The sequence below is a fragment of the Thamnophis elegans genome, chromosome 11, assembly GCF_009769535.1.
Source record: "Thamnophis elegans isolate rThaEle1 chromosome 11, rThaEle1.pri, whole genome shotgun sequence".
In the NCBI taxonomy this organism is placed as follows: domain Eukaryota; kingdom Metazoa; phylum Chordata; class Lepidosauria; order Squamata; family Colubridae; genus Thamnophis; species Thamnophis elegans.
The window spans coordinates 24,072,490-24,216,668 of record NC_045551.1 but is presented as its reverse complement, the minus strand read 5'-3'; the positions used below and the strand labels follow the sequence as shown (position 1 = coordinate 24,216,668).

The 144,179-nt window shown below is 40.6% G+C and overlaps 1 protein-coding gene across 3 annotated transcripts; it reads right to left on the bottom strand.

The window, feature by feature from the left end:
- Window positions 1-23,612: 23,612 nt before the first annotated feature.
- MID1 (midline 1) lies at window positions 23,613-135,602 on the bottom strand. Of its 3 annotated transcripts, none has more exons than XM_032226393.1 (10): window positions 135,458-135,602; window positions 101,014-101,729; window positions 48,211-48,306; window positions 44,246-44,353; window positions 40,836-40,984; window positions 39,267-39,394; window positions 38,463-38,606; window positions 26,939-27,100; window positions 26,187-26,394; window positions 23,613-24,613 (listed from the first exon to the last, which is right to left on the bottom strand). In XM_032226393.1, the coding sequence occupies exons 2-10, from the start codon at window positions 101,671-101,673 to the stop codon at window positions 24,265-24,267; spliced, it is 2,004 nt and encodes a 667-aa protein (XP_032082284.1). In that variant the 5' UTR covers window positions 101,674-101,729; window positions 135,458-135,602; the 3' UTR covers window positions 23,613-24,264. The 3 variants fall into 3 exon arrangements, with proteins under 3 accessions (XP_032082284.1, XP_032082282.1, XP_032082283.1); XM_032226391.1 differs by lacking the exon at window positions 135,458-135,602 and adding an exon at window positions 105,357-105,801; XM_032226392.1 differs by lacking the exon at window positions 135,458-135,602 and adding an exon at window positions 104,334-104,583.
- Window positions 135,603-144,179: the final 8,577 nt, after the last annotated feature.

Sequence of the window (144,179 nt, the reverse complement as noted above, 5' to 3'; positions counted from 1 at the left end):
TAAGTAAATAGAAGCTAAGCAAAGCTGGATCTGAGCAAAAGCGCGTGAAGCAGTTGATATCAATACATGGTCCATTCCCCTCCCCTTGGTAACCCCAGTCCATAATCCAATCCAATATCTCCACAGCTGTCAGGTGAGAGACATCTTCAAAAATCATCATCAGGTTGGTATGCCGGATAGTTGGCTTCGGCGGGAATTTCCCCTCCTTGCCACATGCGCAATAGATGGTGAGAACAACTCCCAATTAACAGTCCTCTGGTACAGATTATTTCCCCCTCCCAAATACCATGCTCTCCCTCCCTGTTTCAATGGCAGCCAAAAAGCAAGCAGCAAAACAGAGGCTGACATCCGGCCCTCCTCCAGGAAAAGGGGCATCATCCCTGCAGAAATGAAAGAACACAGACAAACAGACGAACAACATAACATAAAAGAAAAAGGGAAAGGGGGAATTCAAGGCTTGTCGGGATAGGCAGAATAGAATTTATGGAATAGCTGAGGAGCCCACACATGGGACTTATCGACCCATTCAGCATGCGAAGGAGGAAAGCGTTTCCATAAAACAAGATACTGAACACGGTGTCTATATTTCCTAGAGTCCAACATTTCTTTAACCTCAAAATGCTGCTCTCCCTCAATCAGAAGAGGGGCAGGTGGAGCTGCCAAAGGGGCACGCAATGGAGAAGTACATTCTGGCTTCAGAAGATTGACATGAAACACCGGGTACACACAGTTGAGATATTTAGGCAACTCCAGATGTACTGAGACAGGGTTTATGACTTTGACAATCAGGAACGGGCCAACATACTTGGGACCCAGTTTCTTAGACTTTTGTGAGGTCTGGAGAAATTTGATGGATAAATATACACGATCACCAACTTTATAATCCCTCGGCTTCGTTCTCTTTTTATCTGCTTGTCTCTTATGTGCCCGATGAGCCGCATCCAGCACTCGGTATGCCAAGGGCCACATCTCACGGAGTTGGTTACTCCACTCGGAAAGGGACAGCACTTGTGGTTTTTCTTGAGGCATCTCAGGAATAGGCACAAAATCATGTCCAAACACTATTTTGAAGGGGGTAAATCCTGTGCTGCTGTGCACTGAGTTGTTATATGCTACCTCAGCATGAGGCAACAACTCCACCCAATTATCTTGCTGGTAATTGATGAAACACCGGAGGTATTGTTCCAAGACAGAATTAGTCCTCTCACAGGCCCCATTAGTTTGAGGGTGGTGGGCAGAGCTTAGGCCTTGGGCGGAGCCTATCAACTTCAAAAACTCCTTCCAAAATAAGGAGGTAAATTGGACCCCCCTATCAGAGATGATGCGGTTTGATACTCCATGTAGACAATACACATGTGTAATGAATAACTTAGCCAAGGACTTAGCAGATGGGATCTTGGAACAAGAAATAAAATGAACCTGTTTGGAAAACAAGTCGGTAGCGACCCAAATCACTGTATTTCCTTGACTTTCTGGCAATTCAACAATGAAGTCCATAGATATCTCCTTCCAAGGTGCCTCCGGATGGGCCACGCCTTGGAGCAATCCCTGGGGTTTCCCTGGTGGCCGCTTGGCCGCAGCACATGTGGGGCAGCTGCTACATAAGATTCAATGTCCTTACTTAGTGAGGGCCACCAAAATTGTCATTTAATGAAATGCAGGGTTTTTACAAACCCAAAATGTCCAGCCATGCATGAGTCATGAGCACTTTGAAGGACCAGACCCCTAATAGTTGTGGGAACATACAATTTAGCCCCAATCCAAGCCAGGCCATCTTTCATGGTACACTCATCAGTTTCAAGGGCTTCCTTGAGTTTTGCAACGAGGTCATTTGTGACATCCAAATTGGAACTGGTCTGGCTTCTGGTAACGACCGGAGCAGCGAGACTTTTCATTGGTATGACTAGTTGGACGACGCTAAGCTTCGAGCTGTTATATTGAGGAAGTCTGGACAAGGCATCAGCCATAAAGTTCTTCCCTCCTGGGATGTATTTCAAAGTGAAATTGAATCTATTGAAGTGTTGCGCCCATCTCATTTGTTTGGGGGATAATTTCCAGAGGGGTCTTCAATGCCTCTAAATTTTTGTGATCAGTCCACACCTCAAAAGGGTGTTTATCCCCCTCCAAAAATGACGCCAGGTCATCAAAACCCACCTGACCGCAAAAGCCTCCTTCTCCCATATAGCCCATTGCCTCTCAGTCTCGGTCAGTTTCCGGGAGGTGTAAGCGCAGGGTTGTAACATCCCATTAGCATTTGCCTGAAGCAACACCACCCCAACTGCAACATCACTAGCATCTGCCTGGACCACAAATGGTGAATCCATGTCCGGGTGTTTCAAAACTGGTTCAGCTGCAAAAAGCCGTTTTAATTTTTTGAATGCAGCTTAACATTCCATAGTCCAGTTCAAGGATTTACCCAGTCTAGGTTTGGCCTCCCCCTTTGACCTTAGGAGGTTCGTAATCGGCAGGGCAATTTTAGCAAATGAAGGAATAAATTGACAATAGAAATTAGCAAAACCTAAGAAACTTTGCAACTGTTTGCGGGTGCGGGGGGGCCGCCCATTCGGTGACAGCTTGGACCTTCGCTGGGTCCATCTCTATCCCTTCATGGGAGATGCGATATCCCAGGTAATCTACCTTCTCCTGATGAAATTTGCACTTAGACAATTTAGCATACAGTTCTGCTGCTCAAAGTTTTTTCAGTACTGTACGTACTAGTTTCATGTGTTCCTCATGTGTTTCCGTGTAAATAAGGATATCATCAAGATAGACCATCACGCCTTTGTAAAGGTGGTCATGCAGAATTAACTGCATGAAAATGGCTGTCGTCCCCTGTAGTCCAAACGGTATAACGCGGAATTGAAAACAACCAAGAGGGCAGTTGAATGCAGTTTTCCATTCAACCCCTTCTTTAATTCTGACTCAGTAACAGGCTTCACGTAGATCTAGCTTTGTGAAAAATTTTCCTTTACCCAGCTGGGCCAACATGTCCTTCATTAATGGTAATGGGTAGACATTTTGGACACATACTGTGTTCAGGTTTTTAAAATTCACACACAAATGAAAGGAGCCATCTTTCTTTTTTCTGAATAAGACTGGAGCAGCAACTCAGGGTCTAGTGGGTTCAATGAATCCCCTTTCCAAATTTTTGTCAATGAAATTTCTCAATTCATCCATTTCTCTAGGGGTCATTGAATAAATCTGAGGTTTAGGGAGTTTTACCCCAGGGAGAATATCAATGCTGCAGTCGGTGGCCCTATGTGAGGGTAATTTATCAGAAGACTTCTCACTGAAAACATCTTTCAGGTCCCAGTACTCTTTCGGGATTCTTTCCTCCCCCTCAATTTTTTCTTGCCCCCTGGCTGCCAGGTTGGGGTTTGTCTTATTTGGGTCTGGAACCTCTCCTTCCTTCTCAGGGGGCGTAGCAGATCAGATGCACAACCAACCCTTCCTCCAATTTATGCGTTCCATTTATGCACCAGGGTAATCCCAATATAAGGGGCCGGTCCATTCCTGGGGCTACAATATAACTTATTGTCTCTTGGTGGGTTCCACATCTCAATAGGCTCAGTTACAAAATGAGCCAGGCTTCCTCCCACAATGGAACCATCCAATTGGCAAAAAGCGATTGGAACTTTTAAAGTTTTAAGCTTCAATCCCAGTTTTCTGGGCTCATAATGCATCATGTGCATCCGGAATCTAAAAGACCTAGAATTTTCACTTGTACGCCTGAAGAGGGCCCCCTTAGCTCAACTGGAATAGTCATGGGTCCCATTCGGGAACTTACCAGGCATTCATCATCAGATTCGGTTTCAGTCTTTTCCGAAGAGCTTGGGGAATCCTCCCCCCCCCTCACCAGGGTGGAAACGCTGAGAAGGTTCCTCCCTCTTCAGGCCAGGTTCTTTTCTCTTGCTGGGAGGTTTTTCCAGCCTTTTCTCTCTCCAAGGGGGAAACTTTTGAGTCATTTTGACACGGCAATTAACGACACGATGCCCCTCCTTCCCACAGTGGAAACACACGAGGGGTTTTGGTTTGCTTGCAGATCCACTTTCCCCTCCTTTCGGGGCTCTTGGTTTTTTTTTTTTGCAACTGGAGATTTTTCGCCCTCACTCTCCCCCTGGTAATTCAGCCTGGCCAGGTCAATTTCCACATCAGCAGCCGCTTCATACCAGGGTTGCAGTCTACGGGGCGGGCCTCCGGTTCACACAGTGCTGGTAAATCTCTTTGTTTAACCCATCAGTGAAATGGTCTAGCAATGCTTCTTCAGCCCAACCCCTCATAGACGCTGATAGCTCATGAAATGCTTGTATATAATCACCTACTGGCTGTCTCCCCTGGGTAAGAGTTTTAAACTTAATCCTTGCTTTACGCTCTGTGAGGGGATCATCAAAGCGTTTTCTCAAAGCGGCCATAAAACCATTATAGTCTCTCAATAGTGGGGAATCAGCGTTATGCAAGCCCACCATCCATGCTACCGCTTTATTTTCCAAAGCCATCATAATAACTCTTACCTTCGCTTCATCAGTAACCAGTTCATCACCATACATTTGCATATAATTCCATACTTGAAAAATGAAGAACCCTAAATCTTTCAGTTCTCCTCCATATTTTACACTTAATGGGGGGACCTTAGCCATCCAGCATCTGTGGGGAGGGGCCCCTCCTCCTGGAATGTTTCTAGCCGCTGTGATTGGGGTCGGCGCTGGGTCATCTTGTTCAGCTCCCCCTTCAGCCCCTTCAGCCCCTCCAGTTTCTCCCGGATCAAACAAGGTTTCTGTCTGCTTTCCTTCTGGTTCCTGGATATCAGCTTCTCTCTCCAGACCACTCTCACGGGCTCGACGCCTCTCCCATGCCCCTTCAAAGAGTTTCATCACTTGGGACATCATAAGGTTCTCCTCCTCAGGGTCCCGCCAGTCAGCCACTGATTGTCTGGGTCTCCTCACAGTAATTCCAGTCAAAGGTTCTTCGGGGTCCTCTTTCCATCCCACTCCCCAAGTCCATCTGGGTCAAACGGATCGTTCTTCCAAGTGCAGGCCAGCCATTCGCTCTGTCTCCAAAGAGCATGCAGCTGCCCCCATATCTTCTTCTTGATCACTGCCTTGGTGGGACATCCTTCAGGTGTTGGGTGTACCCCCCTCGGAAGGTGTCAGCTCCGGGATGGGTGCAAGATGAGATCCATCTTAATGCCAAGGCTGTTTCACTTAACAACCAGGAAAGAAACCACTCAACTCCATTTTGCAGAATTAAGAGTACTTTTACTGATTATAAGTAAATAGAAGCTAAGCAAAGCTGGATCTGAGCAAAAGCGTGCGAAGCAGTTGATATCAATACATGACCAATTCCCCTCCCATTGGTAACCCCAGCCCATAGTCCAATCCAATACCTCCACAGCTGTCAGGTGGGAGACATCTTCAAAAATCATCATCAGGTTGGTATGCCGGACAGTTGGCCACGGTGGGAAACTCCCCTCCTTGCCACATGCGCAATAAATGGTGAGAACAACTCCCAATTAACAGTCCTCCAGTACAGATTATTTTCCCCTCCCAAATACCATGCCCTCCCTCCCCGTTTCAATGGCAGCCGAAAAGCAAGCAGCAAAACAGAGGCTGACACTTATTTTCAGCTGAACATTGGAACACAAAGGAACATTCTATTGGTTCAGGGTTTTTTGTAGTTTCTTGTTTCAAATTGTTTCTCTCTCTCTCTCTCTCTCTCTCTCTCTCTCTCTCTCTCTCTCTCTCCCTCTCCCTCCCTCTCCTCCTCTCTCTCTCTCTCTCTCTCTCTCTCTCTCTCTCTAATTTATAATTTATAGCCAATCAGGCTATTCAGGTTATCCATAGCCTATCAGTCTTCTCAGACATCTCAAAGGCATTGGTTTGGGAAAGCTGATATCAGCCAACATTCCTTTTAACATTGGAGTGCAGTATGGATTTAATTTCCTGCTCCTCATCCTGTGATTTCAGTCCTACTAACTCTGTTTTGACATATCTGTAAGCATTTGAAAGACATTTTCTAATAGTGAATTTATTAATGATCTTCCCATGGGCATATAATCTATTTCTACTTTTCCTTAATCTAATTAATCAGTCCATGTGAATAAGAAAGATTAATTTATATTAATTTTCATGGCCGAAAACCAGAAACCTCTGAGAATATTGTCTCTCCCCCAAATAACTATTGTAAATCTACTCTGTGTGTTTTATATGGATCCATCCAGTTTCAATAATCTGAAACATCCTGCCTGTCTTTATATCAGGAGTCTTTTTTAAAATTTAAAGAATGGAACCCAGAGAATTTCAGAGATGGTGAATCCTCTGAAAAGCTACAGTGCTTGGATTTAAATGGCAATATAGGAGCTTTGCTATGCATATTTCAGAGGAAAGACAGTGTGAAATTCTCAGTGGTGAACCTTTTATTTCAAAAATTAATGACATCTTGGTTGTTTCATTTTTGATAGAGATAGTCCTGAACTTACTACCACAATTGGGCCTGTAACCATCATAAATATGCATCAGTTGCCAAGCATTTGAATTTTGATCAAGTGACCATGGGGATGCCACAACAATTGTAAAAAATTCTCATAAGTCACCTTTTCAATGCCATTGTAACTTTGAACAGTCGCTAAATGAACTATTGTAAATCAAGGACTATCTGTAGTCTTTAAAATTCAGAAGAGGATATCATTCCTATAAAATAAACCAGACTCAGAATACAATGCCGGATAAGATAGGATTTCTTTTATTGTCACAGATATAATAATGGAATCTTGCAAGTCTGAAAGTGTTTCCCCCTCATTCACTTTATCTTGACAAGAACTAAGGTGGGTTTTATATAACATATTCTCTCAGATTAGTTTCTTGCAATGGGTTCAAGCCTCACTTGTCTGAACATTACTTTGGTAGCAACTCTTCTTCCAGTCCTTTATGGCCATTTTTTAGACTATCTACAGAGGATAATGGAAAGACTCATAGAATTATTTATTTATTTATTTATTTAGTTTGTCAAACACGTATGAGATAACAGGTATGTATAAACATGGACATGGACACAGAAAATGGTATGAATAAATGGAGACAGTAGGACAAGGACGGTAGGCATGCTGGTGCACTTATGCTCACTCCCTTACAGACCTCTTAGGAATGGGGTGAGGTCCACGGTAGATAGTTTAAGGTTACAGTTAGAATCATTGGGTTGGAAGGGACTTTGGAGGTCTTCTAGTCCAACCCAAGAATCATATTATGTTTGTCATATTCATTTTGGAAATGTTTCTTGATCTTGTCAACAAATCGGCAGTAATTCCTGGCCATTATCAGCTATAGTTTTACCAGCCCTTCATCTAAGAATTTTTCTGAGGTAAGCATGTCTACAGCATGTAGTTTTGCTCCAATTTTAACATCAATACTTTAAGATTGGAAGTATGCCCTTGTGAATTCATATATAATTCTTGAATGAAAAATATATTTTCCCCTTTGTTGTCACTATGTTCTTCTGAACTCATGGTTAGAAAATGATTTTTATGAAATCATTTGATTTTTAGAAATAAAATAACATATTTCCAAGTATTTCATTATTTTTGAGACTACCTATCTAGCATCTATGACCAATTTGAGCAAATCTAAGCCTAATTTTTCTTTCATTAAAAAAATGTTAAAGGTTTAGTTAGATTTCCTCATTTTATATAGCATCAGGATTTGTGCCCAAAAATAGATAGGCCAATGATACATACCTACTGAATCTAGCTAAATCTCATCAGTTAAGCAAGTTTTTACTGTACAAATAGGTAAGTTAAAGTAAAACAACAGGAGAAAAATCAGAACTAATGATATTTCATTTAGTTCCTAATTGCAAACATATTAAAGAACTCCTAGCAGATATCTGAGGATATTGGGATATCTTAATTTAAGCAAACTGCAACAGATGACTGTATATGACTGAAGGAAACATTTTCCTATGCTATGTTGGAAAAATGAAAAAGCAAGCCAACACCCCCCCCCCCAAACAATTTAGAACGTTGTTTAGTTGTCCAAATCCTACATGCAAAGTTACGGATGCAATGTAAATATTTATCTAGTAGTAGCTTATATGTGGATTGACAGATTGCTGAAAAAATGATAAAACAGGTAGTCCTCAACCTACAACCACAATTAAGCCCAGAATTTCTGTTCCTAAGTGAGACATTTGTTAAGTGAGTTTTGCCCCATTTTATGATGTTTCTTGCCATATTTATTAAGTAAATCAACTGCAGTTGTTCAGTTAGTAACATGATTGTTAAGTTAACCAGGCTTCCCTATTGACTTTACTTGTCAGAAGGTTGCAAAAGGTGATCACATGATCCCAGGACACTGCAACTGTCATAAAATATGAGGCAGTTTCCAAGCACCCATATGTAAATCACGTGACCTGCAACAGTCATAAGTGTGAAAAATGGTTGTAAATCATTTTTTTCAGTGCCGTTGTAACTTTGTGGGATCACCAAATGGACTATTGTAAGTCAAGGGCTAGTATACAGATATTATATGTATGTACTGTATTCATGGCTTGCTAACTGTTTATTTTCCTATTGGGTATGGATTAACCAAAATTTTATATAGTTGAACTGAATAAGTGCAAAGGTATTAATGAATGAGGGAATGAATGTATTTTTCCAGTGGGCTTGTGCAAATAGTTGGGTTATTAATTACAGTGATACTATTCTGTTCTTGGAATGATTAGATTAAAAAATTGGCAGCAAAAATATCCCCATAGTTTCCAAGAGAGATTAAGGAAACTCACGCTCTGAAATCTAATCTGAACTACCAGTTCCGGTTTACTAAATCTTCAAATTCTCTTATGTTTAATGTAAAAAATTATAAAATGTCTAGCAAGAGAAAAAATGCTTAGGAGAAAAAATGCAGTTATTTGCTTCAGTGGGAAAGGTTAAATAAACCACAGATCTGAATATCATCAGTGGGAAAATTAAAGCCAGATGATACAATCAATACTTCAAGAGGAATTGTGTGTATCTCTCTCTCTCTCTCTCTGTGTGTGTGTGTGTGTGTGTGTGTGTGTGAGAGAGAGAGAGAGAGAGAGAGAGAGAGAGAGAGAGATGATTTATTTAATTTCTCTTTTCTTTTTTAATGCCATCTTGCGCCTCCCAAATTCTTACAGATTTCAGAGCAAAAATATTAGCAATTGGAAATTATGGGAATATTTTTTTAAAATTTGTCATATTTTTCCCCATATGTCATATTTAAATTCTATTTTTTTCTTTTTCAATACTGTTGCAATATAATATTGTTGTTGATATAAGATAAATAATAAGTGATTAGGAAGATATCTGACTGTGAGACACATAAATAAACAGAAATTTGCAAAGTGTGTGCATTTTTAACTGTTCTTAGGCGCGGCGGCGGGGGGAATAACACAAGCTTACGACCTCTTGGAATCAATAAGACTTAAAAGTGCTACATTTTGACATCATCTTTCAACTGTGCTTTGATAATTAATTGCTTTTTCTACGGTCGGTTTTAACACTAAACTTTATTTCAGTTATAGCATACAAACTTGGATTTGTAGTTTCTGTTATTACATTTTACAACAGCACTAATGTCAGAATGTATGTCTGATCTTAAAGGATGAGATAAAAATGCAATTTTATGAAGCTGTTAAACATCTTTAATATTTTCCCACAAAGAACATCAACCTTATTATATTTCCAAATGTTCCCTAATGCTACCATTTCAGTACGCTTAACCCTGCAATATAATAAAATTATATGGCTTGATCAGATATTTAGTAATGCTGGAAGATTTTGCATCTGGATGGAGTTTGGAGTGCAACTGAATACCTTGGGGAGGTCATTGTCAGAATGAAACATCATTCTATCATCGGTGCTTGTTAGTCAGGAATACATGGTATAGTTGCAGCAAGGTTATTAAATTTCCTTTTCACAAAGAAAGCTTTCAAGGACCACACTGGTGCTGGTGTTTTTTTTTTTAATGAACAAGATTAAAGTTGAAAATGGAACACCAAAGAGGCTTCATTTTCATTGATTTTTTAAATATATTTTTGTTTGGTCCACATTTGGAGCAGGAGGGTAATTTAAGGAATATTTTTTTTTCTCTCTTATAAGAATGCAGAGAAAAAAAGCCACATGTAATCAGATTGTTTTTTCTGTTCAAAAACTATGAAAACTGCCCCAAATCTGGAAGAAAGAAACATGAGATGCAATTATTTTCCTGTAATCCAACAGATTTGGCTCTAGAGAGGCGTCTTCCTGTTACCTTCCCATAAAACCATGAAACAACTTTCACTCATTGAAGAAACAGATGGATATTGAACGAATGCAATGAACCTAAACAAAGATTGTGCAAGCTTATCCCAAAGGTGCTTTTTCAAAAGGCAACTGGACTTTCTGGTTTTTCTTTGAAGACATTTCACTTTTTCAGCTCTGACTGAATGGTAGGGAATGGAAGGATTTATAAATTTTCAGTCACAGCTGAAGAATAGCAATAGCAATTAGACTTATATACCACTTCATAGTGCTTTTACAGCCCTCTCTAAGCAGTTTACAGAGTCAGCATATGTTCCCCAACAATCTGGGTCCTCATTTTACCCACCTTGGAACGATGGAAGACTAAGAATCTCCATAGACATTTTGCAAGCTTGCTTTTTTAAGAAACAAAAAACGTAGTTGCTCTAATGTAGATCTGGCATAAGAACTCTGTTTACGAGATCAGTTTTGCTGTGATAATTTTTTTTCGATTAAAAATGAGAAACCAACACGTAAATACTGAGGGGTTTTTCTCATGCTTTCCCTAACTATAGCATAAAGCTATACAGGAACCTATTTTTTAATGCTAGGTCTTCATGATGATAGTTCCTGTTCATCTCCAGCTGAGATTAATGTTGCTTTCAGCTATTCCAAGTTTTAGCATATTCCCACTTCTCCCAAGACAATTTTTGTGCACAAATGATCCAGAATGCTTCATTAATGATGTGATTGTTGATGTGGTCAAGAATGATATCATTCAGTTCCTATTGGACATTTTAGGCAGCTGTAAAGATCACTTCCCCCGCTGGTTGTTGGACATTGCCATTGCTTAACTGAAGGGCCAACTGTATATCCGGCTTCCACAAAAGTACTTGATCAGTACCATTCCAAATCACTTGTCAAGCTTAACATTTTTTTTGAAAGACCTCTTGAGAGATCTAAGAGCATTAGGATTGCATTGCATCCAAAGTCTGTTTAAAGCAGAAAAGGCAGGTGAGTTCCTTTGACTGTTCCACCCTATAAGTGCATTATAGCAAAAGCAACAGCACTTAGACTTAGATACCACTTTACAGCCCCCTCTAAGAGGTTTATAGAGTCAGCATACTGTCCCGCAAAATTTAGGTCCTCATTTAGGATGGATGGCTGAGTCAACCTTGAGCCTGGTGAGATTTGAACTGCCAAATTGCAGGCAGCTGGCAGTCAGCAGAAGTAGCCTGCAATACTGCACTCTAACCACTGCACCACCGTGGTTTATTATATCTTTGCTTCTGCTTCTGCCTATAAGTAGTTACACATGTTTTATTACTTGGGAACAATATTATCTTGTCCTCTCCATTCCATCTCCAGCCACAATCTGCTAGTCATGAGGACAGAAATTGAGTCATTGCCAATCCTCCTACTCCTTTGTAGCACTAGTTACACCATTATGAGTTGACACTTCCCACTTTGGTTGTGCACCTTTTTTCATGATGTGATCTCTCAGTCAACCTATTTTAGCTTATATGTTTACCACTTTTTCAGAAGTGCTTTTCTACTGTTCAGAAATAATCTAACTAGCAGGTCAGAGGCTCATAGCACCCTAATGGCTGTCTATATGGTCTGTTTATTGGCCAGTTTGACAGGGTGTTAAACACACTGTTACAACACCTATCTGTTTTCATCCATTCCATGGTCACCCAGAAAAGGTTTTATGTTTGATGTATTTTTTTTAACATGGGAAGGGAAAAGTACTCCTTTTTCATGGGCAGAAAAATGACCCCATGAGGATCCACTAATCTTTCTATGTTTCTTTTCTTGCATTAAAACATTATTCAGGACTCGTAACCAACATCATTACTATACCTGGCTAGGGATGTGGCAATCAAATAGTAAATTTATTTCCACTTTACTTTCTGTTGGCTCTAGCACTGCTGTATAGCATTTTGATGTGGATCTCTGACTGTGCTAAGATATAACTTTTGGTGTTTATAACTAAATGTTTGATTATCTTCACTATATGCAGTAGCAATATCTCTTGGATCATCCCATTTTATTCTTGGTGGAATTCATTTGAGTACTTCAATTCCTTCAATCTGTGGAAAAGATACAGTCTCATTTGGACTACTTGACTCTGATTAGCTCTGCCTCTATGTCTTATACCAGATATATATTATTTATTTTACTATATTCATATGTTGCCTTTTCAAATTACTCTAAATGGATTACAGGAGAATAAATAAATGCACACCTACAGACCATATACATTTAGCAAGAAACATGAATAAATAATAATACTAATGATCACTCAGAAATCCCCTGATTATTATCATAATTACTGTTTTTGAGCAAGTTATTAAGAAAGGGGCCATTCTAACCTGGAAGGGAGAGTGGGAAGGCTGTTATTTCACTGTTTTTCTGGAAAGAAATACCTGTCTACAATTAATTTCAACTTGTGTGACATTAAAAGTAAATTGAATCTAATCAGTTTAGAATTTGGGTTACAGAGCATCGTAAAATCCAAGAACTATAAAATAGGCTAGGAAATTGGAAATAACATCCTGGACAAACTGACTGATATAGCTGGTTAAAAAAACACAGACATGATCATATAGCAACTAAAAATTAAGCATAGCTCTCTAGGAAGTTATCACCCAGCCCTCTCCCAGAAAAATGAACTATCCTAGGAAATATTGAAAAGGCAGAATATTTCTCTGGATGTGAAAAGTAAGAAACATGTTTTAAAAGACAGAATAGCTGCCTGCAACTTCCTGCCCATCCCCCTTTGTCAAAGAGCCATTAAAGCCTGAGCTAGTCCACTTTACATAATAAGGAGTTCTCCCTTCATCTCCAGAGTGATGGGATTAAGGCATGATAATATTGGCCCTTTTACCCAACTCGCCACATGGCATCTGAGAACTCAACCAAACCTGGATTCAAAGCGCAGCCAAGAGAGTTGCCCCTGCATGGGCCCATGGGAGTCTGACAACCATTCAGAATACAAGCTCAAGATCAAAGGCCAGAGGGGGCATAAAACCAGGGACTCAGCTTCTCTTCCTTCCTTGCTTCCCCTTGCTTTCCCTTCTCTTCTCTTCTCCACCAACATTGAAGCATGTGATCACCTTTTCTGTTCAGGACTCAAGCCATGTAGTCCTGTCCACCATTAAAACCATCTTTCCAAGCAGCCTCCATGTCTCCAGTGTCTTTTTCCCCACTTGGAGCCAAACCCAGAAGGACATTTCTTCCAACAGCTCCAAGAAAATATGATACCTTTATCATAATTCATACTACTTCTTCATTAGAATGAATGGCTAGGCCCCACTAAGGTATCTTGCAGCCTGAAACAAACAGCAAGAGAATATTTCTCCTCATTCAAGTACAGAAACTGGTGAGAAAACAACTGCATCTTCTAAAATTATCAGCAATATTAGACTGGGCAAAAAAACAACAACCAGGCAAAGTAGTATGCAACTTTGCTGTCTTTCCCATCAGGCATTTAGTCCCTTGAATGTCTAGCTCATTCTTTCTAAGGCAGAGCTGGTCATCATTTTGTTTGATTTTGTAAGAGGATCAGTGCTTTTGCTCAGGTCAGTAAGGTGTTCCCAGTGGTGCTTAACTAGGTTTCGATATTCAAAAGTATTTTTATAGTCTGCAAGTAGCCAACACCCAGATAAGCAGAGGTTAACACCAGACAAAAATCAAGCAGAAAACAATACCCTAATCAAGGAACTACCAAGGAAAAAAACTCCCATTAAACATGGCATGCAAGCTACTGTATATAAACAGGGTATAAACTCTACATTCTCTTGCACTGAAAATGTTGTTTATTTAGATAATGAAATGACTGCAAACAAATAACTAAGCTCAGAGAGCACCAAGAGTTTCACATTTTTTTAACTTGGAAAGGCACTACTGTATATCCACATTTCTACTGCTTATCTCTAAACACCATAACCCACATGCTTTTAACAGTGTAAAGTTATTAGGATTTTTTTGGTTACCTATTTCTTTGTTGGTTTGCCAAATTTTCTTGGAACAATATGCTATTAGAACCTAAATCCTTGGGCAGTTCAGCCACAAGAGATCAAGTTCTTGGTATAGTTAATATCAGCATAAAAAACAATTCAACCTGCCAAGATCCACCAGCAAACTTCAGAATTTTGCCTCCACAACATATCTAATGAGAATGCAATTTTGCTATTTAATTTGAAATAATGCATTCATATGTTGCTCAGAGAGGGGAACAAAATCTGTTTGAGCTACAATCAGATCTGTACATTCTTCTGGGATTGGAATGGAAGAGGAAAGAAAATACAACAGGATTATAAATATCATGTCTGATATTATGTTCAAGAAGTTCAAGAAATGGTTAATTATGCATTGCAAATGTGTCAGTGCCAGAAAAAAAACAGAACCTATCTCATAAATCTGTTTATTATTTTTGGCTCATCTAAATCACATGTACTTATTTTAAAGTGCTAATGGATGCCTAACAACTGTAACATTGCCCTGGCATGGACTTGCTTGAATAGCAATGTGGACATTTTGCATAGCATATCTGCAAAGCAAGTATACAGGAATGCAGTGTAACATTACTGTTAAATATTTTCTTGCATTTGAGAATTCATGATTGAGACATAATTCCTTACACCAATGATTTTAAAAGAAGGAGAGTGAGCCAGCTTCTTCTCTTTTTCCCAGGGTCTATGCATTCTTGTTTGCCTTTTATCTTCAACAAACTAAATACCTATTCTAGGTACGTATAAGCAGCTACAGTGTGTATACTCCAGATATTTCAAATTAAAATTCTGAAGGGATCCTTCCATTCCCCACCATCCAGTGAGAGCTGAAGAAGGTTCTTGAATGAGAAGGAAAAAAATCTTCAAAGAAAATATGAAAGTCCAGTTGTCTCCTGAAAAAGCTCTTTTGGGATATTATGATCTGGATGACTGAAAATCTCCATAGACGTTTCTTAGTAGGAGGATATTACAGTATATACAGTGTAACAATGATAAATTTAGATTGTAAAATTAATACTGGAAAGTGTAGTTTATGCTAAAAGGGATATGTTTGAAAAGGATAAGAAAATGTGAAGAATGCCAATTATGTGTTAACTAGCCACTTAAATTATATGGTAAAATGAAACCATCCCCAAATAGAAAAAAGACAAAATTAAAGTTAGCCCAAGTTAATTTAGTTTCACTGAAGTATTAGGCAACCATGACAAGCAAAACAGTAATAAATCCAAATCTATGACTTAGAAGTCAAATTAATTATACAAAACATCATTCTAAAGATTATTTTTCGAAGATCTTTCATAATTGCTTCTCTGTTTCCACTTTTCTACTTTACGCATCACCCAGATGAATTTCAAACTATACAGTAAGCTCCCTGGCAGCGTTCCCTCTAAGGTGCGTGCGTGAGCGGCCGCGCAGGTAACAAAAAAACACCGCGCACAAGTTTCAAAGTGCAGCGCGGTGTTTTTTAATGCCTTTAAATGTGACTGAAAATATCCCCCTTCCCTCCCTTCTGAACTCTGATTTCTGATTGGTGAAATCAAGGAAGGCTCTGCCCGGAGATCGATGACGCTGCAGAAGGAAGAATTCCCATTGGTCCGCTGGGGCTTCGTCAGTTCCTGGGAAAACGGGATTCGCTGGTTGTAGCCTGCGTTTCTCTGCACATCCGGGGTTTCTCAGGCATTGCCTCATCTGAAGCCCCGTTCTGGGCTCAGCATTTTTTCTGCGATCCCTTCGCTTTGGGGAGAAAGGGAAGCAGCGTGGAGTTGGACTGCCTGAGCCAAAGGGGTCCCCGGGATCTTGAGACTTGATTTTTGAGCAGTATCAATCCTTTCCACTCTTTCCTTTTCCTTTCTGTCCTTCTTCTAATTTCCGTTCTTTTTCCTTTCCTTTCTCTTTGCCTTTCCTTCTTTTCCTTTTCTTTCTCCTTTCCTTTCCTTTTTCCTTTCCTTTCTCTTTTCCTTTCCTTTTCTTTTTCCTTTCCTTCTTTTTCCATTTCCTTTCCTTTTCCTTCTTCCTTTCCTTTCCTTCTTCCCATTTCCTTTCCTTTCCTTCTTCTTTTTCCTTTTCCTTTTCTTTTTCCTTTCCTTCCTTCTTTCCATTTCCTTTTCTTTTTTCCTTTCCTTCCTTTCCTTTTCTTTTTTTTTTTTTTTTTTTCCTTTTCCTTTTCTTTTTTCCTTTTCCTTTCTCTTTTCCTTTCCTTTTCTTTTTCCCTTTCCTTTCCTTTTTCCTTCCTTCTTCTTTCCTTTCTCTTTTTCCTTTTCCTTCCTTCTTTTCCCCATTTCCTTTCCTTTTTTCCTTTTTCCTTCTTTTTTTCCATTTTCCTTTCCTTTTTCCTTTCCTTTCTCTTTTTCACCTCCAATAGACTGATCAGATCCCACAGATTAGGCCTCCTCCGAATTCCATCCGCTGCCCAGTGCCGACTGGCGACCACCCGGAGGAGAGCCTTCTCTGTGGCTGCTCCGGCCCTCTGGAACGAGCTCCCCATGGAGATTCGAACCCTCACCACCCTCCAGGCCTTCCGCAAAGCCCTTAAAACCTGGCTGTTCTGACAGGCCTGGGGCTAATGAGCTTTTGTCCCCCCTCGAATGGCATGGTAGTTGTGTGCTTTTAAATTGTGTATTGTTCTGTTCGTCTTTTTTTTATTCCTTATTTGTACCCCCCCCCCCTTGACTTGGATTGTGAGCCGCCCTGAGTCCCCTTTGGGGAAAAGGGCGGCATAGAAATATAATAAATTCAATTCAATTCAATTCAATTTTCCTTTCCTTTCTCCTTTCCTTTCCTTTTTCCTTTCCTTCTTTTCCATTTCCTTTTAGGTTTAGGTTTGGTTTCATTTTATTTATATGCCGCCCTATTCCCAATGGGACTCAGGGCGGCTCACAAACCCAAGGGGGGAAGGGAAACACAAAAACTACAAATACAAGCATTTAAAAGTAACCAACAGACACACAAATCGAGAGGGGAAGGGAACTCATCAACCCCAGGCCTGCCGACACAGCCAGGTTTTAACGGCTTTTCGGAAGGCCTGGAGAGAGGTGAGGGTCTGAGTCTCTGCAGGGAGTTCGTTCCAGATGGCCGGAGCTGCCACAGAGAAGGCCCTCCCCCGGGTAGTAGCCAGATGGCATTGGCTGGTAGACGGAACCCGGAGGAGGCCAACCCTATGTGATCTAATGGGTCTTTGGGAGGTAATTGGCAACAGGCGGTCTCTCAAGTACCCAGGTCCAATACCATGAAGGGCTTCATAAGTGACAACTAGCACCTTGAAGCATATCCGGAGACCAATCGGTAACCAGTGCAGGTCGCGGAGGATAGGTGTAACGTGGGTGTACCGAGGTGCACCCACAATCGCTAACGCGGCTGCATTCTGGATGAGCTGAAGTCTCCGAATGCTCTTCAAGGGCTGCCCCATGTAGAGCGCATTGCAGTAGTCCAGTCTTGAGGTCATGAGGGCATGAGTGACTGTTGCGAGTGCCTCCCGGTTCAGGTAGGGACGCAATTTGTGCACCAGGCGAACCTGGGCAAATGCCCCCCTGGTCACAGCCGACAAATGATGTTCTAAAGTCAGCTGTGGGTCCAGGAGGACTCCCAAATTGTGAACCCTGTCTGAGGGGCGTAAAATTTCACCCTCCAGCCTGAGTGATGGAATGCTAACCAAATTTTTGGGAGGGAAACACAACAGCCACTCGGTCTTGTCTGGATTGAGTGCAAGCTTGTTGACCCCCATCCAGATCCTGACAGCCTCCAGGCACTGGCACATCACGTCAACCGCTTCACTGAGTTGGCACGGGGCGGACAGATATAGCTGGGTATCGTCCACGTATTGATGGTATTTTATCCCGTGCCGTCGAATGATCTCACCCAGCGGCTTCATGTAGATGTTGAACAGGAGGGGGGATAGGACCGAACCCTGTGGGACCCCATATTTCAGGGGCCTAGGGGTCGACCTCTGCCCCCTGACCAACACCAACTGCGACCTGTCCGAGAGGTAGGAGGAGAACCACCTAAGAACGGTGCCTCCCACCCCCACCTCTCGTAACCGTCGCAGAAGGATACCATGGTCGATGGTATTGAAGGCCGCTGAGAGGTCAAGAAGCACTAGGATGAAGGGGTGACCTCCATCCCTGACTCTCCAGAGATCATCAGTCAGTGCGACCAAAGCGGTTTCTGCACTGTAGCCAGGCCTGAATCCAGACTGAAAGGAATCCAGATAATCGGCTTCATCCAAGGACCATCGGAGCTGAGAGGCTACCACTTTCTCAACAACCTTCCCAATAAAGGGGAGGTTGGAGACTGGACGGTAGTTATTCAAAATGGCTGAATCCAGTGATGGCTTCTTCAGGAGGGGTCTCACCACCGCTGTCTACCTATGCTTTTTGATGAGTGAACATAGCCAGACTAAAGAAACTGGCATTCTTTGAAATGCCTTTCAAATCAAACAGAGGCCCTTCTCATGAACATTCATGTTTTGACTGTGATGTGTGGACTACAGCAATGCACTCTACATAAGGCTGCCCTTGAAGACCATCTGGATAATTCAGCCGGTTCAAAATGTGGCAGTAGTTATGGACAAGCCACAAAATATCTCTGCAACACTTCTGTTTTGCAACTTGCAAAAGTTACCAGAAAGTTTGTGAGCACAATCAAAATATAATAGCAATAGCAATAGCAGTTAGACTTATATACCGCTTCATAGGGCTTTCAGCCCTCTCTAAGCAGTTTACAGAGTCAGCATATTGCCCCCAACAACAATCCGGGTCCTCATTTTACCCACCTCGGAAGGATGGAAGGCTGAGTCAACCCTGAGCCGGTGAGATTTGAACAGCCGAACTGCAGAACTGCAGTCAGCTAAAGTAGCCTGCAGTGCTGCATTTAACCACTGCACCACCTCTACTATACAGCTTACAACAATTTGTTTAGTGATCATTCAAAGTTACAACAACATTGAAAATATGCCTTATGAGCATTTATCAAAGTTATGACCTTTGTAGCATCCCCATGATCATGTGATCAAAATTCAGATGCTTGGCAACTGGTTCATAGTTATGAGTGTTGCTGTGTCTCAGGGTCATGTGATCACCTTTTGCAACCTCCTGACAAGTAAAATCAATGGGGAAGCCAGATTCATTTAACCACCTGGCTACTAACTGATCAACTGCAACGATGCACTTAACAATTGGGACAAGATTGATTTACTTAATAAATATGGCAAGAAACATCATAAAATGGGGCAAAACTCACTTAACAAATATCTCACTTAACAACAGAAAATCGGGGCTCAATTGTGGTCATAAGTTGAAGGCTACCTGTACTACTTATAAAGCTCTACATGACATAGACCCTAATTGTTTCTACCCATTAGTACAGAAAGGAATGCTTCAAGGTATTGAGAAGATGAAAGTTTTCATTTGCCACATACTGGTAGTCCTCAACTTATGACATTAATAGAGCCTGTCCATATTAGAAGTCAAGGGCCACATTAAATGAAGCACCTAATGACATCACTGTCCCTACTTTCCCCAATGCATTCGTGAAACAAATGCACGGGTCGTTAGGTAGAGCATGGGGTGACTCAGGGATGGGAGAAACCAAGGGAGGCCTAGTGCAGGCATAGGCATTCCCAATGAGCCTCTCCCACCCTCCAAGATATCCCATGGTCTGCCTCCTGCTCCTTGGTTTCCCCAACTTCCACTTACATTTCAACAAGCTCAGGAAGTCAGGGTAGAAAGGGCCACTCCCTTGCTGGGCCAGGTGGCATAATCAAGAAGAAATCTGATCTCTTTTGCTTCCATTGCAATCCTTTTCTCTCCAGCCAGCATAAACTACTACTATTTCTTCTTAGCATAAAACTAATGCCAGTGGAGCTAAGAAGAAATTGGGAGAAAAGGATTGCAATGGAAGCAAAAGAGATCGAATTTCTTATTCTTGATTATGTGTATGGTCCGGTGAGGGTTAAGCCTTCTCTAGGCTGACTTCCTGAGCTCGTCAAAAAGTAAGTGAATGGTGACAGGAGAGTGGGGGTGGGGAGGAATGCATAGAATCCAATATATTGGCAAAGGAGGCCAACATACTGTGTTATGGGGGGCCTCTGAGGACCTGGCCAAGTAAGATGGGAAGGAAATAGGTGGATGGGTGTGCTGCAGCATTTCTGCAGTTGGTTGTAAGTGTGAATGACCATCGAGGGGAGGGACTGCAAAATTTGTAACTTTGAAATGAATTTGTATTTAGCATTTCAGGTGTGCAATGTAATTTTGAACATTCATTGAATGTACTGTTGTACCTCAAGGATTACCTGTAATTGTAAGTGGTCTTTCATAGCCCTCCAGTGCACTTTGCTCCATGACAAAGTGATCACTCTTTTACCAAGGCATATTTATTAATAGCACTGTCATTTACAATAACACTGTCAAGAACAAAGAATTGAAAGACATTTCTGAAGGATATTAAAAATGTTCCTTTCTCAAGTATATGGCAAGATGAATAAATATGCAGTCATCTCCTCTATCCATTATTGAAGAAATGACAGTTGAGAAACTTTGGCAAACCTTAACCAACTTGTTGCTTAAAAATATGTTTTGTGTGTCTGACTCACAAATAGTTCAGTGCTAGTTGGAGCTTGAAGGTCACGTTACAAGCTATAGGCTCTGATGAAACAGAAAGGTGGCAACCTAATGATTTACTCTGAAGAGTGGCTCAGATTTAATGAAGAATTACACCCAACAACTTCATTCCTCGATGCTTAAATTCTTCTGAGAAGCTATAAACATGGAGAAATGATTAAACCTCTAAATGCATTCACTTTTAAATAGGAGACAAAGCAGATAATGCAGGGGGAAAAACACCAGACTACTAAAGTGTATTGCATCTTTTTACACAATACTTTCAGGTAGTTAACCCCTGGACAGTGAAAAGGCCAGAAAACATGGGCCGAAAACATCCCATGCTATTCTTTCCTGCCCCTTCATTTGAAAGTTTATTGGGGACTTACTGAGCTCAAATGAATCAGCCTCTTCAAACTATGCATCTACAATAGGGGTGGGGAACTATGGCCCTTTTGATTGTGGACTTCAACTGCCATGTGGACTTGTGGACAACATGTCCCCGCCTCTTGATTTACAACATTTTAGACATAAGCACAATATTTTACACAAAAGATAAACACAATAATGACAGTGCAGAAAATATTTAAGGTACAAATATTAATGAAACCTGACACTTTTAGGATTATGGAAAAGTCAATTGAAAAACAATTTGGGATGCTATTATTTCAAATGGTGATGTCTGCAAGGATTGTACTTGCTAAGCACTGGAAAGAAAAAGGGATGCTAAGTGTTGAAGAATGGATTTTCAAATTGACTGAATTAGCAGAGATAGCAAAATTAACTGCTTTGATCAGAGATAACGAATTAGACAGCTTTATAAGAGTCTGGAAGCATGGGGACTTTGTACGTATCAAATAACCAAGAGATGGTTAACAGAGTTTTGAAGATTAGTGCAATGTTTAGTTTAACCTGTAGATTGCTCTTTCTTCTTCTTTTATATACTGTTTCCCCAAAAATAAGACCCAGTCTTATTTTCTTCTTGGCTCTAAAATAAGCACCAGGCCTTATTTTTGGGGAATGTCTTACCCACTTACCTTAGGATCGCAGCCACACCACCCATTCCCTGACACCTTTCATGCTGCTCCCTGGCTTCTTCTGCAGATGCTTGCAGCTGGTCATGGCCAGACACCATATGGCTAGTTGCGCTGGTGCCACTGCTCACAGGAGGCTGCGTGCCATTGTGCACAAGTCCTGCCATAAGTGCCAGCACAAGGCTTGTGGCTCTGCCATGGGCAGAGGCATTGGCACAATGTGCTATGTGATATCTGGCTGCAAGCAGCTGCAGAAGTCAGGCAGCAGTACGACAGGTGTATAGATGTAGGCGGCCTGGCTGTAGTGGTCATAAGGTAAGTGGGTGCAGGGAGAGTAGGGCACTCCTAGTTTGATTTTTACACCTTCACCTTGCCTCACCTTATACAACCAGATGGTGGGTGGGGCTTAACTGGGGCTTATTTTGGGGCTAGGGCTTATATTAGGCACAGGTGTGAAAATTGGGCTAGGGCTTGTTTGCGGGGTGGGTTTTTTTTGGGTGAAACACAGTGTACATATGTTTGCATGCATATATGTAAAAGGGGAATTTACTATTTTTTCTTTTTTCCCAGCATCCAGCCGAGGTGGATTCTATGCTAAATTTATTTGGTATTTTGATCTAGTTTTTCTTTTGTACACCATTTTGGACTCTTTTTTGTTGGATGTGTGTTTTTGATTTTTGTTTTTCTGTTTTCTGATAAAACAAAATAAATATGCTTATACTGAAAAAAAAAATAAAAGCAAAAAGGCTTGGATAGATAGGAGGAAAGAAGTTTGTAGTTTTTAGCTCTTAACAGTTCTAACAAATACTAGGGGGTTTATTGTTCTGCTAGAAAGTGTAATGCAGGCCTGTGAAACTGGAGGCCTGCGGACCAGATATGTCAGGCCACGCCCACCCCATCTCCACAAAGGCAAAATTTATGATACGTCGCAATCTGGCCCGGAACGTGATCAAGTTTGACACCCCTGGTATAGTACAAGGTTCCTACAGTGGTTCTTTTTCTTGGCCAGCAGTTGAACTACAACAGTGTTTATCCACCTTGGCAACTTTCAGATGTGTACATGCTGGCTGAGGAATTCTGGGAGTTGAAGTCCACACATCTTAAAGCTGCCAAGATTAAAAAAACATTATAGCAAGGGACGGGAGAAATGTTAATGTACACATTATGACAGCATGATGCACGATAAATATTCACAAGGAGATAGAAGAAGGGACTAAATTCCATAGTCAACTTTTAACTATTTTTTTCTCTGAAATTTAGCTTGGCTAATTATTCTTATGAGCATTGGTTTAATAAGGTATCTTTTTAAAGTAAAAGTACTTTTAGTTTTTGTGTGAAGACTTTACAATGAAGTATTTTCATTTGGAATTCTTGCTGGGGAAAAAAATCACTACCTCAAAAACTTGATCCTCCTTAAAAGAAACAAATTAAGAAGAAAACTGAAACCCCGGATCCCTTCAAAGTCCCACAGAATGATACAGTGTATGGCTCTTTCTGGCACTGTTTACAAAACAGATACCTTTTACTATTTTTATTGATATACTATAACATAACAAAATCTCATTTTTAAACTTAAAACCAGTTGTACATTGCCTATCCCTAGCACTGCATATGTGGCTGCTTTGTGTATCTTTTCAATGATATGTATCCAAATCAATACCATCAGAAATTGATCATCATTTAATCTTAGTGATACTTTTATCTAATACATAACATTAGATCTATCTTAGTTGTTTCATTCTAAGTTGACGGTTTTCGAAGACCAAAAGGAAAAATACAAAATACATATTCCTAACTGTGACAGAGGTGAATAATTAGTATTTAAGAAAATAGTTATCAATAATATTGACTGCTGGTTGATTCAGACACCAACTTTATACATTGAAGTATAATTTAATACGCTCCAAATTGAAGCGGTATTTTGTGGCATGAAAAGTGACTGCTAAGAAAGCACCATAAGAACAAAATTGAAGAATAAGTATTGTATACTTCTTTCAAATAATTCCAAATAACTCTATTATAAAATAAAATTATTGGCGACCTTTGTGACACAGCTGTTCATGTGCAAAAAGAAGTTTTTGTTATGAGGTGCTGAGATGTAAATACCAAATTGGGGGTTCCTATTAGAAGATTTTTTTATATATAAATAATTTATAAGTTTTCCGAAGGAGACTAGATACAAAAACAATCTGAAAAATTATTAAAGCCATATCTTGCTTTTAATAGAAAACAAATAGTAATGTCCAAGATCTTCCTGTTTTGACTGTTGGATGAAAACAGGTAAAGATGTCTTTTTTGTATGAAATGTATTTCCCTTTTCCAATCAAAGTTCAGTAAAAGTATAGGTGAGGTCCATAGGACATTCATCATCCATCTTCATTCAGTATTGATCACGGCATCTGCTCAATAAAATCTAAATGATCCGGGATTGGAAGGCCTGTTATTATTGTCAAACATTTATTCCAGACTGTGAATGTTGGGCACACAGGCTGTGAAAATGTAATATCAAAAGTGTAAAGATGTAGAGAATTCAAGGCATCATAAAAGGCCAAAGAACCATTGTCGTAGTCTAGCAAAATGCCAACACGGCGAAGATGGGGTGCAGGGTCTATTGGAATTTCTTTGCTGTTATGTCTCACCACCCATGTATTGTTGCAGCGACAAAGAACCCAAGAAGCAGAATTCTTTCCAATCCATTCATGTTTTGGTACAGACTTATAAGAAACACCAATGGCATACCTACAAAAACAAAATTAAGAAAATATATAATTCATGCCATATATTTGCTGTATTTCTGAAGACATATGTCCTTTAAAAGTATCTTTTGCAGTTCAAAAAAAGTATTATTTCATTAATGTTCTTCCTTATATTGTGAGAGGCAATTCATGCAAATCTTATTGTCCCAAATTTCTCTGCTATAAAAAAGCCATGTTATGCAATTGTAACAGTCAAAATAAAGAAGGCTTAGCTTACATAGGTTAAAACAACTGTTCTGAACTATTACGGATAAAGATAAAGGTTTCCCCTATCCAGTCGTATATGACTCTAGGGGGCAGTGTTCATCTCAGTTTCTTAGTCAAGGGAGCTAGCATTATCTGAAGACACTTCTTGTATTCATGTGGCCAGCATGGCTATATGTAGAGGTGCACAGAATGCTGTTACCTTCCTGTTGTGGCCCAGCAGGATCCGGTTGAGCTGCTGATGGACTCGGATAGCGAGGAACCATATGAGTCTGCCATGGAAGATGTGGAGGACTCTGGGCAGGGTTCAGACTCAGAGCAGGGACCAGAGAGGCTGGTTGGCCACCAGGAGGCGCCTGAGGCTTGGAGCAGTAGGGAGGATCAAAGGCAGTTTGTCCCTGATGCTAGATTGAGAAGGGCTGAGAAACGGAAGCAGCAACTCCGTAGGCAGACTCACAGAAGATGATTAAGAACAGGTGGTTGGTGATTGGCCCCTCCCAAGAGAGATTATAGGTGAGGCGTTGGTAGGGGACATTTGCAGGAAACAACCGTTGTAATTAGTAGTTAATAAAATCTATCCGTGTATTCTAGCCATGTCTGTTCGTTTGGATTATCTGTGTTGCTGCGTTTGAATTATCTGGGTTGCTGCACAACTACTGTATTGAAAGTGAGTTGCCTGGGCCCTCAGCCAAAGGATTCGTTATCTCAGTAATTGCACAGTGTCAAACAGCCAAGCCTGTGTTCTGGTGTATTCACAGGCCGGGGGGTCAGAACACCTTCCCATCGAAGTGGTACCTATTTATCTCCTCACATTTGTATGCTTTCAAAATTGGCAGGAACTGGGGCAAGTAACAGGAACTCACTCCATTGTGTGGTGTTTGGGTCTCAAGCCCGGGTTGTCAGCTTTCCAATTGACAAGCTCAGCATCTTTACCTGTTGAGCCATCTTGCCCCCCTATTCTGAACTATTTTAAAAATTACTAGTAGAATATCTATTCTCTAATTTATTTCTTCATTCTTCTACGTTCTGATATGGAATAGAATGGATTTATAAAAGGCTATGAATTCCAATCTGGAAATGTTTCTGCCTAGAAGCTATGATTCCAGATTCTAGAAATATTATAAACCGGTCTCATCCAGTCTGATTTAAGCTGTTAATATAATCTGAACTGCCGCTGCCTTTGCAATAAACTTCTGTTTACTACTGCAGAAACCAACAACAAAACCCCAGATTAAAGCTGCATTATAATATTTTGTCAGTTTCTTTTCATTAGTTAAAGGGAACAAATCTGAAATGTTATTCATCATTTAGGGAAAGAAAGTATGCGTTCTTGCATGGGTTGACCCACCTACCATGTACTTCCACTGATAACCACCTCCCAGTAATGACGTCCACTGTCAATATACACATTGCCAGCTACCCCATAGCTGCCTTGGCTGGTAAAACGCTCAGGAGTGTGGCTCTTCTTAGAAGAGGTTTCATCTCGCTCCACAGTCAAGTTATCGTGAGACACTTTTAGCTTTCTATGAGCAGATTTGGGATCCAGTTTGAATGGCTGACCTAGAATATGGATAAAACAAGAGTTTTAAATTAAAGCTGTTTCAGCATGCATGAAAAAGGTATTTAATTTCTGTTGATGAAGTCCCTAATATGCTATTTGATTATTTTCCCATCAGACCCCTCCCACTTCCAAATTATTTTAATTTATTCAATGGTCTTGCCCTTGCCTTGTTTTCTCAGCAATTGCTATTTTGACCTTTGTAAGTTTAAACCTTGAATGTGCTTAGATAAGCAGTATATAAAAATAAATAAAAGTTAGCATGGAATGGAAACTTTTAGAAAGCAAAAGTAAATAGTATTCCTTTTGTATCCCTCCCTAAATTGTTCATGGTGCTTCAGAGTTTAGGTGCTTCCACAGATATTAATAGCAAGTTGTCAGGCTGAAAGATTTTAGCAAACACCTGCTGAATGTAATAAGAATTGTACAGGAAAACACTAAAATGGGAGGGAGTACACGATCTCTGTACTTTTCAAGTGTCTAACTGAGTCAGATCAAGATGAGACAAAAAGCGAATGCATTTAGATTAGATGTAAAACTACTCACTATTTGTCTTCAGCTTTCCAGGTTCACTGTTGCGGCTGCCAGCCTGATTAATGGCCTTAACAACAAAGATGTACTTGGTGCCACTCTGCAGGCCATGCACCGTGTAATGGTTTTGTTTGATATTTGGAACAATCATCCAGCTGTCGGCTGAATTACACAGACCTGCAAATCAAAATCATTAATTGTTTTATGAAGCATGCATTCATTACACCTGAAACAAGGTGGCGAAGCTGAAGCTCTTCAAGAATTCAAAGGAGCAGAAGTCCTTTGCTGCTTTGAATGATTAAGCATCTGGCCAATCAACATAAGTTTTCCACTGATTTTGAGATGAGATCCACACTCCATCTCCAGAATAAAAAAACCCTGAAATAAAAGAACCAATCTGAATTGGGGGCATCCACATGCTACTATTCTAAAGAGATGACAACTAGGCTGGAATTTATATTTGTTATATAAAAGGCTCCTATAAGATATAAGTGAAGGAGGGAGGGAGGATGGACTATGGGATGGACCTAAAAAAAAGTTAGGAATTTCAAAAAGTGGTATAAACATACAGTTTTTGTAACTTAATCAGATAAGTTGTCTTAAGCATTTTGGGAAAATGGTTTCAGTCCTACCATCTGTTTTTCAGTTAACTAAAACTCTTATGGGAAAGTTAACAACTTCCAAATTATCTTTAACAGTATAATACAGGGATATTGCAGTGTTTCCATTTCTTTTGTAAGGTATTACCATCTATAGGATATTGGTCTGTGAAACTGTGATGACAATGAGATAAGACAACATTTGGAATTGATCAATCTGGTTTGATCATAAAAATGAATTCATGTTTCTGATTTTAAAAAGAAATGCATTAAAGTAAATTATCATATATGGTACAGTGTAAATTTTAAGTAGTCTCTAAGTACAAATCAAAGATAAGTACACTGGCTGTAATGAGATATATTAGGCAGAATTCTGAGAACCTGAGAGGTCAGTCTGGAAATAATCCTTTTTCTTCAAAATTTTCTTGTTGATAAAGTTCCAGAAATAAGTTGGTGGGTGGGAGAAGATCATTAGCAAATCCTTGTAATATTTAATGATATAATATGCAATATTTAATTATAAAAAATATCAGTGTAAGTGGCAATTAGTAATACTAATGCATTTTAATTATTTAAAACACAATACACACGTATATATATACGTATGTATGTATGCATGCATGCATGCATGCATGTATGTATATAGATAGATAATCTTTAAGAATGCACAGTTGTTAAACTCTTTACTAAGTTTATGATACTTTTCTTTCCTAAATGGTTGAAAATAAAAATATTTTTTTCCTCTATATGTATTTATTTAATTTGAATTTGTCATGTTGTTTAATTATATACATTTATATATAAATGTTTTCTTAACATTTTAACTTACTGTAAGTTAAAATGGGGATACTAGTGGGGATCAGAAAAGTGGGACTTGGTTCATACATTGGTTATGCTGACTTGTGATTAATGCTTCTGTTATTGCCCTAGTCATTGTTTCTGTGTGTGTTGTGGGCTGGTGGTTTCCTGTTTTTTTAGTCTTTTATATTTTCTTTTAATGCTGTTAGCTATCCAGAGTCATGAATGAGATGAATGGCCATATATACTGAAATAAAGAATAATAAAACTGTCTATATTGTAGCAAAGTATCCGGAAGATGATCCACTATAAACAAATGTGTATCTGGCCAACAGACAAATTGGAGTTTGATGGATGCCCTCAAGTTTTCTGTAGAATTCACGCACATATTCATGTTTAGAAGCATATTAATTATTAATCAAATAATATTAAGCATTAATGAAATGAGCTCTAATTAAAGATTACTGTACAATTAACTATAGAATTTTCCATTCCTAATTGGTGGGGAGGCAGAGCTCAATATGTAGAATGGATTCTTTCCCTTTCCTTACATAGTCCAAGGAAAATGGCTGGGTTAGTGTATAATTATAGCATCCCATTTTTGGCTATAATTTCTTGGTAATGAATTCATCAATCCATGTAATTAGATTTTTGAAGAGTCACTGGCACAAATATGTAATAGGTTGGCCATATATGATGTGTTTGCATTAAATAAGCATAATGATAATATGAGTACAGGAAAATCACTGTGACTGAGTGAGCTTTAAATCTGTGCTTAATTAGGGAGACAGAGTAGTAATTCAAATACAACTGCCAGATGAATTCAGAGAGACTAGAAAGCTTTCTACTAAGATTCCAGATTTCAGTACTTTTGACAAATTGTAAAATATTGTTTTCTTAAATGTATTTCAGGCTCTTATAGCCAGATGAGCACATAGTTGCAAAGGGAGAATTATCTGAATTTATCTATAAATACCTGTTCTGACCCCCCTCTTCGCTTGTTCACAAATGACAGCCAGACAGAACTTCAAAGGAAATATCTTTATCAGTCCCGGCTCAAGCTGGCTGCGAGCCCAAAATAAACATAAAGTCTCTTGCAAAAAGTTACACAGCAAATGCAAAAACAAAACTCTTACAGCAAACCAGGTTTACAGAAAGCAATCACTTATCCAAGTGCCTCTTTGAATCATGAACACTAACTCGAACAGGAATGGAACTGAACTCATGAACAAACAAACGACAAACGTTGACTTCTGCAACTAAGGCGTGGCACCATCAATCTTTTATCTGCAAGAGAAGACCCTAACGAGCAACAGCTGCTCATTATCCTGCATCCCGAAACAACTCACAGGTTTCTGCTGAGTCACAACAAATACCTATAAAGAATCAATCGCCCTCTTAAAGTAAAGAAAAAAACACTTTTCTAAAAACAGACCTAATACATCCAAGTAATCAATACATTCAATTACATAGACTCCCTTTCAAATTTGTTATTCTGTTATAGATATGACACTTACATAACAAGGGGGAAAATCCACACTGGAAGACTTTTAGAGGGAAGTTCATAAAGAATTGGATAATAAATGGAAAGGAAAGGGGCAAGGAATGTTACTAGTTGTGTTCATTACACAAAGTCATTACACATTACACAAAGGACTAGGGTGATAGCAGTGTACCAATATCTAAGGAGTTGCCACAAAACACATGAAGGCAGGGCAAGAAGCTATGGATGAAAATTAATACATTCAACTTTTTTTACAAAAAAATAATATTTTAAATTACTAATTGACCTATGGATAATGAATATTGAACTAATATGAGAATTTGGAGGAAAAGTAAGAAGCAAATTCTAGGACACTTGAACAGTCTAAATCGTAGATGTGGTCAGGTGTTAACCAAAACATTGTTTCTAAAGAATAAATATGTAATCATTGCATATCAAATAACAGCTATTATTTCTCTACTAATGCATTGGATGACATTCATGAGCTTTTCAATTTCTTTTGCAATGATCATGACCCTCAATTTATGACCAAATATTCACTTTCAACTTCTTGCTTACTTATACCATGCCAAATATTAATTGTCAAAACAAGTAAAGAATATTGTGCACATATACTAAAAAGAAAAGTTTACAAAACTGTAGAGGTAGTCCTGTACAGATAAACACAATTGAGCCCAAAATTTCTGCTGCTAAGTGAGAAATTTGTTAAGTGTGTTTTGCTCCATTGTATGACTTTTTATGACAGTTGTTAAGTGAATCATTGTGTTTGTTAACTTAGTAACATGGTTATTAAGTGAATCTGGATTCCCCGTTGACTTTGCTATCAGAAGATCTCAAAAGCTGATCATCTGATCACAGGACACTGCAACCGTCATAGATATGAACCAGTTGCCAAGCATCTGAATTTTGATCATGTGACCATGGGGATGTTGCAAAGGTCGTAAGAGTGAAAAACGACATGTCACAGTTTTCTGTGCTGTTGTAACTTTGAACGGTCACTAAATGAGCTGTTGTAAGTTGAGAACTACCTATATTTAAAACTGTATAAAATATACACACTACTTCAGTTTAAATGGCATCTCCATAACGACCTCACTGATTTTTAAAAAAATAATATATAGGATATACAGTATAGCTACTCAGTATTGCCTGGATGGACAAGCCAGATATAAACACAATTAATCATAGTTAGTTCAATAAAATGTTATTTTTATTTCTGTAAGCTATAATAGAAAACAGCAGAACAAGCATCATTAGAACAGTCTGATTCTCGAAACAATTCAGTATGAAAATATTCTACTTAAAAGTATCTAACATTATGTCCCCCAAGTGTTTTAAAGCATCATTTGCACAGTCATTTAGGAATGACACCCAAAACCTCAAGAGATCACTAAGTTGCCTGCCCAAAAAAGAAAGGGAAGTTGGCACCAAATGTTCACACACTAATGCAACTATACACAACAGAAGCTACTTGTCACACCACACTTTGCACATTTTACATTGTGATAAGATACGTAAAATGACCAGCCTATTTCAATCACATCATTCAATAAATATTTGCCACCCTCACAGTCCATTAAGGCAAAATATTTCATGCTGATTTATTATGAAACTTTACTTCATTAAGACTGGAAAAACATCCACAGCTCTTTTCCCCACAATAGAGGCTTTGTTTAAAGTCTCTCTTCAGAGTTTTGCAGCTGATGTATTGTCTTCACCACACAGTGTGTTTTCTATCAGCATAATGCTAGGCAGAAAAGTGGGTCAAACAGAGTGAAGCCCAGTTTACTAGCAATTAGCTTTTCCTGCCTGCTAGTAATTAATCTAAGAAAGTTGAATACTTTCACAGCATTTTCACTTTATTGTCTTGCTCTAATTGCTTTTTAAGACTCTCAACTTTACAGCCAGGCTTGCTACAAAATATACGTTTCCAAGAGCTCTATCATCAGCCTGTTTTTGCCCACTTTCATTGGACATTTTCATATAGATGATGTAGCTTAAGTGATATCTAGAAGATTCAGGAAACATTCAAGTTTCAATGTTAAGTGTTAGGAAACATGTTTCATCATTATTTAATATGAAATTAATCACTAGTCTTTATTATTAAACCATTCAATAAGACTTTGGGGTGACCAAGTTAATACAATCCTTTTCCATCAGCAAATAATGTGCTTGTTATATATTCGGAAATATACTGATTTGAAATATAGTAGGCCATAGATTGAAAGTTAGGTTAGGTTAAAACTTGATGGTTAACTCAGGGGGTGGGTTGCTGCCAGCATTACTGCTGGTTTGGTGCGCTCTGTGCACATTTGCACAAAAATAGGTCTGCGCATGTGCAAAACATTAAAAAAAGAAATAAAATAATGTGTGCAAAGAAAATTGTTCTGCGCATGCGCAGAACTGAAAATCAAGATGGCACTGCCATATGAGAACTGGTTTGGAGGCGTGGCAGGCCTGGTTCGCTGCTGGTTCCTGTGACTCAGGTCACCAAACCACTACCGGTTCAGCCGAACCAGTAGGAAACAACCTCTGGCTTAACCTAAACCAAACCAGGGTAAATAAAAAATATTTAAAAATTGTATTTTTAAAACAGTTTAATGCAACCATTAAATGCTAAGCAATGTGAAAGATGATGGGTTTAAGCTTGGGACAGATTTCTGCTTAGCTACTGAATACTAATTCCATTTTTCTTGGAAACATGGAAATTGTCTACTCATAGGTAAAGCTACCCCCAGAAATGCCAGCAAGGAGATAACATCAAGACCAAACGTGGTTGCTGCTATTGCAGACACAAGAATTCCTTGAAAGCTAAATCTTAATTTCACTAATCAGAAATCCTCCTATCACAGATATTTGAATTAATATGAGTTAATGGAAGAGAAGCACCAAAGCATGTTGTAACCAGTTGATATACTTCTTTTTTTTCTCATGATAGACACCTGTGTTTTGTTTTGTTTTCCTGCCTTGTCTCTTGTCGTTTTTGTCTTTTTTTGTATTATTTTTATTTTTTATTTTTTATTTTAATTTTTATTTTTTATCTGTCCTTTCTTTTTTTTTTTTTTTCCTCTCCCACCGGTGTGGGCAGGGATTGTTCAAGATTATTACTTTCATCAATATTTCTAAATAATAATTACAGTTAAATGAAAATGGATATATAATAATGCTTTAGTTAATATGAGTTATATTGGATGACTGTGGAGGAGATGTACCAAAACTTATCTGTAATTGATTGATACATTTTCTACAGATGTAAAGAAAGATGTGTACCTGTTTTAAACTAAAATTAAAAAACATTTATTAAAAAAAAGAAAGAAAAGAAATCCTCCTATCACATTGGGAACAGTTGATTTAGGTTAATATTGGGCTTCGGGGGGTGGAGCCTGCCGCCGTCGGGAGCTCAACGGAGCTCCTCTCAGGGTTCTGGTCTGTATATCTTATAAGATCTATAGATATCTCCCCTTTCTGGCAGAAAGGGGCAGGGAGAAGGTCAGTCGTTAGGATCTCTTTGTAATTCATAGCCTTTTTTTGCTGTGAATGGAGAAGAGGTTCAACATTAGCTGAGCTTTTACTCCAGCCAGTTCTCCGCAGCTGCCTTTTTTGCAGCCCTAGGCAGATTGCCCCCCCCCCCCAGGACAAAGCTAAGCTATTTAAAAATTAATCCGGGCGGGGACCATTCCTGAGGAATTTTTTTTTATTACTATCTAAAATACCAGCTTCAACTTTGCAAAAGGCTCCCTTTTCTAGCTGCGTCACAAGATGGCGATCTTATAGCTTTTGTGTTTGATGTGACGTACTTAGTCAGCCCTACTCTCCTGAAGGCTTCTCCGTATTAACTGTTAAAAGATTAACTGAGGGGAGCAGAGACTTTGATTCTTGGCTAGCCTGATTGCTTGTCTTTTATTTTTATTCTGGAATGGCTCCCAAATCTAAGCAGAAGCGCTTCCTTAATAACATATCTCAAAAAACTGCTATGAAGCCGCTACCCTTGCCTCCTACGTCCTCCACTGGAGATTTGTTAACACAAGAATTTCTTCTCAAAACGCTTAATAACTTCAGACAGGAAATTAATCAACTGATATCGGATTTATATGATCAATTTGATGCTAAAATTGCTCAAGCAAAGGAGGATATGATCGGAGTAATGACAGTCATGACAGATTATATTGCTGAAACGGAGGATAAATTGGAACTTTTGGAAGAAACTAACTTTAATTTGACATCCAAAATTCAAACGTTACAACAGGAAATTGAAAATGCTCAAAAACAACTTGTCATGATAAATTATAATAAGACTGCCTTCGCAATAAGAGTTAGAGGACTGCGTGAAAACGAACAGGAGAATTTGAAACAGATCTTCTTTGAGGCTCTTAGCCGCTCGGTGGGAAGTCCGGGACTTAACTTTGATTGGCAGATTCAAAAAATTTACCGCCAGAATTCGTGGGTAGCAAAACAGCGACAGCTTCCGAGGGACATAATTATATACTTTACCACAAGGGAATCCAGAAATGTGATAATACAGAAGCTTTACAACAAGAGGTTGAGAATTGATGGACAGGACTTGATTGTTTTTAAAGAGATACCATCTCAAATATTAAGAGCAAGGAGAGATTACATTTTCTTAACTGAAGAACTCAGAAATTCTCAGATTCCATACAAATGGGAAGTCCCAGCTGGCATTACAGTTACATTTGGCAATCAAAAACACCGCATTAATTCTGTCTGTGAAGCCCGAGAATTTTATTACAAGACCCTGAAGGCGGGACTTCCTGAGTCATCCGGACCTGGAGAGAGACAAGGAGAAGGAGAAGACAAGCAGCGAGACACGTGGCTACAAGGCAGAGGGTGTTGCTTTCCTCTTCCGGAAGGGCAGAAGAGTAAAGAATAAAGACTTAGCGATGTTCTTAAAACTTTATGATTTCTGCCTGGGATAAAATGGAAAAGTTGTATATCGACGATGAGACATGGAGACTGAAAGAAGTGTTGCTGATTGTGGACACATATTGTATATAAGATTTGTTTGAACTCTAACTCAAATTGCGCATGAATTATTTTCCTAGGCGAGGAGAGCGGAGATCGCGATCTTTTTGAGTTGTGGTCTGGGACGAACGGAGTTGGGAGGCGCGTGGGAGAGGGAAGGGTAGCGAAAGCTTAACTAGACTACTTGGGGCTAGAATGCAAGCTGATGTTTGTATCAGTTGCTATTTCAATATAAGGTTAAGAAAGATTAGTCAGAGAGTCTCCAGGAAGGTGGAGTAAATATGTGAGGAGCAATGGACGCGGATAAAATATATATGTGGATATGGATAAAGGCAGGGTGGAAGGTAAAAAAAATTTACATGTGGATCTGGGTAAGGATAGAATGGGAGGTGTTGGAAATGAAAAATCAAAGAAGTACTTGAGTTTAATGGTTTTATAGAAAGGTTTGGATATTCGGATAAAAAAGAGATAAATTAAAGGTCTGAATAGATAGATAAAGCAATGAGACTTTTAGTTGGGGAATCCTAATTGATTAACTTACCTGGCTCTAACACAGTTTGAAACCCTGCAAGTAGTAAAATAACCGAAATTTGGAATGAGCTACATTGTTTAAGATTTACAGATGATGGGAAGCTGTGTTAATGTAGTGGGTTTATTGATCTTTCTTGTTTTTCTTTTTTTTTTTCTGTGTGTGTTTTTTTCTTTTCTATTTTTTACTATTCCCTTTTTTTTTTTGTTTTTCTTTTTTTTTTTAACTTTAAAGTTAGCTGGCTTTATTATACTCAAGTGCTTGTTAAAGAACTATGCCGGGTATGGGACCTGGGAAGCCGTAAGGGGGTTAGGGAGGGGGATTATAGGGGGGAGGGGGGAGGGTGGAATTACAGTTTCAATTCTTAGAACAATAAGAATTCACTTGTATACTGCGGCTCGTTTTCTTTTTTTTCTTTTTCTCTTTTATTTTCTAAAAAATAAACTGAATAGATTAATTGTAGGGATACACCAAAGTGAGGAGAAGAGGGAAAGAAGAGGGAGAAGTAAAGAGGGAGCGAGAGGGGAATGTAAGGAGGGTGAGATGGAGGGGGGGGGAGATGTCTGAGGGGGAAGGGAAGTAGAAGAGGGGAATTCTGGAGGGGAGAAATGAAAGTTGGAGGGGGAGAAGAAAGGGTGTATGGGGGATTGAAGTATCATGTTGGGTTTTTTTTTTTTTATGGTGGATTTTCTCCCTTTTTTTTGTTTTTTGTTACGCACAGTATATAAGTGATTGTATAAAATGAAAATGAAAATAAAATAAATAAAATGTTCAAAAGGATTTAGGTTAATATTAAGTAAACTAGATACTGGATCTAGAATCCACTTCATAATGTTTCAACAGAATGTACTTGGTTAATAAGCGAAGAGCCAGTCTGATCATTTCATCAAATATAAGAAAAGTATTCTCAATTTACAAAGAACATATATTTCAGCATTGACATTACTTAGTAGCATTCACCACTATAATACACAGATTTTTTAAAATATCCTTTCAAAATGAATGATATAAAGTTCACAAACAGAAATAAAACAAGTAAAGAATACTAAAAAAATTCTTCAGTCACAGTTCTAACTCCTACGATAACACATTCAAGATATACATTGTCGAATTAAGAGATGCAAGAAAAAAGTTATTGCATCTCTTTATTCCATCTATAGTTGGAAGAACAAAACAAAAGTGACAAAAATATCTACATCAGGAAGCAGACATGCACCATTTAAAAAAAATCTATGAAGTATCACTTAAGAAATTTGATATTAATCAAGAATTTGAATCAGATTTCTCTAATTATTTTTATTTACTGTAAAAAAGTTAATCAATCTAAACAAAGACAAAATGCCTGTTTATATAATTTAAATATTCAATAAAAATAAAATAAATCTGCTACCTTTACCATAAGCATGTAAGATGTCTGATAGTAAAATAGAAACAATTAACATATGATCTTATCATATACAAATAAATGTAAAAACCCACAACCAAGTGAGTAAAGTAATCTACAAAAAGTATCACAAATAAAATAAAAAAGACAACAGTCCCAGTGCATTCATTTATTGTATTTATAGTACACCTTTTCTAGCAGGAGACCAAGGGATAGTGTTAACTATTTCCCCCCACAACTTTGGGAGGCAGTTGGGCTGAGAAAGACTGATTGGCTCAAAAGTCATTAAAGTAAGTTTATACGAAATATGATATGATGACATGATATATTAATCTAAATGAGTGAAGATCAACATCAAAAATAAAGTTTTAAATCTTCAAAATTAAGTAACATTCTCTCACAACTAAAGAACATGGTGGAAAAAAACATTAAACAGTTTAGAATATGGAAAGTGTAACTTTCTAGGTGAATGAATGGATAATGGTATTTAGTTGTTGAGTAACAAGTTTAAATTGATTCATGACAAAATAAATAAAGACTTCATGGAAAGACATTTATTATGAACAAAAGATCAAACTGAAACAACTTCCCCAGAGGATTTCTGTTGCTAAATTTATCTGATGTATTAATACACTGATAGAAATATTTTCACAATCCTGTATACATTGACAGCAATGTATAGCAACTTGATGTGACTGCATAAATACTTCAGCTTACTTTTCAAAAGTTTGAATTTATGATACTGTCTTTTTGAATATGTTCCAGAAAAGCCAATCATTCTGCTGCTCATTTAAGTTAAGAAAAATGAAGAACTGAACCAAGTTTTATGATTTTTGCAAAATAAAAGTGAATAAGTAGCTATAAAACATTCCCTTTGCACACAATTGCTTCACAAATGTAATGAAAATGATACATAAGTTCTTCACAACTCTGTTGTTTTTGCTGCCTCTTTCTTACTTTTCTATGAATTGTAATGTGATATACCAATTTCTTGCACTATTATGCCTATAGTGAAAAGTTGTGGGCCTTCAGAAGTTTGGGATTCCTTTTTGTACTCCTTGTAGTAAAATTAGGGGAAGTAGGGAAATTTCTCTCTCTTTTAAAATCAAATTAACATGACACTAACTGTAATGAACTCATACCATGTCTGTTGCAAAATAACTATTATAATAAATTTGTATATCAATTATACTGTTAAAGGCTGTTTAATTATAATTTTATCTTGTTAAAGCATGAGCCGCACTGATGGTGCAGTGGTTAGAATGTAGTACTGCAGGCTACTTCTACTGACTGCCAGCTGCCTGCAATTTGGTAGATCGAATCTCACCAGACTCAAGGTTGACTCAGCCTTCCATCTTTCCAAGGTAGGTAAAATGAGGACCCAGATTGTTGGGGGAATATGCTGACTCTGTAAACCATTTAGATAGAGCTGTAAAAGCATTTTGAAGCAGTACATAAGTCTAAGTGCTATTGCTATTATACCTTTAGCCTCTGAGTTGTGCTTCCATTTAAATCACTTTTTGTGAAAATTCTGAAAGCTTCTTATACATCTCTTAGATAATAGAATGTTTTGTTGCTCAAATTCAATGCTTCATTTTTATATTCTAAAAACGAGATTCCTTAGATTCTAAATGAAAATGTAAAGTACATTTCTCTATCTTTATTTTGCTTTAATTGTTTTATGTGTTGGAAAATGATTTAGTGGAAGTCAAAATTAATCTGGATGCAAAATGTTTTGTACTTACTAACTACATTAGCTTGTCCAGTGAAGATAGTATACTGTAGCTCATAGGAGACCACACTGAATTCATCATCTGAAGTCCAGTGAACTGTGATTGTATCATAAGAAGCTGTGCAAAGCTCTTCTCTAATTGTTGGTGGATTTGGAGCTGAAAAAGGTTTAAATGAGTGGTTACAGTTCTCAGATATATAGTTCTCAGACCCATTTATCACAAAAAGATGAAAACAAGAAAAAACATGTTGGATATCATTACATGAACTTATGAAAGAATATTACCAAAAAGATCCTTTATATAATTCATCAACGCAGAGACAAAATTGTAGTAACAGTTTGAGAAGAATACTCATATTGAATGCCTTCAGCTTGTGCAATAAAACACAAATTTATTTTGGACAGTGAGAAAATACCACAACGATGTTAGTTAATGCTGGCTGAATAGTGAGATCCCAGATTTCAGAACTATTTTCTCATGAGGTCAAAACAGACTGCAGAATATGATGCAATCACTGATTGATTTTTATAAATCCTATTAAATCAAAATATCTTCTAAGCATCTTTGTGTTGTATGAATCTATATGAACATAGCTAAATTGATATTATATACAAATCTGGAAACTGGGAAGGAATGTGTGTTTGCATCCCATCTACACATTTTCAAAAAACAGTAAAAGTATTGCAAGATTATTCATTAAAATGCTATTTTCCCTAAATCACAATAACCTCATATTTATCCAATGAATGTTATCACATGCATTCTTCTCTATGTTAAAATAGGTACACATGTTCCTACATATATTTCAATTCTTACCAGTCAGATAATCAAGGCATTCAAGCAGTTTCTTTTCTCTAGTAAAATCCAGAGCAAATGTATCAAAAGTGTCATTAAGATTAATTTCGGGAATTAAAACCTGGGAAGATGCAGTTGCCATGGCAACCCTACAAGATAAAAAACATGGGTTTAGTTCTGAAAATTATTTTACATGGTGAGGATACATAAGGCAAATACTTGTAAAATAAATTAACATGTATTTAATGTAATTTTCATATCCCTGATCAGCAACATGTCAACTAGAATGTAGAAAGCTACCTAATACCATGAGGTACTGCCTGTTTGTTTGTAGCTGCTGGGAATTAAATTTGTGATCTTTATAATGGAATCCATGAACAATGTTACTTTACCATAATTTCTCCTAAAAGTGACTGATATACTTAGGTATTACACATTTTCAGTATCTTTTGCTAATTTGCCATTCATGAAATGAGTTATGTTAAAAAGCTTCAAATGCTCCCAAGGAAAAGAATTATCATCTAAAATCTGAAATCTCAAGACTGAACTTCATTACAACTGATTGCATTTCAGTTAGTTAGTTAATGAACTAACTTCAATGATGAGTCAATATTTTGTTACTTAAGCAGATAAACTGAAAAGATCACAGGCAGGCAAAAAAAAAAAAAACCCAGTGAGAATGGACATGATTTCCAACTTTCTGTTGGCCTTCCCATTGGCTGGACTTGTGGGCAGCTGGCAGGGAGTGTCAAAAATCATGATCACATGATTGTAGGAATGTTGCAACTGCCACAATTTTGCAAATAAAACTGGCATGAACATTGGAAATTTCATATTCACAGGACTAATGAGCCCTGGAATTTTACACATTCTTCGGGTTAGCAGGTTTCAATTCAAAAGTCATTGTATAATGTACTGCCTGGGCTACCATTTGAGGGTACAAACGGACAAATCGATGAACATAATAAGAGTTTTAATAGCATAAAAATATGGAAAAATGCAAGAAAATGTGAATGAGTCCCTGTGGATTTTACTTCACTAGTTATTGCAATTATAGGGATTGGTGTTCATCTCCGTTTCAAGGCCATTGAGCGGGTGCTGTCCAAAGACATTTCTGTGGTCATGTGGCCAGCATGATGACACGGAGTGCTGTTACCTTCTCACTGAAGTGGTACCTATTTATCTACTTGCATTTGCTTGCTTTCAAACTGCTAGGTTGACAGAAGGTAGGGTGAGGATGGGAGTTAACCCCATTGCATGGAGCTTGGATCTGAAACCTGGCTTTCCAGCTGACAAGTCCAGGATCTTAACTGTTGAGCCACATTCTGCCATAATATGCAATTATATGGAAGTATTCTAACATTTTTCCAGAATAATGTTTCTTAATCTGTCTTTGACATTTTTCCTCTGTGTACCAGTTGTTGGATATGTTGATGTTTTATACCTGCATTATATACTCCTTTAAATGTCTGGTTTTTTGAGCACCACAAAGATTTGATTTCTCATTGAAACACCTGATTGTCATTATTATAAAGAAAATGGTTAGTTAGCAAGGTTATCTAATTCTCAAGACTCAGTTTATGGCATTACCTTTCAGTTATATTTTTAGCCGACTGCAAAAAGCGTGCATGATCATTCTCCTTCAAAGATTGCTCAGCCTGTGAGATGAGAGAGGTGGAGCGTTCAATGCACTGCTTGCAATTGGCTATCTGCTGGGCCAGTTTTCTCAGTCTCCCAACCTGGAGCAAAAAAAATATAATTGTTACTTCTTTGGACACAAAAATGGGCTTTAACATTTGACAATAGCTCAAGACCATAGCCATAACTCAAACTGAATACCAAAAGAAACAGCTCAATTGCTTTACTCTTCTATTTCAATAGGAGCCTAAGTTCTAAGAAAGTATTTATTATTATCCAGAGTGGGATAATCCAAAATAATCACAACTCCTTTTGTTTATTTTCCTTTTTAATAATAAGAAATCTCAATTGCCATTAGGCTCTACTGTGATTGCCAAAGTGCTTTAATTCTTGACCTGAGAACAAAAGGAATAATTTGACAATAAAATAAATCTTTATCCTTGGAAACGTCTTTTCCTGGAGGATTTTCCCCCCAGCTAAGTGTGGTATATTAACAAAAGTGGGTACAGTACTGCATAAACAGTATGGTACAAATGGGATGTTTTAATTCCAATTCACTTCTAATATTCATTACACTGCAATGCTAAACATGTTTATTTAACAGTAAATTCTATTGAGATAGTAGATTATTTTCATTGCAACCATGTTTCAGAAGAAGCTACTGAGGCAGTATTGAATTACATCTGAAATGGAAAAATAACAGAACCTAAAGACCAGTTCAATCTTTTCTAGTGCTCTCTTTCTTTAGCAACCTGACAAGAACCTACATTTTATTACATTCAAGACTGCAATTCTCCCAACAATAAAAATAACTTTCTTGTTATATCCTGCTTGGGAGATTTCCATTGAGACTCTGGGAATGGAATGACATATTAAATAAACCCTGTGTCTAATCCAGTGCAGCTATTCTTATACTTACAACAAAAATTGAGGCCAGAATTTCCAGTGCTAAGCAAGGCAGTTGATAAATGAGCCATTTTCACTTTTATGACCTTTTTGTTACAACTGTTAAATGAATCACTGCAGTTAAGTGAATTGTGTGGTTGTAAAGTGAATCTGAGTTAACGGATTCACTTGACATTGAATCTGTTGACTTCGTTTGTCAGAAGCCAGCTGGGAAGGTTGCAAATGGAAATCATATGGCTACAATCATCATAAATACATTCAATTGCAAATCTGAATTTGCATCACATGACTGTGGGGATGCTGCAATGGTTTTAAGGGTGAAGACTAGTTGTAAATCACTTTTTCCATGCCATTAAACTTTGAATTGTCGCTAAATAAATGATTATAAGTCAAGAACTACCTCAATTTATTTTCAACTCAAGCATCCTATATTGCTAACAAAAACAAGATCTATTTTCTGAATCATGTAAATTGAATCTTTGACATTCCTCACTAAAGAAACAAAATAACTCCTGAAGTTACCTGCAACTTGGTAAGGCTTGAGACTTTGGAAAAAGAGTCTATAAATCTAGCATATGGATACCTGGCCTTTATTTTGAATATACTTCAAGACAGTGTCGTGCCTTTTATTGACATTAGGCTGAGAAAGTGGACAACTTGTATAAAATGTTAATTCCAAGATATACCATTTCTACTGCTTAACTACATACTCATATCGTTAAAGCAGCTGGTAGAAATACCTGCTTAATTTGCTGAAAAATGCAAGACACATTGTCCTTATTTGGAAATGACACTCATGACCACTAACTGCTTTACATACCTTGTTTGGGAATGAATGTCTCGGGTTTGTTAAACTATTCTCCCACCACCCAAAAAGCATAAAGTACAGTAATGACCACATCTGTTAATAAAAAAAACACACCATCCTTTCCTTTAATGTAAACACAGTTTGGAATGGAACAGCATTTATGATTCTGTAAAAAGGGTATGAACTTTGGTAGTAGAATATGCATTCACCCTACAGTTAAGTAACCAAGGAGATTATACAGAAGGTTGTCAGGTGGACCTGAATCTTGTTAATAGTGTAAAGAAATTCAGGACTTGTCAAACAATAACCTAGAGAACTATGGTCCCAAAACAGCCCTTGCCTGCAGGGCTTTCTATTTTAAGTTATTTGGAGTATCTTGACAGCTAAGTGAACCATTTAACTTGCCCGTTTAACCTGCCTCTGACGTTATTACTTGTCAAAGCTTTTTTCACACAGGGCAAGTTTGTTTGATTTCTTCAAGCTACTTTAGCAGTAAAGGACTACAGTAGGTAGCTTGCATATGTTCTCTCCTCCCTCTCTCCCTCCCTCTTTCACACACATAAAGGATCATGCTGAAACTGATTTCAAAGTTAGCTAGGTAACCAAGTGGCTATCTGAGATTTACCTTGCACAGAGATTAAAATCAGAAATATGTGTAGTATAGTTATTAAGAATAAAATATTTCATTGAATTTCTACTTCTGTAAAATACTAAAGGCCTCAACTTCCTTCAATATGCTTCATGACCTTGGTTTGTTACAGAGCAAACTAAGAAAGTTAATTTGTGTGTCTTTAATAGATATAACCTATACTTTATAATATCTATGTACATGATTATAAGTTATTAATTCTTATTTTATAGTCAATTTGTGCCCTAGGAAATTTTTCAAACAAAGCATAAATATTTTAAAATATTATTATATAAACTATTCTGGTGAATAAAACAGAATTTCCCTTGCAAATATCATTTGTACAGTTATTATTTATAAAGTGTCATATAATGGAAAGATAAAATAACATAAGATGGTATCTTTCAACAGGCATTCAATAGATTTTAAATGAAGACTGAAATGTTACCTCCACTAGACCAATTACCTCCACTAGACCGATACGATCGCATAGATTAGGCCTCCTCCGAATTCCATCATCCAGCCAGTGTAGACTGGCAACTACCCGGAGGAGAGCCTTCTCGGTGGCTGCTCCGACCCTCTGGAACGAACTCCCCGTGGAGATTCGGACCCTCACCACCCTCCAGTCCTTCCGCGCTGCCCTAAAGATCTGGCTGTCCCGGCTGGCCTGGGGTTAAGATTCTGACCCCACTCGAATTGTGTGACTGTTGTGTTTCTTTTAATATGTTGTATTGTCCTTATGTTGGAAATTGTTTGTCCTCCCCCCCCCCCCTTTTTGAACTGTGAGCCACCCTGAGTCCCCCCAGGGAAAAGGGCGGCATACAAATAAAGGGAAAATGAAAAATGAAAAGTTTACTTAATAAATTCAGTCAATAGGCAAATAAATGAATCAGCTGTCACGGGGATTTCAAGATGTGCATTTTATAGAATACTTAAGTAAGGAATTAGAAATTTTGTAGAGCATAAACTTTTTAGTAAGATTCTGAATCTATTTCAGAATCTCAAAGATAAAATTCTTACTTTTCCCTCCTTGATTTTGGTTCCAATTATCTGACGTCTTTGCTGGATTATTTCTATAAGCAGGTCACATTCTTCCATCAGCTTGGATTCTTGTCGAGACGCATTCACCTAAAGAAGAGATCAAGCTATTACATTTTAAATATTACAATTTAAAAACATTCAAAACAAGATAAAGCTAACGAAGTTGCATCGTTTCACATCCATGTTTTTAAAATGTTCTTAAACTTGAATGCTTAAATTCTTGAAAACAATACATTTTCTCAGATAATATTGATACAAGTAACTATTATAATATATGTGTGATATCCAGTACTGAATGAATATAACTTTGATTCCATGCAATATAATTTTCTCATCCTTTGTTTCCTCTACATATCATTTCCTGTCTAATTTTCATTCGAATTAAGTTGGATTTGTTTTTTCAAATGGTGGCTATTTCATTCATTTCATTACTGAGATGACAAAAGAATAATATCAGTGTTATTTCCTTTTCTTGTTTTACTATTTATACTTATGTATTCCGTTCACACTGCATTGAATTTATTGTTATTTCTGCTAATATACCAACCCTTATTTCTATATAGCACAGTGAATTTTTAACAGCCATTTTCAATTTCTTTGACAAAAATTAATTGTTCACAAGGAGACCACATGCTAGCCACTACATTTTATTGGCTTTTACACATCTCAACTTTAATCACCTATTTCCCCATTTTTGTAAACAAAGATAAATAAATTCACATATATGGTCTAGTTTTTCCACCATTTAGATGTAAATGGTATGTTTGTGTGTTTGTATACATACAAACATGTTCTGAGCCCCCTCGTCCCACACCAACACACACTCCGAGCCAAAGATAAGTTACGGCATTTAATTAACAGACAGACAGGTCCTTGGCAGCAAACCGGCACAGACAAACTTGGGCAGCAATCCAGCACAGATAAGCCGTGGCAGCAATCCAGCCTGCCAAGCTCACAATAATGTTCTCTGGCATTAGTTCCTGTGTTGACTTCTGCAAAAGGGGCGTGTGCACAAGTATTCCTTTTATAGTCTGGAGAGGAGCCTAATTACCACCAGCTGAGTGAAATTACCTCCTGTAATTGTGTAATTGTTCCTTACGCCTATTAGCTCTCCGGTGCCGGGCATCTAGGAACAACTCCCTTGTCTCCTCCCCAACCAGCCTCTCTGCACCCTGCTCGGAGTCAGAACCCTGTCCAGGGTCCTCCACATCCTCCAAAGCCGACTCATAGGGCCCCTCGCTGTCGGAGTCTGGTGGCAGCTCCAACGGCTCCTGCTGGGCCACAACACTAACATAACTTTATAATTATATTTTATAATTTCTATAATATCTGTAATGGACTATGGGATGGGGTTACCAAGGGGAGGGGGTTGGGTCACATATTGATATCTATGATTATGCATGCTTTTGCCTCAGATCTTGCTTTGCCTTGCTGCTATCTACTTATGACCAGTAAAAGTAGTCTTAATTCTGAAAAATGGAGTTGAGTGGTTTCTTTCTTGGTTACTGAGGGAGGCCGCCATGACATTAAGCAAGATCTCAGTTTTGCGCTCATCCTGGAGCTAACACCTTCTGAGGGGAGTGCAACAAAATCCCAAACCCCTGAAGAATGTCCCACCAAGGCAGCGACCAGGAAGAAGACATGGGAGCGGCTGCATCCTCGTGCCATTTGGAAACGGAGCGAATGGCCGGACTGCACTTGGAAGAACGATCTGTTCACCCCAGATGGAGAAAAGTGAAACCGAATCTGACAACAAACGTCTGGTAAGTTCCCGATCGGGCCCCATGACTATCCCAGTTGAACTTAAAGTGCCCTCTACTGGAGCGCAAGAAAAAATTCTGGCCCTTTTAGATTTGGGTTGCACACTTTGCATCGTTAGCCCCAAAGTAGGGAAAAATTGGGCCTGAAACTGAAAACTTTAAAAGTACCAATTGCTTTTTGCCAGCTGGACGGCTCAATAGCTGGAGGGAGCCCTGCCCATTTTGTAACTGAACCAATAGACATGTGGATGGGAACTCACCAAGAGACAATAAGTTTTATTGTGGCTCCAGGGATGGACCGGCCTCTTATATTAGGTTTACCCTGGTTACGAAAATGGAACCACACATCAATTGGAGGAAAGGGTGATTGCGCATCCGATCTGCTACACTCCCTGAGGGAGAGGGGGGGGGGCTCCCAAATGAAATAACGCTGAATCTAACCTAGCAGCCAGGGGGCAAGAAAAAATTGGGGAGGAGGAGAAAATCCCAAAAGAATATTGGGACCTAAGAGATGTTTTCAGTGAAAAATCCTCTGATAAATTACCCTCTCACCGTGCCACTGATTGCAGCATTGATATTCTCCCCGGGGTAAAACTTCCAAAACCTCAGATCTATTAGATGACCCCCCGTGAAATGGATGAATTAAGGAAGTTTATTGACAAAAATTTGCAAAGGGGATTTATTGAACCTGCTAGGCTCCAAGTGGCTGCTCCAGTGTTGTTCAGAGAAAAGAAAGATAGCTCCTTTCGTCTCTGTGTTAATTACAAAAATCTGAATGCTGTGTGTGTTCAGAATCTCTACCCACTACCTTTAATGAAGGATATGTTGGCCCAATTGGGTAAAGGAAAGATTTTCATGAAATTGGACCTAAGAGAAGCCTATTACAGAGTCAGAATTAAAGAGTGTGACGAATGGAAAACTGCTTTCAACTGCCCACTTGGTTGTTTTCAATTCCGAGTACTCCCATTTGGCCTATAGGGGGCACCAGCTGTTATCCAGACTCCCACAATACAACAGCTCAAAGCTTAGCATAGTTCACCCAGTCATCCCAGCAAAGAGTCTTGCTGCTCCGGTGGTTACCAGAAGCCAGAGCAACTCTAATTTTGAGGTCACGACGGACCTCATCTGCAAACTCAAGGAGGGCCTTGAGTCCGATGAATGATTTAAACAACATTGAAATGAACGTACCATAAAAGATGGTCTGGTTTGGATAGGAGCTAAAGTGTATGTTCCTGCTAGCATAAGGACTTTGGTTCTACAGCGGGTCCATGATTCGCGAATAGCAGGCCATTTTGGATTTGTGAAGACTCTACATCTCATTAAAAGACAATTTTGGTGGCCTTCAATGAAGAAAGACATTGAGTCCTATGTGGCCAGTTGCCCCACATGTGCTGCCGCAAAACGCCCACCAGGAAAACCCCCAGGCCTGCTCCAAGGTGTGGCCCGTCCTGAAGCTACGTGGAAGGAGATATCAATGGACTTCATTGTTGAATTACCAGAAAGTCAAGGAAATACCGTGATTTGGGTCATTACGGACCTGTTTTCCAAACAGGTTCACTTCATTCCTTGTTCCAAAATCCCGTCAGCTAAAACCTTGGCTAAAATATTTATTACGCATGCATACCATCTACATGGCGTGCCGGAATGCATTATTTCGGATAGGGGGGTCTAATTCACCTCCCTATTCTGGAAGGAGTTTTTGAAGTTGATTGGCTCCTCCCAGAAGCTAAGCTCCACCCACCATCCTCAAACTAACGGGCCTTGTGAATGGACTAATTCTGTTTTGGAACAGTACCTCCGGTGTTTCATTAATTATCAGCGGGATAATTGGGTTGAGTTGTTACCACATGCTGAAGTGGCCTACAACAACTCTGTGCATCTGTTTTACCCCATTTAAAATAGTGTTTGGCCATGATTTTGTGACTATTCCGGAACTGCTCCAAGAAAAACCACAAGTTCTGTCCCTCTCTGAGTGGAATGACCAGTTCCGGCAAATCTGGTCTTTGACCTGCAAGGCATTGGACACTGCTCATCGAGCACAGAAAGAAATAGGTATATATAAAATAAATAAATAAATACATGTTTTCAAACTGTAATATTATGATTATTTTTAAAGTCTGTACAACAGAATGTCACATATTCAGAAAGAATTGTGAATTAAATATCACTGAAATTAGTACTTACCTCTACATGTTGACAAATTTGAATTAATTTAGCCAAAAGTGTTTCCAGTTCAGTGTTTCTTTTGATAAGGCTGGTAAGATTACTTTCTAAATTTTGCTGTTTTTTAAAAAAAAAGAAGAGTTAGTATAGTATTTGGCATTACAGATAATCCAATAAAAAACAGTACATGTAAAACAACTCTCTCCCTTTCTCTCTCTCTCTCTCTCTCTCTCTCTCACGAAAAAGGCCTAAAAGAAGATGGATCAGCCACACCAGCAAGTATTATGGACCCAATTGGCAAAAGAAAGCTCAGGACCGTATTGGTTGGAAACCTGCAGAAATGGCCTTCATCCTGCAGTGGATAGAAAATGGCTAAAATATATATTCCATATATACTTGGAACTCTCCAAACTGGCCTTCGCACATCAAGATTGCTTCTCTCAATTCAGAGTAGAAGCCATTATTATAACATTAATTAATATGTATTACTATATATCTTCTCAGTAGCAGATTAATGTATACACACACAGAGACATGCTCACACTCACATGTTTAGAAATAACTACGCTGAACTTCTTCAGACAAGTTATATCCGTGATGGCGAATCTATGGCATGCGTGCCACAGGTGGCACACAGAGCCCTCTCTGCAGGCATGCAAGCCGTCGCCCAGCTCAGCTCCACCGCACATGCAAGAGCGCCTTCGGCTGGTAGCTGATTTTCAGGACTCTGCCGCATATGTAGGAGATGCATGGGGGTCGCATGCACATGTTCAGGAGGTGTATCGCCACCCATGTTCCATTTTTGGTGCCAGGAGACTTCAGGGAGGGCCTCTGGAGCCAGGTGGAAGCCGTTTTCACCCTCCCAGAGGCTCAAAAAAAGACTCTGCAGCCTGGGGAGGGTGAAAAATGAACCTCCTGAAAGTATGGAAATGGGCCGATTTTAGCATGCAAGGAGAAAAAGGTTAACCATCACTGAGTTATACCATTTCTCTTCCATGCACACACTAAATTCTCTTCAGAATAAGGCCTACATACATTCAAGATACATATTTCAGAGAGATCAGGGGAAAACAGAATTGTGCACCAAATCCTTTTACTTACCATATTTTTTGGAGTATAAGACAGACCTTTTTCCCTCAAAAAAGAGGTTGAAAATCTGGGTGCGTCTTATACACTGAATACAGCATTTTTTGTCTCACGAAACCCCACCCCCTTCACTAAAATGGCCATGCATAGCCTTTAGGAGGCTTGTAGAGTGCTCCTGGGGGCTGGGGAGGGCAGAAATGAGTGAAAAATGGGCCGTTTTTTGCTCAATTTTGCCCCCCAGCCCCCAGGAGCACGCTGCAAGATTCCTAAAGGCTATTCATGTCCTTTTTTTGACAAAATATGGGCCCGTTTTCACAAAAATGAGCTGTTTTTTGCTCGTTTCCCCCACCCACCTACCAGGAGCACTCTACCAGCCTCCTAAGGGCTATTCATGCCCTTTTTTGGAAAAAATGTTTTGGGGAGGTCTGCAGAGTGCAAAAACTTTTCTTTTATTTGCCTCTTCAAAGCCTTGGTGCATCTATACTCTGGTGCGTCTTACACTCTGAAAAATATGGTATGTGCTGCTCACTTCCCCTGTTTCATTGAATAGCACTATTAATGAGTTATATTAATAATAGCTGGGTACCCGTGCTCAGCTACGAAACTGTGTGATTGGGCTTGATAAATTGACACTTACAGCTTGAAAATTAATGAGTAGTTAGGATCGGCCTCTCCTCTCCCCTTCTCTCCCTCAGACTTGCCCTACAGAATCTTCCCCTTTCCTATCCCCTTCTCTGCCTCAGGCTAGCCCCAATGTCCTAGCCCACAGGCAGGATGAGTCATGCACTCGTCATCGCCACATGGCAGTTGGAACAGAATTCTTTTCAAGTGGAGAGGGGGAGTAGAACATCTAACACCTTAACATGTGTGTGTGTGTGTGTGTGTGTGTGTGTGTGTACTGTATAAGAAATACTAATGATCTGATGGTCATTTCGAAAAATTCTTTTTTAGCGAGAAGCTAGAAGCCAAGAGGAACATAAGAGCCAAATTTCAGGTTTGTAGGCTTTACAGTTCTGGAGATTTTGTGATGAGTGAGTGGATTTGTCTTTTATATAAGTAAATTATTGTTTGCCTGCAGTCTGTTTAATAAATGATGAATACACCTTGTTAGCTTTTACTCTGCATTACTCTTATTCACTGAAAGGGACTACACTCAGTCTGTAGACTTAAGACTCAATATCATCCTCTAACATTTAACAAAACTGAAAGGAGATGATGCCTTCAGTTTGAAACTCTGGATTTGTGTTGTTAAATCTGGTGACATTCCTCCCACCTGTCCCAAAATAATTCTCGGTCAGCAACATACTAGGAAATAAATTAAACTGACATAAGGTATATTTAAATAGCTGACTTCTGAAGAAATATTATTTTCAGAGCAGCAGAACATCTATTAAAAACTAATGTGTTTTATTGTAGTTATCCTCTCAGTTAATCATTGCTTTTTTGGAAAATCAATGTTTTAAAACAAGTGGGTTTTTTATTGTTTTCACTGCTCAAAAATCTAGATGTTTGTCAGAGATGAAGCATAATATGGGAACTATAGGTTAATCATTGTTGTGCATTGTTCAAAGCATGCACAATCCCATTAATGAGTTATTTATCAATGATTAAAAATTATCAAGAAAAGCTGCCCTCAGGATCAACAGAAAATCAAATAGATTACTGCAGATCCAGCCTATGATATGAGTCAGGCAGACCATCTCTACTATTAATTTGGAAGCTTTATAGATGCAGTCAACAAGATGCTGTCTAGAACAACTCAGTCCTGTTTCATTTTAATTTTATGTGGAAATATACAATGAAGGCTTTTGACAAATATAAATAAATCTGTTCAATTGAAAAATATTGAAACACTACAATGATTAAGTCAAAGATATACAATGTTTGTGTGCCATGTTGTGTCAAACAAGCAAAGGAAGATTATACAAATACTTATGCCCATGAACATTCAAGATCTTAAGTGTTAGCAATAAAACTTGTGATAGACTATATCTGCAAGGAAGCATCCCAATCAATGTTGGAATAACATGTACTAATGTTCTTCAGCTTTATCTGCTAACTGCACTTCTGAACATTATTGTTGAAGGAGGATTTACTTATGGATTTTATTCTCTGAAATAAAAAGGAGAAAATTTGCTTTCATTGAACCCTTGCATTATATTAAATATTTGTGGTTAATACAACTTGTCTTGGGCCCTTATTGTATACAAATAAAAACGTAATATTTTATTGTGTCAGCTATTAAGGATGTGCTCCAGAGATGGTATTCAGCAGGTTCTGATCAGTTCTGGAGAATTGGTAGCGGAAATTTTGAGTAGTTCGGTGAACTGGTAAATAGCACCTCTGACTGGCTCCGCCCCCATCTATTCTCTGCCTCCCAAGTCCCAGCTGATCAGGAGGGAATGGGGATTTTGCAATAACCTTCCCCTCAAGTGGCAAGGAAATGGGAGATTTTACAGTATCCTTCCCTTCCATGCCCACCAAGTCACACCACAAAACTGGTAGAAAAAAAATATATTTCTATTTCTAGGATTTATTTGTTTAAATTCATAGTTTTCACTGCTGAATTTTTATTAAGCTCTGTTTCCAGCTTTGGCCGCCTCCTGCAACCCTCTGTCAGTGAAAATAGAGCCTGGAGGGCTGCACACGAGCTCTGTTTTTGCCTGCGATGGCCTCCTGCAACCCTCTGCCAGTGAAAATAGAACTCTGTTTTCACTGGCAGAGGCACCACGGGCCAGTCCTTCACTGTTCCCAGGACAGTCCCGCAGGCCAGATCTAAGCACCCCGCCAGCCAAATATCGCCCCCTGGCCTTGAGTTTGATACCCCTGGTGTAGAAGGTCGACAAATAGTTTCCAATCTCTTATAAAGTTGTCTAGTTCATTATCTCTGATAAAGACAGAACAATTAGTGAAGGATTTGCTTGTGATTGATTTAATTATTATAGATTGTTTGGAATATTTAAATTTGATTTTAAAAAGTTTTGCTTTCACAGAAACTAAATCTGAATTGGACATTAATTTTTGTTTTGGAGATGCCCACTTAATTTCTAAATCTTATAAAATGTTATTTAAGATGAATCTAGAAGGTGAATACGTTAAAGAGTGTATGGTAAAATGGGCAAAAAAAATGTTGGTATAATATAACACTAGATAAATGGGAGAATCCATGGAAGATTCCATTGAAAGAGAACTTTAAAAAAATGATGTATCATTGGTACCTGACCCCAGATAGACTAGCCAAAATGTATAAAGGGAAGTTAATTTAGACATCTCTGCTAATTCAGTCAATTTCAAAATCATATTCTTCAACAATCAGCATCTCTTTTTCTTTCCAGTGTTTGGTAAGTACAATCCTCACAGCCATCACCATGAGAAAGAATAGCAACCAAAATCTTTTTTTAAAGGACTTGTCCATCATACCTAAAAGAAAAGTTTCAGGTTTCTTTAATATTTGTATCTACATTTCCAGATTAGAAATCCCTTTATACATTTTGGCTAGTCTATCTGGGGTCAGGTACCAATGATACATCATTTTTTAAAAGTTCTCTTTCAATGGAATCTTCCATGGATTCTCCCATTTATCTAGTGTTATATTATACCAACAATTTTTTTGCCCATTTTACCATACACTCTTTAACGTATTCACCTTCTAGATTCATCTTAAATAACATTTTATAAGATTTAGAAATTAAGTGGGCATCTCCAAAACAAAAATTAATGTCCAATTCAGATTTAGTTTCTGTGAAAGCAAAACTTTTTAAAATCAAATTTAAATATTCCAAACAATCTATAATAATTAAATCAATCACAAGTAAATCCTTCACTAATTGTTCTGTCTTTATCTTGAATCCCCCTTTTTTGAAAACATTAAGTCCATTTACATTCCAAAATCATCTGTTCTATACCTCATGGTTCATGAGGTGACAGCCAAAGTGGTATAACCTTCTTCTATACTTCCACCATACATGTGCAATCTATTGCCTAATAGCATAAATCTTAAAGCCAAGATTAACTTTTACTGTGTTATAGGCATGTCACCCAAATCTCAAGAAGCTCCAATACTAATAATTCAATTTTTTAAATCAGATTTTTCATTCATCTCTTTTATTGTCTTGTGTAGCATAGAAAACTTTTTCTCAAATACTTCCAAAAGAAATTTAGTGCTAGGCTCGTCAGACATCACAGAAGAGTGGTAGGGATGGGAGAGAACTGACAAGTAATTATGTAGCAACAGCTGGTAATGTGAATGGTGAAAATAAATACGAAAGATTGGTTTTTAATGAAAAAAGAGTGTGATGGCTCATGTGGTTAGAATGCTGGGTTGAAGTTAGCAAGCCCGCATTTGAGACCTGAGTGCTGCTGTATGGCGGGGTGAACTCACGCCACTTGCTCAAACTCCTTGATGGGGACATGAAAGGAATTCCTTTGGGCATCCTCCTGGCAACGGTGATGTTACCGGCTAAACCTTTCAACCCAGAAGTGCCTTAAAAATTGCTTCCAGCATGAAAAGGACAGGAGAATGAGAAAAGCTCAACCATATGCAGGTTTGGAAAATAACATGCACACAGGAATCTACTGTAACATTTAATAGCACAGAAGACAAATTGGTAGAAAATTGGGCAATAACTTCAAAATATTAAAAAATAATCTTCTCCAACTTTCTGTGTGTGTAAAATTTCCAGTTTGGTTATAATTTATCATATAATTAATTTCAAGTAGTTCAGTTTAGAAGTTGTCATCTATTGTTAAATGCCTGGGAGCAAAGTGAATTATCTATTGTTTCATATGTCAACTTGAAGGACTGAATGGGGCATCTATCTATGTATGCATGAACTGCATATCATTGGGTTTTCATTCTTCTGGAACGTTAATCTATATCATTTTTTCAGCAATGGATATGCATTATAAGGACAAAAGCACTTATATTTATATATGGTCCTACTTGTCATTTTTATTAAATAAGGGGACACATTTTAACTTCTATTTCTATTTCCTATGGATAGAACTCCCAAATAATTGTGCACTTTAGATTTTTCTATATTAGTGCTTTTCAATAAAGAACAAGGTAGCATTAAGAAAGGTAATAAACCCAATGGAAGAAAACTGATGAAAAGAACAAGACAAGTAACATTACCTATACCTAAAAAAATTACACTCTTACCATTTTTTATTAATCTCACATATCTGATTAAAAGTAAAGAGGTGTGTTTGTATATTTGCGTATATACTGTATATAGAGTGTGAAATATCTACAGATGTCTATTCCTTTGCATTTCATCAGGCAGCAGTTTATGAAAGACTTTGAATCAGAAGCTAAGCAGGACCAATTCTTTAGTGTACTTGGTGCTCTTTGAGCTTGTTAGTTTTCTTACAGACAGTTCATTACTAAACTAGGTAACATCATCAGTGTACTAAGTTCAGAGAGCACCAAGGACCTCACAGTTTAATCCTGAGCTATAAATATTCTCTTCTATTAGGATCAACTCTGAAAAATACTTGGATGGAACTCTCCAGAATATACCATATTTTTTGTACTATAAGACACACTGAACCATAAGATGCACATTAGCTTTAGAGGAGGAAAACAAGAAAAAAAATCTGCCTCTGCCTCCCAGCAACGATCCGGTATTCATCTGGCTAGCATCCTTGCAGCAAACAGCTTGGTCAGCTTCAGCACGTTATTGCAGCCCTAGCAAAATGGCTTGTCAGGACTCGGCTCCATTGCACCCACCACCGGTCAACTGAGCTAAGCTACCTTTGCTGCTGGGGAACAATGGAGCCTTTGCTGCCGAGCAGCTGACTGGAGGTTGGATCGGCCTCTCGAAATACCACCGATCAACTGTTCTAGGCAGTGGGGATCGCCACCGCCACCTATTGCCATTGTTTGCTGTTGCCATATGGCAGTGGCAATTGGCAGCAATTGGCAGTGGTGGTAATCGGCAGTCCCCGTCGCCTAGAACAGCTGATCGGTGGTATTCTAGGAGGCTGATCCAACTGCCAACAAGCTGCTTAGCAGCAAAAACTCCAGTGTTCCCAGGCGGTGGCAAACAGCAGCAGCGGTGACAGGCAGCAGCTAACGTTGCCACCGCACCAACCCCCCTCCACCACAATATTTGCTTTATAAGACACACAGACATTTCCACCCACTTTGGGGGGGGGGAGTGTGTCTTATAGAGTGAAAAATATAGTAAGGATTAAAGGTAAGTTGGGGAAACACTGACAAAACATTTCCATACTGCTGTCAAGTAAACTGTAAGAGATATATTTCATGTAGTTACCAAAAGTTGAGCTTGACTTGAAAGAGACTTTTTGAATCAGACTGATAGAAAAACGAGTAAGATGCCAAGAATAATATTCAGTTCTTATTTCCTTATTTTGCTACATGATATAAACAATTTGAAAATACCATTTCTGTGTACAACTACCTTGATAGGTTAGGTTAAAAAACAGTGAATGTCTAAACAGAATGTCAGATCCTTATCACATTGGTGTCTGAGTACCTCCCTTGCATTTTACTTATATTGGTTGCATAACTAAATATTTGGCCATAAGCAGTATACAATAGATGAAATCTGCATCTTTAAACCAGTGATAGCTAATAGTCAAGCATGCCAGATGACTATTAGTTTAAACAGGTCAATCACAGATATTTATCTCTGGAAAATTTGGTATATAAAATTGGATTTACTTATAAAAGGCTATAATTAGGCATGGTTTTTTAAATAGAAATAAAATACCATTTTAAAGATTGGTTGGTTGGAATACACTACAGTTTTTAAAACATGATTTAATTTTATACCACAGGTTTATTATAATGAAAATAAAGTTTACAGAAGAAAAAAGGGCAATAAAAATAAAATAAAACAAAAGCCTCAAAGGAGGCTTCAAATATGGAAATCTAATATGGTATATGCAACATAATTCAATTTATTGTCTTGAAACAAAAACATGTATTAATAGAAGCTTATTTTTCTTTAGTATTTAATAATTAAATAAAGGAATAGTGGGGATTCAGCTTATAAGAAATGTACACATTAATTAATCCAGCTTTTACTTATTGCAAAAATACATTCCTGACAGAGCTATCCAAATTGTCCTCAAACATATCCGTCAAAGAGAAGCCCATATTTCTCTAGGCTTCTAACATCCAAATGCTCTTATTTAGGAAGTTTGTAAAATTTTATCTGAATCAACATTCCTTTAACTTAAGTTTATCATTTTATTTGATGTGTTGTGGAATGGCAGAGGACAAGTCCTGAAGTTTTCTGTATGCCTATTTTCAGGTATTCAAAGAGTGATAACACATTATTATACCAGGAAAGATTCTGGAAAAGATAATCAAGCAATGAATTAGCGAACACCTAGAAGTAAAAAAAGCAATAGCCAAAAGCCAACATGGGTTTGTCAAAAACAGATCATGCCAGACTAATCTTATTGCATTCTTTGACAAAGTACAAAATTAGTAGACCAAAGGAATGCCGTCGATATAGTTTACTTGAACTTCAGTAAGGCATTTGATAAGGTAGACCATAACCTACTACTAGACAAAGTAGAAGAATGTGGGTTGGACAGCATCACCACCAGATGGATTTGTAACTGGCTGACCAACCACACTCAACGTGTAGTCCTCAATAGAACTGCATCTACATGGAGGGAAGTATTCAGTGGAGTACCCCATGACTCTGTTTTAGACCCAGTACTCTTCAACATCTTCATCAATGATTTGGATGAGGGAATAAATGGGGAACTCATCAAATTTGCAGATGACACCAAGATGGCAGGAATAGCCAACTGTGAGAGGGATCTTGGAGTTCTAGTGGACAACCATTTAAATACGAGCCAGCCGTTTGCAGCAGCTGCCAAAAAAGCCAACACAGTTCTAGGCTGCATAAACAGAGGGATAGAATCAAGATAACGTGAAGTGTTAATACGACTTTATAATGCCTTGGTAAGGCCACACTTGGAATATTACATTCAGTTTTGATCGCCACAATGTAGAAAAGATGTGGAGACTCTAGAAAGAGTGCAGAGAAGAGCAACAAAGATGATTAGAGGACTGGAGACTAAAACATATGAAGAACGGTTGCAGGAACTGGGTATGTTTAGTTTAATGAAAAGAAGGACTAGGGGAGACATGATAGCAGTGTTCGGATATCTCAGGGGTTGCCACAAAGAAGAGGGAGTCAAACTATTCTCCAAGGCACCTGAGTGTAGAACAAGAAGCAATGGGTGGAAGCTAATCAAGGAGAGAAGCAACTTAGAACTGAGGAGAAATTTCCTGACAGAACAATTAATCAGTGGAACAGCTTGCCTCCAGAAGTTGTGAATGCCCCAACACTGGAAGTCTTTAAGAAGATGTTGGATAGCTATTTGTCTGAAATGGTATAAGGTTTCCTACCTAGGCAGGGGTTTGGACTAGAAGACCTCCACGGTCCCTTCCAACTCTGCTGTTGTATTGTATTATTTTCCACATTCTCCTTTACCAAAGCTAACTATTTCAGGTTCCTTAATTTAAGCTCCAAAGAGCTTACATTTTTGAATCTTGGTAGTTTATCTTGTCCTTCTCTAAACATATTCCACTTTCTTTAATTCCTCCTTAACAGTGATAAGCAGAACTAGCTATTATGCTTAATACAGACTATCAATGCAGAACGAATTAAATGAGCCTTCCTGTGATTTACTTATGATGTAGCCCCAAATTGCCTTTTTGTGCAAACTGTTAACCTATGCTCTAATTGTAATATATCATTTATAAATGAAATATTAGGAAATATCTCATAATCAATTTTCCATTAGGAAATATGCATTAAAAACCCATAGGATTTCTTCTTGCAATTTTTTGCTTTTTCTGCTCTTTCACACTTCCAGTTAAAAGATATAAATTCTCTGGACCATCTTGGAAAAGACACTTTTCACTCTTTACGTATTAATTTAGAAATTAATCTTCTGAGACCAATATCATTCCCCCGCCCCCAAATAATGGCTTCTACTGTGTCTGCTTATATGCAAAAGTGTATGGAGGATGTCAGTGTTTTTAAGACTTTTGTCATATGAGCAAATGAGAAACTTTGTACATCACAGGAGATCTGTGTGATGTTGAAGGTGAGAAACACCGATCTCAGGTGATACTTAGAATAGCAAGTGCTGATTTGAGATGTGCTATTAAAAACAGCAAAGCTACAGAACTTCTTTCAAGATCCTATGGACCTGAGACATATGTGTCATTATATAAGATAGCTTCCTGTTCTGTCCCCCCTTCTCGGCTCGTTAAACAGACAACAGACAAACAACTTAAAAGGAACTCTCTTTATCAGTTCTCGGCTCAGACTGGCTGCGAGCCCAAAATAAACCTAATTACAGTTTCTGCCTGAAGATAACGGAATGAAAAACAATACTTTCTTACGGCAATTACAAGTTGAACAAAATGAAAACAAAGCACTTCTTCCAAAGTCTCTATGAATCAGGGTTACAGAAATACAAAGCACTTATCCAAGTGTATCTTACATAAACCACGACTGATGATCAATCAATGTTGAACGAACAAGTAACGAACGTTGACTCCTGAAACCAGGGCGTGGCACTATCCGTTCTTTTATCACCAGAACCCCACTAACGAGCCCCAGCTGCATTGTTGACCTTACATCCTGAAAAGACTCACAGAAGATGCCTGCTGAGTCACAACACTATCCCCCACCGCAGGCCCCCTTCCCCGGGTTCTGATGGTCTGGATGGATGCGGTGGGAATGACGTGACCACAAGATGACCCGCACCCATTTCCCTTGGTGCCTTTTTCATGAGTCCCAAACCTCTGGAGGCATAGCCCCCTTGAATCGGAACTCCTTAGGTATCCGGTGGCCACCATGTTTCCTTCCGCCCTTCCCGGCGTCAACACCCCATCCAGGGTCATCCACCCTCCGCAAGGCCGACCCACCAGCCCCCCTACCGTCGGAGGTTGATGGCATCTCTACCAGCTTCGGCCGAGCCTTAACACCCTGTCCAGGGTCCTCCACCCTCTGCAAGGCTGACCCACCAGCCCCCCTACTGTCGGAGGTTGATGGCACCTCTACCAGCTTTGGGTGAGCCACCACACAATCCCCTCCCACAGAGCCCTTCCCCGGGTTTCGATGATCGGGGTGCAGCCCAGGAGGGTTGGTGACGGCCTCCCTGGAGCATGGTCCAAGACCCTGGGACCCCTCTGGGACCCTAAAGACAAAGTCCAGTGCTGCGGGGACCGGAGTCGAAAACCGCTGGAATCTCGGCGGAGTTCTCCTTGTAGACCTGGCCCAATGACACTGTGCACATGACTTCATGCACCTCCGAATGTCATTTTTCAGATGGGGCCACCAAAACTGACGGGAGGCCAGGTGCAACGTCTGAAACCCCCAATGTCTTGATGCAGACGCACAATGAATCTGCGCGAGCACCCATCGATGGATGTGCCCTGCGGGAACATAGAGCCGGCCCCGACACTTCAAAAGATCCCCTTCCAAAGTCCATGGGGACGCCGGCCCCACTTCTGCCTTTTGTCGCTCCACCCAATCATCACCCCGTTGCGCATCCTGTATCAGAGACTGCATGCTCACGGGATGACAAACGGCAGCGCGGGATGACAAATGGCAGTGCAGGATGCAATGGGTAGAACAGTCCGAGGTGGAAGCGAGTTCTCAGGGTCAGAGTTCTCTACTTTACTCGGCCGGGCCTCCACCCTGGGACTTACCCCCCCCGAACGCACACTATCTTGTGCGAACGGGGTATCACGGCCGCACCAATGTGCTGGTTGTCCGACATGTGCGTTGCTGAGGGACGGCTGCAGTCCATGCAACCCTTCTGCTCTTCTTGGGGCAGCTCCCTGCCAGGTGTCCAAGATCCCCACAGTAGAAGCACAGTCCCTCAGCACGTCTTCTGTCCATCTCTGTCCATGACACTCGAGGTCTGACAGCACCCAACTCCATGGGCTCCTCCCAGTCCACTGCAGTTCCTTGCTGAACCGGCATGCTGGTGGTCTCCTGGAATACACGGTGAGGCAACCAGGGCGTGGCACTATCCATTCTTTTATCACCAGAACCCCACTAACGAGCCCCAGCTGCATCGTTGACCTTACATCCTGAAAAGACTCACCGAAGACATTTGCTGAGTCACAACAGCTTCCCTGTCATGTAAGGGTGACAATGATTCTCTAAACAAGCTAAATATGTTTTTTTGATGGTTGAGACCACAAACAACATTCCAGCAAGGAAGGCTGTTCCCCTCCCTGATGAGCAGGCACTCAGGTTTGATACAACTGCTGTTCAGAAGGTCCTGCGGAAAATCAAGTGTGTGCTGACCAGCTAGCCACTGTTATCACAGACATCTTTAACCTCTTGTTGAATCACGCCATGGTTCCACCATGTTTTAAGACTGCCATCATTGTACCAGTGTCCCAAAAAACTGTATCACATGCCTTAATGATTACGTCCAATTGCACTCACTTCCATTATGATGAAGTGTTTTGAGAGATTGGTAAAGAAGTATATGGTTTCATGCCTTCCCCCTACATTTGACTCATTACAGTTTGCCTGTCAGAAGAACCACTCTATAGATGATGCACTTTCCTATGTGCTTCATCTTAGCTTGGCACACATGGAGAAGAATACTCATGTGCGAATGCTCTTTGTTGATTTTAGTTTGGCGTTCAACAGAACCATTCCTCAGCATTTGGTGAACAAACTGAGCCTATTAGGTTTTAATATTCGTTTATGTAATTGGTTACTGGATTTTCTTATTGACAGGCCCCAGTTTGTATGAGTTGGAAGAAAAGTTTCCAATTCCATCTCCTTGTGGACAGGTTTCCCCACAGGCTGTGTCTTGAGTCCGCTACTGTTCTCCTTGAAGACCCACGACTGCTGTGCCAAATCTGCTACAAATCATATTGTGAAGTATGCGGAAGACACAGCAATAGTGGGTCTTATCTGGGATGACAATGAAGATGCTTATAGGGAAGAGGTGAAGGCTCTAGTGGACTGGTGCAATAAAACTAACCTGGTTTTAAATGTTAATAAAACAAAGGAGATTTTAGAAAAAGCCGGCACAGTCATACTCAGTATCAAGGATGCAGAGACGGTCAACAGTATTAAGTATCTGGGGGTGCAGTAAATTAACACTCTGAACTGATCTCTCCACATGTCATCCTTAGTGAACCACAATCAGCGTCTGCATTTCCTGCATTGGATGAAGAGAGCAGGAAATCTTTCTCCTTCTATCCTGGCCACTTTTTACAGAGGCACGATTGAATACTGGGGTCACTTTCTGGCACTCCCTATTACTCACAAACGCCTTAATTGAACCTCCAATTCTTTTCAATCTACATCCAACTTTGTTTAAAGACCGGAGAAAACAATGACGCAGCCGCCCACATCGAGGGACTGAGTCTAAAGCTGGTCTATCTAGCAGGGGTGTGGTTAAACGACGTTATCAGACCCCAGTCCTCGAGATGAGTGGATGAAGGTTAACCCAGTCTGGATGCTGCCTCCACCACTAGCGAGAACATTTAACAAACTGCATCACTGTTTGGTTTGGTGGCTGCAATGCCTCAGAGAGAAAGTCCATTCAGAGAGTGGTAAGGACAGCCGAGAAGATTATAAGAAGCTCACTTCTTGTCATTCAGGACACTGCTTATAAGTGCTATGTGCTTAGAGCTTAAAACATTGTACAATATGTACAATGTACATTGTACATATTGTACAAAGTACAATATGTACTTTCTTTATTACAAAATATGTTTACTACTGTAATTTTTGATGTTACGCCAGCATACATGTTAACAGTGATTTTAGTACTTAGAATCATAACATCAAAACATCTTTGTTAATGCAGTTTTGTAAAATAATACCAATAGTCTTAGAAAACGTAAAACAGATAACTCACAAACAGCAACATAGTTAAATAGTCACATTTTGACAAATGCTTCAGTGTAAGATGATCTGATACTCTAAGTTGTTCTTTCCATTTATCGCTCAAGTCAAACCATCATAGCTAAAACCAATAGATGCACTGAATTTATACACAGTCTAATTACTATATATGTAGATTAGGCTTTTTTGTGAAAAAATATACAAATCTCTCTTTTTAAAATAGGGATGGGAAACTTTTACAAGGAAGTTCTTTAGTGAAAGACTGGCATTCCTGATAAACTCAGTTTATTTAGATTTAGTTCAAATGACTGTGGCAAGAATACGACAATTAGCCCAAAGGCAACACAATTACATTTGAAGCCTGTTATCTATTCTGGCTAGCTGAATAAATTTATTAGAACTTCAAAATTTGTGGTGTCTGCCATTCAAACATTTAATTTTACATTCAAAACGGTTTAAGTAAGTTGCTGTTACTAGGAAAGCATCACTTTATTGTGAATTCCTATACTTGCAGATTAGCTAGCAGCTAATTATAGTGTGCTCTCCCGGATAATAAGTCAGTAGCAATGTCTCCATCAATCAGTGAAGATGTCCAACCATTTTGCAATGATGTTACTACTTATAAAAAGGGTTCCCAAGTTGTCTAGCAGGACAATTATGAATTATTATAATGGGCCAGAATTCAGCAGAAAATCTTGGGCTCCCAATTTTATGTAGATTCACTTGAAAACTGATTGGATACCCAGTTACTCTAAATATGCAGTTCTCACATGTACAAAATTCTTCTTCCTCTCACTTTTCCCACATTTAAATAGATTCTTTTGACCTATGCATCATGATCTTGAAGCCAATACATTTTTATTATTAACATAACTAAGATTTCTGTCCAAAGAACTACTGGCTCTCAGTTTATTGCTCCCATTATTCTTCTCTCTATCTCTATTTTCTCCCTTCTGTTTTCTGGATGGACCACCCTTTTTTCTCCCTGATTCAGAAAAAAGATGTTTCTCCTCCATGGAGATAGTACTGGGTGAAGAAGTTTTAGAAAAGTTTTCAGTCTCCATTTGTTCTTCTGCTGATGATAACAAAACCTCAATCCTTTCAGGATTTGTCTCTTCTAGTCTAGAGGCTGAAGAGACATTATTCTCTGTGCCTTCCTCCTTGGAGACACAACTTCCTTTCCTTGCTCTACCCACTCCCTCTCTTAGTGTTGGAATGACTGGAAGCTTCAGAAATGTCAATTATACAACCAGTTATGTGCTTTCAATTTCTGAGGATACATGAATAAAATGTTGAATGACATGGGTCACAGGTACACAATGAATGTCCATTTTCTGTGTAGGCTTTCCAATAAATCAATACCTGCCCTTTCGCTAGAATTGTTGAGATTCCAGAATGCATAAGGGACAGATAGAATACGGTACTCTCATGGTGGAAGGGAAACTCAGTGTATTTTTAATGTGGCTAGATGCTGCTGTTGGAAAGCTTCAGAATCGATTTATACTATGACAGGAGATGCTCCAATAAACTTGGCAGCCAGCTTGTTAGGCAGATGTGTGGAGAGGAGAAATTTAATAGAAAGACAGATGAATTTTTCAACTACATAAGTCAGAAGGATGTAATGGACAGGAGAAATCTTGCTGCTGGGCTTGCTGCAATCTAGTTATCTTTAAGGAAATACTGTATATACTCAAGTATAAGCCGAGTTTTTCAGCCCACTTTTTGGGCTGAAAAAAGCCGCCTCGGCTTATACTTGAGTCAGTGAAAAACTTGCCCGAAATGGAGGAGAAAAAGGGGCGGGGCCATGCTGCTGGGTGACGCTCGTGAATGGCCCGGCGCCCCAGTGAGTTTCCCCTCCCTCTGTGTCAGTTTGCCGCGCAGCGCGCACCGCACCATCCCCCCTCCTCACGTTCTAATGTAATGCAGGGCTGTCTTACGATTCCCCTTCCTCCCCCTCCTGCCGCTCTGCAACGATGTCCCACCTCCTCCTTGTTATGGCAAGCAGCCACGTAATGATGTCCCAGAGCTAGTTTACTGTTTTTCTTTGAAATAAATATTCAAAAACATTATTGGTATCTATTTTTATTTTTGAAATTTACCGGTAGCTGCTGCATTTCCCACCCTAGGCTTATACTCGAGTCAATAACTTTTCCAGTTTTTTTGTGGTAAAATTAGGTGCCTCGGCTTATATTCGGGTCGGCCTATAGTCGAGTATATACGGTACTAAGCTACTTGAGCTTCTGAAGGAATTGGGAATCTCCTGGGATAAGTGAAGTCTGGAAGGAATTCAGCTGAAAGCTAGATTTAAAGTAACTACAGGTAGTTCTTGACTTATAACCAGAGGTGGGCTATTGCCGGTTCAGACTGGTTGAAGTGAACTGGTAGTTCCGAGCAGCGGCTGGTCCTGCCCAACCTCCCTGGCACTATCCCATCCTATCTAATCGCCGTGTTTATGTTGCCATACACGCTCACATTTTCAGCTCTGGGCAAACCGATTGTTACATTATGTGATGCCCACCTCTGCTTATAACCATTTGTCTAATGAGCATTCAAGTTATAATGTCATTGAAAAAGTATCTTCTGGGCAGTTCTCACACAATCACTGCAGCATTCCCATGATCACCATATCAAAATTCTGGTGGTTAGTAACTGTCATGTTGCCATGTTTCTGATGGTTGTATTGTCCCAGGGTCATGTGATCATCATTATCCAGCCAGCTTCTGTCAAACAAATTCAATGGGGGAAGCCAAATTCTCTTAGCAACCACCCAATTCACTTAACAACCATGGCAAAAAGGTTGTAAAATGGGGGATGATTCACTTAACAACTGCCTCATTTAACAATGGAAATTCTCTCTCTCTCTCTCCCTCCCTCTCTCATTCTGGAGCAATATTCCGTATTTCCAGAAAATGGAGGCGTACCCTCTGAAAGACATTCATACAAAGATTGTTCCCTCACTGAGAATGCATTTGATCAACTAAAAGAATCTCCCTTCTTGCTTTAAGAATCTCATGGTGGGCAGGTATTACTGTATATCAAAAATAAGATATAATGTTTATGTAATTTATACTTCCCAGATGAAATTATTCTATTGGTTTCTGAATTATGTTATAAAATTCATACACAACTCAAACTAAAGTTATGTTGGGAGCAATTTGTATATCTAGCAGACAGATTCTTTCCAACAAAATTCAGACATTTCATATTTGAATCAGGATAGCTTATGGTCTGATAATTACATTTTTATAATCTCTCACAAACCATGAATCACATACTGTTTAAATGAACATGAAGAAGACTATTGAGAGAAGTGGGACCAACATGAGAGGAAAGGAAGTGGATAGCAAGAATTGGAAAATGGGTATCTTCTATTTCATCTGTATTAAAGGTGCAGCAAGCTTACTCTTGGCTTTAGTTTAAGAAAACATGTATCCAAACTGGGAACAAACTTCTTTTGTCCTACTTCTTCTGTAAGAAGTGGACCAGTTATATGTGCCAAAAACCAGTTATACGTGCCATTGGGGCTTGCCGTTTACAAAGGCTTCCATAAGGCTTCCATAATTGCTTTTGAAGAGAATCAAAGTAGTAAGCCTTTTATTTATTTATTTCCCAGTGCTCAATGAACATATGATGACAGGCAGTCCACATTTGCTCTAGGAAAGTCACTTGTGTTATCCAACTTTATTTTTTTAAGATGTTGAACACTGTTTACTAGAACCCTTGAAGTGAGGTACTCTTAAACTGTGTTTTGAGAGAGAGTTTGTGTATTTTGCTTTAGAAATTTTCTTCCATAAGCCCATAAGCAGGTCAGCCTTTTAGACCCAGGCCAAATAAGATTGCCAAATTGCAAAGGTGCTTTTGTGAAACCACCTACTGTACACCAGCTCTGATCTGAGGCAAGCAAACAAACACTAGTCCTTTCATGTCCTCCTGGCATAAAGAGAGGATTGAGGAGAGGAGGAGGAGAGAAGAGGAGGGGATAGTGGATAGAAGATAGAGGGGAGAGGAGAGGAGAGAAAAATCTGCATTCTATACATACATATATACGTTCTAGCTTTTAAGCTAGCTTGGGATGTGAATGGATGACATCTTTTTGGCATTTTGTTTGGTTCCTCAGCATTTTCATGAAGTGAGAAAATGTAACAAAAGTTGCATTTCCCAAAAATGTCGCTTTTATTCCTCACAGTATATTATCTTGTAATGAGCTCAAAAACCAAAATTTAAAAAAAGGAATGCATTCTGAAATGTTTTCTGTCCACTCTTCCTTTTAATTTAGGTTCCTCAGTGATAGATTAGAACGAGACTCAGTTTGATGTATGTCTAAAATATTTTGTTTTGTCGCAGTATTATACATGAAAAAAGGAATCCCACAATAAGGGCATGAGGAGACAACACTGACAAAAATGAAGGAGAATATATAAGTCCTAGGATAATGTTGCAGGATCCAATCTGGGTTGGTTACCAGGACCAGAGGTTTTGCCTTCTGAACTTTTGGATTCCTGAAGCTCCCTGAAGATGGGCTCTAGCATGAATCCAAAAGCTCAGAAGATAAAACCTCAGGTTCCGGTGACCGACTTTGATTGGATCCTGCAACAATGCTGAAAGTTTAGTAGCACTGTTAATTTAAAGAAAGAGAGGCATGCATTTGCTTATCTTTCTTTTTAAATTTAATAGAATTTATATCAAATATTTGCATCAGATACAGAATTCACCACACTGCAAATGACCATTGGCTTACCTGAAGGGTCGTTCTTGGTGCACTGCAGGAATGTCCAAGCAAGGGTTAAATTCTGTCCCACTCCTGCAGTGTACCAAGAATGACCCTTCAGGTAAGCCAATGGTCATTTCTCCGGTGCACTGTTTGGAGTGTCCAAGCAAGGGACATGCCCAAGCAAAATGTAACTAGGGCGGGTGCCACCAATGTGGCCCACAAGCCAGGTTAAGAGTCTGTAGAAATCACGCTCTGCAAGACACATCTTCCAAAGGCAGCATCTGCAGAGGCATATTTGTCCAGTTTGTAGTGCCTGACAAATAAAGATGGCGTCGCCCAGGTCGCGGCCTTGCAGATCTCCTCAATCGAGGCCTGGGTAGCCCAGGCCGTGGTAGTTGCTGTGCTTCTGGTTAAGTGTGCCATCAGTTTGGAAGGCACAGACCTACCCTGGTGTTCGTAGGCCAGGGAAATACAAGCCTTGAGCCACCGTCCGATGGTGGAAGATGAGACCTTTCGGCCCATGGCCACTGGCTGAAACATGAGGATAAGGCCTCCAAGCATCAGAAGGATGATGTGTGCTTGATGTATTTCTTCAATACTCTCTGCACATTGAGGGTATGCCAACAGCGTTCTCTAGGGCGCGTGGGTCTCGGGCAAAAGTTTGGGAGAACAATCTCCTGCCCCCTGTGGAAGTAGAAATTGATTTTCAGGAGAAACAACTGGTCCAGTCAGAGAATGACCCTGTCACTATGAATGAGGCACAAATCCTGCCTGATCGACAGAGCTGCCAGCTCTGACATCCTCCTCACCGAGGTAATGGCAATGAGGAAGGCAATCTTGAAGGAAAGGTGCTTGATGGAAGAAGATCGGAGAGGTTCACATGGTGGCTCTGAGAGAGCCCTGAGCACAACAGTGAGGTCGCAGGTTTGATGCCCCATTAAGGAAGGCCTGCACGCTGGGGTAACAGCTGAGTGATTGAGAAGAGTCTATAGATAGGACTGTGGCCAGCACAGAGACCTGACATCGCAGGGTGTTTGGAGCTAGGCCTTTATCGAATCCTTCCTGGAGGAAGTCCAGTATATGAGGTAGAGTGCAGAAAGTGGCTCGAGGTGGTGTGAGCCACACCAAGTGGAGAAGGCAGACCACGTGGTCCTGGTGGTGAAAGGTCGCCTGACCACCTGGATCGTATGAATGACCTGCCTCGAGAATTTGGCTTGAGCTAGGAGGTCCCCCTCAAGTGCCAGGTGGTCAGAATGAGCCACTGGAGCTCTGGATGTTGTATGACCCCCTGGCTGAGGGAGACCAATTCCTGCGGAATCCTCCAAGGTTGGCTGACAGAGAGGTTGGCGAACCAAGTCCTGCGCGGCCAGTAAGGAGCCACTAGCAGCACCTCCACTTTTTCCATCAGAATCTTCCCGATGACTCGAGGAAGTAACGACAATGGCAGGAAAGCGTAAAGCAGGCCCATAGGCCAAGGGCAGTTGAGCGCATCTACTCCTTCCGCCTGGGGCGAGCTGTACCTGGTGAAAAAGCGGGGCAGGTCTGACTGGAACTTGCGCAGAGCAAGGTGGACCGCCCTCAACTCCAGCCAGTTGATGCTGTGGGCCAGTTCATTGGTGGACCACCCACCCTGCACTACCTTCTTGCGAGGTGAGCTCCCCACCCGAAGAGGCTGGCGTCTGATGTGAGGATCACGCGCTCGGGTTCTTGGAACAACGATCCCTTTGTCAACGCTGGTGTCTGCCACCACCTGAGAGAACGTAGTACCTTCGGCAGTGGGCAGACCCGGGCCTTGGAGTTGCTGGCGTTGGCCCTCTGCGATGGAAGGAGGAACCATTGTAACTCTCTTGCGTGCCACCTCACCCAGGGAACGATTGCCAGACAGGAGATCATTTTGCCCAGCAATTGCGACAACAGGACCACGGGCATGGTGGGAGATCGTTGAACCTGCCGTACCAACTCTTGGAGGCTGCAAATCCGATCTGGAGACAGGAACATGAGGCAGGACAATGTGTCGATCACCGCCCCCAGATGTAACACTCTGGTGGAAGGTGACAGATGACTTTTTTCACGGTTGATGGAAAAACTGTGGTATTGCAGGGAGTCCAAGGTGATTTGCAGGTCCCACAGCGCTTGCACCTGAGACGACTGGATCAAAATGTTGTCTAGGTAGCATTGAAGATGAGTAGGGTGCTTTCGGAGATCCGCTGCCACTGCTGCCAGGACCTTTGTGAAGACCCTCGTGGCTGATGACAGACCGAAGGGGAGGATCCGATACTGGTAATGCCGGCCGGCATAATAAAACCACAAAAACCATCTGTGGGCCAGTCTTATCAGAATGTGGAGGTAAGCCTCCTTCAGATCAATGGAAATAATCAGATCCTTTGGACGCAGGCTGCCCAGGATCAACTGGAGGGACTGCATCTTGAACTTCTTCAAGTCCAAGATGGCCCTCCACCCTCCTGAACTTTTTGGAAACAGAAAGAGGATGGAGTAGAAACCCCTCCTCTCCTGACCCATGGGAACTGGTTCTATGGCCCTTATTTCTATCAGGCGGTGAATCTCTGCCTCCATGAGCCCCTTTTTGATGGCACACCTGGGAGTGGGGCAACGAATCAAGTGATGGGGGGAAGAGAAATGAACTCTACGGTGAGGCTGAGCTTCACTGTTTGCAATATCCACACATCTGATGTGGTTGTCTCCCAACGGTCGGCAAACAGTTGAAGCCAACCCCCTATGGGGGATGTGACTGGTGGTCATTTGTTGCAGTGGAATGGCTTGTTGGCTGATCCATCGTGAAAGGGGCGTCTGGAGAAAGACTGGTGGCGACCCCTGTCCCAAAAGGGCTGTCTGTCTTGGGTCCAATCGGAACTCTGGGCATAGGGGCGTTGTAAAGAAGAAGAGGAGGAAGAGTTAGGCTGTGACTCTGTGGCTCGAAAGGATTGCTTCCGAAAGGAAGAAACCCTGTGGTCCATCTTACAAGATACGGAAGGCATGACCTTCCGCTTATCCTTATTTTCAATAAGGACAGAGTCTAATACATCCCTGAACAGTTTGCCCCCTTTGAAGGGAGCGGACGCAAGCTTCCACTTAGACCTCATGTCCGCGTTCCAATGGCACAGCCATAGAAATCGGCGGGAAGTGATGTTAGACGCCATGGCTCTGGAAGCAAATTTTGCTGCATTAAGGGATGCATCTGCGGTATACACAGCAGCCGCCACTAGCTTATTAACATCCTGGCGGAGCCTGGTATCACCTTGGGGAAAAAGGGTGAGCAGCTGACGCAGCCAAGCAATAGAGGCCCTGCTAAAAAAGGAGGCCGAGGTGGAGGCCTGAATGGCCCTTGCGCGGCCTGGTGGGTAATGGCAGGCCCTCCCAGTTCTCTTGTCTTCCGCCTTCAGACCTTCTAACAGATCTGGAGGAAGGATGGAATTAGAGGTCAGGGCAGCCACAGGGGCATCGACTTCTGGTAACTTCAGTAAGTCTTCTATACCAGACTCAACTGCATAAAGCCATTTGTCATTACCCTCTGGGGTTGCCCAGGTCTCTGACTGCACCCACTGGTGTTGCACAACGTCCTTGAAAAACTTGGGCATGGACACTAGGTCGTGAGGCTGAATGGCCTCATCAAATAAGCTGCCACTGGGGCCAACAGGGTCAGTCAACTCCTGAGTGGTGGTAGGAGATGCCTCTAGATGAGTGATGACCTTTGCCTTATATAGGATGGACTTAAATAACGATGGCTTAAACAGCCCGGTTAAGGCAGGCTTACTGGGAACCAGGCCTTCATCCTCTGACAATTCTGGTTCTGCCAAATCTTCCCCCTCTGACACTGACTCTGCGCTAATGACTGAGGGAAGAGGTGAGGAAGGCCTGGGGGTCTTCGATTTGCTCTTGTGCCCCTGGGTTCCTTAAAGCCCTGGGCGATGCCCTGGAATATTGCTGAAGCAATCACCTCCCGCACTTTGGCTGAAAGGGAGGGTCCCTGATCCTCCATTGGGCGGATCCCCGCCCTAGAGGTAGATCTTGAGGAAGGTCTATGGGACACGGATGAAGGAGGAGGGGAGGGTTCCTATCCTCCTCTACCTCGCAGTCAAACAGGTCCATCCCGCACCAATAGATGGGAAAGGAGATATGGACCCCCTACAGGATTGGTCCAAGGAAAGATCCTGAAGGTCTCCCCTGCAGGAAGAAATAGGAGGGGCTGGTTGAGAAGGCCCCTGGCTCCCCAGGGACTCTGGGGGTTCATCACGATGGACCTGAGCCACCGTGACGGTCTGCCTCTGCGCCCTTTCAAACTGCCTCTCTAAGGTCTTTTGAAGCCTGGCATCCGCCTTATCTTGACCTGCCGTCCTGGCATATGGGTGCCTGCCAATTTCCCTTATGGCCTCTCTTGCCGTCCTGCCTGCCCTTCTACTATAGGGCCTATCCAAGCATGGAGGGCCCTTGTTCTGGAGCTTCTACGATGGAATCCTCTTCCATGCTGCCTGAGGGACCGACAGCTGAAACTGTGGACAAAGTAGGGCTTTGGTGGGAAGATGGGATAGAGGCCCACACGCATCTTGGATGTCACTTAGGTAGCGTGGAGGGGCTAGGAGAGAGGCTCCCACTGTGAGGCCCGCAGGTGGAAATCGTAACTGCTAGGGGAATACCGGTCGTGGAGGATGGCAGCTGCCAAGGCCTCCAAACGCCAAAGCACTTGCCCAGACCTGCTGTAGGAATGAGGAATGGCTCCGCTGGTCCTGACACTCCGGCAGCAATGCACGGCAATCGGCAGTTTTGGCGGGGAAAAAACTGTCCTTTCAAAATGGCTGTTGCCCATCTCCAAGATGGCCACACCCAGCGAGGAACATGCTGAGTGGCTTCGGCAAAGGAATCGGCTTCGGCTGGCTTACAGGACTCTCCGCATGGCCACTGAGTCGTTTGATGAGCCTCCCTAGCGCCGGACAGGTTGCCAAAGCCTCAGACAGTCCCACCAGTGAAGAGTATCGGGGTGGTGATGCTGTGCAGAGGAGGTCGAATTAGCTGCCCCGATACTCTGAGGCTGAGAAGCACGCCACTCCCTCCGGAGCGCAACTGGCTGCTCAGGGCAAGGGAAGAAGAGGAAAATAGCATGGGAAACTAGCTAACTAAAAGGAAAGGTAAAACAATAAACATGCTATTCTGAGGGAAATTGTTAAATTATATCAACTAAGTTGTAACACGTCCGATGGGCTTTGGACTGAGTTGAAAAATGAGGATGGAAGGAGCCAGAGGGCATGGCCAAAGATTTTCAATCCAGCCCTTGGGCAGTGGGACAGAATTTAACCCTTGCTTGGACACTCCAAGCAGTGCACCAGAGAATGCTATTGATTTAGATTTCCCTTTACCAATGTTAAGGAATTTACAAATCTTAAAGCATTTGAAATCCCAAGTTGCTTATTCCTACTATACAGTACTTTTTTTTTTTAAAAAAAATATCATTTTTCACCAAATTTACCTAGAGAGTTAATGAAGCATATTCAAGTGTTTTCTGCCTTATTTAGTAGATTGTTGTTCTATCAGAAGGAAGGAAAACAGTGGTAGCATATATGTATGGACCAAATACCTGGTCACAGTGGTGGGATTCAAATAATTTAAAAACTGGTTCTCTGCCCTAATGACTGACTGGGTGGGTGTGGGCAAGGGGCATGACAGCATTCAACCTCCTGCAGCACTCTGCCATTCAAAACGGGATGCGGGGGTTAATTAAAAACGTGGGCTTTGCATTGGGACATCTAGATCCAGCGAGCAAGGGGTGTGAACTGCACAGAAAATACATCTAGATCCAGCGAGCAAGGGGTGTGAACTGCACAGAAAATACACTTTTGTTTGGTTATGAAGAAATATCCCTGAAGTCACTAAATGTAGACTGACTTTTAGCTATACATCTTCCCAGTAAATAGCAAATTTTGAAGCTCCAGCTAAAGAGGATGCATTTTAGGATGAATAACCACAGTTTGCAGGTTGGAGGTTTCTAAAGGAATGCTGGGGAACTCTGTATTTTAAAGAACATTTGAGGGAGGGGTGCAGAATAGCCCTTCTCTGCGTGAGGCTGTAGAGACCTGGCATTTGATTGCACCAAACTCTAAATAAAACAGGAATGGAAAATCCTAAACTCTAGTGTTCTCAAGCTCTATCCCTCCAAGACAGAGTGTGGTTTCCGTCATCCCGATTTGTGCATCTTGTTCCATCTTTGATGATAGGGGGAGAAATTTTAGCCCCCTCAGAGAGGGCCCGCAATCTGGGCGTCCTCCTGGATACACGGCTTAGTTTAGAAGAACACCTGACGGCCGTGACCAGGGGGGCCTTTTACCAGGTTCGCCTGGTACGTTAGTTGCGCCCCTTCCTGGATCAGGATGCTCTGTGCACAGTCACTCATGCCCTTGTCCTTTCTCGCCTGGACTACTGTAATGCTCTCTACATGGGGCTGCCATTGAAGAGCACCCGGAAGCTTCAACTGGTCCAGAATGCGGCTGCGTGCTCCCATGTTACACCCCTTTTAGGTGGCCTGCACTGGTTGCCGGTTGACTTCCGGGTGTGATTCAAGGTACTAATTATGACCTTTAAAGTGCTCCATGGCTTAGGCCCAGGGTACCTGCGAGACCACCTACTGCCACCGGTAGCCTCCCATCATCCAGTGCAATCCCACAGAGTTGGCCTCCTCAGGGTGCCGTCGGCCAGACAATGTTGGCTAGTGATCCCCAGGGGGAGAGCCTTCTCTGTGGGAGCGCCTTCCCTCTGGAATGAGCTGCCCCCCCGGAGCTTCGTATAATCCCCGACCTCCGGTCCTTCTGACACGCCCCAAAAAGTCGGCTTTTCCATCAAGCCAGCCTGGCCTGAACAAAACAAAACTAATTATTGATCACTGTTAATTTTAATTCAATTTTTTTTAAAAAAATGTCATTGTCAATTTTAATTGGGTTTGGGATATTCTATTTAATTTTTTTTAACTTTTGTATCATGTGTTTCTTTTAATGTTGTACACCGCCCTGAGTCCTTAGGAGAAGGGCGGCATATAAATCTAATAAACCTAAACCTAAACCTAGTGTAGACCCATGCTTCTCAGCTTTGGCAACTTTAAGGTGCATGGACTTCAATTGCCAGAATTCCCAAGGTAGCATGAAGTTTGCCCATCTTAAACTCTAGGGGGGCGATGCTCATCTCCAATTCAAAGTCAAAGCGTCAGCGCTGTCCAAAGATGTCATGTGACTGGCATGACTAAATGCTGAAGGCACACGGAACATTGTTACCTTCCCACCAAGGTGTTCCCTATTTTTCTACTTGCATTTTTACATGCTTTTGAACTGCTACGTTGGCAGAAGCTGGGATAAGTAACAGGAACTCACTCTGTTACGTGGCACTAGGGATATGAACTGCTGAACTGCCGACCTTTCTGATTGACAAGCTCAGCGTCTTAGTCTCTGAGCCACTGCGCCCCTTACTAACTTATAAGCAAGCATAATGCAAAATCCTCACTTCCACCCCATCCCAGAGCAAAGATAATGCAAAATCCTCACTTCCACCATATCCCAGAGCAAAGATAATGCAAAATCCCCACTGACCTGCTTTCCAGTCCCGTTTTCCTGTACAGAGGGCAACAAAAGAAGACCATGTGACTACCAGTTTAAAAAAAGTTCAGCCAGACTCTCCAACTTCGATTTACAGGTACAGAATGCAACTAATTTGTTACTCTATGCAAACCAATATTTCATTTGAAAATTAAATACTTATTAATAAGTACCTTTCAGAAACATAATTATACATTTGTAAACAGACATTCCATTGAAATTACAGATACAGTTTGTCTGGGTTCACACTCAAAAACAAGAAAACAAGAAACAAGAAAAGATGATGCAAAAAGAACTATTAAACAACTGAGCGACGAGGAGGGGAACTTGAAACAGGAAATAGGGGAAAAGAAAAAGATTGTACAGAACTGCTATAAGAAACTATATAAACCGGACGAAATTAGTGAACAAGACATCAGAAAATACCTAATAGAACAGAAACTTCCAGTCTTGCCGGAGGAGATGAGAGAGATGCTTGATAAGGAAATTACACAAGAGGAATTGAAAACGGCCATTCAAAAACAAAAAAACAATAAAACACCTGGTCCGGATGGGCTTCCGTCGGAAATCTATAAAAAACTCCAAAATACCGTAGAAGACAAATTATTAGAATTATTTAATGAGGCACTACAAAATGGTAAGGTTCCAAAATCATGGGGGGAAGCTTTCATTACCCTAATACCAAAGGAAAAGGCGGATAGTAGTAAAATTCAAAACTATAGACCTATATCCTTGCTAAACGCGGATTACAAAATTTTTATATCAATTTTGGCGGAAAGATTAAAAATAATATTAAATCAAAACATCCATTGGGACCAAAACGGCTTTCTCCCTAAAAGACACATTCGGAACAATACAAGAATAATAATTAACACCTTGGAATTCTACGAAACAAGATCTGAGAAACAATTAGCATTAATTTTTGTCGACGCGCAGAAAGCATTCGATAACTTAGATTGGAATTTTTTAATCACACAACTAAAAATGATGAAATTTGGCGACAAATTTATTAAGATTATAGACACTATATATTCACAGCAATCAGCAAACATTATAATTAATGGAGAATTAACAGAGAGGGTACGAATCGGAAAGGGTTTTAGACAAGGGTGTCCGCTCTCCCCATTACTATTTATTATGTCGTTAGAGGTTCTCCTAAATCAGATAAGATTAAATCAGGAAATTAGGGGTTTGACCATAAAAAAAGAAAAATATAAAACACAGGCCTTCGCTGACGACATGGTCTTTATTGTGGAAGACCCTCTAATCTCAGGACCGAAATTAATGAAGGACATTGAGGACTTTGGGCGTGTGGCCGGATTAAAAATAAATAAGGAAAAAACAAAAATGATTATAAAGAACTTTCCCAAAAAACAGATAGAAGAACTAGAGAAAGCAATGGAATTAAAGGTAACTAAAAAGGTCAAATACTTAGGGATTTGGCTATCTGCGAAATGCTCTTTTATAAAAGAAGATAACTATGATAAACTATTACGAAACATCCAAAAAGATTTAAAAAATTGGTCGAAGCTACAAATATCATTGATGGGAAGAATCGCAGTAATCAAGATGAATGTCTTGCCAAAAATTCTCTATTTATTTCAAACGGCACCGGTCAAATTAGGAGAAAAATTTTATAACGATTTGGATAAAATGGTACGAAATTTTGTGTGGAATGGCAAAAAGCCTAGAATAAAATATAAGCACCTTCAAGATAAAAGAGCGCAAGGTGGATTGGGCCTACCGGAATGGAAAGCATATCATCAAGCAGCAACAACTATGTGGATAAAAGAGTGGGTAATGTTAACCAACAAAAGAATCCTAACGATAGAGGGCTACGACTTGCAATGGGGGTGGCACAATTACTTATGGTGTGAGGGAAATAAAGTCCACAATTATTTTAGAAGACACCATTTAAGAGGGGTACCGATTAAGGATTGGGTGGAAATTAGAAGGAAATTCTATATCCAACTACCCAAATGGATATCCCCGACGGAAGCCCTGATATACCCAAATTTGATAAATTTTGACAAAAATGTTATTTACAAACAGCTGTTCGATGACCAAAATAGACTAAATTCCAGGGAAAATTTGGCTGAAATGGGAATAAATATTGATTGGTGGCCATATTTTCAAATACAAAATAAATACAAATCAGATCTAGCACAATTTGGCTTTCAGGACAAGAACCAGGAATTGGATAAAATCTTAATAGGACCAGACGAGAAATTAATCTCGAAAATATATAACTGCTTGCTGATCCGAAAAATCGAAGCAGAAAGAGTGAAAGAAGTCATGGTAACCTGGGCCCAGAATATCGGCCACACAATTGACCTGGATGACTGGGAAAGGGTATGGGAGTGGAACCTGAAATTAACGAAATCGACGGCCTATAAAGAAAATATATACAAAATGTTCTACCGCTGGCATCTCCCTCCGACAAGACTGGCAAAAATTTCCTCAAAATTATCGGCCAACTGGAAATGCAAAACAACGCTGGGCACGTACTACCACATGTGGTGGACGTGTCCGGTGGCTAAGACATATTGGAAGCGAACGCTAAGATGGCTGAATGAAATCATGTCAATTAAATTAAGTCTTAAGCCGGAAATGTTTCTATTAGGGATAACAGATCAAAAAATATGCAAAACCAATGAATACCTTCTCGTCCACATCTTGGCGGCGGCAAGGATCGCTTACGCGCAGTGCTGGAAGAGTGAAAATGCCCCCACTAGCACAATGGTGATGAACAAAATCTTAGAATTAGCAGAAATGAACAGATTGACAATGCGGATTAACGATAAAGAAGACACAGACTTTTACAAAGTCTGGGAGAAATTGTACAAATGGCTTGATGAGACAGTGAGGATTCAGATATAAAAGGAGATAGTTGACTAACTTAAAATGATCTAAGCAACAACTCAAATAAACAATACACAAAGACAGAGGGACAAATGAGAGTAGAAATGTATTAGAGGTGAGAATTCACCGTTGAGTAACACCATTAGACCACAACGTTGGAAAAACTTGAAAAGCTGATAGGTAATCCGTTATAACTACCTGCATGGAATTAGCAACCTAGTTTCATACTAAGTAAGGCGAGATGAGCAATGGGAGATGAAAATATGTAAAGAGCTTTATCTATTTTTGTATCTTGTATTTTGTAAATCTTGCCTTTTTTATATAACTTTCAAATAAGGAAAAAAAAAAGAGAACCAAGTCATCCCCTGAAGAGGAGAATATGTAAACACAACAACAGATAGAGTGGATGGAGGGAGGAGTAGAAGAAAAGATAGGAAGGAGAGGAGAAAGGAGAGGAATAGGAGAAAGGGAAAGGCAGAGGAAGAATGGGAGGGAATGTAAGAGTAGGAAAGAGGGGAGGAATGGGAAGAAGAGGGGAAGGGTAAAGGGGAGGAAGGGGAAGGAGAGAAGGGAAAGGAGAGGAGGAAGGAAGGAGAGAAGAAAGAGAAGAAAGGGGGGTAGGAAGGAGGGAAGGAGGGAGGGAAGGAAGGAGGGAAGGAAGGAGAGAAGGACGGAAGGAAGGAGGGAAGGAAGAAGAGAAGGAGAGAAGAAAGGAGGGAAGGAAGGAGGGAAGGAAGGAGGAAAGGAAGGGGGAAAGGAAGGAGAGAAGGAGAAAAGAAAGGAGGGAAGGAAGGAAGGAAGGAGGGAAGGAAGGAGGGAAGGAGAGAAGGAGGGAAGGGGAAGGAAGGGGAGTAGGAGAGAAGAAACGAGGGAAGGAAAGAGGGAGGGAGGGAAGAAGAAGTAGGACCGTTGTAAGATAAGATGGATCTATGCGATGTTAAAAAAACAATCTTCAAGTATATTGTTAACAGTAGGGAAAAATTGTTATAAATACATATTATTAATAACAGTTATGAGATCATATAATTGTGAATGTATATATGAAATTGATAAAATAAAATAAATAAGTTAAAAAAAAAGAAATTACAGATACAGTTTGTCTGGGTTCACAATCTCAAAAATAATCAGACAAAAAAACCTGACAAAATAAAAGGTATTTGGTTTATAAAAAAACTGATACCTTTAAATGATTTTGATATTACAAGTATCTCTGATTTTTATTATGATTTTCCTCTTCAGAATTTATCAGTAAATTGTATCATTTTTAAAACAGCTCCAATATAAAACCAAAGCCAAAAGGTAAAATTAAAATATGTAGATAATATTAGGATAACCTAGATTTAGGCATTTTAAAACACTCTTTTTTTAAAAAAAAAACACCTATTATTTATATTGTTAGATCAACTAGATTTAGAAACCTAGGTGATATGACAATATGAATATTTTAAATATCATATTCCTGTAAATTAGGGGGGGGGACCAGAAAAACATCTGTTTCCCCTTATTTTTAATGCAAACTCTAATACTTCTAGGTTTCTTTGCCAGATTTCAGTACCAGAGTAAGGCTAAAAGAAATTGGAAAGCCAACCCTGGAAAATTTCTTACAAGCTGCTAATCTAGCCAGTGACTTCTTCCTACTACCTGGAGCACCATTTATTTTATATATTGCTGTGCATTCTCTTCAACATGTGGCTTCTAACAGTTGTTTAACTTTAATACTCGATATGGACTAAATTATTATGCTTATTAACCAGCTAAGTGTTTTAATACAAAAAAATCATATTTCAGAATTACTATACAGGTAAATTAGAGAGGGGACAGATTGCATGGAATATATGCCATATTTGGCTAGCAAAATTCCAGAGATCAATAAAAGATAGCAAAGCGATGCAAAAAACTCTTACTCTCCACTACCATAGAGTGGTCATCCAGATTTTTGCACTCCAGGTATGGTGCATTTCAAAGATGAGAGACTTACTACTGGGATTCATCAAAAAGCCAGGTCTTTATTCATTGATGTATGATTGAGTTGAATATTTTCCAGCCTCAAGTAATTTATTAAAAGCCTTAGATGTTAAACACAAAAGCTGTACCTCATTGATATGAGCAAATCTTTTGTACTGAATAGCCCAACTACATAATTTGCTGTTGTGCTTTTGGTAGAATTGCCAACACCAACATATCATTTGCAAAACCAAAGATAAATTCATCTTTCCCTTTAAATCTCAGGCACATTGGGTTCTATAAAGAATAAGGGAATTACACAAAATCCCTGGCTGACCTATTAACTCCACCCTTCTTTCTCTGTTTTCCTTCCTCTTTTGGCACACTAAATTCAAGCTATTACAGCTTTCAAATTTATGCTGGAGCAAAAGTTTAGCTTGAGGCCAAATGTTTTTCTAAAATCTCTTCTAATCCTGCTCAATATAGAATGTGCAGTTCCTAAGTATATAATTTTCCAGGGCCCTTTCAGTCTTGAAAGAAAAATGTAAAGGGCACAATCCTATATACATCTACCTAAGGGTAAACTTAATTAGCTTGTATAGATTCTTCCTAAGTAGACATTCTACAACTGACATATAATTGATGTAATAGTTGGAAATAGTACTCATTTAGTTGAAATGTTAAAGAAGTATTTGAGTGATTAAAAAAACATAATTTACCAAGAAATCACACTTTAATATAGCATTTCTTAAAATTTCATTTACCTATAAGATGCACTGTTTGGGATATAGGATATCTGTTTTAAGAACATGTAAAAAGGATGTTGAAATTTGAATAGGAGTCAGCAGTGTGATGTGGTTATGAAAAATACAAACACTATCTGGCTTCATCAGTAGAAGCATACATTTGAAACCACAGGAATTAATTATTGATTATTCTGAATATTATTTTATTTATATTTCTTTCTTCTTATCCTCTCTTGTATATAAAACACAGATTTGTTTATGTATCCACTCAGAAACATTTTCAGATTTAGCAAAGTATAATAGCAATAATTATTATTGGTGGTATTATGCAAAAAATAAACAGGAAAAATTGTATTTATGTATCCATGGGTATATCTGAACCATGTTCAGCAGTTTATGGTATTTAATCATTCCAAAGCACACACATACAAAATGCCGTCTTTCTTTTGTGAGGGTTCTTGTTTTTATCAAACAAGAAAAAGTAAGAATTGTTTTAATAAAATACTTAGATTTGTAGAGCCATAGTAGAGAACACCTACATAGGAACTTTGGTTTTTCAGTTACAATATATACAACTTTTAGCAGATGTAAAAAAAATTAAATGTGGCCTTTGACAGAAGACCAGAATTTTAGAGAATTGAAAAAATGTAAGTAAATTTGAATTCCTCAGTAATTATATCTTAAAAGTACATAAACATAAAAAAGAAAGAGGGATTTACACAGTTCTGAATATATACTATGGTTATGCAAATCATTTGCTTTGCTTTACCTGGGTATTTTTTGTATTTATATATTCTATATGTCCTCAGACACCATGGAGAGATCCTCACCATGGCTGATCCAACTTTAGAGGAGATTTGGATCTTTAATATAACAGCAGATTAATAATATGCAATATACAACAAAATCCCATTTTATATGACAAGGTAAATTAGTGTTTTAATTAGACTACAAGAATGAATGTTTGCCTATCTATATTAATTACCCTTTCTTGTATTTCTAGATATTTATTGGAGATTGGCTAAGGGAGAAGAGTCAAATGGAAAATTAGCATGGAAACCCTGTATAGGCATAAAAGGGTGAAGTCTGATTGCCCCTTGAATGCCATTGAATCTTATCTAATCTAGATACAAGCTATCAGTTTGAGAAGATTCCTGTGTATAGGCTTCAGCAATAAAATGGCTAATTGACTATTCATGTATGGATCTGGTTGTTCCCATATGACAATATTAAAACTATGCATGAGTAACTTTGGGGGTGGGTGGGAATCAGTCCTTAAGTTTATTATAAATACAACCAGGCTTTGCTTTCCCTAATGAAAGAGAACATCAATGCATAAGAAAATAATAACAAAATAATGTACTTATTTGTTCAAATTAGACTTGATCTATTGAGTTTTCAAGTTGCCAGTGGTTTTAATCAATATACCACTAGCATGATGAAAAACTAACAGTATGAATCAAGTCTTGTCTGGACTTAGAAGCTAAACAGGATTCGCTACCCAGGGAATATGGAGATCGTAGGAGTGTAAAATTGAAAAAACATCCCTGAAGAAAACAGTGCAAAACCAGTTAAATTTCATTGTCAAGAAAACTGTAGTTATTTTCAGGTAGTCAGAAAGAATCAAATTTCACTTGAGCGGCTCTTTCAATTTTCATACATTACTGCTTTGAGGAGAAGGCATTTTATGGACCAATTTATATAGCTGCCCATCTCATTAAAGAAGCAAACTCTATGAAAATGCAGTAGGTTCCTACATTCCCAATCAGTTAAAATGCCAATACATTTAAGATTAACAATTCATTTCAGTATTTTTATATTACCAACTAAAATGAGACTTTTCTCATTATGGTTTAGAAATTTTAAGGTAGAAGTAAATTTAGGTTTATAACTTGAATGTGATCACACCCTACTTTCACCCATGCATTTGCTAATGAAATGTGCGGATCATGAAGTGTACAAGATATCTCAGGATAGGGAAGGCCATGGGGGACATAGTGCTTCCAACAACCCAAGGCCTCCCCTGAGCCACTAAGATATCTTATGCTTCCTCCCATCCACATCATGCTTGACTGGGTCACTTACCTTGCATAGATCTCGATGATCAAGGGTCTCCTCTCCAGCCTCTATGCTGTGGTTTTGCCTTGAGCAAAGGCTTGCCAAGGGCTGCAGGGACGACAGATTTCATCCCTACAGGCTCCAGTCATCTGTGCAAAAAGCATTTTCGCTTTTCAAAGCCTTTGCTGCTGAGAATGGAGCCTGGGACAGGTGCACACCAGCGTTCCCTCTAAGGTGCGCGTGTGAGCGGCCGCGCAGGTAACAAAAAAACACCGCGCACAAGTTTCAAAGTGCAGCGCAGTGTTTTTTAATGCCTTTAAATGTGACTGAAAATATCCCCCTTCCCTCCCTTCTGAACTCTGATTTCTGATTGGTGAAATCAAGGAAGACTCTGCCCGGAGATCGATGACGCTGCAGAAGGGAGAATTCCCATTGGTCCTCTGGGGCTTCGTCAGTTCCTGGGAAAACGGGATTCGCTGGTTGTAGCCTGCGTTTCTCTGCACATCCGGGGTTTCTCAGGCATTGCCTCATCTGAAGCCCCATTCTGGGCTCAGCATTTTTTCTGCGATCCCTTCGCTTTGGGGAGAAAGGGAAGCAGCGTGGAGTTGGAATGCCTGAGCCAAAGGGGTCCCCGGGATCTTGAGACTTGATTTTTGAGCAGTACCAATCCTTTCCACTCTTTCCTTTTCCTTTCTGTCCTTCTAATTTCCGTTCTTTTTCCTTTCCTTTCTCTTTTCCTTTCCTTCTTTTCCTTTTCTTTCTCCTTTCCTTTCCTTTTTCCTTTCCTTTCCCATTTCCTTTCCTTCTTTTCTTTTTCCTTTCCTTCTTTTCCATTTCCTTTCCTTTTTCCTTTCCTTTCTTCTTTCCCATTTCCTTTCCTTTTTCCTTTCCTTCTTTCCCATTTCCTTTCCTTTTTCCTTTCCTTCTTTTCCATTTCCTTTCCTTTTTCCTTTCCTTTCTCTTTTCCTTTCCTTTCTTCTTTCCCATTTCCTTTCCTTTTTCCTTTCCTTCTTTGCTATTTCCTTTCTCTTTTCATTTCCTTTCTCCTTTCCTTTCCTTCTTTTCCATTTCCTTTTCTTTTTCTTTCCTTTCTCTTTTCCTTTCCTTTCTTCTTTCCCATTTCCTTTCCTTTTTCCTTTCCTTCTTTTCTATTTCCTTTCTCTTTTCCTTTCCTTTCTCCTTTCCTTTTTCCTTTCCTTCTTTTCTATTTCCTTTCCTTTTTCCTTTCCTTTTCTTGTTTCCCATTTTCTTTCCTTTCCCTCCCCCTCCCCTCCCTCCCTTCCTGGGGGTCTGAGGGAGAGGGAGGGGACACTTTTCCTCCTTGCCCCCCTCCCAACATCTGCTCTGATGGCAATTATGGCTAAAAAAAATTCAGGTGCTCAGGCATGAAAATGTGTTGCTCGAACACTATACTTTTCCGCACACACTGAAAAAAAATTAGAGGAAACATTGGTGCACACATCCTTCTGGGCCTCCATTTACAGCCTTTGCCGCTGTAAACGGAGGCTCGGAGAGACACACATGTCCCCCAGCCTCCATTCTCAGGGCAAAGGTCTTTTGCAAAGACAGCAAAAGACTTTGCAAATGGAGGGAAAGCTTCGGTGCTTCAAGCCTTCCCTCCTTTTGCAAAGCCTTTTACCATATATCTCCTCCAGGCCCCCATTTGCCTAAAGTACCATGAGATCATGTGAGATAGTAGCACAAGATCTCATGCTACTGCTCTCACGTGATCTGGTGTACTTTAGGGCTCCCTTCTCTGCAAATGCACCGAAGGCCTGAAGCATCGAAGCAGGCCAAGAAACTGAAGGGTCACTAGATCTTAGCAAGGTGAGTATCCACAAATCCAATTGAGTTTGAGTTTGAGTTTTATTTAGCTTGTATGCCGCCCTACTCCCGGAAGACTCAGGGCAGATAGCAATAAGAAGGGAAGGGGGGGGTTACAAAAATAAAAATAACAATTAAAAATTCAGCAACAGTCATAACATAGGATGAGGCTGGATAATTCAACAGCCCCAGGCCTGCCGGAACAGCCAGGTCTTAGTTGCTTTGCGGAAGGCCGGAAGGGTAGTAAGGGTCCGGATCTTAACGGGGAGATCGTTCCATAGGGCCGGAGCAGCTACAGAGAAGGCCCTCCCCTGGGGGGTCGCCAGCCAACATTGGCTGGCAGATGGAATCTGGAGGAGGCCTAGTCTGTGGGATCTAATAGGTCTTTGGGAGGTGACTGGCAGGAGGCGGTCTCTCAGGTAACCAGGTCCGATACCATGTAGGGCTTTAAAAGTAACGACTAGCACCTTGAAGCATATCCGGAGACCCAGCGGGGGATAGGCAGGGTGCAGTGCCACTATGGTCATTGTAAGGATGAATGACTGCCATGGTGCTGCAACATTCATAATTGTGTTGTAAGTACTTTGCGGGGGGTGATTTTGTAACTTTGAATGCTCTAAAAGTTAGTTAGAATTGCATTTAAATTTTATCTAAACTATATAATTTCCTAAGTGATTAATTTTAATTTAAGTAGAGGTCACAAATGAATGATTATAGTGCTCCCATCAGAAAGCAAATTTAAGAGTAATGTTACAGGGCACAAATGAAAAATATGGTTCAGCAGATATCTTCCATGTTTTGTCTTTTTTAAAACCAAAAATCTTGTAACTATTGTTTTTTAACAGAAATCTCAATAATAATTCCCTAGTTCTCTCAATTTATCCACATACGATTTAATCCATTGATCTTCAATGCCAATCTCATTTCTAAAGAATAATGTCCAGAACTGTGTATTGTATTCAACATTGCTGCTCATGGAACCTAATTGCATGTGTATTTTTCAGAGTTACCTTACACTGCTAACTTATAGTCAACTTGGTATCAACTAGACTAGAGTTATCTATACTTTTTAAATACATAACTATTTCTAGACAGACACCATTCTGTTTCTGTGGAAGTTATTCAGTTTTCCTAAGCGAAGAAGTTTGTTAGTTTGGAAAGAGTTTTTCTCAATTTGTCTCTATGAAATGTATTCTTTTACTTTAAAGTTTATTTCCCTATCAGGATTATTTTTTTAAAAATTAAAAATTGAAAGTTAGTACTAATACCTCCATCCAGTTTGATGAGGAACAATTAAAGAACTTTTCCTTCATAATTATTTGTGATTGTGCTTTTAGTGGCATTCTTTTGTGAACTTTTTCTTGATGACTATTTTCCCACTTGCTTTTCTGCTATGGTAAATATTAATACTTTGAGTTAATTGAAATCCAGTTTTTTCAGACGTAAGGTTAATGTATTTGACTACTGTCCGCTTCAGCATTCCTTAATATCAAGAGCACCAGTATTTCAGGGTCAATTTCCCAGATATTTCCACTATTTTCGTAACTAGTCAATGCCAAGCCAGGAATACTTATTTATTGTGCTTTAGGAGAAGGACAAGTCAAAAACATGTTAGGAGTTTCCCAGTAGGACCACACTTGCCAGAATTAAATTTATGGGTGATAAATAGAACATTGATCTTACCTGAATGTATCTTTTCAGGGAAAGAGAGGGAGTGGTCACGTGTGGGTATTCTCAAAGCCTGATTGGTCCAAGACTGATAGTAAACTTCTTAAATATTTCTTCCTTCCATTCTAGCCCAATTTCCTCAAAGGCGAACAACGGAAGTGAAACAAACAACCAAAAAAAAAAACAAACCCCGGGCAACTCCCGACCCTCCCCTTGGCCCCACCCAAAGAAGGGCAGGTCGTGACCACTCCCTCTCTTCCCCTGAAAAGACACGTTCAGGTAAGACCAACATCCTTTTTCCAGTGAAAGAGAGGGAGTGGTCACGTGTGGGACATACTCAAGCTTAGTCCCAGGGAGGGAAAAAAAATAACAACTAAGGCCCAAGGGGAGCATCAACTGCCACCCTCTGCAGGACTCTCCGACCAAAGGATGCGTCCGAGGTGAACGCATCCAGACGATAATGTCGGATGAAAGGCATCAGCAACGCCCAAGTGGCTGCCCAACAAATGTCTTCAAAGGGGGCCCTCATGGCCCACGCCACCGTGGTCGCGGCACTCCTAGTAGAATGGGCTGTAATTCCCGATGGGACAGGCCACCCCAATGCCGCATAGGCCTCCACAATGGCCTGACGCAGCCAATCGCCAATGATAACCGAAGACACCCTGGCCCCCAAAGTCCCAGGTTGGAAAGAGACAAATAAGGTCTCCGACCTGCGGGTCCCCGCCGTCCAAGAGAGATAGATCTGCAAAACCCTATAGGACTGCCTACGATAAGGATGAAACCGCGTTGGATGGGAGGACCTTTTTCTTGTCCTTATTCCCAATGAGAATAGGGTCAAGAGCCTCCCCCAAAAGATTGGGATGCTTAAAGGGAGCGCTGGAGGCAAATTTCACCGTGTCCAGAGTCACATCAGCAGAGAATTGAGAGGCAGCAATAATTTTAGTCAGGTCCTGGTGGAGCCGTTCATCCTGGATTGGAATGCGATCCTGGAGCTGGTGCAGCCACATGACAGTAGTACAGTTGAAATAAGAGGCTTTATGGCCCAGGCAGTGGCATTGAAATTCTTCCGCAAGGTAAGCTCAGCGTGCTTATCCTCAGGTTTTAACTTATCCGCTGCATCACCGGACACCACTGGGGAAGAAGAGACCAAAGTAGCAATAAGGGTGTCAATAATGGGTAACTGGATGGCCTGGGCAAAGACCTGTTCCACATTGTAGAAGCAGCAGTCATTGCTCCCTGGGTTAGAGAAATTGGAGGGATGGGCCCACTGGTTGGTCAGGACCTCCATAAACAAGGGGGGAGCAGGAATCTCCTCCTTGTTCATAGCCATGTTTGAGAACATGGCCATGTCCGGGTCCCTAGGCGGGGGTTCTGTGGGATCCCCCATCCCAATTTTGGTGGTCTTCCTCGCCTTATTCATGAGAGTCTTGGACATGGCTGGAGAAAATAGGCCCGAGGAAGAAGGAGGATCGGGAGGGGCCGCATCTTCGTCCTCCGAGAATCCCATATCATGAGGATTCTCCTCCCCCATGACCGAAGGCTCGCTAACCATGGATGGGGAGGAAGCCCTATACTGGTGACAGCCTGCCCCCCCCCCCGTAATCTAGAAGAATGGGAGCTCCTGTCCCACTGGGCAATGCCCCGCAAGATGGCTGCAGAAATAAGCCATTTAATACCTTCAGGAAGGTTCTCCAAATCCTCCATGTCCCTATAAGAAGAGATAGGCCCCTGAGGTGCCAACCTGTGCAAAGAACGAGGTCCCCTTGACGTCACGTCTAATGGAACTGCATAGCTGCTCCTTGCCAAAAGTGGGGAGGCCGCAGGGGAAGGGGACGGAGACCTCCTTTGCCTGGAGTAGCTGCGGGATCTGGCCAGGGAGCCCGAGGAAGAAGAAGGGCTGAACCCACGTGGTGAAGAATGTCCTGAAGGGGGCCTGATCGGTGATCTGGACCTGCTAGTAGAAGCAGGCCTAGCAGACTTGGCCTGCCTTTCAGCCCTGGCGAAAGTCTTTTCTAGGGCCTTGTGCCTCCTGGTCTCCTCCCTCATGGAGGCCCTAGAGGGACACTGGGCTACTAAGGGCCTTGCTAGTGGATCCCCGGGTCCGGGTCCCTGCTCCAGGCCCACTTCCCCTCCCAACGGGCCTTCTGCCTGGCCCTGGGGAATTCCGAGCCCACCTCCATTCTCCCCACTTACGTGTCCTGGAGATGCAGAGGAAGAGCAGGCCTCTGTACACCCCACCGGAGCCTGGGCCTCCAAAGGCAAGCAGGCGACCTAGGCCAATCACCTCTGGCCTGGGCCTCCCAATGGTCGCACAAGCAAGGATGGCCTCACGCATGTGGTGGCAGTCAAAATGGCCGCTGGAGCTCGCCTACAGCTAGTGCGGGCAGAGACGGAGGCCAAAAACGAAGTTCGGAGGCTGTGCCCAATGAATTGAACTATACGATCCTGGGGGCCCTGTGGCTCAAAGGCTTGTACCCCCGAAACTCTAAATGCACTGGTACTTCAAGCGCAGCACGCGGCAGCCACCCAAAAGACAAGCGGCGGCTCCGCAAAACCTTGTACGTGCTTCGTGGCGCTAGTGGCGCTTTCCTGCCGGCCCTGCCGAGAGAAACAACCTCCACAACAGCTGCGCTGGAGCACAGCACCCCTGCAATCCCGGGGATAGGTCTGAGGCTGCGGGCCCGCAGATAGGAGAGCCAGAACGCCCCATAGACCCCCCACCACTGCCGGAGGCAGAAAAGACTCACCCCTGGGCCGCAGCTCCAAAAGAATTTTTAAGTAAATTCAAGTAAAAGACCATTGGCTTACCTGAAGGGTCTTTCTCTGGGTACCGCAGGAGAGTCCAAGCAATGGGTTAATTCAGTCTGCTTGCTCTGGACTGAGAAGTCTTTTCCCTGTCCATGCCTCCTGGCATGGCTACATTCTTCAGAAAAAATAGAGAAGTCTGGACCGTGACGATGAAACAAGATGAGTCCAATATTCAATCCAGTTGACACGGAGATCACGAATCCCTGGACGGACCTGGGTGGGTTGGACTCTCCCGCAGTGCACAGAGAAGGACCTTTCAGCTAAGCCAATGGTCTTTCTCCTGTGCACCGCTTGGAGAGTCCAAGCAATGGGACATACCTAAGTTACTGTCCATCTGGGCGGACGGAAGGATAGTCCCGGGATTCGGTCGTAGGCACAACCGCCTGGAGCACCTTCCTGCCGAAAGATGCCTCAGCTGAGGCAAACACGTCCAGTCAATAATTTCTGACGAAAGGCGATGGTGAAGACCACGTGGCTGCCCTGCAAATCTCTTTGATTGTTGCTTGGGTGGCCCAGGCTGCCGAGGTGGCTGCGCTCCTTGTAGAGTGGGCGGTGATGTGATGCAGAACCGCCCTAGACTGACTTTTGTAGGCAGAAGTGATGCACGCCCTCAACCATCTGCCAATAGTGGATGCAGTGACCTTCTTGCCTAAGGAGCCAGGCTGGAAGGAAATGAACAAGGTTTCGGAATTATGGAAGTCCGATGAAGATAGACTTTCAGGGCCCGCCTAACGTCCAGTTTATGCCAGGAGTGCTCCCGTGGGTGAGATGGACGTGGGCAAAAATTCGACAAAATGATTTCTTGCGCCCTGTGAAACCAGGTGTTGACCTTTGGGATGAAAGAAGGATCAAGCCGCAAAACGACCCTGTTGGGATGAATGATGCACAGGTCCTGACGGACTGACAGGGCCGTCAATTCGGATATACGGCGGGCCGACGTAATGGCAATCAGGAATGCCGTCTTGAATGTAAGGTGTCTGAGAGAGGATGAACACAGCGTCTCGAAGGGCAGAGAGGTGAGTGCTTGCAACACCACGGACAGCTGCCAGGTAGGATACCGGTGCACGGTGGGAGGTCGAAGGTTGGAGGTGCCCTTGAGGAAGCAGTGTACCCTGGGGACGTTGCTGAGCGATAAGGAGGGATCCCCGGACCAGACAGTGGGTAAGGCTGCCACCTGGTGCCACAGCGTGTTCGGGGAAAGGCCTTTTCCAAGGCCTCCTTGCAGGAAGTACGTGGGACACAGGGACAGTGACCGGATCAATGAGAGAGTCCTCACACCACCTGGCGAAGGTGGCCCAGGTGGCATCGTAGATTCTTGTCATAGAGGGACGACGGGCAGCCTGGATGGTGCGCACTACCTCCTATGACAACCCCTCTTTCCTTAACAGGTCCCCCTCAAGTGCCAGGAGGTCAACTGGAGCCACTGGGATTCCAGATGGACAACAGCCCCCTGGTTGAGGGAGACCTGATCTGGAGGGATCTGCCACGGAGGGGATACCAACAGGCTGACCAAGTCGGCGAACCACAATCTCCGGGGCCAGTGGGAGGCCACAAGGATCACCTCCGCCCCCGCTGCTATGATCTTGGAAAGGACTTGCGGTAATAGAGGAAGAGGGGAGAAGGTGTATAGGAGGCCCCGGGGACGGTTGCAACACAGGGCGTCCGTTCCTTCTGCCCCTGGAGACGGGAACCGGGAGAAGAATCTCTTGAGTTAAGCATTCTCCCTGGTGGCGAAGAGGTCTATCAAGGGCGGGCCGAACCTATGAGACAGGTGGTGGAACAGCGCAGGTTCGAGTCACCACTCGGCAGGGTCTAGGGTGGTCCTGCTGAGCCAGTCCGCTTGGGTGTTGTCCACTCCCGAGATGTGGTTGGAGTGGATGGACTCCAAGTGCCATTCCGCCCAATGGCCCAGGGCCTCCGCCTCTGCCATCAGTTGCTTGGATCTGGTGCCACCTTGGTGGTTGATGTGCGCCTTGGTGGCCACATTGTCCGTCATCAGGAGGACATGATGATTGCGAACTGACAGGTGGAAGTGACGAAGAGCCAATCTCGCCGCCCTCAGCTCCAGGAGATTGATGCTGCAGCGAGACTCTGTTGTGGATCATTTGTCCTGGACCACGAGGTGACCCATATGTGCTCCCCAGCCAGAGAGACTGGCGTCTGTGGTGACAACCACCCGGTCAGGCTCTTTGAAGTGGTGACCTTTGAGGACTGCTGACGATGTCCACCATCAGAGGGACCTCTTCACCGCTGGGGGCATGTGAACCAGTATGGTCGAGTTGCTCCTGTTGGTTCTCTGGTGGGGCAGGAGAAGCCACTGCAGAGCCCTGGAATGGAGTCAGGCCCAGGGAACGATCAACAGGCATGAAATCATTTCCCCCAGCAATTGCGACAGGAGAGCCACCAGAACCTGCCTTGCATGCATCACCTTGTGTGTCATGGACCTTAAGAGCCTCTACCCTGTCCTGGGATAGGAACACTCTACATGAAATGGTATCTATCACCACCCCCAAGTGGTTGATTCTGGTGGAAGGGGTAAGGTGACTCTTTTCCAAATTGAGGGAAAATCCATGATTTCTGAGGGTCCTCATGGTGATGCAGAGGTCCCGCACAGCCTGCTGCCTGGACGACGACTGAATGATGTCGTCATCTAGGTAGCATTGCAGCCGTATGGGCCTGCGCCTGAGGTGGGCCGCCACCACTGCCAGAACCTTTGTGAAGGTTCTGGGTGCCGATGACAGGCCGAATGGAAGGGCTCTGTATTGGAAGGGTTGGCCGGCATAGAAGAAGCGCAGGAACCTCCTGTGCTGAGGACAGATGGGAATATGTAGATATGCTTCCTTTAAGTCGATATAAGTCAGGAGGTCTCCCTGGCAGATCCCCACCAGGATGGACTGGAGGGACTGCATCTTGAACCTCTGGTAGGCTGTGCCAGTTGAGGTTCTTGAGGTCCAAGATGGCCCTCCACCCCCCCCCCGAGTTCTTGGGCACCAGGAAGAGGATGGAGTAATAGCCCCTCCCCTCCTGACCGGGGGGCACCTGCTCTATCATGTTATCTCCAGGAGGTGAAGGACTTCCTGGTTCATCCGCTCCCTCTTTAAAGGGCAGGAGGGAGTGGGGCATCTGATGAAGTTCCTGGGAGGAGGAGACAGGAACTCCAGGGAGAGCCCCTCCCTGATAGTCTGAAGGACCCAGGCGTCCTCCGCTGTCTGAGCCCAATGGGAGGCAAACAGCTGGAGTCGACCCCCAATGGGAGACAAAATCGGGCAGTCACTTGGACTTGCGGAAAGGCCTGTTGGAAGCCCCACCTCGGTTGAACTTACGGAACCCGTATTGCTGCCTCCTCCTGTCCCAAAAGGAGGATCTTTCCTGTGCCCTATCCCCCGACTGGCCTGAGGGTCTGTTGGAAGAATTGAAGGAAGAGGACGTGGAGGGCTCAGAGGGATGGAAGGACTACCTTCTAGGGTAAGGCACGGATTTACGGTCTTGCTTCTTGGAAGTCGAAGGCAAGACCTTCCTTTTATCCTTTGACTCTATAAGGAAGGGGTCCAGAACCTCCCCAAATAGCTTGGGTGCCCTGAAGGGGGCTGATGCCAGCTTCCATTTGTCCTTCTGGTCCACCTGCCAGTGGCGGAGCCAAATGAGGCAGCGGGATGTAACATTTGACGCCAAGGCTCTGGACGCAAATTTGGTGGCATTTAGGGAGGCATCCGTGGCATACTGGGCAGCCGCAACTATCTTAGCCACGTCCTGATGGAGGCGAGCGTCTGCTGCTGAGAGTTTATTCTGGAGCTCTCGCAGCCAAATCACTACTGCCCTATTAAAAAAGGAGGCGGAAGAAGACGCTTTAATGGCCCAAGCTGCCGCAAGATGGGTCTTGTGGCAGGCCTTATCCTCTGCCTTGAGGCCCTCCAAGAAGTCCACGGGGAGGGGGGTGTTAGATGTAAGGGCCGTGATGGGAGGATCCACCGCTGGGAGTACTAGGAGGTCCTCCAGAGGGGGCTCCATGGTGCACAATTTTTTGTCCGCCCCACTGGGAGAGGACAAGGTGGCCAGTTGGTTCCACTGACTCTGGATCAGATCTAAAAATAGCTCAGGGACTGGCATCAGCTCCTGTTGAGAAGCCGGAACCTTGAACATGGCCGTGTTGGGGTTTACCGGAACAGCCTCTGATGGGGGCTGAGCGGGCTTGGGTTTAACCCCAACTCCGATAGCTGCCTTGACCTTATGCAGAATAGATTTTAAAAGGCTGGGCTAAAAGAGACCAGAGAAGGCTGGGGCATCGGGTGGAAGGTCCTCATCCTCTGAAAGCACATGAATCTCCTGATCAGGGTCCTCAACGACAGAGGTCTCACTTACCATCGAGGATTCAAAAGAGGGGTGGCGCGCCGGCTTTGCCGGAGGGGGATCACCCTGGGTTGGCTGAGAAGAACCGGGAGAGATGGAGGGAAAATCATGTTTCCACATACCTGCCTTGATGCCCTTGGCAATGGCCTGGGCCACCACAGCTTGCATGTGAGGAGATAACTCGGATTCGTGGTCTGAACCAAGTTCCTGGTCAGTGGGCTCCCCCTGAAGGGTGAGGGGACATTCTGAAAGGCCAGGCCTGAGGGTCTCTTCAGGCATGAGTCCCTGATCATAGGACCAAGAAGGGGTTGGAGAGGAGGGAGCTAAGTATCTGTCAGGAGACAAGTCCTGAGACTCCACCTCTTTGGCTAACAAGGCTGCAGGATCCCCCCCTGGGGGAGGGAAGAGCGGAGGATTCCCCAGGCGGAGAGGCTTGGGGGGGCTACTTCTCCGCCATGTGCCTTGCCCTCTTGAATTGCTTGTCAAGGGCTCTCTGGCACCTCGTCTTATGACCTCTTTTTTGTTTCCTTTGTTGCAGTGTAGCCAGTCAGAGCATCCAGTATTCCTGCCAGCTCCCTGCACTTGTCAGAGCAATCTGTGTAGTCATTTACCATGGAACCCTCTGCATTAGGTTCATTATCTGGTAGGTCATAAGACGAGGATCATATATAAAAAACATTCTATGTTATACAAGAAATAACAATAAAGGGAAAGGCAGTGCCAGAGAGAACCAGAGTAAATGGAGGCGAGAGGTCTGCAGTATAAGCTGCAAGACCCAACAGGAGAAACAGGGAGGCCCCGGCACATGCGAAGAAAAAAACTTTTGATTTACAAGCATGGCCCAGGATCCATCCCTGTGCCAGAGCGCAGGCCACGAGCGGCACTGGAACTGGCACCGCTTGGTGCACATTGAGGATGGCAGAGGATCAGTTGAGGAGCCCCCCGCTGTCCCCCCTGTTCATCCAGCAGCTCCCGATGAGGTGTGGCTGAAGCGGTAGGCCTAAGCAGAAAAAGGGTGCAAAAGGGTCCTTGCAAAATGGCCACCACAACAGCATGGGGAAGGAGGACAAGCGTGGCACGCGTGCAGCTAAACTGCCGGCCTCACGCACCTCCACGGCAGGCTAGAGAGAAGCTATGGCCGAAAAATGAAAAAACTCCAGAAAAAACAACACAGGAGGGATCACAGAAGTCGCTGCGTGCCTTAAAAGCCTTACCGCTGCTTGCCGCGCTTTTAAAAGACAAGTGGCAGGCCTCCGAAGCCGCTGACTCAGCGAGGCAATGGAGAACCCTCCCCCACCATCATGCCTACCTCCTGGCCTCAGAGAGGCTCGTAATTCAGCAAACCAGCGAAGCAAGGACCAGGGAAGGTAAATAGGAAGGTTTAGAAGGGAAAAGAATTAGTTTGGAGAGTCCAAGCCAAAGGGAAAAGACCAAATAGCTGGAGCTCACAGAAAAACAATCCGAATGGGCTTGACTGAGAATTTTTTTCTGGAGAATGTAGCCACACCAGGAGGCGTGGCCAGGGAAAAGACTTCTCAATCCAGGGCAAGCAGACTGAATTAACCCATTGCTTGGATTCTCCAAGCGGTGCACAGGAGAATTTAAAGTGTCCAATTGAACCGAATATAGCAAACCAATTGAATAAAAAAGAAAACCACACTTTCCTTCTACTCACAACTCAAGCAATGCTTGGACCAAGAGACTGAGAGGAAACTGGGCTAGAATGGAAGGAAGGAGCATTTAAGAAGTTTATTCTCAGACTTGGACCAATCAGGCTTTGAGAATACCCACACGTGACCACTCCCTCTCTTCCACTGGAAAATAACTTTCTTTGATTATGATCAATATTAGTTTTAAGCAATACAGTCTTCACACCTGAATGATATTGGAGGAAGAACACAAAAGCAAAGTAAAGCTGTCGTTCAATGGATTTCCAGGTGTAGGATACAGAATAAAACCAGGATTATTGTGTCAAATAGTAGGTGAAATTTGAAAATTAAAGAGGACAGTTGTACAAGCAAGATATAAGAACCATAGTTAAGATTAAGATCAATATAAGGATGAAATTCAATATGCTTAAATTAAGCAAAAAGAAAACTTTGAAGATAAAGAAACTGAAATCAAAATGAAAAATATTTCCATAATTTTGAAAATAATTCCAGATATTATTCAGGTATTACATAATGAGAGAAAGATAAAGATGAAGTGCTGGGTAACAAAAAAAATGTGGGACAACTAAGAGAAGCAAGAAGGATCTAATAATCAAGGGGTTCAATATAGATGAGCGTATTAAAAAAAGAAACAAGTTATCTTTTTAGGAAGGTTAAAGAATTGATAGCAGAATATATAGTATATCTAAGATACAAAGAGTAATCAAAGAAACATCTAATAGAGACCAGAGAAGTTAAAGGAACATGGACTATTTATCGTTTGAAATTGGGATTATAAAATTATTGCTTCTTGGGGCAATGCTCAGGAATAAAACTCTAGGAAAAAATATTTTCAACAAAGTTGAGGAAATCTAAAAAAGGCATAGATGACAAATATGGGATCTATTAATAGAACATCCTTTGGAGTTCTATGAATTATTGTGGATTGAGTGACTAGAGTGATTAGGATTACAGTGATGAAAGTTTGTCTATACAGTCACAAGGAATTGAGTTCAATTCACTGGTTCCTAACTAACATAAATTAATGCCTTTAAAACATTTGAAAAAATGTATAAATTACATTAATGTAATGACCACAACAATAACATTCTTAATTATGTTAAAATAAAGTGCAAAAGAATATATCCTTACCATTTGCACATCTGTTACATATATATGCCCTAATTACAATCTTACTGCAAATTCTTTCTGTGTAATTAACACACACAGCACAAGACACATCTGGATACTATTTGCAGAAGTTAAATGCAAGCATTGCCCTTTTTTTAAAGGATTTTTCTTCAAGGTCATGCACTTTAACTCACAGGAGCACTAGCAAAAAATGAAATGGCTTAGTGCTTTTCTTAAAGTGTCATTTCTTTTATATGCTTTTTCAGATTTTGATAATGAATGGCTATTACGTTCACTGTTAAACCAGTGCAGCTTTGCATGCCTCAATCAGACAAGTGTACAGAGATCTTAATTAAAACACAAAAGGAGCTAGATTGTAATGACATTTTTTTGTTTTCTGGCTAATGAAGGATGAAATATTGTTTAAATAATTAGCAACACTGCTGGGACAGAATGTCAGTAATTACATAGTTTGACACTCAAAAACTGCTCAAGAAGAACCAGTTCCTGGGCAATTAAAATATAGGAAATTTTCAATAATTTACAAACTCAAATAAACTGATCATGGATCAGACAAAACATTTAAATATGTAAAAGTCTCCTTATGGAATAGTACAATGCAAAAAAATTTACTCATACATAATTTCCAGGGTGTGCGGTAGGATCCCCCCCCCTTAATAATAGGGTTCAGTCAGTTATTTTTTCAATGGTTGTCAGGCACAAGTTGCATTTTAACCACTACAAATCATATTCAAAGTTTACAATAGACTTAGGAAAGGAAAAAGAGAAAAAATATACAATTTACTTTGGGTAATCCAATTAAGCTGTTTGGCTGTTATTGGAACTGGAAGTGAAAACTAATTTTGGGACTGTTGCATAGAAGGGGAATTCCATTATGTGAGCAGGTTTTTACTTGCATGATACTGGATTATGTCACTTAGTATTATTCTAAAACAACCCGAACCTTGATAATTTTTGCTGAAATATATTATCCTCTTTCAACCATGTATTAAGCACCATTTCTTCCACAACAACTAGACAAACACCACTCCCACAATTAGCAATTTAATAAATGACTTTTTAAAGAGAACATGGAAATCTGCATTACCCTTTTGCTTCAAAATACAGTACCAAGACAGATTATTAGGCAAAGGGACCAATTATCTATTCTCACTGAAGAAACCGTTTCTTCCAATGCAAATACCAGAGACACAGACAACCCTACTGATCTGGATTAGCTTGGCAGTAATTATAGAGCTAAAATTCCCTATATTTCTTCCTGGATTATGTTCTGGGGCCAATCATTACACTGTATCTATTATTCACTTATATAATGCCAATTTCATAACTACCAAATGAATAGATGCTGTTTTATTAGCCTTTTAGTATCTCTCACAACAAAAATTGTAGCATATTATCCCAAATATTTTGTGACTTAGAATCCATGAAACTCTGTGCCATAAATAATAATCACAATAATAGTACCGTAATAGTAGTGGCGGCAGCAGAACTCACTGTAAATGGTAATGAACAATAATGAACATCATTTCTGAAAGTTAGTGATTACTAATCAGGTAAATTAGCTTTTAACAAGCCTTTATTATTCTGGTTACAGGTTATCCTCAATTTATGACTGGTAATTTAACAACCATTTCAAGTTATGACGGACTCCCAAAAAGGTACTTACAATCCAATTTAAAGTTCTGATGGCCACCCCTATCCCACAGTCATGTGATAGCATTATAACTTGATTTTGATTGCAGAAAAATATAATACTAATTTGAAAGTATTCGTACTATTCATTTCTTATCACAGATTTATTTTTGATTGTTTAAAAATAAATCTGTGATAAAAAATGAATAGTATTTTTATTTACTAATTGTATTTTGGTGATCAAGCAACTTATATATAGTCAATGGAAAGTCTATTGACTTTTACCTAAGAACATTCCATTACTGCATAGCAAAATTCATTTTCTTTATTTAAAGAGCGACTTCCAATGATTGCAGATACTGATATTGACAAGAATACGTTATCATAAATCCACAGATTTATAAATGCACTAATTCTACTGATAAATATTATTATTACTGTGTTTCCCTGAAAATAAGACAGGGTCTTATTTTCTTTTGACCACCGAAATAAGCACTTGGGGAGGTCTTAATATTTTTGAGGTGCAGGAGATGGCGAGTGTGGTCACCTCATGGCTGCTGCTGTGTTGCAATATTTTGGGGAAGGCTTATTTTAGCGCATGTGCTCAAAAGACCGATTGGGCTTATTATCCAGGGAGGTCTTATTTTCAGGGAAACAGGGTATCAATGCAGCAAATTCATCATCATGAACTCTTATTATCAGAATACAAATGTATTATAGTTTGTGATCTTGTTTTGCCACAGTAGCACCATTACTTTGGGAGCAACCGCTGAATGCTAGTTGACTTCCAAGTACTACCCCAACTAATCCATTTGTTATCTTTAAAGCCTTACATTTCTCAGGACCAATGCCAACCCAGTAACAGCTGGAAGAAATTGCCCTCACTGTATGCCTATGTTGAAGGAATGTCATATTGACAATGAAGCCACTTGTTCTTCACTACTGCCCTCTTCTGTGTAACAGGATTTTCCTGAGGGTTTCAGTAGCTTGAACCCTGTTTAGGGAGGCCTTGTTGTCCAAGGAAGTCTTGGGGGTTGAAAAGAGATAATCTGCTAATGATTGCATACAAAATAAACACAAAATTGTTAATCAATGCAATGGAATTGATAAGCTAATTATAAATATTAGGTGGTACGGATTTAACTTTTTAAAAAAAACTGGCACAGAATATATGCCATTTGGAATTAGCTATAACTGAAGCAGCATATAAGCCTGAAAAATAAGTTAAAAAGAAAAATATTATTCATCTACAGCATGATTATTTAACTACCATATTTTTCAGAGTATAAGATGCACCGGAGTATAAGACGCACCTAGATTTTGAAGAGATAAATTTTTTAAAAAAGTTTTTGCACTCTGCAGGGCTCCCAAACCCTTTGCATGCCTCATTTTTTGTGAAAAACGGGGCATGCAGAGAGTTTGAAAGGCCTGCAAAGTGCTCCTGGGGGCTTGGGGTGGGCAGAAAAATGAGCACAAAATGGTCCATTTTTTGGAAAAAGCAGGGCACGCATAGGCTTTGGGAGGCTTGTAGAGTGTTCCTGGGGCTGGTGGGGGCACAAATGAGCAAAAAAATGGCCCGTTTTTCACTAGTTTTTGCCCTCCCCATACCTCAGGAGCACTTTGCAGGCCTCCCAAACCCTCTGCACATCAATTTTTGCGAAGGGGGTGGTATGCTGTATTAAGTGTATAAGATGCACTCAGATTTTCACCCTCTTTTTGTGGGGGAAAGGTGCATCTTATACTCCAAAAAATATGATAAATGCTGAGTTTTAAAATTTGAATATGTAATCAATCAATCAATAAAGTATACTAAATAAAAATGATTAAATTGGTGCATTACTGTAAATATTTGAAATGCTAGAGTTCCCTATAAGCAGAAGCAATCAATTAAAAAAAGAATGAGATGTCCCACGTTTAACTAAGAAAATTTGAATATCTGCATATTGTCTGGATTTGATAATCCAACATGTATTAGATACAAAAGTGCTTTACAATTGTTTTTAAATTGATTAGGTTAGCTTTAAAATGTAAACCAATAGTTCACAAATATTAGTGAATTAAATCTCTGAAATGACTTATTTCAGTTTATCCATGTTTGTTTATCAATGTGAACATGTGAATTTGCTACAAAATGCTACTGTTATTTAAAAAGATGCTTCTTTTATTTACTAATTGTGTCCTGAGGTATGTGACAGACACCTATAAGGTATAACTTAGCTGGTCCAGGAGGCATGCCAGAACTGTAATGTACAGGGTTACTCATGTAACACAGAAAAGGTTGAAATAAAATTTAAATAATAGTATAGTTAAGCTGGCTTGAACATGAACACAAAGCATACGCAAATTATATTCTATCATAATATATTTGATGTATTGTATGCTTTAAAATATATTTCTTAAGCTTTTTGCAAAAGCCTAAGAATAATGGAACATCTTAAAATTAAATAATCCAATAAATAAATACAATATGAATTTATGAACAACTGCCAAGAAAAATATATAAGCCATGCAAATAATAAAAGATTATAGCAATAAGTAATAGAAACTATGTAGTTGTCATATATTTTCTATTTAAATTATTACCTCTCAATAAGTTTATTGATGATAAATAATTATTATTAAATTATTATCTAAAAATTAAGTACAACTTTTTAAATAAATCTGGGCAATGCTGTAGTCCAAACCAAACTGGCATCATTTATCTTTTAAAAACTATATATTAAAACAAGGTTTTTGTGTACTTTGAAGAATGTTCCCAAAATCATTTTCTAATGAAACATTGTAGATGCATAAAATTATACATCTATGTGTATTTATAGAGAAGTAAAAAATATAAATGTAGATATAGATTGTTTTCAAGGTAAGCATCACAGTAGCCAAAGTTCAAACCCCTCCCCCCACAAGCACCTACTGTAATTTTCTACAAACAATCAGAATAGCATTTCCTTAAGGGAACTGGAAGAATAGACTTTTGTTTTGTCCCGTCTCCCCCACCCCATTTTTTTTTTGCTTTTAATGTGACATCTAAAATAGCAGATGGATACAGTACAGGAATTACACTTTTCTGTTTAAATCTGTTCCACACTACTGTAAAACCGCAGAAGCGGAATCCTAAAGACCTTTTGCAATGAAATATAATACTCATCTATTGCTGTATTTGGTTATAATGTTTATAATGTGGGAAAGTTATTAAGAACATTTCAAAGATGCTATTCATTTTTTAACGGAAAGCTCATATAACAAGTTTACTTGATTAGATCAGTAAGTAAGTAATGAAGGTACCAAAGGTATTGACATTTTATCAATGGGATCAAACAAGTTCTTTGAGCTGTCAGTCTAAACACTTTGCGACCCACTAAACTTAGCAACCAGTGTAGATTGTTTTGTTAAAGTTATATTAATAACTTAAGGCATTTTTACCACTGACTTAAGATTTTTGGCTTCAAAAGTCTGTATAGAATATTGCTCTTTTTCTAAATGTCAGTAGACCAGGCCACAGATAACTGTAAATGGAGACCCATTCTATAATTACTTGGGCATTCTCAAAATATTTCAGTATGAATGTACAAACCACACCTTTTAAAATTGGAAAACCTGAATCAAAGTTAAGTATATATAATATTTTCTTCAGCATTGGCATTTCAATTTCCTACACGAAAATCTAGGTTTGACATAGATCAATTCATTTCTAATTCAAAATTGACAATTTATATAGGACCAGCCTCAGCAAATTCACAGGAATGTGGAATACAAGAATGGCAAATGCAACATGCAAATATTAGCCACACAAATAAGGTAAAAATCTTTCATTTCCTGGCACTACACTTCTTAGTATAAACAAATTAAGATGAAACTAACCTTTAATTTGTCATAGCGTTCACTTAGAGCTGCCACTTGGTGATCACGATGCCTCCCAACCAGTTTACACAAGGCACAGATTAACTGGTCATCAGTCACACAATACATGTTAACTTTCTCATCTTCATGCTCCAGACACATCAATCCTCTGATATGTGAGTCAGGAATAGGCTCAATCAAACGGTGTCCAGTAAATGGCTTCTTGTTTGGATGAGTTGTTTTTAGGCACTCCTCACAATAGGATACCTCACAAGTTACACAGGTCTTGACTGCCTCCTGAGCAGGATCTTGGTCACAGAACTGGCAGAGAACTTTTTCACTCGATGACATGCTGTTGGTGTCAAAAGCTCGTTCTCGGCGAGTTTCGCTGGGAGAATTGGGCCCGCTCACAGAAGCTTTCTGAAATCTGTCTATAATATTCTGCAGTGTGACGTTGCGCTTCAATCCGTCTAGACCCCGTTGACTGAGGGTGATGACATAACGACAAGTGGGGCACTGGAAGGCGGTGATAGATTCCACTGATTCGTTGGTAGCACACTGGGAGACTAAGATGCGATGTGCACAGTTGAAACAGAGACTGTGAGCACAAGGCAGCAGCAATGGATCCTCAAACAGCTCCAGACAAATAGGGCAGGTCAGTTCTGACTCCAGTGTTTCCATCTTCAAGCAAAGGTTTCCTGTGTCATCAGCAAAATCCAGGGAAGCCAATCAGCTATCTGAAAGCATAGTATAATATTCAATTAGACTAAAGAGGAAATTCTATTTCAAATGTCTCTTTATTTTCAGTTATTTGGCCATATTTTTTCAGAGTGAAGGTGACACATTTTAAATCCATCTATGTGTTCAAGATATTTAAAAACCCTTTTTCTTATGTTTTCCTAGCTTCTATTTCTATCTTTAATTGCAAGAAATCCAGAGCAGTTAGGCAGACATTTGATAAACTTTTATATTATTTAGGAACTATACTGCAATGCAGTAAAGGCAGACATATACTACCAGTATGGTGAAATCTATTATAGCAATTCAACTCAATCACACTATGAAATCAGCTAATTTCCACCCCCCACCCCACCTAGGGACTTAATGCAATTGGACCTTAGGAGTAACATTGGAATTAGAAATGTGTCAATTCATTTACTATTTATATCTTAAATTGCAACTTTGGGGTTCCACGTTAATTTGCATTTGCAAAGGACAATGGTCACTAGCTTGTGAGTGCAGGAGTCATATGTCTCTAAAAGAATTTGTGACGACAAAACAAAATAATATGCAAACATTTAGAGCAAATAGAGTGAAATGAGAGAATATGCTAACAGATATAGACTAGAAGGAGAAAAAAATAATTATTATAATGAAAATTGCACTTCAGTAAGTCAGAAACCTAGCAAGAATATCATGTTATTTGCTAATCAGAGAACTTAAAAAAATCTTTTTTTGTTTTTGTTTATTGCAGGTATGGAAGTGCCAAGAATTACTGTTCTTTCCAGCCACAAAGTACAAATACTGTTTTACTGTGTAAATATTGTTTTTACAGCTTTTCTGGTTAGCCAAAATGCAGTGTAACTGAACAATTATTTTTCTCAGCAAGGAATTCAGGGACATGCAGCAGCCATTCCACCCTTGAAAAAGATTGATCAGCCTCTGAAACGACTGAAACTAGTCTTCATTTCCTCCTTCACTGAAGATGTTACATGAAATGATTTTGAAAGAATTGCCCTATGTTATGCTTTTTCCCTAAGCTCTTGTCAAGGTCTCGTATTGTTATAAGTAGACAGATCAGTGAACCATAAGCAAAAGCTCTGCTTCACACTCACAGAAATCTACCTCTTAAGAGTACAGTCCATTTAAACTCTGTGGTTCATAAAAAGGACGGTTTCAGATGGCCCAGCTGTGTACTCTGTAAGGTTGCCCTATTGTGTGAACATTTCTCTTTTTATTCCCCTAAAATTAACATGGAAATCTTGATTCATTAAGAGTGAAGGGAACTTTATGCTCATTAGCAAGCTTTGGAGCTAAATCTCTTTGAATGACCAGTACTTCCCCACAATTAAACTGAGGGATGCAGTTCAGGGATGGCAATGCCATGTGTAACTACATTAAATCATAATAGCAAAAAAAGTATTCAACAACGGAAGACAGTTGCAAATCAGACTTTAATGTTTATTCACAGCTGCTTCATCATGATGGCAAAAAAATATTTGTACCAGAGGAACATGAAAAATGTGCCATTGGATTTCACACTTATTTGCCAAAAAGTTAGAGAATCTCAAATAGCCTCCACTATGGATAACACTGGATTCAATAAACTTTATGTTGTCTGCTTTATTCATTCCCCGCTTGTTATTTTGACACTCCGAAATATCTTCCATAGGAAGTCTTTAATCCTATAAACTGGAAAAAAACACTGGATTTGGAGGGAAGGGCAATCAATCAATGGGGGAAATAATACAGTTCCCTAATTAAAATAATAAGGCATTCTTGAAATGATGCACATTTATGGCATAGTAATCACATATTGATGTCTTAAAGTAGCTAGTTAAGTGTTAATTATTCACTGAATTATAGATTGGATCACAGTTTCAGGACAAATTTGTGCAAGGGCACAACTGTATAGTGATTTCAATGGTATGAAAAAACTGAATTAACAGCAACAACTCTGAATCTAGATATTATGAGACACAGAGTGCAATCACATGAAAAAAGCAAATATTTACAAGTGTTTCCTTAAGAAAAGACTTTTTAGGTAATCCGGGATCTTAAAGAAAATTCTACTAATGAAAATTTTATGTAGCTTAGATTATAGTGTACCGGACAAATACTGCATGGTCTAGTATTTAATTTTTATTTCTGTAGTTCATTTTTCTGCCAAAGGTTCATCTGCCAATTGGATTGTGAGTAATAATCATCCTGGATAAAAAGTCAATTCTCTTGCATTTACATACAAACAAATTAAATAAGAAAAATATTTTCTAAAATCTACATATGTATATGTCTTTTTTCCCTTCTCCATATTTATAATGTCTCACAAAAAGAGGGGTGGGGAGAGAAAGAGAGATATGTAGATACATAGGCTTTCTTTACAAAACATTCCTGTTCTACATACAAAATTGTCTTTCTATTTTGTGAAGCCACCTGTACAGATTTTTGCACCGAAGCAATTAGAAAACTACTTCAAACAACTGTTCTGCCTAGAGGAATGGATCAAAAGTTAGTGTCTATAAAGTGGATAAATACATTAGCCTAACAAAACAGTAAGACTAGATCTCTGTTGGTGCATCAAAGAAATTAAAATCTTCAACAACATTCAATCGAGAGCTAACCTTTTCCTTAGCCATTATTCAGGATTTACTTTACCAGCAGATAGAAAAGAGATGGTGTGGTACAGTGTGGTCTGGCTCCTAAAACAAGACTGCTGGAGTTTAAAGTAAAATTGTGCTGTCACAAACTTGACTAGAAGTGAGCTTCAGTGCCAATCCAATCAGCTTCCATATGAGAAATGCATGAATATCAGGCAGCAAAATATTTGGCCCCTGCCTCGCCATTATAGTAACCTCAAAAGGAAAAGGATCCAAACATTTCAAACACATTGCTGCACATTTAAGTCCAGAGTTAATTTCCTCCCACCCAAATAAACTGTGCCAAAAAGTACTTGAAAGACTGTAGTCATGTTTCTTAAGCCATAAAAAACATTTTCTACAGTTTTTTTTTAAATATACATTTACCATAAATACTAATAACAATGAATGATTTCTAGAAATAACCAAATACATACCTAATTATTATACAAAGAAATATGTTCATTCAAAGATATAGATATTAATTCACATGTTCAAAGCAAACATGTTAAGAGTGATATTGCAAAGCATGTCAAAGAACCAGTAATAAAAAAAATCACTAATAACATCCTAATATTAAACAACCATTTGAAACAAACTTAATATCAGGGATACATTTCACATATCTAACACAAGTCTCCTACAGGATTTCAAGTAATGATAGATTTTTAAAAAATTAAAGAAAAATAAACAAGTAAAATAAAGTTAATTTTATTTTTGTCTTATTTGACAACTTTCACAAGGAATGATAGCCCTAGAGACACCTATCACCCAATAGCTTTTCTATATTCCATTAAATTTATCAAAAATCTGAACACAATATTCATAAAATCACATTTAGAAATATTAAAAAGCTCTTTTGAACTAGTTCACCTTTGTATAAAATAAAACCAAAGTTTACAGTCAAAAGAAATAAAGCTTACTCATCACATTTTTACAAATTTGTTTTTAAAAGTTTGTCTATGTTGAAAATCTCTTCAAATTATCAGCTGCACATTATATACCCACCAATGGATTTCGACCTGAATGTTTTAGCTGAAACATTGCTAATGTGAGCACGATGATTCTTGGTCAGAAAGTGAAAAGCGGAGAGAGATACAATGGCCTTCTCTACTTGCAGTAATCCCAAGGTTTTAGCGCTGTGAGTAGATTCGTAACTTGGAGACAGTTGATATTGAAGCACAACAGGAAAATCTATGCTACAATTCCAGGAAAGCCAGCTCCACCTAATTGCCGCCGTCAGAGTTTAAGGACTAAAAACTGCTCTGGAAGCAGGCTAGCTTTTGTTAATGACACGAAAGCAAACTCTCCCCTTTCTTTTTCACTATTCGGCACCTATCATGTGAGAAAGCATCAAGGGTCAGATTCTCTAACTGTGCATCCACAGAACCACCCAGCATTGCTTGTAATAAGGCCACTGGGCTTGGCAGCCGCATTATTTGAACAAGTAAAAGCTCAGCCTGCTGTGTAATTAATCCAGGGTTGAAGTTCCCATGCCTATAAACGGAAAGTGACCTGAACCAGCAAACTGTGTCACATGGCCAACATGAAGGAAGAGCTAAAGCTTACTGAATAAATACTGCATGATCCACATTTGAAGTTTTTCATATTACTGCATTGTTTGATTGGTTCCTTCTAAATATTGATCAGCCAGTTGGAATAAAAGTGCTGCAATACATTATTTAGTGATGGTTTATTCTTTTTCAGTAATGCCTTTCCAGGCACCTTAAGAACTATAAGTGTGATTATTCCCTAAGAGCAAAGTATTATTGATTATAACAAGTCAATCAGAAATGCCACTATATTTTTTAGCATTTAATTTTAAGAGCATGGATTTGCACTTGCTGGCAAGCCCCCTATCTAACTGTACCCTTCTCTCTATTTTTAACCACTTAACTTCTAAACATTGTGCTTTACTATAAAACAATTGAAATTTCTAGTTATTTAGAGCTGAATGTAGTCAATACTTCTGTTTTATCAATATCTTTAATAAACGTTCTAGGAAAAAAGCACTTTCTGACATTTTGCTACATATAAATACTCAACTTTTAGCTTTCAATGAAGGCATTAAAATTCATGTGAAAATAGAAGTTGCTGGAACAAATTACTTTCTTGGCTTCCACTTTGTATATGCAATGATTATTTTATGTTGTTACTATTAAATGAAAAACACATTACATATTTAAAAGAGACTCAAATCATCGTTCCATTTGCTCTTCATCCCAGAGAGAAGTTTGAGTTTCATTTGCTTTGCAGGCTAATTTAATTTCCCTCATCATTTCCTTTCTTACATAAAGATTAGAATACTGTGACAATAAGAAAACCATTGTTTCTACAGGCAAAAGCCATGACATTTATGAAAAATTGTTTGAAATAGCACTGGCATAGTAAGAATACTTGAAACTGATCTCTGATTTTTATTGTCATCCATAGATGCACAGAGAGCTTTGAAAGACACCCCCTCCCCACCAATGTAATCCAGTATGTGAATGTAAGAAGCTTGACGGAATAAGCAATTCCTGATCTATGTCATCTCAAAGCAATAAGAAAAGAAGAGAGAATAAACTAGAGATAGTGCTCTTTCCAAAATTATTTAATAAAGACTGTTTTAAACTATTTATTAGACCATGTCCTGTTTCATCACAATAAAAACAAAAGCAAAACTCATGACACAATGTGAACTCTCCATAGGAACAGCCAATAAATGCACCATTTATTTAAACACATTCCCCAAAGGATAAGATCACACCACAGAGAATTGATTCTTCCCTATCTGTGTAGATGTTCTTTTCCCTGAGAAAAGAACATCACCTTTGGGAAAATCAGCAACACAGCAGAAAACCTATCATGGAGATTATAGAAATAAAACCTATCATAAATATCTTATTACTCCAACACAAAGATAAGTGAACACATTTTCAGGTTTAAACACTATAGCATCCATTTAGTTTTCAGTACAGGAAAATGAGGTTTTAAGTAGGAAAACTTTTTATTCAAGTGATCAACATGACCCCATTATAGGACCATACTAGATTTTATCTTCTTCTGATTTTCAACTTTCTTCCAATATGCAATTAGTGACCATCATTTTTTGTGCATATCCAATTGAAAACATGGCAAGTATTTGTTGTAAACATAATTTTAATTCAGATATATTAATAAGAAATACTGATTAAATTAAGTAGACACATAGTAACAAATCCTGATTTGGCCCTAAAGTACCTTGAATGAAGACTCACATTAATTTTTGTGGCATGATTCCATTATCTTGGTCTATCACACCCAAATCATGGTTCTGTTTCTCATACCACATTCACTTTAAATACACTGTGCATGAGGGATTTTTGCAACACAAAATCATAGTTTCCACACTGGACTTTTCCTATGGAATAATCACTCTCTTTCTCTGGTTTTTTGCTGTATCTACAAGATAACACGGACAAAGGTTCATGCTGATTTCCTGGAAGGCCTAAAAGGTGACTTTTAAATCTATGTGCTTGCTTAAGTAATTCACTGGCTTCTGCAAGTTATGACCTGTCTAAACAGCTATTTCAATTTTAGTCTTTATGAACTGCTACTAAGACAGAAGAATCAACTCTAACATTTTAATCTTTCCTTCTAAAATAATAAAATCTTCTCTCTTCCTCGTCATACCTTTGAACCAGTGGTGGGTTTCAAAATTTTTTAGAACCTCTTCTGTAGGTGTGGCCTGCTTTGTGGGAGTGGCTTGCTGGCTATGTGACCGGGTGGGAGTGGCTTGGCAGTCATGACTGGGTGGGCATGGCCAACTTGTAAAATGTGGTGAAACTCACTTAACAACGCTCTTGCTTAGCAACCAAAATGTTGGCTAAGAAAGACCATTGGCTTACCTGAATGGTTGTTCTCTAGGCGCTGCGGAGTGTCCAAGCACGGGTTAACTTCAGCTTGCTGCCCAAGGAACTGAGTTTTAAAATTGGTTATAGCTCCGCCTCTTGGTTGCCTCAGAGGCTCAGTTTTGAAAAACGAAGAAGATCCAATAGTCCATAACTCGAACCAGTCTAAGTCCAAGTCCAAGACATAAGGTGAAAGGAACACACCTCGCGGCCCCACCTCAAGGGTGGGTTTGTACACTCCGCAGCGCCTAGAAAACGACCATTCAGGTAAGCCAACGGTCTTTCTCCTAGGCGCTGCTTGGAGTGTCCAAGCACAGGACATGCCAAAGCTATGTCAAAGTTGGGAGGGAAGAAGAGGAACTGGCCGGGGCTGCGGTGCTTGCCACGACTCTCTGCAAAACTCTTCTCCCAAATGACCGAGGGATTTGTCAAGGCGAATGTGTCAAGTCTGTAGTTACAAATGAATGGAGACGGACTAGACCACGTTGCAGCATGGCAAATTACTTCAATTGGCGCTTGAGTAGCCCAGGCGGCCGAAGTTGCTGCGCTCCTCATAGAATGTGCAGTAATACGCTGAGGAACCGGTCTGGCCTGAGTCTCGTTGTTTGCTCTGAGCCAGCGTCCTATGGTGGAGGATATGACCGGAGCTCTAGCCAGTTGATGTTGTGGGCGAGCTCCGCCTGTGACCATCTGCCCTGGACTACTGAGGTCCCTAGATGAGCGCCCCAGCTGAAGAGGCTGGCGTCCGTGGTGATTATCAGGCGCTCCAGCTCTCTGAAGCAACTGCCCTTGAGGAGGGCCTTCGACAGCCACCACCTGAGGGATCGGAGGACCTTCAGGGGGACCCGTATCACACGTCTGGAGTTGCTGGCCTTCCTCCTCTGGAGAGGGAGCAGAAACCACTGCAGCTCTCGCGTGTGCAGCCGCCCCCACGGGACCACCGCAATGTACAATACCAGCTTCCCCATCAGCTATGAGAGGGAGACGATTGACGCTGACACAGTCGAGTGGATGCTCCTCACCAGGGTCCAGATGCTGTTCACCCTCTCCTGAGTAAGGAAGACTTGGCAGGTCTCGGAGTCAATGATCGTTCCGAGGTGCTGGATTCTGTAGGACGGGGTCGGGTGACTTTTGGTGAGGTTGACTGAGAACCCGTGGAGCTTCAGGACCTTGATGGTGGTGTCCAAGTCTGCCCGGGCCTGCTCCCTGGACGATGAGTGGATAAGGATGTCATCCAGGTAACATTCCAATTTCACGGGAAGAGACCAGAGGCGTGCTGCAACAGCGGCCAGCAGCTTGGTGAATGTCTGCGAGGCCAACGAGAGTCCGAAGGGAAGGACCTTGTACTGGTAATGGCGATCGGCGAACTGGAACCTCAAGAACCTGTGATGTGCCGGGTGGATCAGGACATGCAGGTACGCTTCTTTCAGGTCGATCGACGTCAGTAGATCACCCCGTCTGACGCAGCCCAGGATGGTCTGGTGGGACTGCATTTTGAAGCGCTTGTATGCTAGATGTTTGTTCAGCTTCTTGAGGTATAGAATCACTCTCCCCCCCCCCGATGACTTGGGGACCAGAAAAAGGATGGAATAAAACCCCCTGCCTTCTTGACCCCTGGGGACCTCCTCTATGGCCGCTATCTCCAGGAGGTGTTCTATCTCTGCCCTCATCAGTTGGAGCTTGTGGGCAGACCTGGGGATGGGACAATGGAGGAAGGTTCTCGGGGGAAGGGATAGGAACTCCAGGGTCAGCCTGTGGCGGACCGTGTTCCTGACCCATGGTCTCCTCCCACTGGGCGGCATAGAGCTGGAGACGGCCACCTGTGGGGGGAGCCCTGTGATGGTCACTTGGATTTCCGAAAGGGTTTGTTGGAATAACCCCCTCGGAATGGCTTGCAGAATCATTGCTGCCTGCCTCTGTCCCTAAACGAGGACCTATCCTGGGAGCGATCCTGTGGAGGAATGTAGGTGTGACTGGGGCCGCCCGAGGAAGTGGAGGACTCGCTGTTCCGAAAGGCATTCTTACGAAAAGCCTGGCCCTTCCGTTCCTGCTTCTTAGTGACTGGAGGGAGCACTTTGCGTTTGTCCTTGGACTCAGTTAGGAATGGGTCCAAGGCCTCCCCAAAGAGCTTACCCCCTTTGAAGGGAGCGGAAGCCACCTTCCATTTCGCCTTCACATCAGCCTGCCAGTGGCGAAGCCACAGCAGGCGCCTCGAGGTGACGTTCGAGGCCAGGGCCCTGGAGGAAAATTTAGTGGCCGCAAGAGAGGTATCAGCGTAGTACTCCATGGCGGCAATAATCTTATTGACGTCCTGCCTAGTCCTGGAGTTTCCTGCTGGAAGCCCTGCTAGTAACTTTCGAAGCCAGAACAGGGCTGCCCTGCCAAAATAGGAGGAGGAAGCGCGCATGGCCCAGGCAGTAGCCTGGTGGGTCTTGAGAGCCGCAGATTCTGCCCTCTTGTCCTCCGCCTTAAGCCCTTCCAGCAATTCCGCGGGAAGGGAAGAGGGGGAGGTGAGGGACATGATAGGGTCTTCCACCTGGGGAAGCTTCAGGAGCTCCTCCAGTGGGGCCTCCATAGTGTACAGCTTCCTGTCCATCCTTCTGGGATTGGCCATGGTCCCCGGCTGGGCCCATTGCCGTTGGATAATATCTAGGAATAACTGAGGGGCCGGAACCAGTCCAAGGGTGGAGGCACCTCCTTAAATAGGCCTGCACCGGGATCCTGGGGCCCTATGTTCACGCCCATGGCCTGCTCAGATGGAGGTTTGGCCACGGGGGCCGGAAGACCCATCTGGGGCCCTGCTGCCCAGGCCTTGGTGAGAATGGCCCTAAACATAGCGGGGTTGAAAAGGCCTGAACTGGTGGCCTGCTCAGGGACAGGGTTCTCATCATCTGAGAGAACTGGGACCTCTACCTCAGCCTCTTCCAGATCTGAGACCTCACTAAGACCCGTTGGGGTAGGAGATGACGCCCTAGCTTCAGGGGCCTTAGGGCATGTAACCTGGCTGGCAGTGGGTTTGGGCGCCACAGAGAGCAACTTGGCCGCTAACTGCACCATGCCATCGGAAATACCTTTTGATATGGCACGAGCCACAACCTCCTCCATGGCCTTAGATAGCATGGCCTCCTGACCCTGAGGGGGAGGGGGCTCCAATTCAGAGGGAGCCAAGGATTCTTCCTCAGCCCCTGAATTAGGTCTGCCAGGGAGTCTACAGCCATGGAATGGGTAGGTGACCCCAGAGATGCCCTATGAGGGTTGGGGGAGAACCCAAAATCCTCACTGCCTGGGCCTAAGGGAGATTCCCCTTGCTGGGAGTCACTTCTGGGAGACCCACCCCCGATCTCACTTGGGGAGGGCCCCACTGGATTCTTGCGTTGTGCGGCCTGGGCCTTCTGGAATTGTTTCTCCAGGGCCTTCTGGCGGCGCAACGCCATTTTCTCCTCGGCCTTAGAGGCCATCCCTGCTTTATGCTGATTCTCCCTGGGGAAAGCGCCCACCCCAGCACCCTTGGCCATTGGATTGGGCCTACTTTGCTTGCTGGGTGTGGGCCTGGTCTGGCTGCCTCCTTGTTTCTCTTCATTGCTGCACTGAGGGCTAATCTGCTTCTCCATGCTGCCAGCAATCTGAAGGAACAGGCCTGATGAAAGGATGGGCCTGGGCCTCGTGTTGGGCCTTGAGAGTTATTAGGCCTTGAACGACAGATGAGGCCTTAGTGGAGCTGGCTGCTGAATCAGCCAAGCGCCTGCAGATCCACTTGAGGCAGGCAGTAAGGCTGGCTACACCCCAGTTCCCCGCAGCCGCTGGCCTGAAACAGAGGAGGGCAAGAGCCTGCCTGGCCACCCAGTGCGAGGCCCTAGGCTTAGGGTGGCCCTCCGCAGCAATCTGCGAGGTGGGACAGGCTGCGCAGCAAGGCAGGAGCCAAAATGAACGGACGTGCCAAATTTGGCAATTCAAAATGGCGGCCGTTCACACACACGCGAATTGAGCAACGACGGGGCCTTGGGGAGCCTAGCACTCCTTGTGAGGATCCCTGGCTACCTAACTCGCCCCTCAGGCTCAAGGGGCTGCTGCCCCAAGCACCCCAATCTTACGTTCTCTCAGAACAGCTCCTGGGCTGTCAACGCTGCAAAGGAGCGTGTCCCGGTGTTGCGGAGGCAAACAGAGCAGCGCTGGCATCATCACTCCAACCCACGCGCCCCCCCCAACAGCTACCTGTGTCCCCCGCAGTGCCTAAGGTATCCAGGACACCTTTTATTGCTCTCCAAGCCTGCTCCAATATAATTAAATATAAACTACTTACAGACAAAGAGAGTCAAAGCAAGAGATAGAATTGAAGAGAAACTTTAAGCGTGTCCACTGGGCTAGCTGAATTGAAAAAGACTGAGCATAATCAGCACCAGAGGCGTGGCTTAAAGTTTCAATTCAGTTCTGGGCAGTTTGGCTGTATTTAACCCTTGCTTGGATTTTCCTGAGCAGCGCCCTGGAAAATGATATAATTACATAATGTAATCACTTTAGAATCTCAGTATCAATCTGGGAATGGAGGGTGAAATGAATGTCACACTTTTATTTGTTCCGTCTTGCTTCGACACCCACAAACTAGAATTTCATCCCCGCATACATTGTTCCTATTCCAAGGGCTGTAAGAGGACAACTTCTTCACTAAGATGCAACAAATTCCTTTTTAGATCTATGACTTTTCTTCTGCTTCAGCTTAATATTATTCTCAGTAGAATATGGCTTATTATCATAATATTATTTAGTCTGACCTATGATTTAATTATTTCAAGCCTATATTATTCTTATGCTTAAGTTTTGTTACTGCACACACACAAACACACACGATAGATATATATGGATAATTAAGTTATATTTATTTATCCAAGATAATTACCTCCTCAACTAAGGTAGAAATCTAATTATCAAACAAAATGTTCACTAAATAATTTAAGAAATATCAATCCATTTATGAGGATTCTTAAATTGTGCAACTATTTTTACAAAAAAATATTCCAGAAATATCAAATAGCATCAAGATATAGCCATTTAATGGCTGGAAATTAAATTGAAACCATTGCTATTAATAGCTTTGATTGATTGTTTTGAGTCACCAAGAAAGTTGAGAAACAGGGAGCATACAAGTTTAATAAAGTAATATTGTTATGATTTCTCAGGCTTTTAATCCATCTTTCCTTTAGATAAACAGGTAATGCTTAATATTTGTGTCCACAAAGGGAGAGAAGATGAGATGGACTACAATGAAGCAGTACTTTCCCAGAAAGGGTGTCAGGATTAGAGACAGCACAGCAGAGAGCTAGACAGCAGACAGAAGAAGAGAGTAAGGATAGCCACTCCCTAGAATTTTCCAGCGTTAGGGTGAGAGTAATAAGGGTTCAGTCTGGCAAGATTCAAGTCTATTGTGTGTAAACAAATAAAGAACTGAACTTTGGTTGAATTCCTATTTGTTGTTCTTGGGCTTAGAATGGCAATACTGTTCTTTATAAATAAATTATGAACTGAAGTTCAGTTTTTATAGACTGTGTACTTTGTAATATTCTTGCAGACTTTCAGCTACTGTTATTCTGAAAGTATTTTGCTAATAATGGATTTTTAAAAACACTTTAGCATTTGACAAAAACAAAAAAGCAAAAACCTTGAAATAAACAAATATATGCTCAGCTCTAAACTTGCTGCATTCTCAGTGACAACATAGTGTTAATTGTCTATTCTTTTCAGCCAATTACTAAACTTTTATGACTCCCATAAAAACAAAAAAATGTTGAAAGATAGATAAAATCTATAGTTTGTTGACAATACATTTCCCTATAAACTTGCATACTTGCACCCAAAAATAATATATTTGCTTTACTGATACTAATGAATTTATTGGTAAATATTATAGATGGCCCTTGATTAATGACTGCTTTACTTAGTAACTATTTGAAGTTGCAATGGTAATGAAAAAGTAACTTTGCAACCAATCCTCACATTTACCAATCCTCGCCTCCTTCACAGGTCTGGAAAGGAAAAGAAAGCTAAAATAAGATTATAAGCACAATTGCAGTTTCACTTAACAGTTGCTTTGGTTAATGATTGATTTGCTGTTCCCAATTGTGGTCACTAAATGAAAACTATCTGTATAGGTTTTAGCTAGATAGCTAGATAGCTAGATATGGAAGTTTGTTTGTCTTCTAGTAATTCTTTTGCTTTTTGTAAATATGATCTGTTCATAATAACTATGGTTCAGACTTTGTCTGCAGGTAGGATGATTATGTAAACATTAACACAATACAAAAACTAGACAACCAGATCAAGGAACTCTCAGTGACCTCATTAAGAAAGACCAAATTATCAAAGAGGAATAGTGATGGATGAGAAGTAATGGAACCATCCTCCCACCCTTCTATGGATGCCTCAAAATACACAGGCCTGACAGTCTTCCACTATTTTGTATGGAAAACTAGGCAGGCAGGAACTGAGGTAAGGCAAGTTGAAAGTTAACAGACAACCTTTATTCTTACAATTAACAAGACAAAACACAAGGCAAACTCCGAACAGGCAAACAGCAACGTTTGCCATCTGACAGCTCTTTATATAGGAGCTGTCAGACGGCTGAACCAATAGGATGGTTGCATTCTCCCGCCGGCTGGCTGCTCGCATCTTAGCCAATCAGGAGCCGGCAATGTCTTTCAATGGCGTCGTAGCCCCAAGGACTTAACATCTACATTCAATCGTATCACAACCAGGGTTGCTACATACAACATCACAAAACAATTAACCAAAAAGCTTGGACATTTCACAAGAGGAAGCAAACACTCCACTCCATTCAATCTCCACTACAGTGCCTTCAAGCAATCAGAGATGTGAAGACAAAATCATGGTTTCATTTGATGTCACAGCCTGTTCATGTCCATAGATCCAAAATCAACCAAAGAATCTATGACCACATTGCTCCACAGCATTTAAGACACACCTGACCTAATCAAATATACAAAAATTGATTATGGATCTCATTAACCTTCTGCCTAAGTTTGTCCAATTTGATGGACAAACTTACCAACAAATTAAAGGACATATAACGGAGGTCATTATGCAATATTTGGAAACTATTGCACTTCCACAAATACAACCCAAAATATGAATCAGATATATAGATGATACCTTCACTATAATAAAAAAGAACTAATTAGAGAATACCCACAGAACCATCAACATTTTCAAAGGAATCCAATTTACTAGAGAAGAAGTAAACAACAACTCACTACCCTTCCTTGACATCCTGATCAACAGAGACCACAATGGCAAACTAGAAATGGGACTGTACAGAAAAACCACCCATACTAAGTGCTCCACTACCAAAGCAGCAATCCAACCTTCCACAAGAGAAGTTGCAAAAGAACTTTATTTAGATCAGCACAAACTCACTCACCTAAACAGCCAAAGGAAACAGAGCATCTATACAACATATTCCAACAAAATCAATATCCATGCAGCTTTATCAAAAAGTTCCTGACCACTCAACCCAATACAGCACAACCAGCACAAGCCCTGCCATGTGTCAAGCACATCTCAGAAACCACCAACAAACTACTACTACACATGGAATCAAGCGTAGCAATGTCTTCAAAACATCCTAAGTAAACTCAAAGACCCAGCAGCCCCAGAAGAAAAAACAGGAGTCATCTATAACATACAGAGTGACTATGAAAGTCACAGGCAGAATTCATCCATGAAGACCAACTAAGCAGTCAGAAGATATGATGAAAACTCTTTAGTTTCACAACATATGGACAAACCTAACCATAGTTTCAATTGGGAAATTGACCATCCTGGACCAAGTCAAATCCAAAAATGCCATTTCTAGAAGCCTGGCACTCTGACAAATTAGCCATCAATAAATACATAGACATAAACAATATCTATATATTATGCAAAAGAGACAATCAACAAGCTAAAAAGAGGAACAAGAAGGGCAAACAAGTAGAACATAAACTGAGAGCAAACCCCATTCTTCACTAGCACTGATGATATTATCTAGTTTGGATAATGAAATGTCTTTAAATTCAACATAATAGATATGGCTACTTCCAATTTTATTTAAATTATATACTATTGAGGAAAGAGAATTAAACTGACGTTCAAGGACCATTTGTTTTAAGTACCATTTTCCCAATCAGTGTTTAAGACTTGTAAATTTTTAATTGGATTACATTCCAAGATCCTCAAATTAGTAGTGAGACAATTTTTTTTTAAACTGTAAATCTATTTTTATAAAAGGTAACATAGTTACGAGATTTCCAATGGTTCATGTTCTGTTCTTCTGGATTCACCACTGTCCAATAAATGTGAACAATGAATCAAAAGCAACTCATCCACAAGGAAAAGCTCTGTTCCATTTTCTCCAATACTATTCCAGCTTGAATAAATGGCCCTTCCTTGCCCTTAAATACTGTCCATGCCTCTCCTGTTGCAATGCAGGATCAGCAAGTTCAAAATCGGAGAGATCATTTCCAGGGGATGACTTCACATGCAAACAAGCTTTACTTGCCTTATTCTTTTGACAACTTCAGTATTTTCTGAGACTGCATAACACAACTCAGCTAGCAGAATGCATTAGAAGATGATCATAATGGCTATGCATTCAAGAACATGTCATGACAATATTGCCCTTACTTTGACCAGAGTTGATAAACACTTCAGCCTAACTGAATTTGAGCTGATTTAATGGATTGCATCTGACTTTCTATAACTAGGCGGTTCCTCATATGCCTTGTTGAAAGTGACTAACTTTAACTAGAAACTAAGTGCAACTTCAAAACAGATTTGCCTGGTTTAGCTTGATCATTTCTTTATTTCTTCTTTTTGTGTGTTGAAATCATCCGAACATGATTTCAATAGTAAAATACAACTAAACAGGTCACTTGTAAATGTATGATACAGTTTATGACAGTAGTTCATATTAGGCATTATACAGAACTTCTACATTTTCATAAATTTGACAGACAATGAGATACATAGATTATAGTACATGGTAATCTGAAAATATATCCAGACCATTTAGAAGGCAAGGGAAATCTACTGTTGAGTTAAAAAGCTTGGAATGGATGTTCATTATTCTAAAAAATCTATATTATGAATGTAGGTTAGAATAAAGCATTTAGAAGTGCATGGTCTTTCAATATATATGTATATACACACACATACATACATACACACACATATACATACATACATACATACACACACATATATGCATACATACATAGATACACACACACACACACAACATATACACAAACACACCAAAATGAAAACTACTGGCCTTTTCTTCTCCTATCAGAACTATAAAATTTAGCTTGCAGGATTATATGACAGGGCACATAAGCATATAAAATAATATAGAAATACTGTGGTGCAAAAATGATGTCAAATCTCCTACTCCCAGAGTGACATAATCAATACTGACATATAATTTCTAAGTAGCTAAGCAAAACTAGGTCATGTCACATTGACCTATCTAACACAGTAAGCTTTTTTCAGTGAGAAATTAAATAATGTTGCTCATCTATACTGCTCTATTACCATATTGGATAAATCAAACCAAATAGAGACACAATCTCCTTAATTATCAAGAAATGCTGAGGTGAAGTTTTTATAATTTATTTCCCAGAATTATAATGAGAAATTGAACAATGTGTTGGGCTCATTTCAATAAAATGTAATAATACTAATAGCTACTATTAAATGGTTCTACTAATTTATTTATAAGGCAGATGGATCAGCTTTAACAAAATGAAATCAGGAAGCAAATGAAAAAATAGAACAGATATTCTGGAATAAATGGTTCACTTTTTCTTTGTGTACGTTTGCAAGTAAGAAATAAAGACTGAATCTCAGTAAGAATCAACAGCTTATAGCCAGTGGTAGCATTCAAATAATTTAACAACCGTTTCTCTGCCCTAATGACTAGCTGAGTAGGTGGGGCTGGATGGTCATGTGACTGGGTGGGTGTGACCAACTCTACATTACTCACATCGAGGGGTGCCTCAATTTGTCTGGCCTCTCCTCGCCATGCCTGGCCCCTCCCCTCCAGCCACTCCTGTCACTAACTTCAAAGGCCTCAATGTATATTTAGTTCCGTAAAAGTTTAGTTCCGTAAAAGTTGACTTTATTATCTGCATCTATATACTATAGATGTACTTTCATGGACCACTGAAAGGAGGAAATGGCTCACATGCTTTGCCCAAGAGTGTGATAGGTAGGTCAAAAACAGGCTTTTGAGGGGCTGCCACAAAGAAGGGGGGGAATATATTTTTCCAAAGCAGCAGAAGGTAAAACAAGAAGCAATGGATGGAAACTGAACAAAGAGAGAAACAACCTAAAACTAAGGAGAAACTTCCTGACAGTGAGAACAAATAACCAGTGAAAGTGCTTGCTCCAGAAGTTCTGGGTGCTCAATCACTGGAGGTTTTTAAGAAAAGATTGGACAGCCATTTCTCTGAAATGGTATAGGGTCCCCCTCAAAGTCCCTTCTAAGTGTTATTCTGACACCTTTCTCAGGCCCTCCCCTCAGGTTTTGGCATCCTCAGTTTTCCTGCCTGAGCAGGGGTTGGACGAGAAGCACTCCAAAGTTCCTTTCAACTCTGTTATTCTGTTATTCCTGAGCTAAATATGATAAAACCTTCATTGGGACCCAATCTCTTTTGCTCTCTCTGGACTAATGAGTTAAAGAGCTGCCTCTATACATTCATTTTAATAGATTTTTAGAAAATTGCAGTTGAAAGTCCTTCATGTCTCCTTACCCTAAAGACCCAATTTCATTTGGAATTTAAATCCAAACCCTTTTAGCATTTCTTCAAAATGCGCCTCCCCCCTCTCTCTTTCACACACGCACTCACTCAATTTAAGCAATTTGCTTGTCTTTAGAATCATAGACTAGAAGTTATCTTGAAGGTCTTCTAGTTCAACCTTCTGCTCAACACTCATACTTGCGGGTTCACAGACATCCCGGCTTTGGCTACAAGAACTGCAGGCAGCTTTCCCGGCCACACACTTCCTTCTGCCACCCCTGTGAGGCAGAAGGCCTGGTCCAGTCATACAGCCCTCCACAATGGAGTCCTTCCTGGGAGCAAAGCCTTGGATGACATGATCCATCCCAAATGCCTTGAGGAGTTCCAGAGTTTCCATGTGCTTTTGAAGGCCCTAGTACCCTGCCCTTCAGATCCCAAAGGGGCCAGTGTCCAGAAGTGGCACTCCTAGCAGGTGGGCAGATATCTCTGGGCTACACAAGTGCACCTTGCCACACTGCAGTGGCTCTGCCCCAGCTCAGCGTTCTCCCCCAGAAACTGGCCCAGAAGAGACGCATCTCCCCCCTCGTCGTGGGCTGGATGCAGGACCAGAGGCGGAAAGGTGAGCAGGTGACAGCCACCTGGAATCCCTGTGGAAGTTGAGAGCTGGGCCAGAAAGGCAGCCAAGTCTTGCTGTCCTCCCTGAGGCAGCCAGTGCTCTTCAGCCAAGTGCGCTCTGGGTCCTCCATGTTTGGCTGAAAGGCCACCTCGGAGGGGGAGGGAAACACAGCAAGGCTCAGCTACCTTTCAGACCCAGCTCTCAGCTTCACAGGGCCTCTGTGAGGCTGCTATCTGCTTGCCCTCCCCTCTGCCTTGAGTCTCGCATCCAGCCCACGATGGAGGGATGCATTGCCTCCGGGCCAGCTCGGCCAGCAGGTTGGTGGCGCTTGGGGAAAGGGCGTCATGTTGGGGTGGAAGACTCTGCTGTACAGCAAGATGCATGTGTGCAGCTCCATCCGCCTGCCAGCCAGGAACACTACTGCCAGGTGTTGGCCCCATTGGGATCTAACAGGGAGGGCACTCAGGCTGACAGAGGCGCGTAGAAACTCTGGAACCCCCTGAGGCTTTGGGACAGATCAGGTTGCCAAGGCTTTGCACCCTGGGAAGGGCTCCATCGTGGAGGAGTGTATACCTGGACAAAGCATTTTCTCTCATGTCTCCCACTCGTAGGGGCCATGGAAGCTGAGAGCCAGGCCCAAAAGGCAGCTGAGCCTTGCCATGTCCCCACCCAGATGGCCCTTTGGCCAAGCGCAGCAGGCCTGGACCGGGTCTCCCACTCCCACCATTGGCCTTGCCTTCTCAGGCTAGGCGAGGAGTGGCTGGGAGTGGAGGGGGTCTAGGCATGGTGAGGCGTGGTATTCAGCCAGTTTGCTGAACTGCACAAAAATTTAGCTACCGGTTCAGCTGAAGCTTCCTATAAAAAAGCTTCCTGAAGCTTCCTATAAAAATGGCATTAATGACAGAGTGACTGCACATTAAATAAGCCTATACACTAGTCTGAAGAACTTTTTTTTAATTCGTAAACTGTAGTTTAGGGTTAATGTGTGCCCACCTACCTACCCATTATAGTCCAGAACCACGGAATGATTTGATAACATAAGTCTAAACACATGTAAGTTTGTTGTTACATCACTGTGATTACTTTGAATTGCAGAATGAGAAATCTCTGTTTGTTCTCTGCTCTGATTTTGCTAATTGTGAAATATCCTCAAATTCTATTCCTGAAATTAATCTGTGCTATATTTTAAGTTATAAGAGGTGACACAATGGAGTCATTAGGTTTCTGCAAAGATACCCATTATTAAACTATTTTTATCCTAAAATTCTAAAATCCAAATTAAAAAAAAGTTTAACATTTTGAAGATAAAAATTTAAACCCTTACTGAGGTTATTGAGTGTTTGTATACAGGTGAAACTTGAAAAATTAGAATATTGTGCAAAAGTTCATTTATTTCAGTAATGCAAATTAAAAGATGAAACTAATATATGAGATAGACTCATTACATGCAAAGCAAGATAGTTCAAGTCATGATTTGTCATAATTGTGATGATTATGGCTTACAGTTCATGAAAACCCAAATCCACAATCTAAGAAAATTAGAATATTGTGAAAAGGTGCAATATTCTAGGCTCTAGGGGATGCTGACTTCATTTTCCAGCAGGACTTGTCACCTGCCCACACTGCCAAAAGCACCAAAACCTGGGTCAATGACCGTGGGATTACTGTGCTTGATTGGCCAGCAGACTCACCTGACCTGAACCCCATAGAGAATCTATGGGGCATTGCTAAGAGAAAGATGAGAGACATGAGACCGAACAATGCAGAAGAGCTGAAGGCCGCTATTGAAGCACCCTGGTCTTCCATAACATCTCAGCAGTGCCACAGGCTGATAGCTTCCATGCTATGCCGCATTGAGGCAGTAATTGCTGCAAAAGGGCCCCAAACCAAGTACTGAGTACATATGCATTCTTATACTTTTCAGCGATCCGATATTGTTCTATGTACAATTCTTGTTTTATTGATTGCATATCATAATCTAATTTTCTGAGATTGTGGATTTGGGGTTTTCATGAGCTGTAAGCCATAATCATCACAATTATGGCAAATCATGGCTTGAACTATCTTGCTTTGTATGTAATGAGTCTATCTCATTTTGCACGATATTCTAATTTTTCGAGTTTCACCTGTATAAGAGTAATGGAAAATATTTATTTCTATTTCTTTGCCTTTGGTTTTGCCCAGAACAGTTAAGTTTCAAAAATAAATGCATGTATCTAAAACAGGGATTTTATAATCATATATTATATATAATAAGTGAAGAAATTATTTAATTGCAGAAATTCTCAGAACTGTTTGGGAAGTTTGCATTTTTTCCCTCCTGGTTTAACTTTTCGATTCAACTAGACCAGAGGTGTCAAACTCAATTTCATTGAGGGCCGCATCACAGTTGTGTTTAATCTCGGGGGGCTGGGGGACATGGCCAGGGTGGGTGTGGCCAGCTAGACATCATTTGTGTCAGGGGGCTTGTGGTACACGAGCGCTCATGGCTCTCTCAAACTCCATTTTTGCTGGCAGAGGGTTGTAGGAGGCCATCGCAGCTGAAAATGGAGCTCAGGAGGGGGGCTGCATACGGCCTTCACAAGCTCTGTTTTAGCTGGTAGAGGCACCATGGGCTGGTCTTTTGCTATTTCCAGGATAGCCCCATGGGCCAGATCTAAACACCCCGTGGGCCAGATCTGGCCCCTGGCCTTCAGTTTAACTCCTGAACCAGACTACCCTCACTCTCTTGTGTAACCTAATCTCGCCCAAGCCTATGTAAGATGTCCAACTTTCATAGTACTACAATATTTGTGTAACCCTGCCCACACTTTGCACACTCTGTGACTCATATGGTGTCTTTCGTGTGCCTCCCCCCATGCACTCTTCCAACCAACATGGTGCCTCTGGCACACCTTTGCACATCCTCCTAACAAGTGGGCACGCAGGGGTGCTGTGAGATTGGGAAGAGTGTACAAGGCATGACAGGTACTGTGGATGTCAGGGAGGGTTTATGGGGCGATGATGCAGGTTGAGAAGGATGAACAGAGATAAACAAGTGGCCAGAATGGCATGAGCACAGAAGAGCTGGGGCAGTTGCAGGGGTGGAGGAGACTTGCAAGAGCAAGTTGTAACCTTCTAACTTTTCCAACTTTCATTCCCGTGGGAATGGGTCAGGACATTTTGTAAGTTAGTCCATTTGAAGTCCATTTGTTGAAAAAAATGTTGCCCTACGGCACAGTTTCACCCAATTGAACCTTACAAAAAGATAACTGGTCAGTTTGTTTTATTGTGCTATTTTCTGTGGACATCCACCCACATCATTTAATGAATCGTTGGATTTATAATTTTTTTTACTTCTTTCTGCTTTTCCTAGCAATAATTTGTAGCTAGAGAAACATATTTTGCTTTTAAATTTGGCAACATAAATGTGCATTTTCCTCCCAGAAAGTATGTTTTTAAATAGCCTGATTGTTACCACCTTTTTGTAATCATAACCAACTATTCTAACAAACTATCCTTTGTTCAGTGATTGAATCTCCCCTGTTCCCACAAACTTATAGCACATGTTGTCATGGTTACTCTGCATGTCTATTTACCACACAAGTGATCAAAGAAGGCAGACAACACACACACATGTACACACACAGAAAGCTTGCCAGACTTCCAACTGTGCAATGTCCAGCTCCTAATTAACTGATACACTCTCAGCCTATGGAGACTGTGCATTTTCTCCCCCTTTATTATCTATGAAATACAACAGCAACATTCTCAGACAGAAAGTACCATTTTTCTTTCAATCCAAAGGAACAATAGAGAAGGATGGGAAAAATTCTCACTAAAAACTGAAGCTATTCCCCCCGCCCCCATATTTTATGAAAGCAAGGCCTAAATTATAAATTGAAAAGTCTAAGCAATGAAAACTGATATAAAAGATTCAATTAAGGTTGGCAACTCTGGGAATCAGAGTGCCATCTACAAAATATCAATTTGCTTTCATAATTGAGTAATGTAAAACTCTATAAAACATAGTTAAGAAAAATTGGAACAAATGCATAAATTTTTGGATTGCCTACAGCATAATTCAAATAGTTACACCCTTTTGTATTTCATTGGTTCTAAAAGCAGAGGTTTAAGTACGTGCTTTAAATTGTCACTGACTTCTATTTTTAAAATATATATATTATTTTTCAAATAAAATAGAACTAGTCATGGACTAGTTATTACATGAAAATTCATATTTTTCTGTACAGTTGATTTGTTTATATCTAAGTCAGTTTAACTTTAAGAAAGTTAAAGTAAATTATGGGAAAGATTATTCATACAGTTTAGTGTAAACCAAGTTTTTATGCAATTCTCTAGTCAAAACTCCCCCGCCCAAAAAGGACTTGTTGAAATAAGGAGGGAGGGGTAAGCTCTTCATTACTCTGTAGAACTGAAAGTGAACGAATATCCTTCCATTCTTTTTAATATCAGACTTTTCACAATCATAAAGTTTCCGAGTATCCTTTCTTTTTTCTTTTTGTTACGTTTTCCCAAAACAGTATTTTCTTTATCAATAATGCAAAAGCATCCACTCAAAAATAGCATCTTCCAAATAAAATTAATGCAGGAGAACTTCTTGCTAATCACCAAAACATACAAACTAATTAAATATCTAACTAATGATACATTTTGAGATCTTTTTGAGGTGAATTGTCCAACTGTTTTTAAATACACACAACTATACACACAAATGTATTGGGATAAGACAATCATCAGGGAATATTAATGGAGAAATTGATGGGGAAATTGATTACATACTGCAAGATTTATTTACTTTGAGGGAATTAAAACTGGGCATAGTCAAACATATTTTGGACTTTAAAAAGTGGGTTTTAATAGTCAGAATAATGATCCCATGACTAAAAACCGTTAAACTAAAAACAATTAAAATCATATTACAAAAATCCAATAAAAATGAAAGAGAACAGGAACATAAAAGTTAAAATAAATTGAGCTTAGCAAAGTCTTATATATTTTTAAAATAAAATAAATATATAAGCTACTTAATGAAAATAGCAAAATGCTAATGAGTAAGAAAAGAAAGGCAGAGCTCTTTTTGTTCAGTCCCCCCCCCCCCAGAAAAAAGGATCTTGTGAAGAGAAGCACTGCAGTTTGAGACATGCAGACATACATAATTATGCTTTATTCAGAGCAACTTTGAACCTCTAGGACACTTCTGAAGAAACTATAAGTTGTCTTTGACCTATGATAATTCATTTAACAATGATTCAAAGTTACAACAACCAAGATAAAAAAGTGACTTGTAACCTATCCTCAAACTTACAACCCTGTGGTCACATACTTACAATTCAACCACTTGGCAACCAGCTTACATTTACAGTGATTGCAGCACTTTAGAGTTTCATGATTTCCGACCTTCTCAGTCAGCTTCCAACAAGCAAAATCAATTGGGGAAGCCGGATCTGCTTAATAATTACATGATTTACTTAATGACCATGTGATTTTTTCCCCTGGTAAAAATATGGCTTGTCATGTGATGACTTGCTTAACACAACATTACTTAGCAACCAAAATTCTGGTTCCAATTGTGGTCAAAATGGAGGACTACCAGTACTTATGGAGTAGCTCAGACTTTACAAATTAACTTTGAGAAATCCTGGAAAACTGGTGAGATGCCAGATGATTAGAAAAAAGCAAATACTTCTTTTTTTAAAAAAATGGAATGGGTAAAGAAAAATTCAACAAAGTATAGGTCAGTCAGACTGACATGAGAATAACAGAATCCCATCTTTTGCAATGAATAAAGTTGTGCTTATCCATGCAGAAGTTATCTGTTATCTAGGTATCTTTCCTGAATTCATGTATCCTGCTTGCAGAACAGGTGGAGGCCATGGCTTTTGCATAGCTACCTTGCAACCAGTTACCGTATATACTCGAGTATAAGCCGAGTTTTTCAGCCCACTTTTTGGGCTGAAAAAAGCCGCCTCGGCTTATACTCGAGTCTACAACTGGATCCGGCAGTGCTGTTGCCTGTTGGAGGAGGAGGTGAACCAGCCTGCCATCGCCGGCCACCGCTAGGCCCGCCGCTCTTCCCGACCCCTTCCAAGCCCCACAGTCCAGCGGACGGAGCAGAAGCAGCTCCGGGGCTTCGCTGCTGCTCCCCGCATTTTCTGCACGGGGATCCCTTGGAGAGGGGATTCCAGCCTGCCATCGCCAGCCACCACTAGCCCCGCCGCTCTTCCCACCCCCTTCCAAGCCCCACAGTCCAGCGGATGGAGAAGCGAAGCCCCGGAGCTGCTTCTGCTCCGTTCGCTGGACTGTGGGGCTTGGAAGGGGGTGGGAAGAGCGGCGGGGCTGGCAGTGGCTGGCGATGGCAGGCTGGAATCCCCTCTCCAAGGGATCCCCGTGCAGAAAATGCGGGGAGCAGCAGCGAAGCCCCGGAGCTGCTTCTGCTCCATCCGCTGGACTGTGGGGCTTGGAAGGGGGTGGGAAGAGCGGCGGGGCTGGCAGTGGCTGGCGATGGCAGGCTGGAATCCCCTCTCCAAGGGATCCCCGTGCAGAAAATGCGGGGAGCAGCAGCGAAGCCCCGGAGCTGCTTCTGCTCCATCCGCTGGACTGTGGGGCTTGGAAGGGGGTGGGAAGAGCGGCGGGGCTAGCGGTGGCCGGCGATGGCAGGCTGGTTCGCCTCCTCCTCCTCCAACAGCACTGCCGGATATCCGCCCAACTCTGCGGGGGCGCCAGCGGGAGCTTTGGCGGCTTCACCTCAGCCGCAGCGCTGGGCAGCAAATGTGCTGGTGCTGTTGGAGGAGGAGGCGGCGGCAGCAATAGCACCTGAGGACAGGACAAGAAGCAATGGAAACTTGTCAGAAGGAGACTCAAGCTGGAAATAACGAGAAATCTGACAGAACAATTAAAATCCTAGGAAAATGTCCTTTCATGAAAAATTACTTTTTCAGTTAACTCTGCCTGACATTAGTTGGGCGAACAGAAATATTAGTTGGCCAATTCTAAAAGGGAGCACCAGAAAGAACTTAAAATATTTTTTAAGAGAGCTGGGTTTTTCATTTATATTATATGTATGAACAGAATTAACACAAATTGCAGATACCAATCAAACATAAAGAAAAAAAGGATGAAATAATGCTCATTTTTAAAAACTCAGTGAAAATAAAAACAATATACCAAGAAGGTGGCATACTGGTTGTGATTTGATCTCTTCGGGGGATCCCGGGGATCCCCTATACAAGTATTTTAATATTGCAGACTTGCAGTATTATAAGTCATACTGATATTATAGAACACTTTAATTAAGCGGGTCCCTTGAATAAACATAACTTTGAGTTTCAAATAACACTGATTTTTTATTTTTGAAATTTACCGTAGCTGCTGCATTTCCCACCCTAGGCTTATACTCGAGTCAATAACTTTTCCAGCTTTTTGGGGTAAAATTAGGTGCCTCGGCTTATATTCGGGTCGGCTTATACTCGAGTATATACGGTACAATCATTCCTGTACTATATTTATGACAATGCATGCTTTTGTCATTCTCATTTGGATTGTAGTCTATATTGTCCTTCAGATGGTCTAAATTTCGTGGTCTGAATATGTAATGCCTGATCGATCATTTGTCCATTCAATATCACTATTTTGAAGTTTAATGGATTGCCGCTATGCTTCTAAATACAGTTCAAAGAATTGGTCATTATAATCATCTTTAAAGCCTAAATGGTTCAGAATTTGGGTAGTTGCAGAGCCATCTTTTTTGGGTTGAATCTATTATTTGGTTGAATCAAATAGGAATGGCTAACTGTGGCGTCATCAGGGAATGTAATCAGCTGAGAATCAACTGTAAGCATTTTCAGTGTTAGTCACCCTCCTCAGGGTCCACTAGGATTGTGGACAGCACCGCGACCTGGCGCCGAAGGGTGCTGGGGGGCAAACCCCTGTCCAAGCCATCTTGCAGAAAGTCCAGCAATTGAGGGACCGAGGCAGACACATCCCCTATGCCCTTACTCCGGCACCATGAAGAGAAGGCAACCCAGGTTGCCTCGTATATTCTGGTGGTCGAAGGTCTCCTAGACGCTTGGATGGTATGAATAACCTTGTCCGATAGTTTCTGTTTCAGCGAGTCCAACTCTTGGCCCACAGGTTCGGGCAACCCATGAGATTGCAGGGCCCTGGCTTCAATGGGACCCAATTGCTGGGAATCCTCCCTGGGCCTAGCCCTTAGATGGAGGGCCTAGCCTGCTGCGCTTGGCGGAGGACCCTGCCTGCTCCTTCTGTGCCTCCCTGCTGTCCTCTGCCATGGTTTCCTGGCAGCTTCGATGAAACAGTGCAGCAGCTGGGCACCGGGCACTTAGCCAGCTGGCTGAAGTGTGCCCACAGACCAAAGGGAAGGAGAGGGCTGCCTGAGGGCCGGATTCCCTCCTTCAGCCGCCCTCGGAGGCTTCCGAGAGATGGGCAGTAGGAAGGCAGGCCTGGCTGGTGCCCCGGACAAGGCCTGTGATCCTAGGCGGTGGTCTGAAGCTGAGGGGCTAAAGGACGATCCACTCTTCGCTCCAACAATGCTCAAGTGGGCTTTTCGTCCATAAGGCTCCACAAAATGGTGGCCGCTGCGCATGCAGCCTAAGCGAAAGCGCACAACTACCAAAATGGCCACTGCCTCTGCCGGGCTAGAAGAGCACCGCCACCCTCGCTGGAACACTCAGGCAGCGCGCGGGACCTTCGCAACGGACCGGTGGGGAATGGCACCGATGGGAAGCCTCCCACCATCCCCTCACCCGCCGGACACCGCCGGACAGGCGACTTGCGCTCCCCCCCCATGTGCGACCAGTGGGAGAACGACCTGGAGCCCCTTCAGCAGGAGATATTTACCTTGAATCGTAAGAGTACCAAACGGAAAAAAACTAGGCAAACAAATTCAAACTAAGAAAAACTAATACAAAAGAAAATATAAATCGGGGGGGGGGGGTTCAGTTTTCTGCTCTAGGACTGGAGCGCTCCCCAGAACAGTCCAAATGGGCGGACTAGGTTTTTTAAACTGAAGAATGGAGGCAAAGGGAGGCGTGGCCAAGAGAAAAACCTCACTCAGTCCTAGGGCAGATACACTGTGTTAACCCACGCTTGGACTCTCCAAGCAGCGCACTGGAGAAAAGTTCAGGGAAGGGCAACAAGAAATAGAAGCTTAAGTGATTGTGTTAGTTCTGGGAGTTAGATATAAATACCTAAAAGATGTCACACAGAAGTTTAAGACATTCCCTCTCATTTCACAGTGCAAGATGCAGAATAATTTAATAATTTAAATTACAGGAAGGCTGATTCCAATGGTATGTCAGAAACAATTTAGTAAGACCAAAGTGACAGTGAAACCAATTATCCAGAGAGACAGTTGAGTCTCCTTTGCTGGAGAGATTCAGGCACACACTAGACAACTATTTGCTTTAATTTGGATATGAACACAGAGCAGGTGGCTTGACCTAAATGGGTTCCTCCAACTTTTATGGTCCTTGTTATCATTTTAATTCCATAGAGGTATGGAAGCAAAATAGTTTTCCCTGGCATGAATTTATTGAGCACTCCAATCCCCTATTACATGCCTCTTTAGAACCCATCATTAATGTAATTTACACTACTTATAATAATTACTGATTGTTTTGTATAGTAAAATCTATTAAGTTCTCCATACATAGAGATGGTAATGAAACACTTAAGAGCTACAAGGCCACATTAAATGTCAAACATTATTTTAACTAGAGAATTGCTACTCAGCATATTTACACTATTATATTTTGCCACAAATGGCAACAAAATTATTGCTGTCACATTAATTAAACTAACCTATGCATTCTACATTCCATGTATATTTTTAAACTAAAATACCCCCTTTCTATTTTCAAGTTGAATTCTGTCCTGTTAATTCAATCATGTTAATTAAGACAGAGCAGGAAATCCTTTTTTTTAATGACAGCTTTCTAAGCTTCATTTTAGAAGATGTGTCAGCTATGCCAATTTAACCAATGAAGGGAAGTTTTCAGTGTCCTTTACTAAACTGTCACAGTAAATTTACAGCACTTACCCTGTGAAATAGCCTCCCTGTCACCTGGAAATCTGACTAATCCCAGCTCTGTTGGCCTTCCAAAAGGCTATAAAAACTTGGCTTTTCCCATAGGCATTATTATTTATTATTTGTATCTCATCTTTTTATTTTTACAAATAACTCACGGCAGCAACCATATCCAACACAGCTTCATCCTCCTATTTTCCCCTCAACAACAATCATGGCAGGTGAGTTGGGCTCAGAGAATTGTGCCCAAAAGTCATCCTTTCAGAGCAAAGATGGGACTTGAACTCATAGCCTCCCGTTTTCTCACCTAGTGCCTTAATCACCAGACCAAACTGGCTTATTATTGCTTGTGATTGAAGATGATATAACAGGGGCCTCGACTTGGTATTTTTACATTTATTTGTACTTGCTTTTAATGTTTTTTTTATTGTGAACCATTCAGAATTATTTGCTTAAGATGAATAGCCATAAAAATTTCCAAGATAATTAAAATAATTAAACCTGGGTTGTTGTATTCATAGAAACCTTCACTAACTGGAAACTTGACCAAAACTGTATTTAGAGTGCATCTTTAAAAAAAAAATAGATAACCCCATATATAAAAACATATTTGCATGCTCAACCACAATAAAATGACCATACATATAGTCCTCATCTTTCAACAATTTGTTCAGGGACTGAAGAAATAGCAGCATTGGATGAAGACACTTATGACTTGCCCAGCCAGGTCCTTCACAATAGGCAACTGCTGGCTGCAGAAGGCTTTCTTCCTAAGGTCATGCAAGGTGCTTTCTTCATAAGACTTGAGGAAGATGGCTTCACATGGTTTTCTTGAATGGGGAAGGATGGACATGCTTTACAAGGTTCCACCACAAAACCGCGAAGCCCTTATCCACGCCGACATAGGTGCGGAGGCAAATCCACGCCATCCGAAGCGCTAAGAAAAACATGACCCTACCGCGATGACATAACCGCGGAGGCCAAATCCGCGCCTACCGAAGCACCCTAAACCTAACCCTAAACCTAACCCTAAACCTAACCCTAACCCTAAACCTAACCCTAGGGGCTCGCAAGCGGGGCGGCGACGCGCGGCAGAGGCAGGCCGCCCTCTTCTTCCTCGGGCTGCTGCTGCTGGGCAGCCCGCTTTGCCCCGTGCCCGCTGCCACTGTCAGCCCGGCCACCTTGGCGGGGGTCTTGATGGGCACCCCCAAGACGGGTGCGTTGCGCCCCCCGGATTGCTGAGCCCCATGCAGGGCGCCCCTGTTGGAGCAGCAGGAGCAGCTGGAGGAGGAGGGCTACCTTTGGAGGTACAGAGGCAAAGAACGAAGCATGTATCTGGATCTGGATCTATAGCAAACCCCTAAACCTAATCCTTAATTTAAATCGGCTTTAAAGTGCCCTTCTGTCGCCGTGCTGTTGTCGCGGCGGTGATGACGCGCGGTGATGACGTCGCAGCTTTAGCGACGCGATTTAATCACCGCTATTTTGACGAGCACGGTTTTGTCGTGCCACGGCTTTACAAGACGACACTTGTGTTTGGAGCCTGATACTGTTTTCAAATCAACACTTTCTACCAGCATCTTTAGTAACTGTTGAGTCCTCCTGTGTTTGTATATATTCCTTTAAAAAGATTCCAAAGGTGTGATACAAAAAAATACCTGAACAGATAAGTTGCAATTATAGATGCAGCCTTTCTGAATTATTTCATAATCCTTATTTAGTCTTTAAAAATTACAATTGCATATGTAATTCTTGACATGCTTATTTAGAATACATCCCTCTGTACTCAATAATTTAAGATGGTAGTATTATTGGCCTTCCTGGATTTTTACAATTTAGTCTTCTAAAATAGATTAAATTTAGCATACTGCATCAGAAACATGTCATTTCCTACTTCATCAAAAGCAAGGTTAAAGGTTAAAAGATTTAATCAAGGCATGATGGTTTTTGGCAAGTCACTAAGTCTCAGTTTCAAAATCCAGGTAGGGAACTAACTCTCTATTGCTGTCAACATAGGCATTGTTTGTTCTGTGCCTATAATTATTCTCTTATTAAATGTTCAATCTGATAATCTTTCCTAACACATTCTTCTTTAATATGCCTTAAGCATACTAAATAACTATCTGTTTTTCAAATAAAATTTAATGTAATTATATAATTAGAATTGCATTGCTAGTTTCCTCAGAACTTGCTGACTTGTCTCTTCTTTAAAGAATGTTGAATTTTATCCTCATGAGCAGCAACAATTTCCTCTCTGTGGCTTATTCTCCCTTTCCCAGAATGATAGTTAGCTGCCAAATACAACAATATGGCTCTGTGCTGTTCTTGAAGGTTTGCATTCTTCTTTAGTCAACATCATTTATCTGTCTAATGTAGGGCTCTGTTTCATAGAAAAGACATGACAGTCTGCTTGAGATTTAATAAATCCAAATAGTGTGTCATTATTATGCAAAATTATATAGCAACTTATGGCTGCTTTTGTCTAAATTTCTATTTCATTTTTTAAAGAAATAATTGTGAGATTAGTATACCCTGTGTATCACTTTTGGACACATTTTGCTTGACTGAATTATCTTCCAATATTTGAATTGGCTGTTGGTTATGGAACATATAATTGGCCCTTGAAAAATGCCTGTCTTGGCCAAGAATCCACTCAAGAGCGCTGGTGTGCTTAGATGGATCACTCCCATTCTTGAAAGATCAAGATATTTTATTTAAACGAAGACTACCAAAAATAGAAATGGTCCACTAGAGTTGAAGTGTAAGATGACAATCAAGGTATTTATCTCTGTTCTAAATATGTATTCAGTTCATGAGATTAGCAAAGTTAATATTACACATTGGGAATAAGTTCCATAATATATAAGAGGAGGAATTGCTTCGGAAATGTCATAGAATTCAGTGAATCTTAGTGAAAGTGAGAAGAATTATTTTGTTAATTGAGAATTTGTTTAAGTTATCCAGATATTGGCATATTGGAACAGAATATTTCTTATATTACATTTTAAAAACTCAGAATTCTTAAAATGTACAACTGATTGGTGTTCAGGCACTAACTTCATCAAGTCACTCTCACAGCACACCCACAAAGGCCATTAAATTATATGTCATATTTCAAGCCATATATAGATCATTTCTAAAACTATTCTTAAGCTTTACTTTTATCCTATTGCATATGGCTCTTCCATTAAAGGGACAATACCAAAACTTTTTTACATTCTAGTAATAATGAGGAGTGTCATTAGTCTTTATTTGCTTTTTTTAACCATTAACATATTTGGAGCAACATTTGGAAAAGCAGCAGGGAAAACACGCAGCTGCTTTTTAAATACTTAACAACACACTTTAAATCCTAATAGACTAAATCTTTTTGGATTGAAAGATTTAACACTTTTCTTTAATATGCTGGCCAAAAATATATTTAAAAAATCACAAATTCCATGCAAGATTTTGCTTTTCTGTAGTTTCTATTTTCTAAATTCTTTAATAATCATGTTTGAGAACTGTGTGTTCAAATACATTTTTAAAGAAAAAAAATGAATAACTCACCTAGCTTAAAATAATTGTGGGCAAGACTGTACAGGTAGTTGTTGACTTATAACAGTTCCTTTAGCGATTGTTAGAAGTTACAATGGCACTGAAAATGTGACTTATTATCGTTTTCACACTTACAACCACAGCAGCATCCCCAGTCACGTGATCAAAATTCAGATGGTTGGCAACTGATGCATATTTATGCTGTAGTGTCTCGGGATCATGGGATCCCCCCTTTTGTAAACTTCTACAAGCAAAATCAATGGGGAAGCCAGATTCACTGAACAGCTATGTTACTAACTTAACTGTGATTCACTTAACAAAAGTGGCAAGATCGTAAAATGGGACAATACTCAGTTAACAAATGTCTCACATAGTAACATAAATTTTGGGCTCAATTGTGGTCATAAATCAAGGATTACCTATATGTAATGAGACTGTCACAGTCTAAGAAGGCAGAATGTCAGTGCTTCTCAACCTTGGCATCTTTAAGGTGTGTTGCCTTCAATTCTCATAATTCCCCAGTCTGGCCACAACAGACTGAGGAATTCAGGGGATTGAAGGCCACTCATCTGAAAGTTGCCAAGTTTGAGAAACACTGATCTAAATGCTTGCTTTTTGTGTCACTAACACCATCTAGGGACATCTTGAAACCTCAGCCATTAACAAAAAAGATTTTCTTACAGTGTTGTCACCTATTATTTCCTTTCAAACATTATTTTTTTGTGTTTCTAAATGAACGATGACTATATTAGAGCCAAGGTGGCGCAGTGGTTAAATGCAGCACTGCAGGCTACTGCTAGATCAGCAGGTCAGCGGTTCAAATCTCACCGGCTCAGGGTTGACTCAGCCTTCCATCCTTCCGAGGTGGGTAAAATGAGGACCCAGATTGTTGGGGGCAATATGCTGACTCTCTGTAAACCGCTTAGAGAGGCCTGAAAGGCCTATGAAGCGGTATATAAGTCTACTGCTATATTGCTATATATTTTAATATCCTGAGATTAAAAATTCAGCAAGGAAAATGAGTGTGCTTTTCTCAAAAGCAGCATTTTTTAAACCTTCCTTTTGGCAGAGCTCCCCCTAGTGGAAGTACATTCCACGATGCTCTGATTCCAGCTTGGATTATTTTTTTCTTTTTCCATTCAATCATGTCAGATTCTCAGACTGCCTGGGCAAGTTCCTGCAGTTTTCTTGGCAAGGTTGTTCAGAAGTGGTTTGTCATTGCCTAGGGCTGAGAGAAAGTGAACTCCCCAAGGTCATCCAACTGGCTTTGTGTCTATGATAAGGCTAAAATTCTCAGCCTCCTGGTTTCCAGTTTGGTGCCTTACTATATCAAACTGGCTCTCACTTGGATCATTCCTGCAGCAAATAATAAATTGATTTTCCATAAAGCAAGACGATTCCACAAGTAGGAATATTTGAGAAGGAATTTTTAAAAAGAATTTTCCCTTCACAGCTGACAAAATTATCCAAACCACAGTTAAGAGTTCTTTTGTAGTTTTCATTGAACTACATAAAATATTCCATTTCCTCTACAGGTGCATTTTTTTCCTACTTCCTTTTCTTTTCTTTACTTTGCTTTGCTTCCCTACCCTCATGGAGGATATTCCTACTCACGAAATAAAACACTCAAAAGCCATGTTATATCCCAAAGATCACAAAATGAAAAAAAAAATTCAGATGCTAAATATTCAAGCTTGAAATACCGAAATCCAAAACTTGAAAAGTGTTTAATAAGAGTTATAAAACCATACAGAATGAATACGCAGTTGATCTGTAGGGGTTGAAACCACATATAAAAGCGACACGATCTTTTGTCTCCTCTTACATCTGCTAACTTGAACGAAAACCAATGTTTTCTTTCTTTTTTAAAATGCTAAACACCCGCACGCCGCACTCAACTGCACACGAATAGTGAGCGCCAAATGTGCTGGGCTACTGATAAACCGCAAGTTCAATTGCACAAAGTTTGGAGTAACTGGAATCCCAGAACTGTCGGTAAAACAAATTGGACTTGATCTCAAAAGCCCGCCTGTTCAGAACCACGACTTGGGTGTGATCCCATCAGCTATCAGCGACTAGAAACTGAAAGAGCGGCCGGAAAAGGCGTTCCTAACTCAGCCCGGATTACTGTAAAAAGCCCCATTTTTGCAAAGTCTCATCGATCCTACAACAAAGAGTCTTCCTTATCCAGTCATGCTGGATTCAGTGGATCTCCCGAGATCGCCAGCTGGTTTGCAACAAGTTACCTGCTTCATGTTTAAGCTTCATTATCCATCCATCCAGAAGTTCAGCAGAAACCCATCCGGTTTCCTAGTTCCCCAACAAGCCAGCAACTTTTTGCCTCCGGGTGCCTGTTGTCGCACGGCGCTTCAGAGGACAACGTCCACTTTCCCAGCTTTGTCCCTATAATAGCCTGCGCCAACAGCAGAGAAGTGATGCTGCTAAGCTCCGATTTCAAATTACAACTCAGATATGCATTTGTGGGCTGAATTAAGCCATGAAATAGCTTCACCAATCAGGAGAAGGCGGTGGGGGGAGAGGCAGGGAGGAATCTCACGTAAAGCTGCATACATGAGGATTAGCAAAGCTTTTAAAGGTTTCAGAGGCTGAAAGTGGTGTCTAAAGCTACAAAGAAGGAAATTAACCTGTGCTGTAAAAAGATCAATTTTCATTTGTATCTCCTCCTGCGCATTCATTCCTAATCTCGAACAAGACTTAAGATCGACCAACAAAAAATAAAATGTGTACATTTTCAAAGACAGAATGAAGTTATGGAGAGAATAAAACGACACCTTACATACTGCCGATTTGCCATCATAAAAGAGAACCAGAGGAAAATTCCTTGGTTCATGTAATTCCTTAGTTCATGTACTTCCTTATCTTCCAAGGAATCATACTAATCAAAAGAGGGATTGAAAAGCCAATTGATATTTCACACATAATTTAGTTTCAAAGCTAAAACAATACATTCACATTTTAAATACTCTATAAAGAATTAAAATAAAATTACTTTTTACAAATAGAGGGCTTCTATTTAGAATAGTATTTTATTTCCTTTTTTGTTTGCACTCTCTCTCTAGCTCTTGCTTTGAAGTTGGGTTTAGTACTTGGCACTTAGTTTGCTTACACTGTTCAGCTTTGGTCAGGGGCTACATACTCAAACCAAGTCTTAACTTTTTTTTTTACATATTTATCCTTGGCTGGGAAGGTTCCACTCTAAAGGAAATTTGATCTCTAGGTTTATAAAAAGCAAATCTGAAGTCTGAAAAAAAACTCATCATCATGGATTTGCTGCAGCAGTAATAACTGCACTTATCTAAGTGTGGTGTAAATCACTTTGAAGAGCCTGGCAAATCCAGAAATGTGCTATATCTGAACAGCAGAAAAAATCATGCTCATGCCAAAGTATTATATTCAAATTTTGAAACTGCCCTTTTTCTACCTTAAGATATTCACAAGGCAGAATTGGAGTCCCGTCAATGTACATACATAAAGATTCTCCATAATTTAAAAAAGTAAAAGTTAATACATCATTTATTCCGTTATTTTTTGTTTAAACTGCCAAACATCCATCAGTTAAAATATTTATACTACCAGCATAGATCAATAAATATAGCATCAGCAGTAAGATTATCGTAAGATAAAAATCAACCCTAAAGTTGTTCTGGAGTTATGCAGTGCTTATTTATTAAATAAACAAAAACAGCAATATTAATACAGTAGGTAAAATAAGAAAATTAGTAGCAAAATATTATTCAATAGCCTGACATTCTTATTTCCAAAGAAAATAAGAAAATAAAAATAATCATCCAGCCCTCTCCCAGAAAAATGAAATAGCCTAGGAAATATTGAAAAGGCAGAATATTTCTCTGGATGTGAAAAGAAAGAAACATGCTTTAAAAGACAGAATAGTTGCCTGTAGCTTCCTGCCCATCAACACTTTGTCAATAGGCCATTGAGAAGGCCAGGCTAGCCCACTTTACATAATAAAGACTTCCCCACTGCAGCTGTAGGGGGAAGGGATATTACTCAAATCTCCACATGGCATCTGAGAACTCATACCTGTATTCAAAACAGCCTAGAGAGTAGCCCCCTGCATGGCACTATGGGAGTCTGACAACCAATCAGAATACATTTCTTACACAGGAACAGGAAACAGGGAGGTGGGACTAAACAGGGTATAAAAAGCCTAGCAAGCCCCTTCCTCCGCCCTTCTCTTCTTCTCCACCTACATTGAACCATGTGATCACCTTTTCTGGTTAGGGCTCAAGCCATGTGGCCCTGTCCAACAATAAACCATCTTTCCAAGCAGCCTCCATGTCTCCAGTGTCTTCTTCCCCACTTGGAGCTGAACCCAGAAGGACATTTTTTTTCAACAATCCCTTACTAGAAAGACTTTAATGTAGGTGTCAGGCATGCCTTTTGGGGTGGGGGGGGGTGGGGGTGGAGAATAGATTGACATTGGTGAAAAGGCCTTCTCTCTTTACAGCCTACATATTTATTTCATTAGATGGGCAAATGGAACAGTTTTAAACAATATCCAGGTCTCTTCCTTAGTATTTTGCTCTAAAAAGAAAAAGGAAATAAGATAGCCTCTGTAATTCCCATAATTCCTTACTATAGTCATATTGGGTAATTGTCTTCTGAAACATCCCTATTGCCTACGGTTTTCTAGTGCAATAGGCATTTTTATATCAGGTAAATATCTTTTTCTCCCACACCAGAAAGACACGATATTGAGATGGGAAAAGAATGAACCAGATATGCTCCATATGATTCCTTTCTGCATATATCTGCTTTTTGTGGATTGATTTGTTTGTGTTCTCATGAGTGTTTACTTTGCTATTTTATGTAAATCTCATTGCTGCTTGCAAAGTTGGAAGGTATTGCATTTCATGGAGCTGCAGCTGCTGATTCAGCTATTTTTATGGCACATAAAAACTAAGCCTATGATCAAATAGCTTTAGAAATAGTTGACATAATTATTGCATAATTAATGTAATTGGTCAGTCTTAACTATAGCTTTAGCTGTTGGCAATTAATTCCCATGAATATCCATTGCATTCATTTTCAAATACCTGTTGAATTCAGCATCAAAGTAGATTTAAATATTAGTTGGAGAGGTATAAAATATTTTTTTCAGTTTTACAGACTGCTTCATCAGGCAAAATGTTTTAAATGGTGTAGGATCAGAGCTATGCATAGGGAAACATAATCCACTGGCGGATCTGAAATCTCCAGTTCTTTGTAGTTGGCCCATCTGTCAGTTTTCAGATATAGTGGAGAAATGGTCTAACTTCTATAAGAATACACTGCCCCGTCTTTCCCATGGGTGATTATAAATTGTTGTATAATGTAATTAGAAGTAATATCCCAGTATGAAGTACTATATGGTTTCTAATTTCTATTCTTTCACAGGAAGACTTCAGCATATGCAAACTTTAACAGAACAAGCCTCTCAGTTTCCAGAAAAAAAGCAATGCAATTTCATTGAAAAACATAGAATATTGTTCTGAGTTGCATAGATCCATAACCACTATTTGCCTTTCGATCTCCATTTTATTACAAGAATGTCAAATCAGGTGACTGAATAAAAATAATTACCAGTATGTCAGTGGTTTGCTCTCTGAATAATACTGTTTGTGTATGTGTGTGTTCTATGGCTAAGAAAATGGAGATCAGACTAAATTATCCTGATCTGTAATTGCCAAGGGGTCCCTTAAAGCAAAAGAAAAACACCACAAACAAACAAACCACCACCATAAATTAGCACTTGTGAATTAGAAGGAAAACTTTTGCCAGATGCAAAACAGTTGGCATCTACGGTAGGATGCAGTGTGTACAAATTATTTCACCTGAATTATATTTATGCCATTCATATTTTACTAAGAAATAATGGCAATTTTCTTCAAGTAGAAAATGAAAAGCTCCTAACTGTCTTCATTTGACCTTTGTACTGTGTAAGTGTTAAACTGGATTCAAGGTAGTGTATGGGTGAGCAGTAAATGAAAATCAGAAAAAAAATCTGACAATTTTATTATATACACATATACATGCATACATTTAATATATCACAATTAAATTTTTCCTATATTTTTTTTTCTCAGACTACAAACACCTATCTTTTCCCAAAGGAATAAACAATGTTTCAAGAGTGATATATTAGGGCTGAACTGGGTATATTGGTACAGGCTTATAGTCCTCAAACAGTGGCCACAATAGCACCATTCTGTTGGCTATGAAGCCAACTAGTTGAATTAAACAGATGTTGCCCTTTTTGGAGTGTAAGGACTGAGGCCTGTTTCTGTGTCACCCCAGTGCCCTCGTTGGTTAATTGTCTCCAAAGACAGCATCTAATTGTTTCAGCTGGCATCATCACTGCATAGTAAGTGTGTTTGTGTGAGCAAGCAAGCAAGCAAAGATATAAGCAGTGACACCAGGGAGACCAATTGTAGAAGGTTAATTGAAGTTGGGCTGTCAGGCAAGTACTCAGAGATTGATGGGTATACAGTGAGGAGATTACAATTGATAGGATATCAGCAGCAGGGTAAGCAAAGAAATAGGCATGGAATTGACAGAGACTGTCACGACTCTATTCAAGAACTATGGCCAAGTTGCAAGAGAATTCAATTTAATTTTTTTTAATATAATAGAACAAGTTTGCCAAAATGCACTAGAATTGATACAGGAGCTTTCCTTATGCCTTATATTTTTAATATTCTGTCTAAAAATGTAGGTAGGCTGAAGCACTTTGTGTAAAGGAAAGGGAGTTCATGAAGAATGAAGATGCCATAGCTTGAATGCACAAAGTTGACTCTGGGCACCCTGGAATCAGCACTTTTATACAGCACATACATATGACAAAAGAGACAAAAGACAAAAGTGGCATCAGTCAGATCTAATAAGTAGAATGATAAGCATACTACAGTAAGAGAGTAGGAAAAATGTAATACTGCAAATAAACCTGTCAAAAGCCAGTTTCACTCAGGAAGGACTGGTTGTGAGAGACTGCTGACTGAAAATAAACAAAGCCACATGAAACAAACCATAATAGGAGATAATAAACATCACTGAGATTAGGCCTCAGGTTTCACAGAAGTGAAGTCCAGGCCAAAATGAATTGACCCACGTCATCCAGGCACCAAAAGGTCTGTGTCAGGCCTGCAATTATATTCCTTTTAGAATCTTGGCCTGCCACACTTTCTCTTATTTCATTATGCTGTTTCATTAGTATAGTTGATGGGAGGGGGGAATAGACAGGAGTAGGATTATGGAATGTGTTGCTGTCATTCTTTTCTAGAAAACCAAGGTCATCTTTTGTCTCCGCACTTTTACACCTGACCAGAAACAGCTGGGTGGAGATGCCAGCGTGGAAGAAGAAGATTGGACCATGTGATGGATTTGTGGATGTGGGGACAAGATCATGAACTTTCAACTGGGTGGGAATCTGATGTAACATCCAGAATTGGGATTCCACAGATGTGCTAAGATGTTTGCTTTATTAAATTGGAACTTTAAGGATCATTTTGCCTTGGACTCTGATTTAATTCTACATGATATTTGGAACGCTGACATTCTGTCTGAATTATCCTACTTTGGATTTGGAACTACAATTCTAACTCAATTGTCTAACCTGTACACCCATATATAAAGCTTGGCTTCCAACTCTGAAGATTTCAAAATGGTATGGAAGAAATATATACCATAGTTGTAGATAAGATGTTATAATGGTAACTATTATAAATAAACTAAATGCTCCAAAGTTATAATCCAGGTTTTGTGCTATCACAGAGCTAGTTCTAAGCAAAAGAAATGGGGAGAGAAAAAAAGAGCCTGCCTACAAACTCACAAAAATATAATGCAAGTGATATTAAGCTAAGGTGATCAGATTTTCAGATTTGTAAAGAGGGACACCATTGACCGGGGGAGGGGGGGGGCTTGATTTAAAAAATTGTATTTTGTCAAAAGGTCACACAAGGCGATTACATGACCCCAGGACACTGAAACCATCATAAATATGAATCTGTTGCCAAACATCAAAATTTTGATCATGTGACCATGAGGATGCTGCAGTGGTTGCTAAATGTGAAAAATGGTCGCTAAGTGTGAAAATGGTCATCAGTCACTTTTTTCAATGCCATTGTAACTTTGGTGACTAAATGAACTGTTTGAAAGCTAAAGCTAGCTTGCATTATAATGCTGTCAGCAGCACTTCATTCAGTAATCAGGAAAGAAAACCACTGGAATCCATTTGTATTGAAATCAAATGTACTTTTACTAATCATAAATGAACAGTTGCAAAGCTAAGCTAAGTCTGGTTAATTAGGTGCGAAAGCGAATAATATATTGTATAATTCATTCCCCTCCCCTTGGCATCCCCATGCACAGTCCAATCATAATTCTCCCAAATGTCAGGTGTGAGATAACTTCGAAAGGCATCACCAGGCTGGAATGCTGGACCATTGGCCTTGGCGGGAAACACTCCACATGCGCAGTAAGGTGGTCAGTTCAGTGTCTAGAAACTTCCTCCAGCACAACAATGAGTCCCCTCCCAAATACCATACCAAAGCAGAAGCTGACATCTGCCTTATGCTAGCTTACATTTTCAAGAGAGAGAAGCTAAACTCCTTATTAAAATTGAAATAGAAATGAATAGAGTAGAGTAGAATAGAATAGTTTATTAGCCAAGTGTGATTGGACACACAAGGAATTTGTCTTTGGTGAATATGCTCTCAGTGTACATAAAGAAAAATAAAATAGAATACATTCATCAAGAATCATAAGCTACAACACTTAGTGATAGTCTCTCTCTCTCTCTCTCTCTCTCTCTCTCACACACACACACACACACACCTCCTCTGGATTCACTAGGACGTTTATAAAATTCCCCTCCTGTTCGCATACTCCTTCAGCTTGCTCTCTCTCTCTCTCTCTCTCTCTCTCTCTCTCTCTCTCTCTTCCTCCTCCTCCTCCTCCTCCTCCCCCTCCTCCTCCTCCTCTGGATTCACTGGGACATTTATAAAATCCCCCCTCCTGTGCACACACTCCTTCAGCCTCTCTCTCTCTCTCTCCCCTCCTCTAGATTCACTGAGATGTTTATAAAATCCCCCCTCCTGTGCACACACTCCTTCAGCCTCTTTCTCCCCTCTTTCTGGATTCGCTCCGAAGTTTTTAAAATTACCTCTTCTGTATAAAGACCAGGTTATCAGCCATGTGAGACATATGCTGTGTTTCTATGGCACAGTAATCCCTTCCTCAAACATGCAATGCCAATTTAGAAGCCCCAAGCAGCCGAGGCAAAGCAGCAGTCGGTGGGGGGGGGGGGGGGGCTGAGCTTGGACAGCCTCGGAGGCAGCCCACCAGCTCCGAGAGAGAGAGAAAGAGAGGGGGGAGGGAGGGGCTGCTCAAAGCAAACAGAAGAAAAAATCTGTGAGGGAAGCCCGCGGTCTCCACATGGAGTAAAAATGTCTTCTCCTCCCTCAGCCATTGGCAACAGCTCCCAAGGACGCACAGGCAGGAATGCGCTCGGCTCGAAGAATATACGCTCCCAGTTGCTAGGAGACCCTCAAGGTGGCTGGAGGCTTTTTCGTAACTTAAAAAAAATTGGGACTTTTTAAAAAAAATCCTGGGACACGGGACAAATTGTTCAAAAGAAGGTCTGTCCCGCTGAAAACGGGACGTCTGGTCACCTTATATTAAGTAGATAAATATATCTTATATTACTTGGTGATCAAGTAGAGTTGGCTTGTCAGTTTCATTTCCACTGTTTGAAGCCTTTGCCCAATAACAGGAAAATAAAAAATATTGAAGTTTCAAAATGAAATTTCACCCAATTATATAAGCATATGTGGGTAAGTAATAAAGCTTTTTTGGCATGGAGAAATACAAGCTTCATGAATGGTAACTAAAGTCCATCTTCTTAGGTATTGATTAATGTATTAAAATTAATTAAACATCAATGAAATTACATATTGTTTTGGTCCTTGTCTACTTACTATCATTTGAAATTCAAACTTCAACACATTACTTAAAGGAAAACATAGACAAACTAATATAGTTTGGAAATATAGCATAGTAAAAATTTTCTAGTTCTCTAGTAATTTTATTTTCCAGTACATCAATGAACTTTCTGAGGTATTACAATCCAAATTCTATATAATATTTCAAGTATAATATCAGGAGTGTGAATAAGGTTATGTGTTAATAGTATCACCGGGGTGTCAAACTCGTGTCACGTCACGTGATGTATTGCAACTTTTTCCCTTTGCTAAACTGGGGGTGGGGGGGGCCAATGTGTGATGCATCCGGCGTTGCGGGCTGTGAGTTTGACACCCCTGTAGTATCATGTTAGTAGGTTCTCTGAATGTACCTTCATAAAAGATTTTATCCATACACTCAGCATTACTTCTAACAAAACCACCAGTAATAATAATTTAACATGAAACATAAACAACATATTGTCTAATTTTGCAAATGGGCTGATACTACAGTCTCTCTATATTGGCTATGTCAAATTTCACACAAATTTTTGATATAACAAATGATGGATAAGTAATAAGCAGATGCACTCAATGAAAATTAGCAGTTTTTCCAGTGACAGAATTTGAATACAAATATCTTTAATTTTATATTTGCCTTTGACTGGGATAAGTGAATGCTTTTTTCTCACCACTGTTGATGTTCAACACAGTAACATTTTGTCGCTAGATACAAGTGTTGTGCTATTTTGTATGGAATTCATGCATACAAATATATAACATTCTGTATATTACAAGTATAGGGACAAAGTGGCTTGGTGGCTAAGACGCTGAGCTTGTTGATCAGAAAGCCTGCAATTCGGCAGTTTGAACCCCTAGTGTTGCATAACAGAGTGAGCTCCCATTACTTGTCCCAGCTTCTGCCAACCTAGCAGTTCGAAAGCATGTAAAAATGCAAGTAGAAAAATAGGGACCACTTGGGGGGAAGGTA

Coding starts and splice junctions, on each gene's coding strand:
- MID1 (XM_032226393.1), bottom strand. CDS start 101,673: ATGGAAACACTGGAGTCAGAACTGACCTGCCCTATTTGTCTGGAGCTG. Junction 39,395..40,835: donor GCTAAAAATATAACTGAAAG/GTAATGCCATAA, acceptor TTTATCTTGTAG/GGTTGCCATGGCAACTGCAT. Junction 26,395..26,938: donor TGGAAAGCTGAAGACAAATA/GTGAGTAGTTTT, acceptor TCCATATTCTAG/GTCAGCCATTCAAACTGGAT.